The 125,429-nt window shown below is 32.7% G+C and overlaps 1 protein-coding gene and 2 long non-coding RNA genes across 4 annotated transcripts; 2 read left to right on the top strand and 1 right to left on the bottom strand.

The window, feature by feature from the left end:
- The first annotated feature begins 19,643 nt into the window (after window positions 1–19,643).
- On the top strand, window positions 19,644–20,526 carry LOC123720661. 2 transcript variants are annotated; one of them, XR_006756074.1, is made up of 3 exons: window positions 19,644–19,662; window positions 19,886–19,964; window positions 20,281–20,526. It is a non-coding gene; the product is annotated as an uncharacterized LOC123720661 (long non-coding RNA). The 2 variants fall into 2 exon arrangements; XR_006756073.1 differs by lacking the exon at window positions 19,644–19,662 and having other exon boundaries at window positions 19,675–19,964.
- A 3,796-nt stretch (window positions 20,527–24,322) lies between these two features.
- Window positions 24,323–102,895, top strand: LOC123720659 (kinesin-like protein CG14535). Its single transcript, XM_045677362.1, has 7 exons — window positions 24,323–24,440; window positions 60,982–61,150; window positions 90,832–91,035; window positions 96,145–96,238; window positions 97,826–98,023; window positions 98,684–98,899; window positions 99,539–102,895. The coding sequence occupies exons 1-7, from the start codon at window positions 24,385–24,387 to the stop codon at window positions 102,214–102,216; spliced, it is 3,615 nt and encodes a 1,204-aa protein (XP_045533318.1). The 5' UTR covers window positions 24,323–24,384; the 3' UTR covers window positions 102,217–102,895.
- Window positions 53,471–57,862, bottom strand: LOC123720660. The gene is made up of 3 exons (XR_006756072.1): window positions 57,843–57,862; window positions 53,876–53,942; window positions 53,471–53,602 (listed from the first exon to the last, which is right to left on the bottom strand). It is a non-coding gene; the product is annotated as an uncharacterized LOC123720660 (long non-coding RNA).
- Window positions 102,896–125,429: the final 22,534 nt, after the last annotated feature.

Below are 125,429 nucleotides of genomic sequence, written 5' to 3'. Positions count from 1 at the left end.
ATCATACAGCACTTTCTTTCTAATTTACCGAGTGCCTACTGCCTAATCCACTCCTTATATATTATGTACAACGCGTCCCTAGAAGTTAGTAGGTTGAAAAGTTAGATATTATTTATTTAATCTATGAGAAAAGGTACAGTGACCTATTTTTCCCCTGTGAAATCGTCAAGTTTATTTTATATAATTACCGCTTTTCTCTGCCCTCTACCAACTCTGTTGTGTAGGAATAAAAAAACGTTTTACTCGTATTGGTCCAGCCGTCTTTCGAGTTTTGCGCTAATCAACATATTTTGCGATTAATTCTTATTTATATATAGATGTAATATGCTTTTTTTATCCCAAAGTAAAATCAGTGGACTGATACCTTAAGACTTAGAGTCGGGACTAAGTGTAAATACCATGTGTCAAAACCGATACGGATCTAGCTTACCCTAATCACTGCCCACGTTAATAAACTCCAGTGTGAGTTTAATAGCTTTAACTAAGGTAATCTAAAATCTTTGAGAAAATTATAATTTATAAGGTCCCCGTTCAATTTTCTTTGAATTTAAGTTAATCATCGAATCCAAAATGGAATCTCTATATTAATTAGAGCGAGAAGCCTCAGGGAATTCGCGAAATTAATTTCTCAACTTATTTAATTTTCATCCAAAGAGGAACCTTTTTTTAATTATTACTAATACGTAGTGAAAACGCGAATTATGAAGCACGGTTATGAAATTCATATCGTGTATAAAAACTTTTAAAAAGCCGTTATATATTTATAAAGCTCCGTTCTTTCAATTTAATAATAGTATTTACTGCTTACTTACGTACGTACGTTACGTAATTTACGTACTTTTCTTTTTTTTAACTTTTTAATTATTTTGAATTTGGAACACGTATATTATTTTAAAAACTCCTTTCGATTTTGCAGCATTTCACATTTTTTTGTGTTCATTATCAAATGGAATGGGCTGTCGAAGGAAATAGGATTGTAGTGATCGCCTTGCACAATGTTGATATCGAGCCGTCGATCATATTCCAATTACTACAAATATTTGTTATCAGCCGTACGTTCGTATATCGTACTATCAACAGATACAATAACTCTTCGTCTTTCGATGAATAAAAAAGACCGGGGCGGCGGGTTCCGTTACAACTACAAAGCCTGGCAGTTAAAGCCAGAATTCGTCGAAAACCCATTTTGAAGTAAAATATCTTATCGCGAGAAATAAAGATTCCAGCTAGGATTCTCGCATATTATCAAGTAGATGCTGATAGTATAAAGTCCTACATACCTACATTACCCAAAAGTAACAGCAGCAATACCTGCAAGTTTCTTTTCATATTAATTATTCTTAACGAAGAATTATTATGTTTTCCATTTTTATCATATAAGTAACTGTTCGTTACTTATTGGAATACACACATATAAATGTACTATCAAGCCAGACATTATCACTCGGAACCATTGAAGCCATATCTTCGATGTCACCCAATAATTATTGCCTATCGCTTTCAGTAATGAGAAAATTATACACACAGATTTCAAAAGTTATTAATAAAATAATTAACAATTATAAATTATAGGGTTTGCCGTTCAATTAACTAAACTAATGAATAAGCTTTAGAAATATCGAGTTTTTTGTAATTTGCAACTTGAAGATTAATTAGAGAGCAACATAATTATATAATTAGGTAAGTACCATATCCTCGGTTTAATGGCATTGAGAATATCTTAGTTGTGATTCCTGTAAATATGTATAGTATATGCCCTATTGCAGAGATAACGGTGATAGTGTATAAACAGAGTTATTACAAAAAAATAATATGTGTGTTATAAAAACAATAACGTAAGTAATTTTATAATAAGCTACACATATATATATACATATTAGGTTTGGGCCTCATTTCTGTATCTGTTCCGTGATCATTTGTAATTGGCAAGAAGGTGATCAACCTTCGATGGCTGATACATACCGTCTACTTAATAAATTCAAAATTAATTTAGGTAACATAATGTACATGTGTTATGAACGTCAATAAAATTACGATGTTTTCCTTCACCAAACGACCGAGTGTTAAATGCGCACGTTGACAGATAGTCCTTTGGTGCACGGTCGGAGATCGAACTTAAAAGGTATGAGAGACGCTGAAGCGTGTAGGCTATATAATATATATAATAGTCATATTAAATCTGTTCTTATGTTGAAAACAACCTCCCCGTATGTCCGCTACGAATCTAAATGTAATTGGGCCGTCGAAAATTGCTTCGATGCGGGCTTCTCAATCGCCTGTTGATATCACCATTATCTATTAAAAGGCCATTTTTCCGATTGACAGGCTGTCACGCGAGTTGACGTGTTCATTGATAAACAATTCTATGTGTTTTGAATTGAATTTCGATTTGACAATTGACCTCAAGGGGTCAATTGTTAAATCAAGTGAAAACTTTACTCTGGGGTATGAGGTTAATATATTACCTACGTTTTTAGGAAAAGTATTAATAATTGTATATATTAGCAAGTTGGAATCGTTTTAAGTCTTCATTTAGAATAGAACTCGAGACTAAATCACTGCGACCCTATTAGGAAATCTTATGAACAAGGTTCCTAAAAAAATTGTTTTAAGGTAAAAAATCATTGTAATTAAATAATGTAAATTATGTTTAATATAACAGCTGCGTTACAATAACACCTATGAGGGATAGTATTTTCTTTTGTTAAAATAGCTTTTACACCTTAAGAAAAACACTTTTTGAACGGATTAAAGCTGGTGCGTGGTCAAGGTCGCACACTGAAAAGTACGCGAAACGTCAGAAAAAAATTAAAATTTAGAATTATGTAAATAACTATAGGTTTTAAAAATAATACATACCTTTAATCCATTCAAAAAGTGTTTTACCTATGAGGGATGACAATCGCTTGTTACTTTGGCACCAAAAGAAATATATAAGGAATGAATCATATTAATATCTATGTATTAGAAGTTATAAGACTCGTTTTTGTTTGTTAAATCTTGAAACTATTAGTGAGTTATAAACATGGAATTAGGTGTTTTATATCCACGCTAAAACACAATTAAAGTTGTTAAGTGTGACCGGTGAATTAATACGGGAAGTTGCAAGCAGTTAGCAGTTAGAGTGACCAACTTCCCAAAGTGCCGCTTTAGAATTTATATAATTGTTCTGATAAAACTTATTTGCATATCAATGGACGAAAAAGCTGTTAAAAGAAAAACTCCTTAAGACCGAATTTACGGAAAAAGTTTTGTAATTGTAATAAAATTATTTTACATACAACATCGTTCATGTAAAATACTGATTAAGACAACTATATTTTTAAATAAATACTTACTTACGTAAATAGATTACATATCTACGTAAGTAGTAATTTCCTTTCTTCTATGACATATATTATACACCAGAACGACAGATGTTGCCCTGTAAATACGTCTTAAATACAAAAAAATCTAATTGTAAAACTAAACCATTCTCGAATCTACTTGAACACAAAAAGCTCAAGGAGCTTAATAACAAACACAGACACGGAAAATGGCATGGTGTTAGCATTATGAATAATAGTAGGCCCTTACATATGAAATTGACGTTTTGTCGTACTGGCCACTTTGACCTCATATATCTCCTCTTAGGAATTCCAAATTCAATTTTTTACATGTCGTGCATTTTTTTTCTTTGCGTCACTTTATTTTTAAAATGGAAAACATGAAATATCGCGCTTCTTACGAGTAAGAGTTCCACCGTGGCACCAGTGCTGCAGAAATGACTCCAAGGATTAATGCTGTGTATGGCGGCGGTATCGCAAAATAATACACAGTGCGTTTTTGGTTCCAACGTTTTCGTTCTGTAAATTTCGACCTCCAGAACAAACCCTGTGGGCAGCCGGAGACCAAAGTTGATAACGGAGAATTGAAGGCTATTGTGGAAGGGGATGCATCGCATTTAAAAATAGCTCCAATTATCCCCGGATCTTGCTCCAACAGATTACAATTTTTTTCGATTTTTGGATAACTTCTTGCAACGTACAAAAATCTATTTTATAGGGAATTCGATACCGCCGACAAATTTTAATTGATTCCCGTCCGGATGTTTTTTTTTTGTAAAGGGCAACTACCTAAAAGATGGTAAAAGTGCATAGATAGCAATGGACATACTTGATTAATTAAATATATCCTATTGAATAAAAATCTACTTTTTGTATCTCCCATACAAAACACCGGTTTTATACGTAAGGTATTGCTGTAAAGTAATTTAGTTTGTAATATTTCTTCATGCTCAAATGGAATCTCTCTTTTATAACCATTTCATAACTGGTTACCTAAACTTGTACCTAATTCTAGTAGTATCGGTTTTAAGCTGATTGTTGCCTGAAAAGTAGTACTTGTAGTAGGAATTCCGGCCGTTGCAATTTTAGATATTAAACCCTATATATTGTTCTGTGCTTTATGCAACACAGTGTAAAAACATATTTCATACATCAAACATAAATCCAAATAATTTCGTTTTCTCAATTGATGGATTTCTTTGGAATCGTCCACGATGAAAACTAATTCAATAGTTGTTTGTATAAAAACGGTCCATGCCTTCCAATCTTCTCTGTTTTACCTGAAATCAAACAAAGAACACTGGATAAGGACATAAAACTTAAGCCATGAAATGTCGTTGGATGACTAAAATAAATTACAAATATTATTCCTCAATAGAAAGAAACATAACGATGTTTTAAAATTACACAAAATATAAGATTATTACGTCAAAGTCTTAAATCTCTTTATCAGACCGCTAAGATGCTTTAAAAGCACATAAAATCCTTGATAGCTCCGTGTTTACATTTTAACACCATTTCAGACCGTTTAACGGTGAGGTGTGATATTTATGATTTTATGTTAGCGCCGTAATATCTTGACGTTTAATCAATGTTATAACGAGGGTAAATATTGAGTTAAATAATATATGGGTAGTAAATATAGGAACAAAATTTGGTTTTTAAAGTAGACTCTGTTAGGAATGACATGCACTTTGCGTATGGCTTTCATGTTTGTATCGCATCTATTAAAAAATTATAAACTACTACCTGACCCGGCAAACGTCATTTTGCCATGTATATTATTTCCAGGAAAAAAAATTTTAGTTCAATAAAAATAAATTAATCTATCTACTATAATAAAAAATAGGGGTGGATCGTAGAGGGTTGACAGTAAAGGGTTGTATGTATTTTTGTATGTTGTATCATAAAAAAGTAAAAAAATAAAAAAATTCTAAAAAATAAAAAATTGTCTAAAAAATAAAAAAATAAAATTTGGGATGTGTACCCCTTATCACTTAGGGGTTCTACTCTATCTATCTATTTAAATAAAATGAATCTCAAAATATGTCTCTACGCACTAAACTCGAAGGCAGCTGGACCAATTCGAGAATTTGTTTTTATTTATTTCCTGAATTCGTAAGAAGGTTTGTATGGAGACAAATTTGGTTTTATTAGGCTTTTATACCGGAATAACCTCTATATAGGATAGAAAATTGTTCCATATATTGGAATGTAGCTACTAGAAGGAAAGAAATCATATTAGGGTGCAACGAAGTTCGCATGGGGCGAACTGCAGCAGCAGTAGTACACATTTTGGGTTTTTCTCAGCAATACAGTAAAACATATGTAGTAGTCTACTCTATGCCTCTATATTATAGTTTCTACAGGCATATAAAACTGTAACATCTAGCGCAGAAAATAAATAAAGGAATTTAGTTCCAGTACATTGCGTTTCTATTTCAATTTATTACTACCATTACTAAGTCGATGACTCACAAAATAAGCGATAAATAATTATGAATTCCGATTTCATCTCGTGATGATCTGTTTCGAAACTCGCAAAGCTATACACTATTTGATGGGTGCTTTTACGTTGCAGTAAACATAATTATCCTATGTTGTTGTTAGATTTTGGTATTTGGGTCACAGATTACTTGAATCAGTTGAAAGAAAATGAATTTGGCAAAATGTATAACGTTGTAAACACAAATCCATTGATGTTTGTTATCGTCTTTAAAGACTAATTTAAACTTAGTTTCCGTTTTTATGGGAGCTTAAAGTTTTCTTGACAATAGATATTTATATACCGAGTCTAATATTTATAAAGCGTCATCTAACCGGATTTATTTTGAAATAACATCGAGAGCTTCGTATTACAGATTAGCTGAATCTAATTTAAGATTTTAAGAAAGAAATCCTATATGTACGAAACAAATATTAAGATAACTTTATTAAGAATAACACAAAAATGAATAAAAATTGTCGTATATTTATGTATCTTGATATATTTTCGTCAGCTTACACAAAATTAATCTCTGAATGCACATATAAATATTTGACATCCAATATGTGTGTCAATCTTTTTTCATCACTAACATTTTCGCAAATATAAAATACACTACTATCCGACTACTGTGGATATATCTTGTCCATTCGAAACCTTTCTTTAAATACGTTCTTTAATCTGAATGAATTTACCGTATCGAAAAGATGAATATTTTATTTTATCATCATATTTGCAATGTTTTGTTAAAAGTAATTCTATTCGGAGACAAATACAACAAATTAAAAACCACATTGAAAATCTGTCCAGCCTTTCTCTAGCTTGAAAACCCCGGCTTTGTTTTATACATTGGTATGAATTAATCGAATAATAATAATTACCCTTTATGTTTAAGTATATATTTAGTATATACCTTTATGTATATATAATGAGCCAATACAAGGCACGTCAGCATCCATCAAATGAAACATATTTAAAAATGCTTAATATATTTATAAATAGATACATTTATTATTTAGTCGTAAGGTATTTTTATTACGACTGACGTAATTCATTATCTAAAACCGCTAAATGTTATTTCTAATTAAAAAGGGAAGCTATAAGTGGAACAAGATAAACTCAATGACTTATTTATATATATATATATCTCATCCTGCATATTTTATTGATGTTAAGGGCATATAGGCAAGTAAATATTATTATTTGCTGACAACTATCCTCCTTTTAGACGCGAAACCTGACAGCTTAAAGACGTTATTGTTTTTAATGGGTTTAAGGTATACCTCGAAAGTGCTATAAATGTTTATTTATTTTAAGTTATCAAAATTATCTTCCGACGCTAAAAGTGTTCTCGTTTGACGATCATTTTACGTGCTATTAACATTATCCTTGAACGTTATTTATGAACAAGTAATAGCACTTAAAAGTATCGATAGAGTATCATAAGTAAATATAAATAGTCGTTAAACTAAATATAGTCTTTATATGGTGTGGGGCGACTACCGTGACCGAAGCGTCTCTCGAATGTCATAAAAATGAACTTTGGCCCTAATTACAGAACATTTTTTGTTTTCTAAACATAATATTTGCTACAAAGGAGACAACAACATAATTTTATCTTTATTTTCACATTGGAATTGTCGAAAGATGATATCATAATTGTTGGAGTTGAGAATTTGTTGTGTTTTCATTTATTGAATTATTGGAAATCAGTACTGGTATTACACAAAACATCGCTTTAAAATAAATCGCGTACGTACTGTATGTAATGTATTTAATTGTATATTCCATAACATTTTAAAATACGCAATTTGGAACTTTATAGACTATTTAAAAAAGGCGAAAAATGTGACAAATACGTCTGCTAAAGTTTCATAGTCGTTCTATGTTGGCTATGTTGGTTCTGTAATTGGATCTATGCTATGTGACGATCTATGAGATAACGTAAAGCCGTTTTTAATACCGTCAAAAAAAACTAAACTATATATTGCGCTTAAAAATTATCAATGACATTTCAAAAGTCTGAAAATTTCAAGCATTTTTGATCAATTCACTTATAGTACGTGAATTCTTTTCACTCTGCCCATTTTTCAATTACTAGCTTATTCGAAAATTTCCAAGCTCGAACATAGATTCAGGAATCCTTTCGGTAGTCAATTAAAAGTCCATACGTTACAATAAAATTCAACGAAGCACTTCGATGCGATAAAAAACCTTACGTAATTGCAATAAGGATAATCTCTATATATATAAATTTCTCGTGACAAAAAGTTCATTCCCATACTCCTCTGAAACGTCTCGACTGATTCATATGATTTTTTTCTACGCATATTCAGTCAGTCTGAGAATCGGCTACTATCTATATTTCCAACCCCTAAGTGATAAGGGGTGTGCACCCCAAATTATTATTTTTTAGACAATTTTTTTTACGATGCATCATACAAAAATAGTTACAAGCCAAAATTTTCACCCCTCTACTATTAACACCTATATTTTATTTGTTAATTTAAAAAAATATGACTTGATGTTGGTATGTACTAAAAAGGTAGACTAAGTAAAATCACATTAAGGAGAAACGAAGTTCGCCGGTGCAGCTAGTATATTATAAACATAATATTTGAATTTTAATCAGATTGTCTAGTTATTATACCTGTTCGCGCTAAATCGGTGTCAATCAAAGAGGGATGACAATTGTCGATTTGACTTTGACACACGAACCGGGGTAGGTGGTGTCCCGGCGTAATGGCGCAAGGGAGTTAAATTTTAACAGCTGTCGCGTCCGCACTAAATATATACCGCATACCGTATACCATTTACTTTTTTTTGATTCATCATTGAAGGATCCAGTGTTTTAGTGAGATACGCCACCGTTGATGGTAAGTGCTAGTTTTAGTCGTATTGATTATTAGATTCCTTTTTTTATTATACTAACACGCGACAGCCGAACCAGCACATATTATTTCACCGAGGGAAGGGAGCATCCTGGATATAGCTTCCGGATACACAGGCCCACACAATACCATTTACGAAAATATAATATAATATAAAGTAAATATATCTAGTGTTACAATTTAAGGATTCTTTTTATTGTGACTATACCATATCATCATAGTTAAATAAATGACGTTATAATGTTATCAAGTTACGAAACATTTTCAACATTGTTTAACTATGAAATTTATATGTCCGGTCGCAGTGGACTGTGAAATTTTATATTAATAAAGACTTCCCCTCGAAATTAATGTAGCGGAGAGGTTTAATGGGGAGGTAAATATAATTATAATAAACCCATTTTAAAGATATACTGTAATGTGATACTTTGAAAAACTGATGAGTTCTGTAACTTGCTAATTGGGTTTGAAGACATACTCTTCCATCTTAAAATTTTGTGAAATCTGTATTTGACGAGAGTTCTGCTGTATTCATAACAGTTTTAAAATATGTATTTTATCGAATGTTAAATAAGAAATTATCGGTATTATAAACGTTTTATAAGCCTTAACATCTATTAAATATTTTATCCTAATCATGATACGTGGAAAAATTAATAAAATTTATGAACATGCGTCAGTAAACAATATTAAATTTAGAATAAAATTAGCTGATTTTGTTCTTTTGTTTATTTGATAAAAGAAACGAGTCACGTTGTTTACATCTTATTTAGATACAAAATTAGATAAACAGTACAAATCACCGCTTGGAAAAACGACTTTATATAGCTCCTTTTGGATGCAAATAGCTGTATTAAATTTGCAATTTAGACCTTGATAACCTCATAAGGTGTCCTAAGCCTTAAGATGCAGAGATCTACTGCATTCAATTATTTTATTAAGCTGGTATTTACCAGTTAACAAACATAACTATTTTCTTATGAAATAGTTACGGTTTTGTATAAAAGGTAAAATCCTATACAATAGTTATATTATCGGCATTCTACAGTTTTAGTCTACTATAGTAATTTATAAAATTTGTGCGGGACCCCCATGGAAGTGAAATGTACGAATGTGTAAAACTTAGTTAATTTAGAACATAATATAATTCACACAGAAATTGATACATGTATGATTTTTTATAGCCGTAACTAACACTTAATGTTACGGTGAATCAAATAATAGTGGGGTGTAATGTGTAGTAAAAACGACTTATGTAAGTTACAGAAATTGTAGAGTAAAAGCGTTGTAACCTATTTTATATGACTTGTATTATTTTTTCATTGAACTGTCCTCGACCTAAGTAACGGTGTTTTTAGTAATAATTTTATGCTGTCACTCTTGTAAAAATCCTTGAACATTTGTATTAATTGCTATGTTGTGTTTAAGATATCATTTTTCCTTCTAAAAAAATTACAGATCTCCTTAAGTCAGATAGGCTATAAATAAAAATAATCAAACTTAAATAAAGATTACCTACAAAGAGTTGTCTCGCTCACGCGTATTCCTTATACCACCCATGAATTGGCAAACTGTCAGGCCAAAAGATCCTTCAGACAAACAACTCGTACTATTGTAATACTCAAATAGGTTTCACACTAGAACGTATACATCATTTTACTAACAAATTTTGTTTGCGATTCCTTATCAGCAATCGCACGACAGTTTTATGGCTAGAAAACTACTTGCGCATTCATATTTATCCCAGCTTATTTGCATGTTGTATCTTAATTTTGCTGAATAACTCGTATCTTTGCAAGCCAAGTAATAAAAGTATATTTACTTCCAGCCATGTGAATTCAAATCAAGACAGAAAAAAATCTTAATAAATTTTATTAATATTATATGCTTATATTAAATAAGAAGTAAGATTCTTAACGACTATGCCATTGGACGTACGCAATTCTTTATATATGCTACGAACAGTTGCTTGCGAAACTCAATGACATGTTCAAATGTGGCTGATTATTGCCACTATTACTTGTAGGTTACGAAAAACATTCGAAATCTGAGACCAATTTTATTCATATCATGTATGCAATTTAATCATCCGTCCGTATATATCAATGAATCACATAGTATACAATTATTAAAGCATTAAACAGTCATCTCTGAAAGTAAAAGAGAACTTCGTAAAGTGGCCAATAATTCGATAGATACTTTTACTTATTCCCCGAAATACTTACTCATTGGGGTCGAAGAAAAAGGCATTCGGATAATCTAGCTAAGATAATTTCCACTCAAGTGTACCGATGTCTTCGCTTAGGGCAACGAGAGACGCCGCGGGGCGCGCTAACTGATGGGGATTTAGTGGGGATCTCTTAATTTATAGCCTTGCGATTTTATTGTGTTAAGCGATAAGCGAATAGATAGTTGCTATAATGGAAAATGTCCGTTAAAATATTTTTTAAGTATAAATCTTTTAGCAATGACCATACGTGCATTGTTTATACAAATTTGTATACTTAGTCAAACGTAAATTAGAGATTCATAGCTATGTGACAATTCGCTTACTTAAACTTCGTTTAATACGTTGTGATATTGTGTTCTCGATGTTGGGTTTTCATCAATCAAATTCATTTTATTTAAGCCAAAAATAAACTATAAAACAGAGTTAGTCTCTGCTCTAGCGCCCGCTCTCGCTGCCTTCGTTATCTTAAGCATAGAACAAATGTTATCTACAGACTCATAGCGAGTGAAATAATCTGATTTGTCCATTTGCCGGTCACAGGACATAACAAACGGCCGGTACTTCGATTAACAGAATTGCTTTTTGTTCCTTTATACCGATTATTGTACTTAATACGAGGTGAACATAGTATGATACTTGATATATTGCGCATTTATCTTTATTATACTAAGTGATTTTTACTTCAGTTATTGCTTTGAGATTAAATTATATGAATGAGGAGAATTCTTATAAGATTACTAACAATTTTTATAGTATGCAGTACTAATGTTAATTATGAAGGTATAAAGAATTGATTCAGTACTTTTTGTGTTATTAATTCTTAGATTCATTGAAGTAATGTTGGTATCAAAATTCTAACTTAAACGTTAACTAATAGTTAACAAAGAAGTATAGAAAATGCTGAGGAAAAGTGGCTTGGAATAATTAAAACATGACATTTTCACTATAATTTATTAAAAAGGTACACAATGTTTACTTTGAACTAAAATAAAGGTCTCTTAATAAGATCTGAATCTATAAAAATATATCAAACAAATTAAAGAACCGAATGTAAGTATTCGAATAGTTTTATGAATTATTAATATTTTATGAAATGTGGTTATGGCATGTAGCCATAGATAAATGAACCCTTTATTATCTTTTTTCTTAATTCTATTGTATACGTTATATGGCTGGTAACTTGAAATGTGAGTCTAGGTGACAATCTGTGGCAAAGACGATTACAATTGAATTTGAATTTAGAACTAGCTGGAATAGTGCGACAAAAAGCTTGTCATGGTAATTTGCCAGTATTTATGGTAACATTTATCGCGTCATCCCCCGATGTGGCCCGGCATTTGTAAAACAGCCGGATTATCGGGAAACCTCCGGCAAAAACAGCCGGCACATAAATTTGCCACAATGATTCATGATTGCAGAAAGTTTTTGCCCAGTCGCTTTAATTGTAAAGTTTTTAATCGATAGGGAATTTTAAATTTTAATGTGCAGTTCGGGAATGGGAAAAGTTTTTATATGAACATAATTATCACGCTACCTATTCCTATGTTTGGGTTTCACGTAAAGTAAGGTGAGGAAAGATAAACGCATAGTTGCCATTGACCTTCTTAAATTATTATAATATCCACTTAATAACATGTAATATATAAAATAATGTAAACAGTCTTCGGTCATAAATAAGAGAATTTGAATATTAAATATAGGATTTGTCGTTTATAAATCTGCTTTGTATACCGGTAAAATAGGTACGTGCACGGAATCAATACAGTATATACTAGCATTCAGCCCCGGCTTTGCACGGCTGGAGATTTATTTTATTAAATATGTCATAGACGTTTCTTTGATGTTATGTAGACATTTTTTCACACAACAGTGGCGCTATAACCTTTTGAGGCTTGGGCCTCATCTTGCTGTAATTGTGATCAGCTTTCGGTGCCTGACACGCACCTTCGACTTTTTGGGTTTATTACATGGTGGGTTTCCTCACGATGCATTTCTTCACCGTAACAGCGAGCATCAAATGCGCACATATAACATACATTTGTGCACAACCGAGGTTTCAACCCATCCAACCCAACAATTTTCATACGGACATCTAACTTTTAAAATATATTATTTAGCCTATATTCATGAAGGATATTGTTAGATTCTAATGGTAAATAATTGTTCAAATCGGTCTTGTAACCTAGTCGTAGTAGTGTAGATATCAATATTTGGTAGTTAAATTTGGAAATGATAACACCCGATACACCTTGCACGCGTGAATGATGAGAAAAAATATGAAGTAGAACATACTGACTAAACTTAATTATATTTTAAACAAGGCCATCAGAAAAAAATAAAAACAAAAACATTCACCTATATGTCATCAAAAAAATTACCTAAACACATACCTTTTAAAACTTAGAACCATATAGTTCTATACAGGTTAACCGTGTATTCGTTAAAGCAGGTTTGAGCAAAAATTTAAATTTTCATTCACAATTTCATTACTGTAGCAAAGTTAGCAGCAGTTAACCGCGAAAGATAAAAAGAAAGTTCTAACGAATATTTAACTTTCCACTAATTTTATAGACGGTTAATTAATTACTGCGACTCGTAAATCTTGTTTCGTAAGTTTGAAAGTTTTTTGGAATAAATACGACCGTTCCGTCTTTGGTTAGGCCAAAGACTTTTCGATAGTTGGTCGAGTATTTGAATCGTATCGTGTACACGAGTATAATATAGGAATACGTATTTCAAGCTAAAGTCATTCCTACAAAATGTATTCGCTATTAAAGCAACTAATATAATATGTATGGATCGCGATTCAATAATAGAGTGCCAGGAGAACCAGTTGTAACAAGCCTTTGCAAAGATTTCGTAGTGAAAACAAGAAACTTAAATAATTCAATTGCATGTCAGAAAATGTCCGTAAATATTGTCTGATATCATACTAAATTTAATTAAGTTCTCGATTACAGAAACGGTACAAAATGATAGCTTCCATAGTATGAAATGACGATTGTTACTGGCAGAGAGTTCAGAGTTCATGAGGGAAAGCAAAATATAGTCTGGAAATTCACCAGGGCAATATACTATTTTTCAAACTTCCGCTCACCGTTTATTCGTCAATAGAAAAAGATAAAAGCTATGCTGTTTCATAGCAGTATCGGTATGATAAATGTCTTTCAAACTCTGGTCGGTTGGTGAATTTCAAAGTACGTGAATTTAAGATTATAAAACACAATATTGTTGAATTCGAATTGTGTGTAAAGATAATTAATTCATAAAAAACATGTCACAGACTACATATGTATGTTAAGAAAAACACGGATGCTACATGACCTCACAACTATGATCGTCCTAATAAGATTTCAATGCAGACAACGTATAAAAGGTGGCTTATGTCAAAAGCCGTAGAGTGTAGCAAGTGAAGCAGAGATAATGTGAAATTGCCTTGTATGCACATTTTAGGTTCCTACATTCAACGCTTTCTTTCAAACTGTCAACTGCAGCATATCTCCGATTCGAATTTAAAAACTGTTTGAATTTATAAATTAATGACCTGGATGAATGAGGTAACTGATATTTGAAAATCATTGTACAGATTTAATGGGTCATCTGATCACATGCTAGTCGATAACAATCGTCTGATAAAACTAGCGTATATCCTATAAAATTTACTTCTTATCTATCATTAAAATGGACAAGCACTCCAGGACCAAACGACGTGCGTTTATGCTTCGACTTATTATTTGATTATTTATTTTCCAGTATTTCAAATTTTACCCCATGTATATTTAAATACTTAGTTTAATTCTATTTAATTGTTTCAGGTATGACTGTTTACATTACGGCGATAATGCGTAAGTTAAATAAAACGTTAAAGGTTAACGTTAAACGTTAACGTTAAAGTTAAACGTTCTAGAATAATTAGTATTTAAAACCAGACTCTGGAACAATTCCATTCTAATGTATTATTATATTTAAAAAAAACACCGTTATATTTTTTCATTCAAAATATACTAATATTTAGTGAAATGAAACATTTATTAAACAAAGGAAAAGCCAAGTTGAAGTCATCTGTCTTTATTTCCAAACATTGGGTATAGGGACGGTGCAAATTGATTGATAGAGCTTTCAGACATTGTACAATACACCCAAATTTGGTTAAGTAATATTTAGAAAAATATTTTATTGTAAAATTTGGAATAAATCCGAATTGGGAGGAGTGACACCTCTTTTGTATAAATAAAATTTATCACATTATATAGGAAGACACAAATTTAATATAGACACTAAATTATATATTGATATTAACATTATTTTATATATAATTTAGATTGTATTTTAATTTATATATCTAAATGTTGTAATATATGTCAAATAAATAAATCTTTTGTCTACCTAGATGTACATATGGTGAATTCATAAATACATTTCTTATGTCATATTCTATGTTAATAATCTATAATATCGATATATAAACTATCAATGAACTCTTATAATATATATATATTAGATATAGATTAGAATATTTCGATAGTGTTTTTTTTTCTTTGCCATTAATGGTAATAAGATAGGGCTTAACTTTTAACGTAATTGGCTTAAATCATTATCCATAAACTCAATTTTACCCTTAAATTGAAAGGTTCATCCTACATTCTTGTTCTGTAATATTTCAGACGCGTTTTAAAACTGCCCCTCGTTTAGGGATGAACTCCCATTTTTTCCTGTACTAATCCGACAATCCCGAAAATGGAGTAGTCAATTAAATGGACCTCGCTTTTGGGGTCTACTTAAAATTTTATAAAAATATTCCTTGTTTTTACTGCGTCTGAAATGTTACTTTTCGTTAATAATCATATCATTGAATTGGCAGAGATACACATAAAAGTATATTTCGATAAATAAGTTGACATTTCTGAAGCTAACCTATACCACATACATAAACACAAGTGAATTTTACTTTTTAAAGATAGATTATTTACTTAATAACAATTATAATTAAAAATTAATACTGAGAAAACTACAGCTAATTTAAAAAGTTTGATCTCTGTGGTTTTTAATGCTGGCAGCATCTCCTTGATGTATTGCGATACTTATTCGTCGAGCAAAAACTCCAGCACCAAAATGAATTAATTTATATCATCTTTAACTTTATCTAAAAAATCCTTATCTCCAATGTTTTCAAACGTACAAACTTTGTTATGAAAGCAAAATTCCTAAAATCATATTTAAAGCCCTAATCGAAGATTCCCACGAGTAAAATTCCCTATTACAGGGGTGGACGCATCTTGCAACACTCATATCTATTTCGCACCAACAACCGACAATCATTGTAAAGTCGACCTTATTCTTACTGTAATAAAAACTGTTACCTGTACTTGGGTGCAAAAGTAAAATTGCAGTTCAAGCAGGAAAACACGGCAATTACAACTTTATTTTAACACATATAAGATCGTGAATAGTTTGTGTATGTAGGTATAAAAATCAGTTACAAGTGTTTGAAATGACGTAGCAGTACATTTGAGAGGTCGTCCCTTAGGAATAGAGCTCATAACATTAAACGGGTCAATGGACAGGTAAATAATATAATGCAAACGAATTTAATACGCCATTGATACTGTAGGGGGAGGGCTGTATAGGTCACGAGAATTATTTGATTAAAACTTTATCTATTGTTATTTAAATTTACTCTAACGGTAATGTACGGTACATTATGTAAATGATCCTTTATTACGTATCTGCCGGCAAGAATATATGTTGTAACAAACGTCAGAATATTTATAATTGCCAAATAAAAAACAACATAAATAAAATGACAAAAAATCTCCTCCGCATTTCGCGTTTTTTTCTATAAAGTGCAAAACAATGTGAATCTCACAATATACAAGTTAAACACAAATAATATTCCAGTTCTATAGGAGCGTATTTGAACATAGAGTAATACAGAATTACCCGCACAAGGCAAAACATTTAATTGGCAGGTAAATGACGTTACAAAGGAAAGATCTTCCACTACATTATAATAAACGTCTCTCACTACTTGAATTACAAACATTGTTCTAGGTTTGTTGACTTAAGGCATAATAGTATTAGGTAAAGCCAATTTTTCATTAGTAACGTGATAAAATTTAAAAAATATTATAGAAGTAATAGAGACAAAGCAGTGTTAATAAATAAAAAACGATTATCAATTCTCAATTAATGTATTCGAATCAACTGTCGATGTTTCACATAAAAGCATAATATTTTAATATTAAGCAAGAAAATATTGCATGGTAGTTGCCCAAGCCACTTGAGCCAATGACACCTAATTGTAGTGATTAAAAAATAGAAAAAATATGTGTGTGTACTTATGTACATGCGGTAGAAGATATACTTCTTTGGCGTAACGAGATAAAAATCTTTTAAAATTTTTTATCTTTCGCATTATTCTACGTTTGTAGAAAAAAACGTATCTAAGAATAGAAAAAAGGTATTTATTACATTGAAATTTTTATAAGAACGCATTATCTAGGTAAATAGTTTATTATAATATCACAAAAAAAATTACATAATGTTGTGTAGGTAATTACATGTTGACTATGCGAAATTCAGGGTGTCGGTTTTTTGTGACGGTGTGTGGGTGTCGGTTTTTTGTGCGCACGCATCGTACAAATTTACTTTTATAATTTTTCCCTAACGCGCCAAAAGAATTTCAAAAAAATCTATTATGAAAAATATTTGTCATTTATTGTTTGAAGCTTTATTTTTACATCCGTATTTACTTGCTTAATGAAAATCGTTTGTGATGTAATGAAATTATGAAGCAAGTGAAGCCGGGATTAAAAGCTTGAAATGTATTCAAAGGCTATCCAATGGCATAGAAACTGCTATAACGCTATTGATTAGGGTATTGAATTTAGTATCAGGAATAGTATAAGGCTAAACTTTAAATTAACTGCATCCTAGACAGTAAGCAGGCTCCATAAAATGTACTGACGACAGTCTAACAAGGTAACTAGCCCAACTCCCGGCCAAGATTCCACCAGAGACAAACTCTCTCTAGACACTTGGGGAGTGTTTGCAAAAAATAAATAGTTCACTGCACGTTCTTGGTTTGAAGAAAAATAGTGAACTTTGGCGTTTTGGTGTAAGTTTTTCAGTGATATATTTTGAATACTCAAAAGTTGCATGCTAAAAGTTTTCTTACTTAATTTATACGTGAATAGTTAATTAGCTTTACTTTATCTGATAAATTATTTTATAATATTATTGTTAGTAATAAATACCATTTTACCTTTTGCCTTTATGTTTGTACAACACTCTTAGCATTTTTCGTATAAAAATATCTAAAATATCTGAGTGTTTCATTTTATCAAAGTAGATATTGACGGATTATCTTAAATATTTACTTATTGTAGTTACTATAAACAAAGATATAGATATGTATCTTGTATATGTCAAATATATTTGAATGAGAAATTTATAAGAAGTTTCCGCATTAATTTGATAATGGATTATCTAAAGATCCGATATCTAAAGTGAATGTCTAAAGTCCGAAAAATTGTATTGTTCCCTCAAAGAAGGGAAAGGATTGCAAATGAGGCCGACGCAAATGACTGCCTCTCAGGTCCTCCTTTTAATTAATAGAGGAAATTGTTTGTCAAAGCCAGCTTTTCTTTTGCTCAAATTACTTTGACAATCTAAATCTTAGTTAAATTTCTTTCAGCTATTATGAATATAATGTTGGTTTTTGATTGTATATGAGAGAAACGTTTAATAGATCTACTTTCAAAAATCACAACAATCGCACAAAAACATATAATAAAGTATTATAATATATAGATAGAATCTATGGCACTTTACCTAAAAACTTTAACCTACGGGCATTATTATAGTGTAGTATTCTGCGTCTGTTACGTTAATGATTTTCAGGCCAAGGCAAAAGACCTTGTGTGTCCAGCTAAACCGAAACGATTATTTATTTGATGAGAATAAAAAAATACACCCGTGCACATTAAATGTAGGCAGTGAAAAACAATTTCAAAACTAACCAATTCGAAATTTGTATAAAGTCTTGATGACGTGAAACAATAAATTATTCAAAAAACCGGCCCACTTCACCTTACTAAATTTTTTTTCCAAACTTTTCATTCAAGATCCCTCGGAAAATAAAATAATTTCAGTACCCTTGAAGTTTCTGGAAATCGCTACAATGCAATTCCGGCCTACTAGGCGCACAGGAATGACTAGGAAGCCATGAGATGCACCTCTGAATCCTGAAGTTCAATTCAGTAGCGCATGAAACGTGGAGGGTCGCACACGTCTCGCCCTGTCTCGTACTTCGTGTCGTGTATATAGGCGTGGGTGTAGTGTTAGTGTTTAATCCTGAGGTTCGTCGTATATTATGTTTCGTTAAAAATATTTCCAAACTTTACGTAAAAGATTTAGTAAATGTTAAAATACACCACAACTTTATAATTACAATAATTAGAATAATTAATTCAAAAATAGTTGTTTTAAGAAAATATATAAAAATGTATTAAAATATGATTCAATACGTAAAATAAATAAAATTATTGTACTTTCCTACAAAATATAATATAATGCTTCTCGTGTGCGATAAAATAGCAATTACTTTTTTATTATAAATTTTTTTATACCCCTACAAAAATAATACTTACTTTTTTATTACATGCTAAAATATTGATTAAATCTTTGTATGTACATTATTTAACCACGTGGCATAACGCCCCTTTGAAGGTTGTATTTATATATATTGCTGAAAATCCTTCGTTATTTAGAAAAGAAATTAAATTAAATTAATTATAGTCAAAATGATTTATTGTGTTCGTTAAACTAAACTTTTGCTATAAACGTAAATAACATAAAATTTAAAAAATATATATTACAAAAAATCTTTATCGTACTTTTTTTCTGTTTATAAATAAGTTTTTTTTAATGGTGTAACTATAAATAATTGCAGCATGATATCCGCAAAAGCGGACTGCACTGCATTATGTAGAGTTGCCCTGCGGCCTTGTCTGCGATTTTACAGAATTCCTGTAAGTTTTTCAAAAGATTTTCGTTTTGTTATAATTCAATCTAAAATTCACTATGAAATGAATATGAAAGTGAATAATAATTGCTGTTGAACTTTTCACGATACTAATTTTATCATAATAGGTACGTTCATTACGGTATTTCATAGGAAGAAATACGTTTTATTGTGATTTTGAAATACGAATAGTGTTTTAGTTACAAAATAATTATTCTTATAATAAAGCCTCTTTAGGTAGGTTATTCAAGTAGTGCAAAAAATTATCTAAATTCAGAATTTGTATAGCTATTAAGAAAATAAATATTGTGTGTACTTTTCAGTCAAATTCTCAAACATTCCGGCCGGGTCACGCTATCATAAACTATTTCTTCAACGTTTAGGGGAGAACAAAACTAGCGAACTAATTAATTGTACCGAGTAACTATGTAAATGCATTGCCTGCGTGAAATAGGAGGCTCAGACACACGCAGATACCGTTTTGAACGTATAAAACCAACCTAAAAGCAAAGCTTCTTTCACGTATTAAGTAGTAAGTCTACACTAATATAAATTATAAAGAGGAGAAATTGATGATTTGTTTGTTTGAACCCTATATTATCCCTGAAGAACATACGCTATAGAATATTTTTCAAAAAGATAGGGTTTTGTATGAAATTACGATAGTGTGTACCAAAAGTCAAAAGGACCAATAAAAAATCCTGTATCGCGTACGCTACGGGAACTATTAGCACTAATGCTACATAACTTTGCCCTAAGGCAAAGTTATGTACTACATCTACAAAAAAAGTGCGATACCATTTGTATATCAAAGTAATACTATTTTTATATTTAAAACAAGTCTATTTGCTTTAGACAAACGAATGAACGATACAGAACATCGTGCTAATTAATGCGAGAGGGCAGAGCACAGCTAGTATATTATTTAACTATGTAACAAACTATTACATAAAACGTTGGACCTGGTTAAGGCGCCCATGGTGCCACATGGTGATGGTGGTACTAATTGTAAGTAGAGTGTGAACACCCTCCATGTAAAGCTCCATTTAATATATGCATAATATTTTGATTAATAACAGGTTCTTACGAAAAATGCCTATTTTAGTTAACTCAGTACTAATATTTAGTCGCATTATTTTCTTTTTGTTAAATAAGCTGACGTAGACTGATCTATATACAGTTTTAATTCTCCTTACATTATGTAAATAAGTTTATACTTAACCAAATGAAAGATTCAACAATAAATTTAACCTTTATCATAACATATACATATTGTAAATAGTTTTCACTCATTCGTACAGTGTGTAGCCACAATAAACGCGATCGTCCGACAACATACGCTAATGAAATTTATAAACCATAAACCGTAGAGTGTAATAATCATAAAGCCCCGCCGGTCTATGTATCAGGGTAAAAGGTAACTTGGAACGTTAGCGTCAATTGTGTGTTGAGAATATCGTTACAAGAAAGAACTTTATTTCTATGAACAACGAGATTCTTGTATTTTAAGTGTCGGAATTTTTCTACAGTTTTTTTAACTCAGAAATCAAACATTACTAATTTTACAAACATGACTATTGGAAACAATTTATTATAAGGAGTCTATAATTTCAAACACTTGCCAACTCAATAGGGACATTATAGCGTAGATTCAGTACTGTGCCTGTTAATTAATTGTTTTTATTTAAAGAAGATCATTTCCTGCGTGAAAAGTGAACTTTATTAGTATGCACGATTTTATAGATGTAAATTACCAAAATAGGAAGCAAACTAAGTTGGTAAATAAATTAAACTTCGCGCTTGTTATTAGTAATGATAACGTCATTTCGATTCACGCCGAATGACCTCACTCCATGTGACGACGGAACACATAACTGAAAAACTTTGAAAATTTTCTCGAAAGGTGCTCTGAATATTGACATAATTTTAATTACTTACGCTAAGTCAGTTTATCGGTAAATCACAAACCATTCTGTATATAAATAAAATTCTATATTTTAAATATGACTATCGATTGAATTATTTTTATTTACTAGCTGACGCATACGCGATCCCATATTAATTATGAATATAGAAATTAAATTGGTATAATTAATAATCAATTTTTGTTTAAACATGGCTTTCTACATCGATTATAGCCTCAAACGCAACCGTTATGTAAATTTAATATTGGCGTTAAGTTTGCTAACATTTCTTATAAGAAACTTTCCTGACAAAAAAGCACAACAAAATAAGACGTGAAATTGTTCCATTCGCTCGTGATGCGATGTCCCACAAAAATAGAGATTCATTTTTATATATAGGTATAAAAATCTTTTACAAATGCAGTAAATTTTTTTTAAGTTTTTGGAATCGAAATGTGCGCAGTTACGTTAAAAAAACAACTAAAAGTCTCGTTTCAACAATAAATGATCTGTAAAATATAAGAAATATGTTTTTTATTAAATTTATTCACCGTTTTGTATCAGTTGTTGCTTATTTCTCCTTGAATAAGTATATATATGAATTATTCTTTTAATATTAATCAAGGGGAAAATTATAAATCACACCTTTGAAGAGTACTACACATATTCAAAGTGACAATCGCTCAAACACGATAATTCCGCTTCGGTACCTCACAAAGGGAGCCGAACGTACTTCAAGACGTTAAAAATTTATGACTAGCACTTTGTGCTTTTATTGTCGTCGTCTGACGTCACGATAATTAAAGTAGACCTTCCTAAGCACTGAATAAATTATAAAGTTCGCACCCAGACGCGGTGATTGTTTTTTGAACGCAAGTGCATTTAATGTTTTGGAAAATTTATTTTAACTCAACTTAATTCTTACTTCGTTCATAGTCTAAAGTTATAGCAAAATTATTTCAGAATAATTAGATAGGTGTTTTTGTGTATCACAAATTAGTAGATCATAATATGCCCTAGACCATAGTTTCTCAAGGGTCGATGTCTTTTGTAAAGGGATTTGAAGTCTGTTGAAATATAATAAATACAAACTACATATAGGTACAAAAGAATCGGTAAAAATAGCACGCTATGCACATATCACTATAATTTTACAGTGACGGCGTTGTAAGACTGTTACTGTTAACTTATTGGCTTTTTCGTGAGGTGCGTCATAAAAATAGTTGCGAAACTGGCTTAGACTTAAGAAATTTAAATTCGTTTTAGTAGCATTTAAAATATTATCTATGTGAAGACAGCAACACAATTCAGTTATAATAGTTCATAAATTGATATCGAATTTCATAGCTCCAGTCATAAACGCAGTAGCTTGGCTTCGATATAAACTAACAAATAAACCAGCGGGGAACGCCATCAAAATCAATTTTCTTAAAAGCTCCGACACCTTTATAGCCAAGACGTAAAATGAACGATGAAAATACATTTTACGGCTTCAAAATAAGTGTTAATTAAAACATTACAATTTTTTTATGACCTTAATTACCGCGTAATTATTTCATTAGTACAAATAATGAAACACAAATTATATTCGTATTAGAAATATTAATTTTACACATTTTAGTCTAATTAGGCGTACTTATTGTGACTACCGTACGTAACTAAATTATTTAGTCTTCAATAATAGCAGTCGATATAATTTAGTTCTAAAATCTTGTTAAAATATAATTCAATTATTTATTTCAAATAAACATTAGTATCTTGTAGCCTAAATAAAGAATATGCATTTAATTTGTACATAAAACCAACCGTATATATACACAGTACACAAAATAGTTATAATATTATCTTTGTGTTTTTACTTCCACTATTATAAAACTTTTAAGTTATGCCCAGGTCGAACCATAATTAACAACACGTCATTTGCACAAATTAAACGTAATTCATATATTATTGTAATTGAAGTAAAATAATAATACCCTAATAATTCCTGCTACTCAGAACTTGATTTACATGGCACGTGGTAGAGCACTAAAATTAATTACATTCGAGCCTTTTCGGAGTAACTTGACAACTAAAATCACTTTGTTACGACTTCAGCGCTTTTCCTTAATTAGTCATCAAACGGTAGAACTTCATTTAAGGTTATAAACTTAATTTCTAAAGTACTAAAATATTGATTGGATATTTTCAAATGTTCTATTAGATCAATGTTATTCATTCATATTTACCAAAAATCCGGGCCGGAAATAAATTCGTGAAAACTAAAAATAATGATTTCACGTTGTATTGACTCAATAAGATCGCGAATAAAATATTTACACAAATATTACGTCTGCAATAATGTATGTATTCCCGTATATAGGTGGTTACATTCTAACCATTTTATGTATATTTTTTATTTGGGCAGCAACTTAATATACGCCAGAACCTCATTAAGTTTAAAGTAATAGTTATATCGTTGCTAATAAAGTGTATATTAGACGTTTAAAAATGTGTGTAATAATTTATATTTAATCCCGTGAAATGGCCTCTTTCTCTCATCAAGAAACCCAGTCGAGTCCAGCGAAGGAGCTACCAAGGTAATGCTAGCAATTTATTGTAGCTTTTAGTAACTTTATAGTTTAGTTATTTATTTATAAGCTGGCGTAACATTTTTAACGTTGTAAGTATGTTTTCATAGTCAGAATTACAGTACAGTAATGCCTATCATATTTGATATATATGTTTTAAGATAATAGCTATGTTTTATTAGGAAAAAAACTATAAATTAAATCATAAAAAAATACCGTTTCGTACATTATTATGATACCAAAAATTATTATTGATAACAAATACTTATTAAGAGTGTTGGCCTAGCTTGGCTTCAGCGTGCGACTCTCATCCCTGAGGTAATAGGTTCGACCCCCGGCTTTGCACCAATAGATTTTCTTTCTATGTGCGCATTTAACATTAGCTCAAACCATGAAGGAAAACATCGTGAGGAAACCGGCTTGCCTTAGACCCAAAAAAGATGTCAACGGCGTGCGTCAGTCACAGAAAGCTGATCACCTACTTGCCTATTCAATTTACAAATGATCATGAAACATATACAGAAATCTGGGGCCCAGACATAAAAGTTTGTAGCGCCATAGATTTTTTAAAAATAAATACTTATACCACTTAACGCAGATTTCTGAAATTTTCTGAGGGAATATATATTCTTTCGACTTGACCGTATAACTTATTAAGATTAGAATACTGTACACTGTACCCTGTGTATAGATCTAGATATATAATAGCGTCGCCGAGATGTTTTTATTTATGGTTTTTGTAATTCCCTGAAAATCCGTAGCACTGATGTCGTAACCTTGTAATTGTAATCATAATTCGGAGTTATAGAGTACCGTCATCGACAGTAAAAATACTAATGAAACAAAAAATAAAATAATAATTTATATTCTATAAAAACATTAACGATTGTGCCAAAATGAAGCCATTTTGCATATTATTACTATTCTATTATATGAATTTGTCAAACTGATTTGCAATTAGTATCCCATACTAGTCACCAAAGCCACTAAAATATTTCAATCAAACATTAATCAACATTCGATATATTCATGAAATATTATCAATTTGTCCCTATTATGTTAACGATTCAAACTGTTGTAATTTTTTTGTATTGTAACTTCGTAGGTGTCACAAACTATTGGTGCGAAAATATTCTAAATGAAAGTTTCGAAATAGTTGTTACATGCATGAATTATCAGGATAAGTTTAACTTTACCACCTAAAATAGACTGAAATAAAATGAAATTACTCAAATTACATTGATTGTTATGATTACTAATAAACCTTTTAGGATAAATAATCAAATGAATTCCTTTTTTTTAGAAACTTCGAAAAATTGGTGACAGTGTGGCCTTAATATCATTAAGCATTAACATAACATCTATTAACCTCGCAGTACTAATAAAGAAATGTCTTTTGACCAGAGCTCCAAGTTGAAACATATGTTAAAAGCTTTTGGTAAATAGGCTAAGAAAATTGTAAACTCTTTGTTAAGCTTAATCAAGCGAATACATTCCAAAAGATTTGGGTTACCATTATCATACATAACTTGCTGCACAATGAACATTAAAATACTATACTCTTTACTAGAACTGTGTGGCATATATCTGAAAGAATGTTTAGGTTCTTAATAATATAAAAATGAAAGTTAGAACGGAAAAAGTGGCTATCTAGTCCAATTATTGATTCTATTGTATTTTATTTTTCATTTTTGTTTAAACATTAGAAACTCCAAAACTTCTATCAAATCTTGGTGCCGGAAGAGCCACACCACAATTTACATTTATCATAGGTAAGCCTTATAAAACAAAAGTGAACCAAATAAATCGTTATAAATAAACTAAATAAGACGTAGGTTGACCGCCGCTGTCTGTTCAATAGCAATCTATGGGCACGTCAAATTAGTTTATCTGGCACTTGGACACTCGCCAGAACTGGCTTATCTGTTAGATAAATGTGAACGATCGTTTTCGACAATTGATTGAGTGCCGTAATTATTTTTAAACTATTTTCAGATGTATTGTAACTGTGATGCATCATGAAAGTTTCGTAATTATTCTTATAAAAGTAGGTTAAAGATAAATTTTAGTTTAGTTTACACACATGAAGCTTATATTGTAAGGCGTTTAACATGACTTAAACAATACCGCATTTAAAAAAAAAATAAGTCAATTATAACTCAATTCTTAATAGGTGTATAAGTTACGTAAACATTTTTTATGCCACTTTTACTTTATATATTCAAATGAAAATAGATTAATTACGATAAGTAATATGAAAATATCTTAACTATCCAATCGCTCACAAAATCCTATCTATGTTATCAAGTTGCTGCGGAGACGAATCATTTGATAGCAATCATCCCGATGGAGGTCCCCGGCTTATCCAAAACCCTAAGCCCCCCGTTCGAAAATATAACGATCGTGATTTTTATGCATTTTATTGCATTAGTAATATTAATTCAATGCTGTTTTAAACTAAATTGATATAGACAGTAGTAGTAGTAAGTAGGTAATCAGCCTTCTTTGTCTGCTACATGTGTTCTCGGGTTTAAGACATACCAGTTTCCTTGCGATCTTTGGCTTCACCGAAGTAGTCAGCTTGTGGTTTGCACTGCTTATCGAATATATATATGAACTAATAAAATTTAATACGATACCCCCAATGAAATAACTCGCGAAGTAAGTCGATTTAGTCAGTAAATCGATATTAAGCACGCTGAATACAAAATTTATCGATCAACAAATCCTGTGGCGTTCGCAAATCGACGGATGAAAATAAAAGTGAAACGTTTACGAATGTTTGGTCGAAACGTTTTATACTATTGGAAACTGAAATGAAACTGTAATTATTGTGCGTATAAAGGCTACTCCGCCAGTATACAACCAAACAAAATGCTTATTTGAAAGGGCCAGAAGTATGGAAACATACTTCTGGCCCTAAGTATATAGCCCTATAAGTAAGTTTAATCACGAGCATATAGGTTGGATCCAGAAAGTATCTAATGAGAAAGTTCTTAATTGATTTATTATGTTCAAAAAACTTATGCAGACCATCAAACAATGGATATTTGATTGCTATGATCGCTATCAATTCCTTCAATTAATGGATAAAATCCAGGGTAAACAGCATGGCTTTGTAACGTGGTGGGTGGACGAGTTTTGCGACTGCGGAAGAGTTGCATCTGTCACAGGATAAGACACGCTTCACGAGACTGACTGCCAACCTCCAGTAATTTAGAGACACCATAATAAGAATAAGATGTAGTCAAACCCTGATAAACGAACGTAATAAGTATCGAGAGCGTTTAGTTTTCACTCCTGTGGAAAAGTTTAACGTGAGAAAATACTGTGTATTTGAAGAAAATAATATAAATAGATAAATAGGTTGTGTTGGTGTGTTCAAAGACAATTAAATTTGTTATTATTATTTATATTTTTTCTAATTGATATTATAATTCTTAGTCAAATGTACAAATATCTGTTAATAGTTTACATTAAGGAGAATAATCATTTAATAATAATTTCTTTTTTTTCTCCCATATAACATTTGCAACAAATTTTACAACAGATTACAGTTAAGAAAAATTGGGAAACTGCTTTCCAAACTAGGTAAGAATCTGTGAGATGGATATTAGATAGGTGACAGCGGTGCTTAGTAAAGTCACTCTGTTTATTGTATCAAATATGTTGCTTATTGTATTAGATTTTTAAATAATAAATGGTTATTAGGTTTCTAGTTTAGGTCAAGACAGGGCATCCGCGATTTACCTGTATGCCACCATGTTTAACCTACCATTTTAATATCGTTTGCCAACATATTTTTGTCTTAAGTTCTACAATGTTAATGAAAGTTGCTTTAGGATTTTTAGATAATATTTTAATCATTCAATAATTTCAAAACACAGATATACAGTATTTCCAATTTTCTTAACCAACATAGTAATAATATTATTAGTTAAGTGTGGCAGTGTACCATAAACGCTGGCGGTATTTCCTCGCTGTATTTCAATACTTATTCGTCGAGCGAGAAAACAGCGGTTCTATAAATAAGGTGCTAACTTCAATCTTTAGTTATCTTTAAGCATGGAAATCGAGGTTGGAGGAAATATTCTTATACGTGGATAACACTGAAAATGTTTAAAACTGGCCAGATAGAAACATTGCTAATGAAAACTTGAATTTCAATTTCATTTTAGAACTCTTTGGTAACCTAATGTAGTAAATTGAATTCATTTGTTTTTGTGAATTGGCGGCAAATCTAAAACTCTTTCACGTGAAAATGAACCAAACGAGAGAAAATTTTGCGGTCAATGATTTATTATGACTTTCGTTGTGGGCTTACTCATCAACAAAGCTATGATAGGCTGCGATTAGTATTTCTTAAGGAAGCCTCATCTCGTGCCACTATTTACAATTGGTTTAACGAGTTTAAGCGTGAACGTAGCAATCTCAATGATGATCCGCGTGAGGAACGTCCTACACAACGACTACTGAAGATAACATCAGTGCTGAGCGACAAATGATAGAGGAAGAAAAGCCTAGGAATTGCTATGAGTCAAATTCAAAAAATATTACACGAACATTTAGGCGTCAGGAAGCTTTGTACCAGATGGATTCCCCATACTTTAACCGACGTCCACCTTCTCATGGACTGGTGTCGCCAAATGTTAGATAACTTCAACGGCGCTGACCAAATGCTATATTAGACATCGTCACAGGTGATGAAAGCTGGATATATTGCTACGAGCCCGAAACCAAAAGACAATCAGCTCAGTGAGTGTTTCCTTTCGAGGATCGGCCAACTAAGGTAAAGAAAGGAAGAAGTCAAAGAAAAAAGATGATTGCCTCATTCTTTGATCGGAAAGGTCATTTCGCGACTGTTGTGCTAGAAGTACTGTTACTGCAGACTGGTATGTCAATCGCTGTTTGCCTGTTGTCTTGGAAAAAAAATTGACAGCAGCGCCCTCGAAGGAGGATTCTCCTTCATCACGACAATGCGCCAGCGCACTCCGCAAAATGGACTTGAATATTTGTCTATGGCATGTGTCGAGATAATGAGTCATCGGCCATACAGTCCTGACCTGCCCGCCCTGCGACTTTCATTTATTCCTAAAATCTAAAGGTAAAATTCGAGCTATTCGCTTTACGAGCCGTGAAGATGCAGTGAAAGCGTACGAAAATGCCATAGAAGAGACCCCTAAGGAAGAATGGGTCCACTGCCGCTCTCAGTGGTTCCATCGAATGCGACGATGTGTAGAGAAGAACGGAGTGTACTTTGAAAAACAATAAAAGTATTGGCAACTTTCTACATTAGGTCGTTTTTCATTTTCTAAACATTTTCAGTGTTACCTAGGTATGCGCCGTTTATTACTTACCGCCTGCTCTGCTCTCTGTTGCTTGTCCAAGTTAGGTGAGACTATCATTTCCACATAAGTAGCATCCCACAGCCCGTCCCATCCTCCAAGGGATCAATGACACCCTATCCGGCCGCTTGCCATCGTCTCTTTCAATAATTATTTAGTATATGAAGAGAAACGAACATTGTATCGAAGTTTCAATGCGACATCTGCTCTATAGACTAAAGCTAAAAATTGTCAGCAATAATCGCTTAAAAGCTAAAAAAAGTCTAGATTTTGCGTTTTCACATTTGTAGGGTTGTGTAATAAATTAGTAAAAATTCAAAAGGATGGCAATTTTGAAATGGAATTTACATAGGTATTAAAATAAACTTTACGAAATCATATTTTTATATTAAACCGATTAAAATATAATTTACTGAAAACACTTTTAACACTTCAAAAGTAACCTCATCATTTTGTTATGTGGAATTCGATAATATTCAAGTATGATTATTTATTTAGTCTCTTGTTGTTTTGTTAGTCCACTAATTTCCCGGAAACTACTCGTAAAATTCATCGAAATGGTTCTTTTTGGCCTGTAAGCCAATAAGGCCCGATAAGGCCGCCGGTTTAATCTCTAATAATTTATGTTACCTGTTTTACTATCTGTAATGTTACTAAGTTTTTATAAATAAATAAACTAAAATATTGTTCTAAATTAAACAATATTTTAGTTCTAATAATCTGGAGATAACACACACTGCTCATACATATATGACATATTAGTTAGTAGACATGATATTTTATACAGATATAAAATATAATACCTTACCTACCTTTTTGTACAAACAAGCTTAATTGTAGCAACCCTAAACGTAAGGTCCATTGCCGGATGTAAAATCAATACTGCAGTAAAGCTTACAGTCTTGTTTCAAAAATGTTTTCTGCTTAAATGTTTATTTGGAAAACATTTCGGATATCCCTTTGTTTGTGTTAATTGTTTTTTTTTCGTTTAACACATTCACTGATAGTACTTTGACGATATTCGATATTTCTAAATAATAAACGTTTTAAAAATAATTATTGTACGTGAGCCGTGTTGGCCTAGTGGTTTGAGTGTGCCCTCTCAATCTTAAGGTTGAATGAATCACTTTGTACCAATTGATTTTTATATGTGCATTTAGTACTCCGTCGTACAGGACAGTAACCTACATGCGTGTTAAAAAAATACACTATGACACAGATACAGAAAACTGAGGCCAATATATAGAAGGTTCTAGTGTCACTGTTTTTTTTATAAACCATAACATCGTCTAGACTCAGCTGAATTTTTAAAGGTATTCTTTTTAAGGTTTACATACATATATACATTTCTTTGGCTGACATTGACCGGACAATGAATAGTGTTAAGTTTGTCATAGAAGTCCTGGAACTGACACAGGTGTTTCTTACTTACCCTTAGTCTTGAGGAGTATAAACTTTCATATATCACACAGAATTACCAAACAAAAATCACTTATAGGCAGATTTTGGTCCATGTGCATGATGCATTCCGCACATGTGCGTCATTTAATTAATATTTGTTTAGTCTAGCCACATTTCATATATCTAATGGAAATATGGGGTGCAGCATGCAAAAACCAAATTTCTAACAAACAAACACTACAAAATGAATTAATAAGACCACTATTAAAATTAAAATTGTCAAAAATCTGTATTAAGAATTTAAAAGTGATTCTTGTCATATGAATGTGATTTATCACAAACCAATCTCACAGTCCCAAATTTACGTAATTGATAGCACTAGTACCTGCTTCCGACGTGTCATTCTGAGATACTGTGCGATATACTTTATTATTGTTTTAACTTTATTGTGTTGACAGTAAATTAATAGTAAACTTGTAAAGCGAAATTTAAACGACAAAAAATAACTAAGTGACTAAAATTATATACAATATAGTTAGCTAAAACTATGATATATAACTTATATGTAATAAACGTGTTTTGTGTATTTGACTAAGTTTTCTAGCTGATTGACAATCGGTTGTGGATGGTTGACGCACGTGTCAGTGAGATTTTAGATTTTTTTTCCGGTGTTTCTGTGATTTTCCAAAGCTAAAATAGTTGTTATTGTTCTATCTTCACAAAACTAACCCTATTGGTGCTGGTAAAGTATAAAATTTAAACTATAGTCGCTGCAGTTCCAGTAAAATGGATCCTGACCCCGAACCCGTCTGTTCAACACCTATATGTCCACCCCTCCTTTTTCGATGGCCCTCGATCGTACTCTAATGATGATAAAGGTCCATTCATTGTCCAAGTTTCCCGGGAAGTAGAGGACCCATCTTCTGGAGCCTCGTTACGTGCTATTACATTCGGTCAGTTTATGCATAAGAACAAAATTAGTTCTGTCATACACGGTGGTGTAACAAATGTAGGCCGTAATAAAATTACCGTTGAGTTCTCTTCTGCTGAAGCTGCCAACAACTTTCTGATTAACCCGATTCTCGCTATGTGCAAGTTTAAAACTATTATCCCTTCTTATAACATAACCAGAATGGGGTTGGTCAAAGGTGTACCGGTGGACTGGTCAATGGACGAACTCGTTGATTCATTAGAGCTTCCTCCTGGATGTGGTGAGGTGTTAAAGTCAAGGCGACTGAACCGAAAATCAGTTACTGAGGGTGTCACCACCTGGGTGCCTACCCAATCTGTTGTCCTTACCTTCAGGGGACAAATGCTCCCTTCTAATATTTACTCTTACCACACTTCCCTCCCTGTCAAAACCTACAAACTTCCAACCATACAGTGCCTGAATTGCTGCCGTTTTGGTCATATCAAATCGGTCTGCCGATCTAAGCCCAGATGTTACAGGTGTGCTCAGCCCCATACAGGTGATACGTGCGAAGTCACCTTAGAAACATCCACATGTCTACATTGCTCAGGTAAACATTTTGCTTCTGACAAGGGCTGTCCAGAATTTACTCGACAGCAATCCATAAAAATGGTGATGTCCCAGAACAATATCTCATACATTGAAGCAGCAATTCAGTTTCTACCTGTCCGACGTTTATATGCTGAGATAACAAAAGAAATGTTTACCCCTCCTGTCTATTCTCTAAGATCTCCTCAAACACCCTGCCCTCTCAGGGCAAAATGTTAGAATTTCTTTCTGAATTCCTTCTCAGTATTGTCGCCCCAAGTAGCGAAATTCCCCTACCGCCCAACATTGCCAAAAACCTATCCCAACTCTTTAAATTATTACAAAACGGACCCAATAACCCTAATTCAATGGAATAGTAAAAGCTTACGTTCAAGAAAACACGAATTGATCTCCCTCATAAACCTCCATAAACCCACAATTGTTGCCATCTCGGAGACATGGCTGAGACCTGGTTACCGATTTCGGGTACCTGGTTTCTCCTGTCTGAGGGATGACAGGAATGATGGGTATGCGGGCAGTGCTGTCTTTGTACGGCATTCCCTCCCTTTCTCCCAAATTCCTCTTCCTACCCATAGCGAACAGATTAATGCTGTTGCTGTTCGTACCTTAGATATTTCTTTTGTATCTTTGTATATTCCTCACCCTTCTCCTTATGTTCTTCCCGAGATACAATCAATTTTATCATCCCTTCCCAGCCTTATCATAGCCATGGGTGACTTTAATACCCATCACACTATGTGGGGGTGCCACGCTAGTGATAGGTTTGCTCCACTGCTGATTGACATACTCGACGTTGTCAATCTCTGTATCCTCAATGATGGCTCCCCAACTCGCAGGGTATACCCTAAAAAGAATCCCAAATCTGCAGTGGATCTCACCCTCTGCTCAGCTAACCTGGCCTCGCAACTAACTTGGAACGCCCTTGAGTCCACCTATGGCAGTGATCATTTTCCCATACTTATTATATTAAACAACAAATCCTTACCCCTCTCTTATCACAACCCCCTTTTGAAATATAAACTCAAAAAAGCAAACTGGAAAGAGTATGCCCAATCCGTTGATTGTATGGTAGACTCTCTGCCGGATTTCGAACGTGAAGAAAATGTCTTGTCTTGCTATGATCTATTTTTAAATTCTCTCAAATCTTCGGCCGATTATCAGATCCCCAAAAAGCACTCTCCTAAAAATCTGCTGCTTTCCTCTCCCTGGTGGAATGATGAATGCAGCGATTTGTTTGGTAAGAGAAGGGCTGCAGAGAAATCTTACTCAGCTTGTATGTCTCAGAGAAACTTTAATAATTATCAGAGGCTTGATGCTAAAATTAAAAGGTTAGTATCGAAAAAAAAAGATCTAGTTGGATGCAATTTTGTGAATCCCTTAGCCCTCGCTCTCCATCCACTATTGTGTGGTCAAATGTGAGGAGGTTCCGTCGTTCCCTGAACCATGTTGATGCTTCTTCAAATAATCCTTCTGACTGGATTAACAACTTTGCAGACAAATTGGCTCCACCTTTCGTTCCCTATGTGGACTCCAGCTTCCAATGAAATGGATGCTCCCTTTTCTTTCTCTGAGCTTCAAATCGCTCTTCACGGTCTCAAAGATTCGACTCCAGGGGAAGATGGCTTTCCATATTCCTTCCTGGCTAGACTAAATGACAAAGCTAAACTTTACTACCTTAAAATAATAAACAAATGTTTTGAAACTGGTATTATACCGGCATCTTGGACATCTCAAATAGTCATTCCCATTCTCAAACCTGGAAAAATCCCTTCAGATTCAAATTCATATCGACCCATAGCTTTGTCATCTACTTTAGCTAAAGTAACAGAACACCTTCTTAAAAACCGACTGTAATGGTTAATGGAAAGTAGAAATATTCTCCCCTCCTCCCAATTTGGGTTCCGGAGAGGTTTGAGTACCACAGACAGCCTCAGTATACTGACAACAGACATTCGCCTAGCCTTTACAAAATGAGAGTACCTTGTGGGTGTGTTTCTTGATATTGCTTCTGCATATGACAATGTCCTACTTCCGGCGCTCAGGCAGAAAATGCTTAAGCTGAGTGTACCTTCGAGGATGGTTCATCTCATATGTAATCTGCTATTTTGCAGATCTATTCTGATAAAGCATCAGAATGCCTCTCTTTCCCCCAGACTAGTCTGGAAAGGTCTTCCTCAAGGCTCAGTTCTCAGCCCTCTGCTCTATAGCATTTATACCCACGACCTCGAACTGTCTGTCACCAGTCTTTGTAATATCTTACAATATGCTGATGATATTGTCCTCTATCACATCTCAGGCAGTATAGGAGAAGTATCCTGTCGTATCAATTCTGCTTTGCATTATCTAGGCCAGTGGTTGTCTGACCACGGCTTGTCCCTGTCAGCTGGCAAATCTCAGGCAGTGGTTTTTACAAAGAAGAGATACATTCCTACTCTACTCATTTCATTTGAAAATCAAGCAATCAACCTGACAGATAAAGTAAAAATTTTAGGTATTTATTTAGACAATCGGCTGAACGGAATTGTCCACTCTGAACACATAATAAAAAAATGTGAAAAAGGTATTAACGTACTAAGAGCAGTAGCGGGGGTTTGGTGGGGTGCTCACCCCTATTCTTTAAAGTTGTTGTATAATGCCTTATTACGTAGTCATATGGATTACTGTATGTTTGTTCTGGATCCCTTTAACAAATCAACTGCTGGAAAATTAAACAAAATTCAGTATAGGTGCCTAAGAATCATTCTAGGTGCAATGAAATCCTCCCCTACTAATGCTTTGCAGGTTGAGTGTGTTGATCCTCCTCTACACATCCGCCGGCAGTATTTATGTTAGCAAGATGTTACAGATATCATCCCACCCTCTTTGGCATCGATTAACCCGACTATCACATGCTCCTTGCACCCGCAACTCCTCTTTCTATCTGCTCGATAGTTATCTAAAGTACACCAGCCTCCCTAACCCCATGATATCTTTTCCAACAAATCCCCTATATTCTACTCCTTATAAAGCCCTGGTATACAAACCTCCCATCATCACAGACCTTGGTCTGATCAAAGGAGCCCCAGATATCAACATCAAATTACAAAGCTATATTAATCAAAATTGGTCAAATCATCTTCTTATTTACACTGACGCATCAAAGCTGTCTCCAGATGGCTGTGTTGGTGCTGCCTGTTGGGTTCCTCGGTATAGAATTATCCTGAAATTTAAATGTCCTCCCGAGTCTTCAGTGTTCACAGGAGAGGCCACAGCTCTATTGGAAGCAATCCTATTTGCACACTCCCATAACATACAATAGACAGCTATTTTGACAGACTCTTTAAGTTGTTTAATGTCCATTAAAGAGATCCCATTTCGTAGCAAATCACGTTTTCCTATTATACTAAAAATCAGGGAGACTCTGCTCTCTTGTAATCAAAAGGGATTGTCTATCATACTAGTTTGGATTCCTAGCCACTCAGGTATCCCAGGAAACGAGACTGCTGATTCATGTGCCAAAGCAGCTGTTGAGTCAGGTTCTCTAGATCATTTTAAAAATTCAGCTCAGGATCTTTGTTCTTTTGCAAAGATATATCTGGACAGAACGTGGAAGACATTTTGGAATGACTCCAAATCGGTTAAGGGTAAGTTTTATGCTTCCATCCAACCAAACATACCAAGACAACCCTGGTTTTGTTATTATCGAAATGCCAATCGCTGGATTACATCTACAATCTCGCGTCTGCGTCTTGGACATGCTTGCACCCCTGTTCATCTAGCCAAGCTCCGGATTAGGGATCACTCTATCTGTGAGTGTAGCTTGGATGAAGGCACTGTATCTCACATACTATTTAATTGTCCCAAACTAACTTATCCTCTTTATGACATTCTTCCCCCTAAAGTCCCCCGTCCTTTAAGTGTTAAATGTTTGTTAATGTTTGTGTTTAGTCCATATTGTAGATTTTTATGTAAATATATAGAAAGCAATAGAATTAAAGTGTAATATATAAAAATTATTCATAAATAGTAAACAGTATTTAATAATGCTTTTACTCATATTTGTGTTGTCTGTGCTGTCTCAAAACTAACAATCCAATTTCAACTATTTTTTTATGCATATTCAAAATTAGCTTAATTATTATTTTTACCGATCAATCTCCTTCGTGTCTTCTCCATCTACACGACACTGGCGAAGTACCTTGTGCCCAGTTGGCATAAATAAAAGCCATAACAAGAGGAAAAAAAAAAGTTTTGTAGCTATAAGTATAACAAAACCCATAAACACTAGGCAAGTAGTTATTAAGGAGTTTGTATACATTTTTATGATTGTTTTTTAAATTGTTTTTAGCAAAAATTGTTTTAATGTATAAAATTACTATAAATCAACTATATATTTTCTGCTTTTGATAGAAGTATTGCTATTAAATGGAATAACTTTATGATTATACATGATGTCGTATCGGGAAGCACACAAGAAACCCGTTAAAATACCGTAAGATCTTCGTAGATATACTGTGGAACTTAATTTCCATGTACAAAACAATATGATGTAACATATTTTCCTTGCTACTTATTGGGAAAGCAAATTTCATAGCCATTGTCGAGCTGTAACAGCTTGCACACTAAATTAGATATTTGCGTACCTTGTTCAAACGTTGTATCGCAGGTGCAATTTTGATTTAGACATAAGTTTGTTAGTTAAATGTAGTATTTAAATTTTTTTTTGTTTACAGTGTTTTCTCTGTTTACAAACTTTAAATTTATTACAATATATATATATATATATATATATATATATATATATATATATATATAATGAAATTCATATATTAAAATTTTATCTTGGGTTCAATAAATGTATATTTCGTGGTGATACTACGAATTGTAAACATTAGTCTTCAATACACTATGATATACAGATCATTCAGATACGCAGGCAGGAGCTAGTACAAATAAAAGCCTATTGATCGAACCCCGAGTGATCGACTTTACTGACACAATTCCTTCAAGGAAAGAATTTTCCTTTGAACGTGTGCAGCCATGAACTGCAGTTAAAAGACATTGTCTGTTATCTTTATGTAGACTCGGATGTATAGATAATTGTAAAGAAAATAGCATTGTTTATTTTGCTAATATAATGTGATGAAACTATTCTGGCCGTAGTCTAGATAAGTTTTAAACAAAAATAGGTTGGTTATTGTCCTATATGCGCTCAACGGACCTAACGAGCGTCTAGTTCGAGTTCATATTCGATGAAAGACATGAATAATTGGTATAATGACACAGTTGTATCAGAGCACCCCCTCTTTTATCCCCTAGATGAGGCAGAGAACATTTACAGTACTTCTCTATCATGTTTTATCTTGAGCCAAGCACTTAACTTCAGGCTTTTTCAACCCTATAGCTCGTGCTTCGGCCACAACTGATTGTCAATAGGATTGTTAAGGGCGACAGCCCAGTTTCCTTTTTTCTTGTGGAGTCAAATCTTGGCCTTCAACCAATATTGTCTTTATAATTTATAATATAAAAAATATCTTTACAAAACTACGTATAGCTTGATCATTAACATGATTTAAGGCCGAGTAATGTTAAAATAATTTGCTTGTACTATATCGGTGACAGCCAAAAAGGGTGATAAGTTTCTTATGTTGACCAAGTGAGTGACCCTTGACGTCTCGGTTGAAAAAAAGTTACTAAGATGTATATTTGTTTCTCACTACCATATTTTTTCTGTCTTGGAGAGGAGGATTGGGGTCGTGAGCATTTCATGGAATCATAGCAGCAACGCCACCAAAGGTTAAGGACTCTATCAGATTTTCATTAGCATTCCTTTTTTAAATAAGTTAGTGAAAGCAGAAAAAAGAAGCAGCGACAAAAAATCCTTGAGGGAAACTACGAAACCCACACAAAGCGTACAACAGCACTAGTCAATATAATCATTAAATATTCATATATTTAAACCAATTCAATGATAATACTAAAAACCTATTATTATAGAGAACTAGGTCGCATAAAACCGCACAGCTAAAACCTTTATAACTCATTTATCAGACAACGCCGGCTAAAATAGCTAGTTAATGTTCATTACAGCTGCCGATAATTACCTAATTTACTCGTAAACATTGTGTTTTGCTTCGAAATAGCATTATAACGCAATAAAGTCATTCTAGCTATATCGTAAACTCATTTTATTCCATATATTTCATTTAACACCCAACGCAACTGTGAAATGCAAATCAACAAATGGAGGTAAACTCTTTTAAAAACTGATCAAACTTATTGTACTATTTAAAAGCAATAATGTTAATGGGGCGTTTATTTTAATTATTATGTTTACAGAAACGAATTTTAACTCTATTATCACCATACACTTATGCACTGATCGGATAATTACGATTTTTGCAATTATTCGGTGAAACCGACCGCATTATCGAATAATCGCTTGAGTCGTACTTGAGTTGGCTAATGGCCGTTGTTTCAAATAAAGGGATGGTAAGGGATGGATTACAATTCAAGCTATAATATTATGTGATAAATTATGGCTATATTAATGTAATTAAATACATGGAATATATTCTTTAGAAATCTTTAACTTTCTGTGTAAAATCCATTTCTTAAAATATTGTTAAGTACTAAGTAAGGGAAAGTAAAGTCCATAACTTTGTTATTTAAATATACCTTGAAAAATAACGCTTACTTTTTTCACTTACTGGTTGCCTTAACCAGTTATCAGAAAAGTTACCACGAGTTAGAAAAACAATATCTTTATTTAGCAAGTTGGCAGGAGGCTGATGTTAACCACCCAAAAATAAGCCCATGGATTGCCAGAATGCTCGCAAGAGCGATTCTGACCTTTTAAGAATACGTACGCCCTTTTCTTGAAGAACATAAATTTGATAAATTTTTGGTTCATGAAGAACCTAAATTCGATAAACTTTTGGTACGTCATGAAAGCCTTTATTAAATCGTAAAACAGAAACAGTTGTCATAGAGATACACAGCGTTACTTTAAATGTTTATAAATTAATTTTCCTAACCAATTATGTAGTTGCTAAGTAAGCCATATCTTAGAGAGTTGTTATTGTTATTATTAGTATAACAACTACTTAAGCTAGGTTTTTTTTAAATTATTGTATATTAGCGGTTTGGTAGTGGTTTATGGACCTAATGAGCATAGTTCAGTGAATCGAGTGCGGCGACGCAATATCCGCGGCAGTATTGGACTCGCGACGATTTCCGTTCGGTTCCTTGCGGAAATAAACGGAATCAATATTCCACAATGCTAAACAATAAGTGCTTCCATTATTCCACTGGTTTGATGCTAACTGCCCCCATTACTCAGTACCCGGTCCCCCTTCTTTACTGCGTATTGCTTTGTGGTTTAAAGAATGCTTTTGAGATTTCAAATGACTTACAGATGTGAAAAGAAATTGTCTAACGTTTTGTATTCAGTCATTTCATAGTGTTTCAAGTGTTTTGTTAATTGTCTATAGAAGGAATGAAATGAAAAAATCAAATTCCGTATTACAAATTGACGTTTATGGTGTCAGTAATTTTCGTACACCGCAAGTAAGTGAGGCAAATGGTACATCTTATATTCTTGCCATCAGACGTAAAAAGCTAATCACTAACATACATATAAATATAATCCCTGAAATAAACGCAGAAATGTGCCTGCTGGGTGGTGATGGGAGTTAAAATATTTATTTTTGTACACCACGAGAACGTGACACAAAAAATAATGTGACAAGTGTATACAATTTAGGATTAAAATCGTCTTGCGTATTGTAAACGATAAAACGAAAAAAACTATAGCTAAACGTTGGACCCTACAAAAATTAGTTGGAAGCTTTTAAACCATACTCGATGCAGTATAAGATATACAGTTTACTAGCAAAAGCAAAATAAAAAATGTGTGCGTGTACAAGTCTACACACGTAAGAAGTGAAACTTCTTTATGACTTTATTTTTCGAAAAATATCTACTATATGCAACTTTACAGAAATTGGTTTAATAAAGTTAAATTAGGTAAAGTTTAACAAAAGGTTTTTATTATCATAGACATGAATACAGACAATTATTTAATTTTACCTTATTACTACTAAAGTTAATACAGAATTTCATTAATTATAATAGAATTATTATTATCATTGTTATCTTTATAATATACTTTTGTTATTAATGGTTTCGAATCTCTTCGAATCAACCATTGTAGGGACAAGAACAAGATGGCACGTAACGGAAAAATATGACGGTATTTTTTTTCCAACGCCGATGAAAAAGTTTCACGTCAATAATAAAGGTGTAGTATACCGGCATGGCATAGTTGGTAATTTCTCAACTTGTGAAATTACGTCTTAACACTTAACATTATGTCTCACACTGCTTAAAGCCAGGGTACTGGGCGTAGACATATCGATGTTGCCACACACCAAGCGTCTTGGATGCTAATTTAGCAGGAAAGCGATGGTACTTCACGTCGGACCATCGCTTGCAACTCTGTAAAGCGCAATTTCGACCCCACGTGTAGTACTGATCCCACCTCTGGGCGTGAGCACCCCAGTATCAGGTCCTTCCACTTGAGAATCGTCAACGTCCAGTCACCTTGCCCATGGGCTTAACATCAGGTGATTCTCCTGCCCGTTTGCCCCCTGTTCTATAAAAAATAACTGGGTAAATAGAGAAACAGTTTTGTATGTTAAGGTATTTTTTATAGATTGATTTCTTACAGGCCGTTTTACAAAGAAACTCATCCAATGTAAGAAATCGAAGGCCGCTTTGTGTGTATTTTAGTTCAGGAGTTTGTAACGAGAAAATGTTTAGTTTATATTTTTCTTAGTACTCTGAGTAATCTATATGTAAAGATGGTATTAGCTATAATATGTATTTATAGGCTTTTTATAAGGAATTCATGAGTATTGGTTTGATCGTAAGCAAAGTAAGTATAGTATTAACCGTAGTTTACCAAACTATATATATATACCAGACTAGTATATGTTTTTCATAAAATTTAATATAAATATTGTTGTTTAGATTACGCAGCATTTGCGTCAGTATTTTGCACGTTTATAACCTAATTAGTAGTTTCTTTATTGCTTTCGTTCCTAGTTTATTTTTAATAAAAAATAAAAAATAAACTCAGGAGCTCTAGGTATACACTATTACACATATTCAAAAAAATCACATCGTTATGAATAATGCAAATGTCGATCCTAACTGAAATGCTAAGCAGCTGCTAGACTATAAGAAGAGGTCAGTCCACTCACGTCCGTCCATTTGTTCCGTATCTGACACACCTGGCTTCGTCTTATATTGCTGGCGTTACGGAAAATTGGGGTGCATAATGTTGTTATCTCGCCTTTACATCGCACGTGATTTTATTATATTTTTATCATAAATTGTTTTTCGTAAAGGAAAACAAAACTTTAACGCCTCGTAGAAAAATTATAACTTGGGAACAACCGGTCGACGTGTGGGGCAATCGTTTAAAATATGATTAGTGGTTATCTTTCTACTGGTTTCGAATTTTCTTTTGTTCTTTGGGACTATTTCGCAGCTGAGCTGAATCGTCTACACAGAAAATACTATAGATTAGATAGAGAAATATATAGATGCTTCTATTTAATTACTTATATCATATGGTAAGTTTTCATTGTATTTAACTTTAGTAAAAAATATACTGTAAAATATAAATAAAGTATATCTATATATGTGACTCTCATATTCAATATAAAATATGTTTTTACAAAAAGAAGCAAGTGTATAAATTTTTAATGATACTTACATAATAATGTACTCGGGAAACTATTAAAGATATACCACTGGTGGTGAACTCTGACAAAAATTGACGTTTTTTGGACTCAAGACGTGAAGTCACAGTTAAAGCTACATTTGCAATAGGTATTTACAGCATGTTTAACATTCATGTGCCGGTTCCAATATCGCAACAAGGAAAGTTAACTTGGCTTGCATATGCTAAACGTGTCTTGAACACGCTTGCAAATTCTTGCATTTCTCAAATATTTGCTCTGTTTACTTCAGCTTTAAGTACAACGAGGCTTGAGAACGATGATTGTTTGCAGGTATAACAATATTAACTACAATATTACACAAAATTATCTCGTGAAAGCTTCCCTTACTACTTATATACATCGTTTATCATTGGACATAAATTTATTTACAGAGCAGTGTTGGCCTAGTAACTTCAGCGTGAGACTCTCATCCCTGAGGACGTAGATTCGATCCTATGCATCAAAGTGTTTTTTATGTGCGCATTTAACATTCGCTCGAACGGTGAAGGAAAACATCATGAGGAAACCAGTTTGCCCTAGACCCAAAAAGTCGACAGCGTGCGTTAGACACACGAGGCTGATCACCTACTTGCCCATCACATAAACAAATGATCATGAACAGAAATCTGAGGCCCTGACTTAAAAGGGTTGTAGCGCCATTGATTTTAGATGTATCGAATTCAGTTCCAAAAATTGTCACATGTCTTGAAGTTAGACGTTTGGGACACTTAAGATAGTTGAGATGCTTTTAAGGCATGCTGGAATACAGGCCTTGATATACGTATGTAAAATATTGTTATTTATAGAATACAACAGGAATGCAAGAAGAATTTGAGGATCTTTTTTCAATTTGCGTTGCGAAACTCCGTTTCAAAATGTAAATAAAAACCTTAAAATATTACGATTCATTGTCACAGCTGCGGGAAGGGTCTGAAACATGTTTGTTTGCTGTAATCTCGCCGTTCGATACGAGCGACGAAACGTCTTATGGCCTGAAATACAGGACTTATTTGAACTGGATGGGATTTTCATAAGGGTTAAACAGAGGTTTAATGTCTGTTCTTAAAACACTCTTCATAATCACAACTAGTCGTAGTTTCTTTTACAAAGGCTGTCAAATACTTTTTAAAATATTGTAAGCAAGAGTGGTAGATTTAAGTAATCATGAAATCAATTTTTTTCAATTGCTTTAATGTCTTCGTATATGTATTACCTTCCTTTGTAAGAACACCAATTATGTTTTATTCAATACAACGAACTCTTTTAATGTTTTACAATATAAACTGTTTAAAGTTATTCTACGCCATCCTTCTACTTTTGTGTCATCTTGTATTCCGCGATATCCTTGTTCCGGATATAGATGTCACGGGGGAAGTAAAATAATTTACATAATGTAATCAGCGAGCGAGATCCGATGATTCGAGCTACTTGGCCCAAAAGGACCTTAATCTAGTTAAAAAGATATCTTGTCCCTTGGAACTGTTGATTGACACCGTTCTATCGGAAAATCGGGATTACAATTGTTAAAATTCTTTTCGCGCGTTTGTTTCTTTTAGGCCTTACATTATGTATATATTTTTCATCAATAAGTGTTTTCTATGATTTAATATGAATAGTTTCATATTTAATCAGACATTTTAAGGCCCGTATTAAAATGTGCTTAATATCGAACCAAGAGTACTTAAAAAACATTGGAGTATACATTCTAATTTAATTAACACAATGTTACAGATGGTTTACATTACCTTAGAAATTATTTTATCTACGATAATCTTGATTTTGGTATTTTATGAAAAAATTATTAGGTTTCGTATTTTAACAATCGTAAAAGCTTTTTATGATTATTAAAATACGAAATCCTTATTTAAAAAGTGGAGCAGACCTCTTATCTTGTAGTATTCTTATTCCTCACCTCCCATAGCGTGATTAGAAGTTTTATGTCAATTTTACGACGAACTCATTTGGTTGGAGACGTAATAAAGTGAGATCGGCGGCCCCCGCTAAGCTAGCCCGCTTTGTATTCATGGGATGAAAGAAAGTTGTCCCAGGTGTGTCCCCAGCCGTACACCCCCCATCGATCCGCGGTTAAAAATGTTGAGTATTTCATATTGCCTGAACGATAATGTTACTAAAGAGTTTTCAACGTTAGTTCAACTTTATGGTTTACGAAATATCATTTTATGGAGAAAATTTGTTCAAAACGGTCTGAATCTTTTAAACACAATAAATGAATTTAAATTTAATATAAGTTAAAATTAATAGGTCATCTATTATTAGATAGGTCATAATGGCAACATACAATTTATAAATAACAATTTAATAGACTCAAAGAACAAGCGGCATAATAATCAGACTTCGTAGAACATGAAATTATCAAATATTGGTGTTCTCAGTATTAAAATTGCAATAAAACCGCGCATTTCCTAGCCTCAAATACGTCTTATTGCTTTGTGAGATACATTTGTTGAAAGGTTTTAATGTCTCCATCGTTCTGTTATTAAGCTGTAAAGTCGCGACAATGAAGCTTTCGGTGAATGTTATGCTTGATGGAACTTTTAATTATTTTTCTTCGTGAACGCTCCATTAAGACGTGTTTCGAGCCATTTTATAAATATTGTCATTGTTTTATTTCAATGTCTGTCAGGCTCTAATGTTAACATTGTGGTAAAAAAAACCTAACAGCTGATAAGTAAATGTAAATTTAAAGTTGTTTTCATTGTTTTAAGACATTCAAAGATGTATATTGCATTACTTAATAAAAAAATACCTGATGATAAATTTAAGTAAATTAAGGAATTACACGATAGACATTTATTCGACAAATATTTCATGTTTTTGTAACATTATCAACGATAATTTCCTTATATGTCATTAAAACTGGTATGTTTAAGAATACGGAATTTAGAAGCTTTCACAATCTATTATAGAAGGAAAAGTTAAAATACATTTTTGACATTGTTTTTTATTTCAGAGTACCTTCCCATCGCACTTACGAAATATCATGCATGCCTATGAATATGCTATCTTGGACTGTATACATTTTATAACTAATATTTATAAAAAAATTAGTACTGATGCCGGCAACAGTAACAAATAAAAGAAAGAAGCTTAATAAAAAAGAAGAAATCGCCCCAACTTAGAAAATAATAGAAGGAATTAATTAAAACATTTGTAGAAACAAGACAATGTGCACATAAAAGGTGTACATGAAGTAATTATTTCTTTACCAAAAAAAACCTTAAGAAATATTTCTATAAGTTTTTCTATAAATGTGCCTAAAATTAACTACCGTTTTTATTAATTTTTCGTATTAACTTGGATAACGCAATAAAATTTTGATCACTGGTACACATCACCTCTCCTACCCGGGGTACAAATTGGAACATTCATTTGTGCCGCGGGCGGGAGTTTGCGTGTACGTCAGAGAAGATATCTGTTCTCGTCGCCTCGGGTCGCTTGAAGGAAGGGACCTATCTAGCCTCTGGCTGTGCGTAGACTGCGATGACCATCCGCGATTCTACGCATGCCTGTATAGGTCCCATAGCGGAAATACCGAAACTGACCGACTCATTGAGCACATCCAAATGGCTACAGATTCCCTGCTCGAAGGGGTTCCTACCGCTGAAATCGTGATACTTGGCGATTTTAAGGCTTACCATGCCGATTGGCTCGGCTCGGAAACCACCGATCACTAGGGAAGATCCTTTCACGACTTTGCTTTAGCTTACGACCTGTCAGAAATGATCCCTGCGATTACGCGAATACCAGATGTGGATGGTCATAAACCCTCTTTGTTGGACCTTCTGCTGACCTCACATCCGGAGACCTATCAAGTCTCTGTTGACCCGCCATTGGGTTCATCGGATCATTGTGTGGTCCGGAGTACTGTGCCTACTACGCGCCCTCCTCGGCCCTTAACTCTATAAAGCGCAAATACGGCCACATGGAATACTGTTCTCACCTCTGGGCGGGGGCTCCCCAGTACCAGCTCCTTCCACTTGACCGTATCCAACGAAGAGCGGTTCGAATCGTCGATGACCAATCCCTCTCCGAGCGGCTCGATCCTTTGGCGTTGCGTAGAGATGTGGGGTCACTCTGCATCTTCTACCGCATTTACCATGGAGAGTGTTCAGAGGAGTTGTTCGGATTAATACCTGCAGCTGAGTTTCATCATCGGACATCGAGGCAGAATACAAAATTCCACCCATATCACCTCGACGTCCGCCGTTCCACGACTGAGCGTTTTTCAAGGCAATTTTTGCCGCGCACCACCGCTATGTGTTGCCAGCTGCCCACTGAAGTATTTCCAAATTCTTAAAAGGCCGGCAACGCACTCGCGAGCCCTCTGGCATTGAGAGTGTCCATGGGCGGCGGTATCACTTAACATCAGGTGAGTCTCCTACCCGTTTGCCCCCTATTTTATTTAAAAAAAAAAAAAAAACGCGAAATGATTTTCAATGCAACATTGACCGTTTAACATTCTAACTATACGGTAAAAATATTTTAGCATTTCCTCAATGCAAAAATTTAAATTGCATATACGAATTTTATTTAATATTCAACTACAAAAAATCATCCATTCATTCCGGCCAATAGCTTATTCACACAACTATACCAGTTAGCACGGAACATAACGGTCGTAAAGTCGCAATTCTGCATAAATATTTATGTGCGCGAGTGTACAATTGTTAGCGCTAACTTTGGCCGTACGAACTTCTAACTTAGTAACATACGACTCGTCTGCCCTAATGAAATAAAATAAAGTAATTATATTTCAAATGTCATTAGGAAAGTTTGAGATAATACAGGTGTGATGAAGATAGTATTTACTCAATTTACCAAAAATATAAAAAAGGTGTTTAGATTATGAAGAAAATTTAGTGATAGAATTCAAAGTGGTTTATAAATACCTTATTTCAGTGAATTTAACTTTATATGAATATAAAGAAACAACACAACTTAACAGTAAATTTTCTTGATATATTCTTTATCTATTTGTTATTATATACATAGTTAATAATAGTGAAAAGGAAACAAACTTTACAGAGCTTTTTTGTCAAATATCAAATTTACAACGTATTTACTAATACGTCTGGCAAACTCGTTCTACTCTCTATAAAACGGATCTTTACAGTATATTACTATTATTATAATACGATTATTTAATAAGGGTTAAAAATAGTTTTTCGGGTTGTCAAATCATAAAAGTAAATCACAAGATTGGCTGTACATTTTTATAACGACAGTGGTGGGCTGGGGTAATGTAGTGGAACGAAAACGAATTTAATGTCTTACATCTCCCCCAGAGTCATGACGTCTTGCTAATGTCGCGTGCAGACACAGATATATGTCCTCCGAAGTGTCGGATGTTCATTTATAGTGGCTATTTTTAATTCTTTGTTTTTAAAGCTTTGTTGTGCGTACCTCTGCTTAATAGTTTCACTCGCAAGGGTTTTTTAATTATTAACAATAGATATCACGCTGATATTCGGTAACACAAACACACAGCTACGGTAGACTATTACATTTTTTTTTAAACTTTGTTTTATATTTATGAGTTGAACAAAACTATTATATATTGGAGAGATTTAGATGATTGTTATAAATATTTAATCGACACAGCTTACAGACAAAAACTTTTATGTACACCTTACCTTATCTTTACATTCATTAAGTAAACAATCGTGGGTCTGTTTAAAAAACGATATAAAATGCCAAGGTTATAAGAACTCGAGAAAATAATCTAAGTATTAATCACGAACAACGAAATAAAAAGATTTTAAAACATCCGGCATGTTTATATTTAGGCGTCGTCTTTGTTTTCTATATTTTTCGCTTTCGTAATTTGTCTTTGCCGTTTGTCAAAGACGCTTTTATGTCGTAATAGCTGATGACAGAGTTTACGTGAAATTAGAATAGAATATAATTATTTGAAGGTACCTTTACATATAAATACATACAGATCCTGGCTTTTTACACAGTTGTCAAAAATAAAATAGAGTTATTGGTGAAATACCGTTATTACTCGTATTATTTTACTTAATAGGATTACAATTATGTTTAAGTAATATCGCATCCATCGTGAAACAATCTATGTCATGTAAAACAGATTTTCCCGTCAAGAATAATTAAAATATAATTTTGAAACCATATCATAATTATATAGCATAATCATTAAACTTGTATTGATGTCATTAACATCGTTAAAACAATTATTTATAATGCTCTGTTGCGAGAGTATACAGTACATTAGCATTTCCATTACACTAGTATTTACATGAAACACTCGACTTGTTTATACTTGTAGAAGTATATATATGTGTGGGGAACATCGGAACTCAATCTTCCCTTTAATTGTATTACACGTCACTAGAGATGTCTGGATTCTTTTAATACTTTTCTTACAAGGTTAAATACATGTTTCGTATAAATAGACTAGACGATATCAACTACTAACTCGAAAGATATTCTTAATAAACCTTTACAATTGTGCATTTACCATTATAGGTCTATCATAAAGTCATTGATCGAACATTGATGCGCCAAATATTGATTTATAGTTAATCAACGGATATCAAAATATTCAATCTAAAAACAAACAAGTAAAACTAATTAAAAAAGACTTTGGACACCATTTAAAAGGTAAACATAGCATACATGAATATGTAACAATCTAACAACGAATTAAGGCGAAACTAAAATTCTTCACGTAAGTTTTCGACGTAGACGCCTTCTTAACCATCTTCAAAACCCTTGAAGTGGGATGTTTATAATAAATGTCTGTTTAAGAACAACTCCATCTTCTGTGGACCGATCTGAATCTATTAGATTTGACCATCGGATTTTTATATCATTACACTTTTTACCATCGAAAGATAGCGGGAGTTATCTGGCAGAGGAAGGCACAAAACAGAGGAGGCACGGCAAGCGCTAGGGGAGGCCTATGCGGAATCGCAAGATTAATCTGTTACTGCCCGGTTTCATATAGTTTAATTTAATTAACTAAATAGTTATTGTAAATAAAAGTTTTACTATTATTACACTACAGTGATCTTTTTAAAGAAAAAACTTAAACAATTACAATTGTAATTAATATTACATCGTTTCATTTTTCGATGTAATTCTCTCCTTGTACTGTTTTTCACTTCGAGAATTTTCATTCAACCGTAAATTATAGGGTTTCGTCTAGCCTTGCTAATCCTGATTAAACAGTGAGATTATGGCGACAAATCGAGCGTGACGAAGGGAATCGCAAATCTGTCTCCGTAGCTTTAGATAAGAAAAAATTAGGCCTGGTTTCGCAATTTCACCGGGAATATTGGATTTACTCCTTATTTATTTAACAAATAAGCTAGATAATATCTTTCAAGGTAATAGCTAGATAATATATTTGTAATACTATAATGCAACATTTTTAAATATCTGAACTGAACTGCACTGAAGTACTTCCGAACCAATTCGACTTCAAAAAAGAGCGAACCAACAAGCGTCCTATAATTAATATATATATATATATACATACATATATATATATATATATATATACATACATATATATATATATATATACTCGTACTAAGGTTATTTAATTAAAATTACATAATAATAACTGCACAAGACAGTACAGTAATTATTATGTATTGCGGTGGTGCGTTTGAACCCAGACTCTGATTGATTTCTAAATGCATTTTTAATAATCTTACGGAAATCGGTTGATGATGTCGTACCGTCGTATATTATATATATTTATATAAGGCATAGAAGGCTTATTACATGCTAGTAATAAACAGATGCCAGGCTTGTAGCGTAAAGATTTACAAAATTATTGATTTTATGTGTAAAAACAAAACAGATAGTATTGTTGTGTTGTACCATATGTTATGTAAGTGACTACGTAATATTGATAAACTAAGTAGTATGATAAAATTGTTTTTAACATATCTAAATTATTAAATATTGAAAAATTTACATCACATTTTAAAACAACGCACAAACATAAAAATCTTGATTCAAAAGCTCTATACCATAAAAACATCCATTAAGTATCCAAACTACAGCATTTAAAGCTTCTAGCGAAATTTCAAAAAGCTATCTCCGAGCTTTCCCAGTCCCTTTTTAATCAGAGCGTTATAAAAACCCCTTTTCACGGATTCAAATATGAGTTCATTTTATTATGCACATGCGGCGTTTGCAACTCGGACTTGCAATTTGTCGCTTCGATGAAAATATTTGTATTCAATTTTGCATATGATATTTTTGTCAATATTTCCGTTTGCTTTCACAATAATTAAGTGCTGTCAACCTACAAGTACATAGATTGACTGTGGCTCGGCATGTTTATAAGTAAATGATTGGATTTAACCCTTCATTACATAAGTTTATAAATAATAATTTGCTTTGTAAGTGGCCAGTTAGCCACAAATGATAGTCATTAACGCCGAAATACTTTGAAAACATGAATTCGTGACTCGAAATGAAGACGTGACTTTGGAATTTTCAAAACATAGATTCATCATATGATGATGGCAATCCTGTGGCAAAATTTCAACCATCTAGGTGATAAACGACTTATGCTCTGCTTGGATTAAATTTTTTATATGAGATTAAATTATTAATAAGTAGTTTAACTTAAATATAACATTCTCAAACGATTACATTCCAACATTTTGAAATTAATTTAATTCTCACAACTTTATAATCTGTTTACTGAAATAATAGTAGCTCAATTGTTATATTATCTAATGCAAGCATAAATAAAATGGTTAGATGAAAAGTTCACCATTTATGACAACCTTTATATATGATCTATATAATGACCTGTTTAGTGATCATTATTTTTCCTGGTAGGGACGCCTGATTAGTCTTCTGTGCTAACACACGCTGTCAACTTTTGTGGTATAAGCCATGCCGGTTTTCTCAAGATTTTCTTCACGTGAGTGTCAAAATAGGCACATAGAAAGTCCATTGGTTCGAACCTAAGAAGAACGTAAGAGCGGTTACGAATCACACGCTGAAACCACTTCGAAATACACGACAATTACGTAAAATAAAAAATACATGATACGTGTTTTACGATACAGAGTATCAGTTGGATATAAGAAAAAACACTGAATAGGCAAAGCCGTTTGTTTTATCAGCGATTTGCGATCCCGCCGCCGTGGGCCCATGATTTATACAAGCATTCTCCCCGTCCTCTGAGATTCAGCAGTAAATCTCACCACAAGTTGCGCGACAAAAATATCATTATGTAAATTTACATAGAAATAAAACTTGACTCGTATTGCATGGGAATAGCTTTTCTTTGGACTTTAATAGGTTTTACATTCTTACTTGAATTCGTATTTTAAATGTTTCTATAGATTTTAGTACTTCTCTAGATTAAATTTGGGAATTTCTCATGCGTTTGTAAGAAAACTGCCTTAAATTAGGGTCAACAATAACAAGTACAAGTAAGCTATTCCCATTGAGGACGAGCTACGCTCACCAAAACAGCCCGAGCTGGGATGTAAAGGCCCTTAAGGTCAAGAGTAAGATTCCATTCCAAAAAAAAAACTAGTATATGCTGTTTTTTGTGCTCACTTCCTTGTAAATGATTTTTTTAAGTGATCGTTAAGTAAAATAATTGTTCTCAACATGAGAAAAATTTCGAATACAAATAGCATTTGTTCATCCATACAACATAATTATGTTTAGTAACAAATATCCTTACTCTTTACATATTTATGACCCTATATTTTCCCAATAACAGATATTAATTTTTATCCCAATCGAGTCGTGAAAACAGGCAGTGCACTTAGGCAGTAGTTTCTGAGCGATACTATTATTGAATCAGGAACACATTGTTAATGTCAAAGCTGCGGAATATTAATATCGTAATTATTGTTATTACGGTCAATATCGAATTACCTACATATTATGTCTCTACGTTGTCCTTATAATTACTAACACAAGTATTTTAAAAAAGGTACAAGCAACAATTTAAAGAGACAATTTTTAGAGAGAACTTATGACTAAGATGTTGATATAAACTATAGCTGTGGTATTTATTGATAAATGAAAATAAGACTAATAAATTATTGTTTGTATAATTATTATTGCTTGTTAAATTCAAATCAATCACGATTTTATTTAGCAAGTTAGTGGCTCTCATTAAGAAGTAGGTATAAAACAAAGATATCAACTAATTTTTTTTATAAAATAGGGGGCAAACGGGCAGGAAGCTCGCCTGATGTTAAGTTCGCCTCCTCTTTTCTTGAAGGACCTTAGATTTACACTTTCCAGACACACGGTGGAATTTATTTACATATGACATATCGATGCATCGAACGATATCCTAAAGGTTTTCCGTAAAATATTACCGTATTTAAGATTCTGAATTTAAAATCTTACAGAGCCTCGCGCTCCCCACTTTCCCGTATGGTTTTCCTCATTTCCCCCGGAATCTCTTACATTTATTTTTATTTCGTATTTGTATTCGTTTCCTGTAACGTCATATATTTCTCATGACGGCACCATATCGTTTGGGGTCCCACGCCTTTGTGAAAGTAATAAGTTTATAATTTAATAATAATACGTTTTCAGGAGCCTGATGTTTTTGTCACATTTTTTCTATAAGGGTAGTATGTATGTTATTTTTTACTTGAATAATAAAATTATTACATTTTTAATACTGTTTTTCAAAACAGTATATATAAGATCATAATTAAATATTTGAAAAAAACGAGGTTGATATAATATCCTTTCTATATTAATAATTATAAAAATTCACACTCAACTCTACGATATTTTTTAAGGTATAACAATAATTATTTTAAAAAAGTTCTAATATTGTAGACGTTAGGCACGGGCTAGTAGTTAGTGTAAAATTAAACTATAAATAAAACTGATTCTTCAAAATCCTATAAAATATGACTCACTTTCCATAACGTACTTAAAGGTGTAAATCTCTACATGTGTCGCTTAAATCTGCTCCATATAAAAGGAACGTTATTTCACCGAAGTCGTGAATGAGCGAAAACTCTTCTTTATGGCCTACAAGCCTCTTGAGATGGAGTCACTTCATTTTATAAAGTCGTCAAGTAAAGCGTGAATTGGTTTGAAGATTTAGGTGTTTCGGTATCAATTAATAACTGAAAACTGTAAAGAAAATTTCGTGGATTATAAAGTGAAAAAAATTATATAGAATTTATGTACTTAGTATATTCGAGGTCGTTTAGTTTCTTAGTAATTTTGCTGCTAGATTTGTAGAATTTTGTATTGAAATCAGCTGTCGAAGGCACTTTTACGTAAAAAAATATTTGAGCATCAAAGTCCAGCGTAAATTTTGACTGTATTGTAGACATCCCGAATGCTAAACGTATTTTGCAATAGTTTTTATTGAATTAATATTTATATATATATAGTCCTTACCTTAAGAATAATCCAGTGGTGCTACAATAATTAACGGGTCTAAGCCGAAGATTTTCAGCCTCCGTCTCTTGCTGTCGAACATTTTATGTTATAGTAAGTAGGTTAGCCGTCTTTTGTGTCTGACTCAAGTGGTAGATTTTTGGGTTGAACATGTGTTAATTGCACACACGTGTTAATTGCACACATGTGTTAATTGCACACATTGACAGATAATATTTATTGGTACACAGCCGTGATTCGAATACACGACTTCAGGGTTAAGGTTTAAAAGCCACATAGACAACACTTCAGACAACAGTATACGTAAATTATTTTACCAACCTAAAATGTATATATATAGCATATCATAACAAAAATAATCTATACTTAAATTTGTTGCTCGCGGACTATTGTTTATAGTAAATTAGTTGTGTTTATTTATCTACTATAATGTTCATACATATGGTATGATAATAACTGATATTTGCTAGCTAAAATCTTGATAATTTAAAATATCGGCCAGTGTCGAAGCGGAACCATGTATTTTAGACACAAATAAACACTCAATAGATGAAAGTGAACGGTTGTAAACGTTTCGTACAAACTGTTCTTTTAAATAAACGAAACGTTGTTTAAAACGGCACCCTTCACGAAACTTTTCCATCTGGATACAATGCAAACATTATACACGCGTCCGCAGTTTAGGGAGATACATTCATGGCTTCGATTCTGTTCTAAGTATTAAGTTAAAGCGATTAAATAAAATTTTAAATTCAAATACTATTAGTGCCTGACAGCCTTTAAGTACGTTTCGATTCTGGCAAAACAGGGTTTCGGGTTAGTAGACATGCTGATATGGCTACCTTTAAAGTTAATTTTAATAATGCAAAAATGTCTAACGGTGACCTGTTCGCATATATAAGATGGCATTTTTAATAAACATTGTATAAAGGTTTCTTGGAAAGTCTTATTTAAGACACTACAAAACTTAACTCATAGACTAAGCCAAGACAAGACCGTCAAACAAAAATTAAATTCTTTATAATTAAAAATATAATATTTACCGCATGTTCTTAATTGATCTTTAATATTGCTACAGTAAATATATATGCGGGAATATATAAAGATATCAAAAAATCTATCTAAAGATATAAAGATATCGAGATATCGACTGAGATACTATATGAGACTGAACAATTAACTTATCTCTTGATACCGCAATACATTATTGAAATTCATCTTTACGTAATCTACGGCTTAGCAAAATATTTTGGTGGCTGGCCTTACCATGTCTATTATTCATAAAAATATATTTTTCGGTGACACCACTTTACTTCTACCTTAAAGTATGTAAGTTAAATAAAGTTCAAGAAAAGAATAGTAATTTTCGTCGCTAAATTCTCTCTCTTGGGACCACAAAAACGGACAGGAAAAAACTGTTTCGCCAGTAAAAGGAACAAACTGATACACAACAATGCCATGATCTCTAATGAAGAGTTTTATACACAAAGGTACCAACTCTTTTATTAATACCCCGTGTGTTTTAGACTTATCCCATAGGGTTTATATATACACCTATATATTGAAGGTTGTCATCCTTTCAAAGGGATTGTTGGAAAATGTTCATAGTTAACGTCACATTTTTTTCTTTAAGTTTTAATTACTTTTCTTACTAGCTTCAGGGTGAAATAGCTAAGGGTTTTAAATATACATAATTTATTGTATATAACACGAACGATCTGTGTAGATATATAACGGAATATTAGGTCGTACAAATATAATCTATTTTAATACATGTGGTAACGCTTCTGTCCTTAAAGATTTAAAATATTTTTCATAAAGGAAACCTCAGTGTAAAATTATTCAAAGAACCATTAGCCACAACGAGAATGTGTAGTTATTTTTCACATTAAATATTCATCACATACAGAGTAGATGGAGTGTATACAAGTGTACGGCGGAGTCATTTTTAATATAAAGTCTGTAAAGTTATTTTTTAATTTAAAAAAAACCTACCCCGGGCCTTAATAACATATAATTTGATATAGAATAATTATATTTCAGTTTTGCTAATAAAATTGACTAACTTACAGACAATGTTTGTCAGCTAAATACACATATTTACAAAGATTGTTTCAAAACGACATTATTTACAGTATTTGTCCTTATAGTCTAACTTCTAAGTTGAGATATATTCCATCGGATATAAAAAAGCTTTTAAAGTTAAGACTAGAGACAACCTTTAATAATTTGTTAACTTAGTTTAAACACCGGGCATGAAACGCGGCATTTGTGGCGTCGCGGTTAGAGGGCTGAGCACCACGCGTAGTTAGAAGTCAATATCTGGTCTTACGTAGGACAAAGATGCAGTCAGTATGCTCGAGGACCATTTTGGTGAAAACCATATACAGATGTCTCGAATTTCTTTAAACCACGTTTAACCTTAGTTTACACTGTAGGGTTTTCACTCAACGTATTTTTATTTATCAATAACAATCTGCTAATGTAAAAAGTGTATTTTTTTAGTATCAATCTTTGACAATCCGTTATGAAAAATTTGTAAATTCAAGCTGGAACGAAAAACTCCACATTACATGTCGTGTGAAAGTTTGAAAACATTTTCAAACTAGTTTTATAACTTCGCACTTACCTTCACTAGACTAGACTATTTTTTTAAATGGCAACAAGCCAATAAAATACGAATAGAAATTAAATTGTATTCTTCAGTATACGATTTCGTGACAGCTGAAACAAGATGGCGACATTTGTATGCAGTGTATATTCTTTTAAAGCTGTGGCTGCAGCTAGAATTTAGTATTTGCATTAGAATTTAACGTAAAACAAAAAATAAACTAGAGTACTTTACATTACTAAAAAAAATTCTAGTTTTTCTTTACCAATATGTCCAGTTCTGTTGATGAACTGAGGAACCAGTTCAGCAGGGAGATCATAAGCGTAATCGGATACTGCTAGGGAAGTACCGTTCGTGATATCTACTCAGACGGCCGAGCATGCCTCCGAGAACTACTTTTCAAACATATACAATCCTGGTTTTAACATTTGTACGTTTACGTTATTTTAAATAACGGAAACAGAATGAAATATAACAAAACAAAATACAATGATTCAAACACGAAAAACCCTCTTGAAATATTACACCAGTAGTCGCATTATTCAAATCACGGATAGAAATAAACCATTTAAATGCTATTTAGCGCCATTACAAAGTAATGAATTAAAAAAATGTTAAATAAACACTGGGGAATACTGTATTGTGACTTCACGCGACCGACATCGATAGGGTTAGGTTTTAATTCAACGTTTTTGTACTTTAATTTAATGTTAAATTGTGTTCGCGATTGTATCTTGCATTAATGTAATTAAACTTTTTACTTGACTGTACTTTTGAAATATTAAACGCGAGTGTATCTATGAGTTGTCAACATCGTTGCGTTGTTATTTTCGTACGTTATATATACGTTAGGCATATCAAGAAAAGCTTTATCGCTTTATTTATTGGGACTGTGTAAAATTGACTTCGGAAAAGTCAAATATTCCATTTTCAAAATATTCACGTAAGATTTTTAGAGCAGCGTAGCAGAACATATGTATTTGTTTGTTCAACTAATATGTAAATTCGAATGTTCGAAATTTCTTACTATTAATATAATTGTTCAGAGTATGAATTTCAAGCCGTCACCGTAGCTTGATGGTGAAGGAACAAAAGTTTAATTCCGGAAAACACGTTACTTCTGTCGTGAAGGTGAAGCTTTATTCGTTTTATGGATACCTCTTTGATCATTACAGACACAATAGAATGCAGGCATTCACTGATTCCTTATTGACGTGATTCCGGATAGAACGTCACTTACTACGCCACGCAGTTGTATTGTTGATAAAGAGCTTACAATTTAAAAATAATATTACAAATTTCAATCAAGAAATGATACCGGGACACGAATTCCCATATTCACATTCCGATACTTACAAGAAACACAACGATAACCATTTCCCATGTTCTACGAAGGCACGAATCGATCTTTACTTCGAAAGGAAATCTAAAAATAATAAAAGCTGGCTTATTCATGGTACGAGGAGCATTCTATCAAATGTCAGGAGACGGCCTTTAGATTGTTTTCCAGGGAGCCATCGGGCCGTAAAATCAATGACATCATAGAATATGAACGTCTTTTGATATTGCTACATGTCTATTTTCAATTCAGACAGCCTTTGACCACTAGATATCTAGAACATAAAAGATCTAGCTTATTGTAATGTAAGCTTAGGTCAATGCTTTTGGTAATTTTATGAGTTGGTTTCTCGGAGTTTTTTCTTCGACCATTTTTATAGGCATATGTGGCACATTCTGTATACGTCATCGATTCTTGTGCTGAGAGTTATAATTATTTCTGCGCTTTGCTATCCTTCCTTCTGAGTAAGTGTTAAGAGAATACGAAGAATATTGCACAACTGGTAGCTCAGTGTAATCAATAAATAAGGCGAGTTTCATATTTTCAGAAAATCATCAATAGACTAACGTCTATATAATATATAATAACTTATATCATTATAAAATCGGGGGCAAATGCTCACCTGATGTTCTGATACCCCCGTCGCGATGGACTGAGTTCCCATTGCCAGTGCGTTGCTGGCCTCTTAAGGATTTGCCTTAGTGGTAACGCACATGCCGTATGTACGGTCGGTATTAGTTTGAAACTGGCGAAGGAATCTCTTGTTTTGCGGTTTAGATGTTGATAACTTGTAATTAAAAATATTCTTACAGTGTCTATATAAAAGTAAAAAAAAGATAAACAAAAAACATTATTTCTTCATAACACAACATTTTATCTAGTTCAATATCGCGATTCAAAGGCAAAAATAATTTTCCTGCTCTTTGTCCCAACTCCGAGCAACTTTACACAACTTTGCTTAAAATATTTTTTCAACTAAAATATGAATTTACAACACGCCATTTTCATATAATACATGCTCATTGCTGTCAAAAAGCGGAAGTGGGAAATTTGTCATCGCCCTGCCCTTTAATTTTGACATTCATTGGTCATTGTTTTATTTTATCATTTTTATTGTCATACGTATAATTTATAAGATATGGCAAGCATTTTTCTTTTAATTAATTTTTATGAGACATTCTTGACAGAATATAGTGAGTCGTAAAAATGTCTTTCGATGTGTCTCTGGAGTACAAAATCTTCTATAGTTAGTAGAAAATAGTTATAGCACAAATTAAACGGCCATATATAATACAATACAATTATCTGAGCGTTTCCGAAGGAATGTTAATAGTTCGGAAAATAAAATATTGGTTGGGGCACGCGATTCTCGCACGCTAAATGTTTTTTAGAATTTCTAAAAAGTAGTTTCACTAACACCACAAGTGCTTAGAATATGCTATTAATTTTAATTTCAAATAGTTCGGAACATTCTTTGTATTTCTGTGTTTTAATTCCTGTTATAATTGATAAAATGCACGTAATATTTAATAATCAAACACATTTACTCCAGCGGGTCGTGGGCGAAAGTTATCAACTATTGATAAGGAAGGAAACAACACAAAATTAAATCTTATGCCAGTGTAAAAGAGTTTAGACAAATTTAAGCAACACACAGGATTTACCTAAGCAATATAAATACGTAGAAAACTTCATCAATCGGCATCAAAGGGCAGGGCAATCGTCCAAAGAAAAACAAAGAAAGGATGGCCTGTGTCGAGGGATGGATCACTATTTCATTTTATTAGTTATTAATATTTTTATTATCTTAATAATTGGTAGTCAAAACCAATTCTTATTCCATTTATCACGGATCTATACTTATGTTATAGAAAAGTATCGTATGTTTGTAAACTCAAAACCTATTGAACCGAATGAAAAATTATTTGACCATTAAAATGCTTCACTGATGAGTAACATTTTTATATTTTTCCAAATTTATTAGAGGCCATTAGTTAGTAATAATGCAGGCCCATACTTAATAAGACAATAGCCGGTAGTATATAAAGCAATGCAAGAGGGTATTTTATTACGATTAAATAAAGAAAGACATATCTTTCCACACTCATCATCACATTTATATAAAAGTAATATATGTTGGTCCTAGAAAAACAGAAACGTGAATACTTACTTCAACTATAAACTCTATACTTATGATTATAGGAATTCAAAAATGGCAAGAATTTTCAATTTATTCGTAGTAGAAGCATCAGTCGTCACGTAAACACCATCCATCTCGCTCCCCTATGTATTGACGCGTTTTGAAAAATGTAAAAAGGTCATTCGGGACATCACGTACATTTCATTTATTATACCCTCGAATACCTCAACGATTTCGACATCATTCATTGACAATGACTTCAAAATTATATTTAAAAAAAAATGATTATTGTTTCTACCGCATCATATTGATATGGTAATTGTACTTAAAAGTACTATAAAAATATTTGTGGCATTAACGTAAAAAGAGAAAATAAATCTACACATATACAGCGATGGTGGACACGAATGATGTAGTAAATAGAATAACTTCAATAAAACCAGTGTACTCATTTGAGCGTTTATTTTATACTTATAAAGATAAAAACTTTTAAGTAGTCGATTTTCATTACTATAGCTAGAAAATGGCACATATAAAATATCGAAGTTCGAGCAATTTAATCACTGGCATGAAAACTAATCTATTAAACTATACTAATATTATTAGATACTTCTTTGGTCTACGGCACTAGTTTATGTTTTTGGGATCGACTGTTGTGAATATACTACAGCCAGTGTGCTAAATTTTCTGCATCGTTATATAATAACCATGTCAATGCATAACTATTTATTTATTGCGTAATCCGAAAATACAGTTATAATATATATATAACAAAAATTAATTAAACTAAAGATATAAAAATGATGGAATAAATAATATATATAAATACATCTAACTAAATAATACATAATTTAGCTGTATTGTGTGAAGTGTATATATGTGAGGGTGTGTATATGGGGTCTGCTCATGATGCGAGTGATTTAGCCCTATGGATATTCTTAATACTAAGCATATTTCGCGATAACTATTATCATATAATTTCAAATTATTTAAACATAAATAATCCTTGCCTACAGATCAACAAAATGCAGTTCAGCAGGCGGGTCTCCTCACAGAGAAAGGCGACGTCGAGAGGAAGAACCACAAGCTTCAGGCTTCAGTGGAGCCCTACACAGAACACCTCCTCACCCACCACCAGCACTCTTACGCCGTCTGGGAGTCAAGGAACCAACTGGTGTTGGAAAGGTATATTTTTTATGATTCTCATATTTTTTTGCGAAAAACAAGTATGTTCTGTTCAAGATACATTTAATACCTATAAAATTTACAATAACATATCATTGCTTTTTTAAATAACTACATTTAAATTGCTTATCATCAAATTATCAGTCAGGTTTTAAGTAATTGTCTCCTTCATCTCTAAATTTTATAATTAAATTTTTATTAATGTTATTATAATAATAATAATAAAATTCATTCTTTAAAATTATTCAAAGGATATTCAATATACTGTCTAAATAAAATTTGTATGTACACTAATATAAAACTAGCCACTCAATAGGGCCAGACTTTACTTAAATTATAAAGTCTATTTACTTTTACAAGTTCGTAGCGACAAGAGTTCGCTGAAAACAAACTTCGCAATTCGTACGTGTCGCCGAGACGTACCCGGTCGATGATTAAAGAACGTTGCGAAGCTTCCTTTCGAAGAAATATCAATCTGTAGTATAAATATTGAATGGAACTAATTTTAACATCGGAGAAACACGAACGTCATCACACTTTATTATTAACTTTACATCGTATTTGTCACATTTAAGTGTGTGTGCTTTGGAAGTAATATGAGTAAAATATTTATATTTCCAAATTTAAATTTACATATACATTAAATATATATAAACGTCAGGTGGTCATCGATATAATCATACGTTACACCTGTCCGCGATGTTAATTGTTGCCGCAGAATTCCAAATTTAAAATTGCGTTTCATATTCAAACTGCCATTTTATATACCGTAGGTGCTATGAATATTAAAGCATCTCTAATAACTGCTTACTTGCTATCATCCGTGTATCAGCATCACGGGCTATAATTTACAGAGCCCGTTATCCTGGGCTCACTAATTGGTTCCCATAATGAGACAACTGATGATCTACCCTAATGAGCACCGAGATGTAAATCTTTTATTACAAGGTACTTTGAATTTCGAATTGAAAGCGTTTCTTTAGAGTTGTGATGATTGAAAGACAAACCTAACCTATATTTCTTCAAGCAGGCTCTCCTTATTCTATATCTACCTTATAGAATAAGGACTGTGACGTTTTAGTACATAATATGTGCATACGTCTTACAGCATGTAAATATATCGCTATGCCAACATTCATTAAATTCAGTAATGACGCTAATGCGGTGGAGACTCACTGTGGACGCCCTCTGCCCCATCTATGGGGTATAGGACATTAAGTCAAGTGAAACGATGCTGAGCTGTTAAAATACTTTAGCAGTTTCTTGGCTAATGTTAAACGACATTTGGATATGGCAGAGGCCGTCGACGGCGTTCGGTCTTGAGCTTCACGTTTTACCTTCCTCCAAGTATTTCTGACTCTCTTCACCTTATCTCAAAATCATAACATTTTCTAATAATAGTATATTAAGATTTGCCCGATAATTTTCCAGATCGTTAAAATCTCGGACGGAATTAATAAAAGTTCAAAGTATGGGTTTGTTCATTAGCGCGGGAATCTGATATCACGCTCTGGCGCTTCTTTGATGACATTAGATTTTGCATGCAACAGGTCACAGATTGCATCAATGACGAAGCATTACTTGCGTTTATATAATAATAGCTTTTACCCCCGTCTCTGTCTATCTAAAAATGTGAGAATGAACATTATGTAGACCACATTTCAATGTCAAAATTAAGGATAACATTGTTCAATCAGTTTTAAAATGGTCCAAAAATTTGTGAAACTTTTAACGAATTCACTGTCATTTTTTAACCATCTTCTCTATGATGTATACTCTTTTTCAAACAGAAATTGTATTTGACTCGGAACCAATTACAATATATTTTCTTGTCTTTTCAAAGCGAGACAAATATAATTCTATTCACGAAAGACATTAGAAGTTCGATCGAAGCTTCGGTAATGCGATTAGCGACTAACTTCATCGTAAATTCAAACATCTTTGCCAGCGTGGACTGAATATTGGAACTATTAATAAGATTGGAACTAGAATAATAATGTAATCCCATCATTGTGTCAAAGCCAATGTTGCAAAGCAAATGGTGTAATGTCATTTTGAAAGACACTGCAGGGGTAACCTAAATCTTGTGAAATTTGGGGCCGTATTTGGGACTCTAATTAAAAATCTTATAAATATAAAGATAAATAAAAGAAATTGGAGTTAACAAAAATATAAAATAAAGATAACAATGATAGTAATAATTCTATTACAATTAATGAAATTCTGTATCAGTCTTAGTAGTAGGTAAAGTGAAATGATTGTATTATTTGTATTCATGTCTATGATAATAAAAGCCTTTTGTTTAACATTATTTAACCAATTTCTGTAAAGTTGCATATAGTAGATAATTTTTCGAAAAACAAGTCGTTTAGAAGTTTCACCTCTTACATGTGTACACGCACACATTTTTTAATTTGATTTATAATGTATAAAGAGAAGTATTTAGTATTGATTTTAATATATGCTTGGTAGCATTTTTATTGACATTTATAAACCACTTGATAATAATAACTAACCTTATTGGTAATCCTTACTTGTTCTCCTTCCGCTATTAGATCTCATATGCTTTCAAATAAATATACTAGTGAATCAATGTTTCAAATCAATCATTGATATATAGGCTTTGATCTAACGTCTCTAAAGACCTTATTGTCAAACAGTCGAAGTCCGGGTTAAGCGGAGTCATTGTCAAGCCAAGTTTAAAAAGTCAAAGTGTAGAAATGTAAGGAGAATTTCAAGTTCAAAAGTAGTATACATAGTTTTTAACCAAAAAAATAGAAGTGCGAAATTTAGATTGTAATAATATAAAATAATTCATTAAATATTTTACATAATTCTGTATTATATGTGTTTTGCTGATTGTTTGTGTAGTGGCGCCAGATTCGCAGCTTAGTCACACTCATGTCGCAGATTTTCACCACTTGGCATAAGCTAAGTCCAAGTTTGACTTGGAGCGAATATGAACGTAAGTGGTGGATGATCTCATCTCTTAACCTCACCCATAGGCCTAACAACTCTAAATATTATCCTGCGTAAAAGCGACAACCATCACAATTATATTTTTCTTACATTTTATACTACCCACTTTTTGTTTTTATATAAACAAATAAATACTATCGTGCGAATTAAGTGAGGGCCAGCGGTCAATCCTAAAAAAAACAAAATATATTTTAATTACTTTAATTAAATTACTACAATAATTGTTAACTAAATATGACTATAATATCGGCCCGTTATGAGGTGCACGACGAATAATCTATATTATAGACTTATTACTAGTTGAGAATTTGACCGGTCCGATGTAAGGTATCCGTTCATATATTCCTTTTATAATGGTGATGCATCAGAGAGGTACAGGTCCTGCTTATGCGGGGCAATGGGAGTGCAATGGATATGTAACATGCACAATGGTATTTTTCTCCCCAGTTTTTGTTTTTATATAAACAATAAAAACGTTGGGTACCATCTATATCTACAGCTGGACACAGTTAATCGAAAATCAAACGCTACAATTCATACCACGGGGGTATTATAAACCATACCTTATGTGCCAATAAGCTGATTACTCATTCATATGGCGTGTTGATAAGCAGTGGTTGGTTAACCGATGTGACCTGACCGCAACTATAAGACAAGCTAACGAGCGACTACAAATCCCAACGTACGCCCAGGCTTCGGTTAATGTTACACATATTCTGTGCAATTTATGTCTTGTGCCTTGGGAATTTACACTCATAGCAGGAATTCCGACTAGTTTCCATGACATTTTGGGAATGTAGTCAGTTCAGCGTTAATTTGTTCATGGGTGAAGGCTTGGTTTGATCATTGACGTTCTTATTGAGTCGATTTTAAGTGTGGCTTGTGTAAATATCTTAAAAGTGAAAATTCTCGGAGGTAAACAAAAGTAATTGATGCTGAACATGCCCTAAAACTTCAATGGAGACGGGCAGGTCAGGCCGCTATACAGATGACAGATGGTCTGCAAAAGTGTCCGAATGGACTGGTCCAAAAGGAACAAAGGAAGACAAATAGAGCGATGGGCCGACGGGATCAAGGTGGTAGAAATTGGATGACGATGGCAAAAAGTAAATTAGGGTGAAAAAAAAAGGGTTGAGCTGGTTTGTGCTGTGCTTTTGCTTTAATTGTGCTTTAGCGTGCGACTCTCATGCCTGCGGTTGTAGGTTCGATCTCTGGCTGTACCAATGGACATTATTTCTATGTGCGCATTTAAAATTCGCTCGAAAGGTGAAGGAAAAAATCGTGAGAAAATCGGCTTGCCCAAACAGTCGACAGTGTTCGTCAGGCACCTGCTTGCCTATTAGATTAATAAATGATCATGAAACAGATACAGAAATCTGAGGCCCAGACCTAAACATGTTGAAAATTGACAAACGCACATTTTGTATGGAAAAATATCTATTCTAAATGACTTTCCTCATATAGATAAAAACACTCGCTTACGAATCTTGCTTCATACCTAATGTTAATCACAAACACAAAGGTTTACCTTTGGTTTTCTACATGTACAATTTCTTACACTCTTAAAACATTCGAGTTAAAACAAATCCTACATAACTATGTCAACAAACGGATTCGTTTGTGAAATCCTCTTATCTCGGCCACGCTATGTTTTTGTCAGCCCCGTGCAGCTACGGGCTTATCAAGAATTGCAAATTCGTTGCGGTAATTTTTTACGGCTTACGTTTTGGTTTCAAAGGCCCTGTCAATATCATAAACGTATCTGATAGAATTGCAAATGGTTGTGCACTTTTGAAAAAGCATTCAACTTTGTTTGCGCCAAAAACGTGAATAAATTTGAAAACTATGTTATACGTTATTTTAACCGAAACTATTGTAAACTAAATGTGTTTAAAAAAACTTTTGTCATGGAAATTATTTGAAAAGTTTTCGCTTTAGGTCAGTAAATATAATAAATAAAGAATGAACATCAATATTATAGGTGTATTACTGTTTACTAAAAGTGTTTTAAGAAAGTTATATGTTTATAGACTATATCTTTAGGTATTACGAACATCGATTATTTCGTATAAACAGTACTTCGAGCACTGTAAATAAACATTATTATACGAGAGGAACCGCTGATGACCAGTTACCAAAGTATTTTTACGATAGAAGTGTAATTTTATTACATATAAATGAGATTTGTGGATTGGTCAAACAAAGTTCACTTTTCTTACTGTCAGCACTGTCAAAATATCAACAAACTAAAATTACATCCAGGTGATGTCCTGAAATATAACTGTTATTACACATCTTCTTATAATAATATTATATTGGGCACAGTAATAATATGACCCATATAGGGGTCCCAATGGCACAAACATCAACGTGGATTGTTTTGACACGTTATGAGATTTACCTCCCTTGGTTTTCACTATTATTGGATATTTTTGTTTTCGTTATATGCTAGTGGATTGTGTAAATAGTATTTATCATGTTCGAGTATTTCATTATGTACAATACTATTAAAGGTAAAAAGTGTTGAATGGATTTGACTTGACATCAACAGTAGCTTTTTAAGAAGTCATGAATACACTTAAATAACAAAAGCTAGTCTCATTGTACCTTTAGGCCTGAATGTTTTATTTATTGAATTTTATAATTTCTATCATAGTATAGCATAAGAGATTTTAGTATGTTTTTTTTATTTTATATTTAATTAAAATCAAAATATATGCGGTAAGTTAGTTTTCCTTAAAAAAAACTACTGAACGTAACCAAAATGACCCCTTAAGTATTCTTAGCATCATTAAGATGTAGTACCAGGGGAGAAGAAACACTAAGCGTAGGTTCAATGCGGGTTTTCCTAGTTGCTGTCAATTTGTACCATCCAATGAGATCGGTGGACGGCGCCCACGGGATTAAACTTCTTATTGATTCGACCCTTTTTTATCGGCCTTACCCAAGGCATGGGTTAAAGGCGGTAGAATATTGTAGCTAAATAAATAAACCTTTAGTATTTTATAAAAAAATTACAACATAACGAAAAATGTGTAATTGATTTTAAGCTTTTCCAAATTAAATATTTATAACTGATATAATTTTATATTTTAATTAGTGAATTATTGGCTTACCACAAAAATATTTTGTCGAAACTATGTCTGTTTGGAGACCACAAAGCTTTAAATGTTCGCCTTAACAGCTGGTCAGAAATGCATTGGTTGCCAACCCTTATTATTCAGCCCAGCCTTATATTTATTCCATTGTCGATTTAAGATGTGAATTCACGTTGCTATTGCTCCATTACGCCAGAAACAGAGCTGGCTGAAATGAGTTCAAGTCATATGTATTTGAGAAATTTCAAGGCTCAATAGTTTATTTTCCATATAGAATCGCGCTACTGGCTCTTATAACTTATCCCACATGCATAGATGATGTATACAGCAGACTAGTCGTTATTGATACCACTTGGTCTTCCTTTGATCTGCACGCGGGATACATATCAATTCGCCTTGTTTTTTCTTATCCCTGCGCATGTTTTGACCTGATTCATTTAAATTGCGTCATTCTATTTTACTTATTACTTCAGTGCTTTATGTACAACTTTAAACTGATTTTGTTTCTTTAATATATGAAAAGCTCAAAATAGCTGTTCATAAAACGCGTCAAAATTCAAAATGGGCGAAACAATCACCAACACTCAGTGTTGATCAATACTCAAGTAACAGAAGGTTATTAATTTTTTTATTCAGTTTATCCATATTTTAATAAAAATTATAAATTATCTCACGGCGTAAGCCCCCGTAAGTTATCCCCGAAATTCGATCCTAATTTTATTAGATATGTTATTCAACTCGTATTAATAAGGTATTCGTATATTATCATTCCTTTAGCCGGGTATTCCCTGTGGCAATAACGTATGTGGAATGTTATAGGTCGGTCCCGTGGCATATTTTCATATATTGGGTCAGAACCGAGCCGAAAATACATTGGCCTTGTAAAATATATCATTTTAACGTATTCGAACAAAAGATAGTACTTTTTTTATATAAAACTATGCAAAAGGGCATGAGGCTCACCTGATCTTAAGTGATACCGCCGCCCATGAACACTCAATGCCAGAGGGCTCGCGAATGCGTTGCCGGCCTTTGATGTCTATAAAAAATAAACATAACTATATTTTTTGCCTTGAAATACATTGTGTGATATCTGGTCCCCTTACATTGAGGATCTTTTGAAACATTTTTTGTTTCAGTAAAAATCTAACCCTCTTTGTAAGAACGTCATAATTACAATTAAAATCGTAAGTTTTAAATTTGAAGTATTAATAAATAACTATAATATCACCTTTTTTAGGATACTAATAAAGACGAAAAATACAATTTTATGATTTTCTATAGAATCTACCATAATATAATTGAAGCTGATCTCAAGAACTAATTCCAAACATAAAATAGAAATAAAGTAAATAACTAATCACTATTCATGTACAGACGGCATCTAAGTAATCGCATTACGAGTAGAAAAGCAAAGCTCTACGCAAGATAATCCTGACTAAACCTCTCCTATCTACATGTAGTATTTAGTCTATGCAGATTATTTCGTATTACGAAGATTATACTGGCAAGATTTAATATGGTTAATTTCTCTTTGATAAGATTTGTACTATAAAACTGGTATTGCGACTGACTCAGTATAAGGTAATTAGACAGTTCCGACGATGTATGAATCATATTGTATCGAGAAATAATTGGAATAACCATTTTATATACAAACTGATAAAAGAAAATGAAACTATAAAATCTAAAAACTTACACGCAAGCATAACTTTTTAATTCGCTTTTTTTACGCAAGTTAGTTTTCCATTCTCTGACGTTAATATATTAATCATTATACTTATAAGATATTTTAAATTCAAACATATAGAATAAATAAACAAGTAACAAACACAACCCAACCTAATATTAAGTATTTTCTATGTCAGTATAAATATTGTTATACAATACCATATCGCATTAACCACAGATGCATAGTTATATGATACTTATACAAGCACTAAGCTGCTAGTAATACACAAGTAGTTTTTATCAAATTATCTTGCTTGGCCAGCTGCCAGCACGGGCCGCACTTAATTCTTTCCTATTACGCCTTGTAAATGTCTGTTTACTGCTTAAACTGTAAGCCTCAGCCTTTGTTAACAACTTTATTAATTTATATTTTGTACTTAGTTTTTATATATTTTAGTTCAGTATAATTAACACTTTCCAAACGAATCATGTAGAAGGATATTCAAAAATATACAACTTTAAATATCAGAATCATTTATGCATTACATAAATATGTATTATTGATAGAAAAAATTCAATTGAACATATGGAGTCCGATATTAACATCGTTTGAAATGAGGTATTCACACCAAATCTAAAAAATATACATTACTATAATGTTCTTCCTTTTTGAAAATCATTAATAGCTAATTAAAAACTATTATATATAATTTACCTCTAGCAGGTAATAAATTACAGGCATGACATTTCATATGCTTTAAATATGATTATGCAGTTATGCTTCCTTCCATGACAACAATGAAAGTATATCATTAAAATCTGCACTGAAAAGTAACAAACTAATGACAATACGAGAGGAGCTTTGCGTTTATATGACGTTAACTCGTAATTATAGTTCGCTTCACTTTTCTTTTCACAAATACGTAAGTTCCTAAAGACTTGAAATTGTAGGAAAACATTTTTCAATTCAAATATACATTACAGTAAAAATAGTTTCAGGTCTTTTGACCTGATTAAATTAAAAGAACAGGCGGATCAGATGGTTTATGAATAATGCCATAGCATTGTGTTTATTACTTATTAGTGAAGTGACTGATTTGGATCGTTTTATATATATATATATATATATATGTAAAGATTCACATAAATTAACATTATCTACAAAAAAATCTAGTAAGCACGACCAAATCACGGCATTGGACAGACGGACCATGTCAACCTCCCATTACAAAACACGCATAATTTTTTAAGGAGGCGTACAACGTAAAGCTAAACAAATGCTTTCCTCGGCATACTAAATCTAAACCATTTTAATTGAATACGCGCTGTTACTTTCTAATATACAAGATAAACGTATACAAACACTCAATATTTAGTGAACTCTGTTAAACGCAACCCTTTGCAGTTTGTCAGCGCCCTAGCTAACATTTTTCACCCTGACGACGTATTCTACATTACTGTTTTCATTTCGGCTTGAAAACGTTTTAAATACGACTGAACGGCGGTTAAAATTCTAGTATTTTAGCTTTTGTATATTGAGTGTCATGCAATGACGTAATCTGTGGTTCGTTAATAAGTAAAATCATAAATGTTTAAAATTAAAGTAAATCAATATCACTCTGTTCTTTTAATTTAAAAAGAAGTGTATCTTAACTACATTTAAATTTGTGTGTTCCTGTCTTCCTGACCTTTCTATTATAAAATAGTAAATTATGTATTTTGTCATCAGAGACCGGGACGTTACTTATTTAGAGTTGTTATAAAATAAGTAAATTAACGTTTGCCTTACAAAGGCATAATCTAAAATAATAACTAAAATATGATATAAATATTCTTGAAAAACCTCATGATATTTCTAAAGGCAGCAACACAAGTCCACCAAGAATGCAGGTGTCCATGAGAAGCGGCAATACTAAGAAACATTGTTAACCTAATAAAAAATATTTTAAAAACTAAATAAAACAACAAGTGAAAAACAATCAGTTTAAATTTAATAAAAGCCAGTGAAGCGATCGTACATCAATTACTCGGGTGTTTTCACAAATTATCGCACTTTGCTTTCGCCTTGCAGTAGCGCTGGTACAATATTGGAGAAATATCAATTATCCTATTAACGAATTTTCTCTTTAAAGCTCTGTAATTTAATTTTCTGAAATAGTGCAACTACCAAAAGTTCATATTTTTTTGGATTTTCCAATGAAAGTCTCAGTTGATTGTGCAAGTAACATGCACCTATACAGTACCAAAGTCGTGTTATTCAAAAAAAGAATAGCCTGACGAGATCCGTACCGTAGAATTCATATTCATTTCAAATAACAATTTATTAAATTTATTTTCAATGGAGTTATAATTTGAATTCCATTAAAATATACAAAAATCAATCAAGTATTAACTGCCTATATGTAAACGCCTCCCACGCCCCATGGAAGTTCTTCTTCTTTTAGTGCCTCTCCATTATTGCATCTGACATGCAGCAACTCTGCCGCAGGCGCAATAGCCATCCACTACCTAACGCGTGGAAGTTACGGGAGTCCAATCCACACCTTTATGATTGTTCGTTTATTATGTCTTAGCAAACAATTATTTATATATTACTTTTGTCTAAAGAACTATCTCTTATGTCTCTATGTATTTTTTTGCTCACAATGGTTGCCTTAAAGAGATCGCTTGAAAGCGATAAGGCCGCCAGATTCCGTGCTTTTTATTTAATTGTTTTTTATTGCTCCATGTATCTGTATTCTGTATTACAACGTACTATTAATAAATAAACAAAATAACCTACACAGACTGTAGATTGTTTTCCCAGTGTAACAATTATTCTTTCATAGATTTTATTGAAATGAATTGAAAACCACTCAATCTCACTGGACTTCAATCTGCATTTTTTTCATTCCATACTGTATTTTAAGTAATAAGTTAACCTAGTTTTTTTTAATCCCGAGCTTTATGAGTAACATTTATAAGGGAAATAACAATCGTTTTAAAGCAACACTTTGCTTTGTATTTGATTTGTTTATTTACTTTAACTTCATAATGAAAGGCATTCATATTGTACCAATGTTTTATGACAGAAACAAGATAAAACATGTAGTCAGTGACAGTTTTACGACCTCTAGTGTAATATTTAAAAACAACACGACTCCGTAGGTTCTTGATAAATTAAACGATATGAACAATTGTTGAAAAATACGATTATTATCTTAATTTAAACACAAAATTACAGTACATATTTCATAATAACTTAGAGCATACCGAAACTTATAAACAAATATGACATTTACAAAACCATCAACCGAAGACCCTTCGACTAATTAATTTGGTGGACGCCTGCGGTTGTAATAAGCTTATCAAACGTAGATTTGGGACCCATTTCGATTTAACGGCCCAATATGAAAGTCATTTTCGGTCTAATAAGCGTCATTTTGTGTCATGCGATATTGGTGATACAGTAATCATTCATTATACACATAGTTTATGATACATAAAATTTATGATTTCAGAATTGTTCTTGTATTAGGTTAATTAATTAATCAGGTTGATCGTAAAATAAGCTAATACTAAATCCGAATTCAGAAATCTCATTCTAAAGTAAATTATGGTTTCATTTCAACAGCGTGCACTTAAATTAAAATATACTTCTGTCGCGCACATTTATTTATATGAAAAATGTCATTATTCACAATTCCGCGTTCCATTCCATTTTCTGAACCTACTTAGAGCCGAGCGTTTTCCTTCTCAACTGTCAGAATAAAAAGACAATTTAATCTCGAATAGTTTTTCCTGATGTATAAGTTTTTTCCACTTGAAGCATTGTGGAGCGTGCTCCCTCGCACTTAGCTTTATCAAGTTGAGCAACGACAGTTTCGCGTTTAAAAATATTGTATATCACATTTTGTATAATGCTTATTACTTGAATCGTGTTCACTCGATACTATTTATTGGGTTAATTGAAATAACGTGCTGCAGTCACGACATTCAACCCTCTTCATTCGATCCACGCCCAATGCAATGGAATATAAATATAACGCTAATGGGTCATGAGGCCATTGAGAATCGTTTGTGGCGATAAAGTTCAGTGCGCATTAACAGGTTAACTGACCGTAAGCGTTGTTAAAATTTGTACAGCTAATTACTACCTTAGTAAATCGTATATTTTTCATTAAATTATTTTGATACTAACAATAATGTATTTAAGAAGTTCCTGGCCCGCAATATAAAAAAAAATCACAAAGCTGAAGTAACCTCTTAACAATGTGAAGTGTTAATTGTGCTGTACTCAGCCTTATTTTTAAGTTTTAATGAGAGCTGAATTACGAAGCAACAACACTTAAGCGCAAGCTTACAGAAGTAAAACAGATGACAATCATTTATCAACAATAGGAAATGAAAGGCTTGCATTCACTGGCCTATTTTTGCAAATCCTTTTGACATCGGGCTTCTGAATAAAAACAGTAGCGATGTTTCAGAGGTTATGAATGCATGTTTGTCATACTTAATCCTACTATAGTCTTAACAATACTACTTTTATTTCACCTATTTGAAAAAAATAAAAATGAGGTTAAAATTTATGTTTATAGTTGTTTGAGGTTGATAACGTCACTTGTCATTCATTACCATAGATTAAAAATGTAATTTATTTACTTTATTTATTTACGGCACTAAAAAGGCTACAACGAGAACGTGTGGCCTCGATAACGGACGGAACAAATATAAATCTTATGATAAATGAAAAATGCCCAAAAGAAATTACAATATACTAAAGTTTAGATAAGTTATAAAATTCTTTGTATACATAAAAAGGTTCAGTAACATTTTATTGTTTGTAAAATTCCTTTATAAAATATTCGATTTCCAATTCTGTCAATAACAGAGGAATTCTTTGCACAAGACTGCAAAGGCTTTTATCGATTGTCTGACATAATTGCCCCCACGCTTATTGGCAGGCCTGTGTCGGCCAGCCTTGGGCGCTTTGAAACCTACAAATCAAAATGTATATAAACAATACAAAAAAAATCATTATTTTACACGTTTTCTTCGGCTTAAATTATGACGAAGTGACCTTCTATCGTGATCTTCAATCAATGGCGCTACAACCCATTTAGGTCTGGGCCTCAGATTTCTGATCTGTTTCATGATCATTTGTTAATCTAATAGGCAAGTAGGTGATGAGCGTTCTGTGCCTGACTCTGGCCGTCGACTTTTTGGTTCTAAGGTAAGCCGGTATCCTCACGATGTTTTCCTTCACCGTTCGAGCGAATGTTAAATAATGCGCACATAGATAGAAAGTCCATTGGTGCACAGCCGAGAATCAAACCTACAACCTCAGGGATGAGAGTCGCACACTGAACCCACTAGGCCAACACTGGTCTTAAATATAACTAAAAAAATTACTGCCTTTACACATATTGGTATGTATTAAATTTAGTCTTTAATTCTTTTAACTTTTACCGTAATATTTTCAAAATAAACGGTTAAAACTAAAAATGAGTAACCATCTAAACCTACTAAGCTAAAATCTTTCACATAACGCTTCTTATGACTCATACATAAGATACCCAATAGCGCATCGGACTTCCGAAACAATCGTAAAATATACTCTCGTAACATAAGGTCAAACAATCTGTCAACAATTTACACAACAGGCCACGAAATTATACCCGCCATTCGTTCGCTTTATTAGTTCCAAGTGCGAACTCCGACCGCAAAGTTCAACGGTCTCCACAGAATACGCGACCCGCGAGTGTATTAAAGTGCAGCACAATAAATTTAAATAAGGCATAGTTATGGAGTTTTCGTGTCCGCTAGTGTATTTATGTTGCTAATAGCCGTGTTGTTTGTTCACTCATAGTTCTTGAGATGTACTTTATTGCTCTATTATTCCTAGACACACGTCTGGAATTAAAATATGAATTTATGCGTCCATGCTTTAATATAACAATATTTTAGAAGTTTCCTTTCGGACTATTGACATTTTTTTATGTAACAGGGACAAACGGGATGGGTGACCGAAAGACACTCACTTTGCCAGAAGGCTCGCCAGTGCGTTGCCGGCCTTAAATTGACTGTAGCTTCAACTTTTACTCAGAATTTCCAAAAATCCTATCAATAGTGAATATTTTTTATTCTTAGTTGGATATTACCGTTATGATTACGTCATGCCAAGCCTGTTTAAATTGAGCACTTGCTTCTAAGGTTAAGGAAAACATCATTACAAAACAGGTATATATCAAACCCCAAAATAGATTACATATGTCAGACACAAGTGCTGTTTGTCTATAAAATAAAAAACATGGAAAAACGGATGCAATCTGAGGCGAAGACCCATTTCGGTTTGTAGCGTTATTATTATTAATTCTACAGAAAATCAGACATATAGTAAAACAAAACGCCAATTGAAATATAAAACACAAATAGTAATAAAGTTGCTTAATCTTACTAATCTCATGTCCAACTTCATCAAACTACAATTAAGTTAAGGTTCGACCACACGAACACATAAATCCCGCGTCAAACGCAAAGCTAACGACTTTCACTAGAATATTAAACACGGCATTTGGCCACAATTGGTACAATTTCTTTGATGCACGTACGTCGGTCAGTCAGTAATGATAGCGACCATTTGTTCGCGGCCCCTTGCGAATCGAGTTGCATGCGTGGGTACCGTTAAACACGTAATTCATTTAGACAATTAAATACGGATATTTATTGAGGTACCTTTTGACAATACGACTTACTGATATATTAGAGTTTAACTTACTCGATATATCATCAAGTGCGTTTGGCCTGTTAGCATTAACTTTCATATAACTTAGTGGTTATAAGAATACTATTATAGTATTTCTACTTTAATATAATTGTTACCCTAATTTAAATCTTGACAAATAATATTAGATAAACTTTTCAATAATGAAGCTTTTGTTAATATTATTTTACAATTTACAATCAAAGTGTATTACTAATGTTATTATAATACTAATAATAAAGCGCAAAATTGTAAACATAATTATTATTGCAATTAACAGAAGAACACATTCTAGATGAACAGCTTATTGGTCCGCTCTTAATGTTAGGGCGCAAATTGTCATGCCGTAACTTATTAACGACGCAAGTTTTTAGTCGCGTCGTAAATTGCTCGTATGTGTACCGCTTTATACAGCTTTGTTTATAGTTCAGAGCTTAAACGTTTTGATTAAATTTTGTGACACTTGAAACTTTATGTTTGCGTTATTAAAAACTAACTAGAAAATTAAATTTCGTTAAAATCTATGTTAGTATTTTGGTAAAGTTCCCTTATATAAATGAAATTTCAACCATTTAAACTGTTGAATCTTTGTGCATTTTATATTTAAAGTAGTGGCGCTACAACTTTTTAGGTCTAGGTCAGAGATTCTCTATCTGCTTCGTGATTGTTTTTTTAATAAGTAGCTGATTTCTTTTGTGCCGGAATCAAGACGTCTTTTGAGTTTAAGGCCTATCGGTTTCTTCACGATGTTTTACTGAGCGTCCACACCCCCTAGTTTTAAATGCGTACATAGACAGAAAGTCTATTAGTGCACAGCCGGAGAATGAATCCACGAATACAGGAATAACAGTCGCTGTCGTTGAAACCACTAGGCGAACACTGCTCACATATTTGCTTTTTTCTTATAAATATAAACAGCTAAATTGTTGCTAATAGTCATAGAATTTTACTCATGTTCATTTTACCTCCTAATTGAAGGAGAACAAATATAATTGCCGTTATATTTACGCGATCTTTTTTCCGCACATAAATAAGAAACTCGACACTTAAAAATTTGCTGAAAACACCGCAAAGTGTAAGTTCATTTCTCATTAGTAAATTAAATTCATGGCTTCACAAGGACTACCTCAAATTCCTCCGTGCTACGAAATTTTCTTTCCAAGTTTATGTTTTTTCAAGTTACTTTAACTTTGCACTCGACATTCGCCGCACGTATTTTTGTTCTCTTCGCCCGAACACACTTTGGGAATGGAAAATAACTATGCGTGTTGAAATTTCTACGTACTATACAATTATTTCTGATGTGTTGTTCGTAAAATCTCCATAGCTGATGCTGTATAGCCGAGCAATAAACACGTTTCTTAACCTATGTATGACAAATAACCGTTTGACCTCAGTATTGACAATATTCACAGAACCATATAGTCTATCGAAAGACAATGTATAGTTACATTGTCTTTCGATTACCCATGATTCTTACTTCAGTTAATTAATATTGTAAGTAACATAAGTTTAATTCAAATAAATATCGTTATGATTAAAATTTACTGTAAACTAAGTTAACTGTCACTCGTGATTATAAGCATAGATACTGAAAAACATATTATAAGTGTAAGTCTGCAGTTTCTAAAATAATAATTGTTACAGTAATGTTGTCATATGAATTATTGGATTAAGATCAATAACATTTGCTCGTTTGGTGAAGGAAAACATCGTGAGAACAACCAGTAAGTATTCAATGTTTAGACCCAAAACTCGTAGTTGTTTTGGGATGGAAATAGATATAAATAGATTAAGATATAAGATCTATAATCATACCCAAAAAAGTTCTTGCTCATAAGTCAATGAGAGATTTGAAATACCCACCTGCTGGAAAAGAAATATGAGAATACCACATTCTTTAGGAGGTTAAAACAGCGATGCCCTGATGACATGATTAGGGTTTCTGGGGAAAATGAATGGAGGAAGCTAAGAACAGATAGAAATGGAAAGTTCAGGGGGATTTACCCAAAAGTGATCCATGCAGAACACAAGAAACATAAATGACAATAACTAACGTAGACTAAGGGTATAATAAGAAAATTATCACTTGATATATAATTTTTTTACAGTATGGAATTAAAGTGACTTACTTACTATTATTATACATCGCATTTATACGTAATAGACCTTATTTTTAGTTTTCAAAACATTGAAATTGGTACATTTAACTAATTATTAACTTTTCCAAGTCACTTCGAATTCAAAACTTGTTTAATTTGCGGCGCAAGAAGTGTCCCTCGTTTGTGCTTAGTCACGAAATCGTTAGGTAACTACGTTTTCCCCGGCTCTATGCCCACTTTTGAAGATTAGTTTTTAACAAACCTCTCTGTAGAGATTTGTAATAAACCTTTATTATTTAATTTTTTTACCCAAAATTTTAATTATATTTTTATATATACAATGTAAAAGATATAATTATTCATTATTTAATATTATAATAATAATAATAATCTTTATTTCTTCTCTCACATAGACATACATAGAAGGTTATTATGATTAAACTAAGATGATAACATTTGGAAGTGTATGTGAGAGACTGGTCTCTGTAATACGAGACCTGAGTGACAGATAGCCAGCCTCTCCACCACCGGACCGGAACACGTACAATCAGGTCATTGTCATAAGATACAATAGAAGAAAATAAGCAAGTGCTTAAGGAAAAAAAATGGAAACGGAGTCGTAAAAATAAATTTGGTGTGTGTGTGTGTGCGCGTGCGTGTGTGTGTATGTGTGGGCGAGTGGGTGTGTTACAGAGTAACAGTTATTAAATCTTCTGTTTCATCATAACTCAACGTCTTCAGCCAATTAGTAACCATTTTTTTACATTCATATTTCGATAGTGGGTAAATGTTAATTTTTTCATTTAATTTATTATACAGGTAATAAATAAAAAATATTGATCGTGGTTTGAGAAAAATCTATAGAAATATGTGTTGATTTTCAAAATATAACTTAATGCATATATGTAATATATATTATTAAAGAATAGAATTAGTAAAATATAGCAAAAGAAGCATCTAAAAATGGTCATCGCACGTTGGGCCTGGAGTATAAACAAAGCGCATGTGACTTAATATATATCTGATATAAAAAGTTGACACAGTGACACTGATAAATAATTTGACGCCCATACTTATAAACTTTTGTAAATGTATTAAAGAAATAAATCCTTAATTGAAATACGTTCGCAGACATCCTAAACATATATAAAATGAATATCATCATAAATATCGTTAGTTAAATAATTGAACGGATGAAAGACCATTATAAAATAATTTAAAATTTATTTAATATCTTATTATAGATTATATTATAATGATCGCAAAGGTGTCTCAGGTCTGAAGCACTCAGTAATGAGTCTCCACCCTCGGGGCTCTCTGATTAAATATTTTGCCGTTTCGCTTTAATTCTTACAAACACTTTTGAACGATGCTGTAATGAAGTTAAGACTTCTGAAAATAATTGAGGTTGAGAAATTTTATTTACATAAAAATAAAGAAAATATATATGTTTCAACTGTATAATCTGCCTTCAAAAAAAATGTTGTGATCCTACGACATTCTATACATTTTTTTTAATAAGGTACTATATATATTTTTAAATGTAAAGCTCTCTTGTACGTTTTCTTGCAATATTTTGTATTCCATATTTCCATATATATGTTACAATGTATGTAGGTATGTACAAATTTCAAAACTAGTTAACTATAATGAACAAATCATGACGGCGTAAAAAACCTGAAAATTTGTTCATATAAGCTGGTTATTTTGTAATAACTTATACAATAATGTATTCTAGTAGCTTTTTATATTTTCATGAGTCAGCCGCACATTGTTGACGGCGCTAATCCAATTTACAAGTTTAACGTCAGCAACTTCGGACTTAGTGATTTAAACAACTTGGTCAGAACTTGCAATATTCACGTTCAAGATTAGGGCTAGACACACTTCACTGGACTACAACAAAATTAATTCGACTAGTATATTTTTATTTATCATTTTCATGAGCATAAACAATTCTAATATAATAATATTCCTACGTAAGGTTTGGTTAAGTAAAATATAGAACACAAGAACAGTGTGCCTTCCCTTTAATAGAAATTGTAAGTAGTGTTATTGGTTAGACGTAAATTACTTATTAGTCTGAAGTTAGCCTACATAGTAATGTTCCATGATGAAGACACGTGTATCAAAAAAAAACTATGTACAAAAATAACATTAATATATATGCCAAAACTTGACGAAATCTCCTTGTAAAATAACGACTCTATACAAATTGTATTGTCTATTAACGTGTATCCGTAGCCTTACCACATTTATTCTCAAGATGCAGTCTGGGATAAACCATCTTAGTACTTTAACTTTATTAAATGAAAGCTTAACACTTTCCCAGCATAAACATAGCATTTTGAATTATCATGTTTTTATCTATCTACATTGGCTTTTTGAAGTGAAACTTCTGTATCGGCGTTGTAAAAAAAACTACCGTCACATTTTTGGGTTACGCGTCACATTTTCCCATTACGTGCCATCTCTTTCTTGTCCCTACCACGGTTTATTCGAAGAGATTCAAAGCCATGAATAACAAAAATATATAATAACGATAACAATGATAGTAATAATTCTATTATAATTAATGAAATTCTGTAATAATCTTAGTAGCAATAAGATAAAATGAAATAATTATATTATTTGTATTGATGTCTATGATAATAAAAGCCTTTTGTTAAACTTTGTTTAACCAATTTCTGTAAAGTTGCTTATAGTACATATTTTTCGAAAAATAAGGTCATAAAGAAGGTTCTCACACATTTTGAAGACTCACGCACACATTTTTTTTCTGTTGCTAAGTTATTTGTTGTTAAATTAGTGGTTTTGAGCTTCATTACATTCCATTTTTATTGAAGGGAATAGATCGTTTACGAACGATACGCATTACATGATGTTATATATTTTAATTTTGTATTTGTAATATGGAATAAAGTGTAAATAAATAATTATAGTGATGTTTCAAATAAATTCAAAGTCATAGTCTATTTTTTTCCTTATCAGCGTCATTTATTATAAATTATTGTCGTTTATAAATAGTAATGATCAACGAACAACTCTATACAGAAACTAGTTCAATCTAACTACACTAATTTAATGACAGAATGATATCTAAATTTTTAATATGTTACAAAAATATTCATTTTACACTAAACCAATGGTCAAAAGAGATTTTTAAAACTTTTTAACAGCCAAAGTACCTATAGCTTAAGATGAAACTCAATGAAGGTGGGATTATTTAATGGAGCGAGTTTTATTTTTCTCAACTTTATGAGATCGTTTGCGGTCCAGCCAGTACAGGGAGGAATTCATAGCTCCGGGGCCCTAAATTTTTATATCAATTTAAAATACATCAACACAAAAATAATCGATAATATGTGAGTTATTGTCAGTACAATACAAGTAACTACAATATGTAGTTACATTTACAATTAACATTAATTATTAGTTTTTTTGTATTTATTTTTTAATTTATAAACAGTCACATAAAATTACTAATAAGATACATTTTCGGGTTATAATACAGATTGTAAATGTATTTATAGGTAATTTTATGAATGTGTTTTATCATTTATCGTCAATAAGATATTGGTCTGCCTTCTATGGTATTATGGTTTATGAACATAACTAAAATGTTGTTCCATGTGTAGGCTGCGCAGTGCCATTGTGATAAACCTTATATTATTGTATAAATAAATAAAAAGTTCTAATCGGGAAGAACATATTTAATTTACTTTTAGTATAATATGGGGCCTTTGAAACAGGGGCTCTCATTTCAGGGCCCCAGTTAACCCTTAACTTCATAGATTTACGGCGGCTATCAATTCTCAAGAGCTAAGCCTGGGGGCTTCAGCAAGATTGTCTTTTCGATTTAATTCACAATTGTCCGTTATTTTAATTGAGTTCAACCCTTTAAAGAAATTGTTTGTTTTATTTCTTCCGGAAATTACAGTTATGTGCTAGTCGGTAGGGAAACGATAATCGTACAATTTTAATTATTTTGATTGTAGTAGTGAAAACACTATAAATTTCAAGTGACTAAAGGTACCCACTATCTATTTGTGTCTAATATAGTTAACTAAACTCTTACAAAAAACAATTGTGCATACTTATGTACACGCGTTAGAAGTTATTCTTCTGTGGCGTAACAAGATAAAAATCTTTTTAATTTTTTTATCTTTCTCCTTATTCTACGTTTGTAGAAAAAAACGACACGAAAAACAATAGAAAAAAGGTATTTAATACATTGAAAGTTTTATTACTAGCTAACGAACTGAGCTAACTTCAGGGTGTCGGTTTTTTGTGACGGTGTGCGCGAGCATCGTAACAATTTACTCTCATCATGTTTCCCTAACGCGGCAAAAGAAGTGTAACTTCAAAAACCGGCACCTCAGGAAATTTTATGACTGATTTAGTCAGACCGTCAATTAAATAAAGTACAGTCTATATACAATCATGTAACTTAATATGCGTAAAGTGAACTCTGGCAATTCTTTTTTAGTAATACTTGCTGGGTTTTTTCAAATGGCCGTACAAACTAATAAATAAAAATATTGTATTGTTGTATATAGTGGTCAGCAATAAATAAAAATATTTTTTTAATAAAATAAAGTTATAAATATGAAAACCTAATAACGAGGGTGACCTTCTCTTGCCAAAATCACAGCTTGAATCCTTCTGGGCATGCTTACCACGATGTTTTTAATAACATAAAATGTCTCTGGAGCAGGTTGCACTGATATTTCTCATCCTTTTAGAACATCCCAGATATGCTTAATTGGATTGAAATCAGGACTTCAAAATGGCCAATCTATCAATCTAAATCTCTTTCATTTACGCTTCCAAGTCGCCAGAACGGTGCGGGCAAGCATTGTCGTCAGTTCATAAAAATGAAAATTGTAATGAAAAAAATACTGTCAGGCATAGACCAGACATTAGATATGCTAATAATACAATGTACAGCAATAACAATCTCTTTTGTATCATACTAATAGAAGATATTTTCGTATCGTCAGAACGTATCTTAAAAATGGTTAAGATTGAAGTTTGCGCGGTAATAAAATATCTCTGTTAAAAATACTATGGAGCTGGTTAATCAAGATTTAAGTGCAACATTTGGGTTTCAAACTCCTCCATATTCTACGTTTAGGCGTTGGTATGCTGAGTCCAAATGAGGAAGAACTTGTCTTGTGATCGTGATGTTAGTAATCGTTAATGTTAAATTAAAACTACCGCCAAGGATAAAATAATGATACAATAAAATATAATTGTGTCATATTTATGATTACTTCCTTATTAAACACCCCTAGTATCAATAAGATGTAACAGAACTGTATTATCCTGTTGTAAATATATCCTTAAGGCCCCATGGACAATTTCTTAAACAAATTATTTTATTAAAAATAAACTAGACATACGGCGCTCAAATCTACGATTCATAACTGAGTTAGTAACACACGAAAAGAAACTGACTAGGAAATAAATCCTGTGTTGCCATTATATCACAGCAAGCACTCCATATACCACTTGGAGAGCCCTTTAATATAGCAACCCCAGGTTAAGTAAACGGCGCCTGTAAGTGTTACTTAAATATTTAAGGTCGTTGCAGTATTCAATTTTGATTTCGCTAAAGATTCAACTATAGGAGTAAGGTTCTATGAAAAATGAACTATTAAAATGTATTTTTAATGTAGTGCATATGCGAACGATGAACGTCAACCACATATACTTTTAACTGCACATATTATCATGTTTTTTTATTTGATCACTTTGATTGTCACTTGATAAATTCAAAAATCATTTATTCATATAGGTAACACAATGTAAACTTATGAACGTCAATAAAGAAATACATATTTAGGGCCTGTTTCACAATGTTCGGATAAGTTCTACATAAGCTATTTATTATTTATTGGTAGGATAAACCCTAGCGTTGCATTGCACGACTGTCAGATTGCGCTAATCGTCACATAAAGTCCATCATAAGTTATGAGTCCGATGAAACGTTAAGTTTCTTATTTGTAACTTTTATCTTCCAAATATTGTATGTGTTGCATAGCTACTTGGTACTTTATCCATACATTGTGAAACAGACCCTAAATGTTTATAAGTTTACATTTACTGCCAGTTCTCAAATCAAGAGCGTAGAACGGACTTTTTAAACGCCAAGTTTTTTGTTTTATTGAGATTAGTTTCACAAAAATTCTTGTCCTAGTTTAGTTAAAAATGTAAGCCTTATAATATAACTTAAATAATTAAGTTGTGTCACTTTTATAAACTTTTAATAATGTCCTTTAAGAATATGCTCATTTCGATAAAACTTTAATCAACTTTTCACCGCAAGCACTCAACAAGACCTCAAAATTACACAGATCATAAAACACCCCACCGAACTAGAAGCGACACGCGCCGAGCTCATAATATTTTATAGTCTATAGAAGATAACCACCCATTTATATACAGAAGCCGAGAGCTATAACTCGTAACCGATGTTTGGTTTAAATCTGTCTCTCCCCTTTGATAATTTTCACCTGCGCTGCGCCCCGCGGCGCGCCCTCGCCCAAATTTATGCTTACTGAGATAACATCTTCAAAGAAATTCCGCGGAAGTTAAGATTTAGTTTTGCTGGATACGACTTCCAATTTTGTCTGGAGTACTTATGTCATGGTTTTCATGTTTTTACAAATGTTTAAACATAAAATTTGTATAAAGTTAGGTTAGGTTAGGTTTACAGTCTTACTATTCTGACTACTACAACTATAACCGAAAAGTATAATTAATTAGTCGTAGTAGTAGTTAAGATGAAAAATTATCTATGATGTTATGGATTTTTAGGCCTCTTTAAATAAATAAATGATAACAAACTCATACAATCCAAAGTTTTTGATGCCATCCAGTAATCATAAATCTACGTTACAGGATCTACAGTGTCGCTTACAATATTACGATGTAACCGCTTACAAAGATTTACATAATTCATTACAGAGATCGTAAGTTAGCTTCTCGCCATGATTTACTTGTTTGGTTAATGGGTGAGTTACTTTTAGTGACTATCATTAGTGTAACATATGGGAATAGTTATGTTAGGAAATGTTGACATATTTTAAATTAACCTATTAATAAACTTTCAGTTAACATTCATTAAAGTAACGAAGCAAAGGGATTAAATTGGTATTTATTAAGAAGTAAACAGATACATTACATCAATAGAAACACAAAAAAATACTCCAAAAGTATAGAAATTAAATGTATCGACAGAGACAAAAGTGTCTCATATATATGACAGCCGAACAGTCCGTGAGGTTAAAGCGCACAGGCGCTAATTAAAGATTTAAATGGACAGTACTAATGACCCAAGAGTTGTTGCTTTCCTCGCTCAACTAATGAGTGCCACAATACAACGAGGAAATGCTACTGGGAGATTACACACAAGGAGACACCAAAAACACTTATATATACATTTTAATGACAATAATCAGTCCACGAACTATTATATATATTATAATTATAAATATAGATTCAAGTATCGGTCTACGTAGGATTTGTAATCCAGGGGATAGTTTTTAGGTTCTTACGGATGCACGTTATAGGGAAATACGCGTCATATAACGTTTAATGACACCTCAAGAATGAGAAAATGATGTTCTCTAAGTAAAGTATCGCTTGGCTTAGTTGACTTTCGCTTAAAAAGAACTAACTCATACATGAGTCAAATCTTACAAAGTTATTATTTGTGTAAACTTTAATATAAATCATAACGTAAAGACTGTTTCAAGATTACACGAGTACTAAACATTTATATTAATCATATTTAACTTATATTTTTTACAAGATTTTTTTTTATTTGATTGAAGAAATTTGATTAAATAATCACTATATAATAATTACTGTTAGGTAAAAATCAAATAAAATAAAATACTTAGAATTCCACAAGTTACCTGTGAAATAACTCGAAATTTCCCACGCTAAGAATATAAGCAATACAAGCGCAGACTAATAGACTTCAATACAAGAGTACTTTTCTCTCGTAATCTTGACTTTCAGTATTGTGTTTCAACTTACACAGAAAACCTTGAACATTCACCGAAGTTTAACAATGGATTGTATAGAATAAATATAAACTGAACACAATCTTGCTAAGTTTTTAGACTTTCTTTTTCAAAGACATTCTTTTGTAGCTGAATAAAAGTGTTCAAAAGAGTATTGAAAGTTCGTGTCATGATGATCCAGTTTTAGCTTATCGCATCACTGAGGATATTTTAAATGGGTTCGCGTGAAAACAGTAAGGTAACCCCGTAACTTCAATGGCGTTAGTGATTCCAAATATTCAGCTTTCGTACTACTTAATTTTGTTCATCGTGCTTTAACGAACATCTTTAGATTTGATAAGGGTTTTGTTTTTAATCCAACAACTTGGTTTGGTGTTTGTCAATCATAATTGACATTTTCCATTCGACAGACATATTTTCATGTTCCATTTATAATTTTAAGCAGATCGAATCGAAGGCAGCACCTGTGTTCGTACGTTAACCAATAAGCAGGCAGTAATTTTATTTAGTCCACTATATAACTATATATATTTACGAAAAATTAATATAAATAGCACTACTAACGTACTTTAGCCGTGCACTTCCATGAATTATACATTAAACTTGTGTTAGTTTGAATGCCCAGTGTGCTGTTGTTAATCTTTGTGTAGAGCATCGCTTATTATGTTCACTTTATACAATGTTGTTGTGGGGTTGTCCGATATACTACCTACAGACAATCAACGCTATTGTACATAAAAATTAGGCGATGTATGAACCTGACATAATATACTTACCTTAAAGTCAACAATAACTTCAGCATAAGTTTTTAACGTTTCATTAACGTTATATTTTTCAACCTTTCATTATTAGTTATAAATAGTAAAATCATAGTGATTGATTTAAATAACATTTTGTTAAAAGTTCTCGTTCGTAAATGTGTATTATTCGCGTAAATAAATTTTGTTTCCGTGAATCTTTGAGAGTTGAAATGTAATATTTATTTTAAAACTAGAACTTAATAATAAAAAATATATGATAATAAAACGGTATTAGAATGTAGACACTAAAAGAGAGACCTTATAAATACGAAGCCGCGCATAGTAAAATAGGTGTCAATATACAAACCTCGCCTGACCTTATTCCAAAATTCTTTACGAGCGACCCGAACAAATTTGTCGTCGCATCGCACCAACACTTTATCGGCACGCACAGGGTTATGTAAATCGCAGTAAGGTAAATGTTGATGCTGATTTTCTTTTATGTGTGATTCGAAAGATTTTATGACGGTATTGGTTTGATAAAATACGAACATATGGAAATTAGTTTTTTGGGCTGAATTACGGCTGTTTCGAAAAATAAGCGTTGGTACACAGCTTATATATATATGGTGTATGAACACATTACTGCACAGTTTTATTAAATAGTTTATCTATTTAATATTGTATTATATATATAGGTATAGCTCTAGTTCTGTTTTTACAGACAGCGTTCTGTTCTGATACACTTTCACCACTTTTTTAATGCATAATTTATTTATAGCGATTTCTTTAATTTTTAATTAATTGCCTATGACAAACAAAATCATCTTGAGTTAAATAGTTTCTCTTGTTAGTATTATCAAAAACAAACATTTTTCGTAATAGTAAATAATAAAACACAACGATAGTATGAAAATATATTTTTCCTATGTTGAAACTATTTTAGTAAACAATTGTTTATTTCTAACTTTTTCTCAAAATTTAGTTGACGTTTGCTCCCAGGTGCACGTTTCATTATTCCCTTAATTTTATGCATCAATGCGTGCATCGCTGCAACAGCCCAATATTACCGTCAAATTTACTCGAACTTATCAATACGCTTTCAACGTAAAGTTTTACATTATATAATAGTTTTAACTAAAATAATGTTTCCAATAAGTCAAAACTTGGATGACATTTGAATTTTGTAAACATTTCACATTTCAATTTGATGTTAGTAATGCTTCCAAATTTAAAGTGACAGCTTTTGCGATTGCGAATGCGATTGTATTATATCAAATTGATTATGAGAAGTGAGGCTTTCTTTAAATACCCTTAATAAATGCTTAATAATAATCGTATTTACTATATATATATATATATATATATATATATAATATGTTACTTAGCAGGAAATAAATTTTAATGATTTCACGTCTATTTTGGGGGTTTAAACGTCTCTATTATGTTTGTTTAAAAAGTATTAGAGCACTTAGACTTCGTTTTGGGTTGAAGCTGATTATATAAGCATTGCCATTTATATGCAATTAATTCCATAATAATTAAATTTCCTAATATGTAATTTCTAATAATGAAATATAAAAAAACGGTAATTTGTATAATATTATATATTAGATCAAATAAGAAAGCTTTTAACGAGCGTTATCCTGTGAAATTCTTATATCAAAGTTAATTTTTGATGTCGCACAAAATGGTTTCCTTGTACGTTTTTATGAGAGAAAAAAGAAAAATTGTGCCGGTAACGAAGCTATTTTACTTGTTGACAGCCATATTTGTTTTTTCCTCAAGGACTGTTTGTCATTTCGTTAGAATATTATAGCACTCCTGGGTGATAATGGAATCTCAGTTATTTTAGGGGGGTGACACAACCTGGCTTGTTATTTGCCAAAAAAATTACGAGAGCTTTTATAAAAATACATTTATCACAATGCAATAATTCATTCTTTTTATTTGTTACAAATTTATTTTCACTGTTATAAGAATGAAGATTTTTTTAGTCAAACGATTATCCGCCACTAAGAACATGGAATTTTAAAATTCTTTACTTTAGATGATTTCCAGGAAAGTATCGCCACAATGCCATTTATAGTGAACTATATCATACTATAACTCATACTATGAGTTATGTGAAACATCCTGGATAGGAAATCTTAAATGAGTTAAAGTTTAGATTGACTAAACTATGACTAACAGATACTATATATATATAAATACATGAGACACTAACTCTGCGACCCAAAAGGTATAGGCCTGCGAAACGAGACACTTCCAGCGCTCCCTGTTCTGTGCCACCTCCCGCCAAATGTTAGCTTTGAACTGTAGTTGGTCCTGCTCCACTCTGTAGATCTAAATTATTAAATTAAAAAAACAGCCTTCTAGATCTTGGCCCAGATCTGTATCTATCGTGATCATTTGTTTTTTTCTACTACCGTCGACAAAAAGTCCATTAGTGCATAACCAATGAGAGTCGCACGCTGAAATCACTAGACCAACAGTGATCAAACCACTATATAAACATTTATTCTATAAATTCTAAACTTTATAAGCATCGCCACACAACCAAACAATGCCTGTACTTGTAAATCGCGTTTATCGTTCAAGTTTATCGCCAACTTTTTGAAGCGTTTTCTTTCAGTCCTCCATAACCCAATCAAGTAATTGCGGCACTCGTGCTATGCATGCTAACTTGAAACGTGTCTTGCTTTACAATTCAGTTATTACGTTAATTCAGTACACTTCAATTATCTAGGAATTCCGAATAATTCAGTTTATGATACGACTATAATTTTGTATTGTCCGATTATCACGCTAATGGTTTTGCTGGATGAAGTGCTTTGCTCACTCAAAGCAATAAATTACTTGGTGTTTAGTAATAGAAGAAGAAAATTATATTATGTACGTACATGTTTAAAGATTAAAATATATAAATTAGTGGCGCTACAACCGTTTAGGTCTGGGCATTTTCAACAGATTTCTGTATCTGTTTTATGATCATTCTTCAATCTAATTAGCAAGAAGGTGATCAGCCTCCTGTGCCTGACACACGCCATCGATTTTTTTGGATCTACGGCAAGCCGGTTAACTCACGATGTTTTCCTTCACCGTTCGAGCAAATGTTAAATGCATACACGGCCGGGGTTCGAACCTACGACCTCAGTAATGAGAGCCTCACGTTCAAGCCACTAAACGTGTTTAACTTTTCGAAAACTTTCAAAGTTCTTTTATTAAAAATGAATAGCAATTTAACAATGTATAGTTTATTCTAATGTTTATTCTAATTCACACTTTATTTAAAAACATTACGTTTACCATAAACATAATTTTTAATAGGTATTCCATTCAATATATTGACCACAGAGCCAGCGCTATATTATGACAGTGCAAAATTGGCGCTCCTGTCAGAACAGTGACGTCAGCTTTAGAGCTCTACTTGTCGGAGGGCTTATTGTATCAACTCATCATAGAGTGAATTATAATAGGATTGCGGTCATTCAACATTAATTTGCATGCATAATTTGTAAAATAAAAATACACATGAATAATACAAAATATTTTATTTACTTTTGAAACCATTATTATCTAGTCATAGCACCTTCAAAACATATGCAGCCCATACAAAACAATGGCATAAGGCAGAACGAGGCACAAAATTTACCGAAAACGAGTAGAATTTAAATCAAAGCATCAGTATGTAGGAACAATACGCCCCATAAACTTCATAACAAGACAAGCGTAATTAATTCCTGTCTCATTACACACGCGAATTATGTAACTAATCACTTCGAGTGCTTAACTATTTTAATTATAGTTAGGGGTTGAGACAGATTTTCTTAAGAGCCACTTGTACTGTAATTAATTGTTTAAGTATTTATTTGAGTAAATGCTTAAGGAAACTTTTTATCTCATCCTCAATTTCTTACGGATATTATAATTACTATAATGAGTTGGTTCTACCTGCACGAGGAACTGCTGAACTAACTGAACTGATTTAATTAATTTATATAGTTACATATAGAAGATTATACATTTACATTTGACTTAAATAATCATAGGGAGAAATAATTTAAAAAAATACAAATTAACATAAACGCGATTAAAGTTTCGGCCAAAAACTACTAGTATTGTCTTTTGTTAACACAGCTTTTACACATTAAAAAAAACGTCGGAAAAAATTAATAGTAATACATATCTTCAATCCAGTAAAAAGTGTTTTCTTTAAATATTTACATACTAGCATATTTTCCCATTGATTTTCGATTAAATAGAAATCTTAGAGAATGTCTTTATATATAATCATGTATTTCTTGTTTCAGGTGAAAGTAATGTTGAGAGTTGGTGCATCTGGCGAAGGCCCATTCACAAGCGGTACACAGACCTTTTCACTTGATAAGCGCAAGAAACAAGTAACACTATGTGAGACAGCACCAAGTGCCAGTGCACCAGAGGACCGAAAAGTGGGCGTGGCAGCACCTAAGATGTTCGCTTTTGATGCTATCTTCTCACAAGATGACTCACAGGTAAGATGTATTCGAACTTACGCTTAGCAACCGAAAACGTTCCTTTTTCTTAATATATTGTTTTATTTGCTGCTATATTTAAAAAATCACCCTTAACACCAAACCCACACATAGGTACGACAAAATATAGGTATTCTATTATATATATTTATCACCAAAATGATTCAAATACGCCCACGAAGCGAACCTAGAGTTTACCATAACAATAAATCGTTTATATTTTATAACCTTAACTATTCAATTTAACATATGGCTGGAACTAAAAATCTGATCAATAATGTATATTCTAAAGTTATATAAAGATTTATTTATTTATTACAGAAATACATACATTATCCTTACAGACTATGCCAATACGATAATGTCGAGAAACATTAAACAATTAAAATATAACAAAATACGTATTATATTAAACACATAATTAACACAATATCGCTACTGTGAATTCACGATACAAACATATAAATATATCGATCGTGTCGGAGACAGCATTCAGTAGTAGCAACGAAATAACGAATAACTCTTCCCTGTCAAATCGTCGTAATATCAAGTTGTTTTCTGCGACTTTTTTTTATGTATAGTCATTATAATAAAGGGTTATTTAACTTATTTGCAGAGTTCAAATTAAGTATTACTCAAAATAATATTTTATTGGCAGCAAAAACATTTATCAGAAATTGTTCAAATTTCATAAACCCTCGCGTTATGTATAAGCGTTTTCAATTAGTGATGGGACGAGTTCATTAAAATTTTCCTTCAAAACAATTTAAGCACCTTCATAATGCTTTAAGAGGTGAATTAGTCAGTGTTATTAATTGAATAATTATGAGGAAAGTGAAATAGAATTATTCTGAATCGTGGATGGTTATGAATAAAAATACTTTTATAAATTTAGGTAAATTAAATCTCGTAGCAGATAGCGTACGCCGAAAATCGTAGTTTGGTTACTACGGCGTAGCATTTAAGAAACAACTAGTTTTGACCTTACTAACAATTATCCCTAAAGAAATTTAAATTAAAGATTTTTTGACAAAAGTAAGTGGTTGTTTAACATATGTGAAAAATACCACATTATATTTCTGTGCTTATTATTATTTATTAAAATAGGAAAACAAACCTCTTTTATAGAAGTAGTTTTGTAAAGAAAAAGTCAGAAGTCCTTTAGACTAATATTTCAAATTACTCTAGATAAATAATTTGAATATCTTAAATATATATTCTTCGTAATAAAGCTTTATCTGAAGTGGGGCCGGAGATTAATTAAAATAGTGTATTTTAATCGTACACGCTACAATCTCGCCTACAATTTTTGGCTAGTACCCAAACCGATGTAAAACTGATATACAGGCATTGTACTATTGTTAAAGTAGATTTTATTATAGTTAAATATACTTAACGGTATTTTAAAAAATAAGCCACTAATCCTGTGGCTTTTGTTTACCGGTGCAAATAAAAGTTGTAGCAAATATATTTTACTTAATTTGATAAGCACTCAAAATAAAATATTAAAAATAATACTAAAAGATAAAATTATTTAATGGAATTACACACATAATGCAAGAGCAGTGTTGGCCTGGTGGCTCCAGCTACGACTGTCATCCCAGAGGTTGTATGGTTCAAAAAGTTGACGGCATGAGCCAGGCACACAAGGCTGATCATCCACATCCATATTAGAAAAAAATATAGACCACGTAGAGCCACTAGTTTTTTCCTTTACGCTTTACTATTTTAAAATATAGTGAAAATTCTGTAGTAATCCAAGTCATAGTAAAACCAACCAATAAACAAACCGAATTGGAATTAGCAATAACAGCTACAAATTAAGCTATAGTAAGTGGCTAATGCGGCGGCTAGGATTATTTGGATTATGGCGTATTAATGGCTGTGAGCGCCTAGCTCAATTGTGAAACATGTGTCTGCAATGAATGGTGTTAGATATATACCCCTTATCGAGTGAGTATAATAATTATTAAAACTTTATTATATTATACTTGGTGGTTCTCCCAAACGTGCGTTATCGTTATCATGTGAACTAATGGAGTTTTATTCCTACATATGAATCAGTGATGACTTCTCCGCACAGTGAGTGACGAAACCGGTTTAATAACTTAGGCCCATATTCGCTTAACTATGCATAAATATAGTGTTAAAAGCTTTCATTCCTAGAGCCAAAAAACATTTCTTTTATATGAAGTTAACGATAAAAAAGAACTTTCTGTAACTTAAATTGATACAGTGATCATCTGCCGCTCGCTGTTAATGCACTCAGTAATTGGCCATAGATCTCATCCTTCACATATTCTATATTCATAATTTTTAACTTTATGTAGTGGTTTTTGTCACATATACATATTGTAGATTTTAGCTTACCAAGTGTTGGCCTCCTAAACAGGTATTATAAAACTGCGTGCTACACTTTTGGATATAGTAAGCTTACAGTGTAACAATGAAAAATACAGTTGTCATAATTATATTTTGATAACAAAAATTCACGAATAAAAGCTTGAAACAACGGACTGTTTTGCTTTATAACATGTTCTGTTTAAAGGTTGATATTTGCGCAATACAATTATAAAACAATAAATGTAACATAAAAGACGTCTACAAAATGCATGCTAACATTTTAGTTATTCAGTGGATTCTGAATAGCAATACCAAATGCCAGACCTTTTAACAATTTAAACATGAAATTCGTAGGGAATTTTTATGTTGAAATTCGGAAACTCAGCGACAACGCCATGATAACGGAGCAACTTTGGAAAAATTTATACGAAATTGTTATAAGTTTTAAATATTATAAGTTGATAAAATTATTCAGATACGACTTTAAGCTTTGAAAGTGCCGGATACTTTTGTATTTTGAATAAACTTAGAAAGATGGATTTCCAAATATGCCAAAATGCCGCGGTGTGTTTTTTATATTTATAATAAATAAACACTGATTCTAAAAGTATATTATAATCATATCAACCATATTAAACCATGTGTATACATTTTATATCAAAACGCATTATATTTCAAAATATTTCGTTTATTTATTCTGATTATTTAATATTACAACTGTCCATGTTCTTTCTAATCTGTAACACCATTTGAATTTCTGATACTCGCATTAACAAAGACATATTACATAATAACGAGTCCATTATTTATTTATTTATAGCCTATTAGTACGATTATTGATTCTGTGTGCCTACGGGCAAAGGCCTCCCCCATTACCCTCCATTTTTCCTTATTGTACACCAATCTCTTCCAGATCCTAGTCTTTCCAGCCATTTCCACGATTTCATCAGCCCACCTTTTAAATTGCCGACCTCTGTTTCTTTTATGCCCTCTTGGTTGCCATACCGTTACAATCTTGCTACATTTATCTGCTCCTCTTATAATAAGACGTCCATACTAACGTATAACAAATATAGATTTAGAAGGAAATTATGTCACTCCTGCATCTAAAAATCAATATATTTCTCATGCAACAGATTTTTAACGGTTCAATGTAAGCACAAAATCGTAACCGCAAACTAAATCGTACTTCGAAAGTTACACGAATATCATTAGCAGCGTTTGTGTTTATTGAAAAACAGTGAGAGCACTTATTATAGATTCCTTTTGTGGAAAAGGGTGGAAGGGACCGTAGACAGGAATATTCGATGAGTCCCTCCGATGGTGCCTTTGGCACTCTATGTTTCGAAAAGTTTTTAGGCGTGTTCAGTTTCGTGCCTTTAATGGCGAAGGCTTTATAAATAGTGACCAGATACAGTAGTTACAAAAAAAATAACCAGTTTGATGAAACTTTAAATGACTTTATATTGCTACAAATAATATTATTACCTTTACTGTACTTTACTTCAAGTATCACCCTTTGGTCTCGTATAAGATGCAAAGAAGTGTAAATAAGTAAATAAAATAGAACCTTATTCGACTTTATATGTATTTTAATACAAATGGGGTCTGCTTAGTTTTTAGCAGCTGAAAATATTCAAGGACTGATAGGATTGTTCTCGTTCTATGAATGTCTGTTATAATTAAAATAGTATACAATTTGTATGCAGAGATTTTGTATGATTATAGTTGCAAATACATATTTTAAGCACTATAACAAATTATATTAAGGAGATTATTTATTATTATTGGAGATATAAATAAATATGAGTAATTTATGAGACAAATTGAACATTTAAAAGAATTTTCCCCCTGTCGTGGTTTAATAAAATCGCCATAGATTAGTTATACCCTTATTGGATAAATGTGAAAAATGTACTGCAATGCACTGCATAAGCCTATAAGTCACCTGACAGGGCACATGATGTATGGCAGGATGTATGTTAACATATCTATAACTTCATCTTATATGACGGGGATCAAATCTGGGATGTTTTACGAGTATCAAAAATGATACACTGTTTGTTTTGATGTGATATTGCAGATATTTTAGTTTTTAAAGGAAAATTCAACGTGGCGTAAAACCGGAAATTCCTAAGTTCGATTTGCGGTAAAACAATAAACTGGTTGGTGTTGTATTGCCTATAACAATTTACTGAAGTCTGCTCCGTTGCAGAGAACAAACAATTTTTTTTAAACATTAACAACAACCTTATTTTCTAGCTCGTTATTTTTATTATGAAATCATTAATGTACATAATATTTTTCAGTAATATAAACAACAAATAAATGCTTAATATGCATTCCACACACGTCTTTATACGTTGCAATTAATTATAGTAATGAATGTGCATTACCTTCATTACGATCATTATATTACGTAGATATAAACATTACGGATATATTTTAAATCTCGGTAATCTGTTGTAGAAACACATATTTCATTGTTTTAAATATAACTCATTAAAGCGAGATTATTATATAACTGAACTTAAATTGTTTAAAATAGATTATGTTCCAACTAACTCTTACAAAATAAGACAGTCTAATGACTAGTAAATCACCATTTCTTGACTATGAAAACTGAGTTTACCTAATTAATTAACATAGCTTACCCACTTTTTAAGTGAAACACGAATCTGGTTTTTTTATCACAGCGAGAACATTATTTGACAGAAAGAGATTACAACTTACTTCAAATACACAATTAAGTGATTTTTGTTACAGATTGAAATAAGTTCGAGCGCGTTAACCGACGTCATTCATGCGGTCATTAATGGGACGGACGGTTGCCTCTTCTGCTTCGGCCATGCAGGATTAGGTAGGTATCAAATACTTATCAGAGCCCATATGAATATTGTGCTAAGCTACTTAGCAAGACCTCAATAATTAACATTAAATTACATAGATAAGGTTTTTAAACTTTCGTTGAGTTTTTTCTTCTTCGAAATCTACTGAACTGTTTTGATGGACATTTCAATGGTCGAATGATTTTTACGCAATCACGAATTCATTAATCAAAATCCTTGACAACAAATTTAACAAAAATGACAAATCTGCAGGACAGATTATTTCAAGAGATTATTTATTATTTTTATACATTTTCAATAATGTTAAGCTCAAATTATGACTTTTACCTGCTAACCAAAGCTCTTATTTAACAAACTTTCAATTAAGACCGGGTTTCCCATTTCCATGCAAATGCTTCGCGGAAACTTGCGCGCCCGTGGTCTAATAAATACTGCAAGTACCAAAACTGAATATTTAAACTTACTTGTACCTAATTTAGAACTTACCAACTTTTACACTAAAGATTCTTGGAGCTAAGATTGTGATATTACAGGAAGTTTCAAGACAATGTTTTAATGCAATTTGCACTTTGTGGAAGGCGAATCTGTTTTTGCTAGCAGTGTTGATTTTTAATTTTGTCATACATTCGACCATCATTGAATAGACAATATTGTCCTTATGATTTAAAAAAATAAACATACACATTTATTATACATTGTAAACAATAATAAAATTAAATAAAGTCATTATTTACTCCTCAAAATATGTGTTTGATATTCCTTATTAAAACTAGATATATTTATTTTTAATACAGGGTTAACCGCGTAGGTTAAAGCTTACTACGAACAGTTGACATTAACCGCAAAGCAAATATTCCGCGCGAAAATCCCATACCTCCGTGATATTTGTTCAAAATTAAACTTGGAAATAATTAAAACGAGGTCCTAATTATTCACTCGGTGGGACGACAATCCCGAAAATAAGCAGCCACATCGCACAACTTTCGCCGCGACTCCATTTGCATATAGAACCGTAATCCCTCACAATGTCTTTTGCGTTCATTGTTTTCTATTGTTTACAATAAGTAGGCTGTAATTCCATATAGGCGGTAGGTTTGTATTTTTTTTAAACGACGTAGAATAATTTATAAAATATAGACAATATAGACAAATCTGCGCATGTTTATTTATCATTCTTATTACCGGCAAGTCGGCGATTAAAGGCGTTAATTTTAAAATGTACAAAAATACGTGTTAATGTTTGTTTGTTTAGCAATGTTATCTCTTTAGCCCGTAATTAAACTTTTAGCAAACGAAACTTGTGATGGTATAATTAAAATCTACTCTTTCATGCGATTTACCTTACGAGGCCATTCACATAGACACTGTGCGACTAGTTAGGTTTCGTAACAATAAGAAAAGCTTACATAGATAATTAAAAATAGTTAAACTTTATTAACTGTCAACGTTGTTTACTTATAACTATTTTATATAAGTATCCAGAACTGCAGCTACTCATATCTAAAAACTAACCAATTTTGATACATTTACATAGTTCATAGTTCAGATTTGTCCGTGTTTAATATTAATATTCTTATATTATTTATCATTTGTTCTAGGCAAATCGTACACAATGTTGGGGCGACCGGACGCCGCATCTTCCCTTGGAGTGATCCCTTGTGCCATTTCCTGGCTGTTCAGGGGGATTGCTGAACAACGACACAAGTGCGGGACACGATTTTCTGTTCGCGTATCCGCTGTAGAGTTATGCACAAACACTAATCAAATTCGAGATTTGTTGGCCCCTTACCATAACGGTTAGTTTAATTTACGAATTACTTTTATACTGCATGATGAAGTTCGTTATGTGTGTTATGTTATATCAGTATCTCCATTCTATACCTTTGATTTAAATACTGATTTACACAAGTACAATTTCAAATCGTTTTGATTATTTCTAACACATTGCTGTTTATGGCAATATTAAATATATTCCGATATAAATACATTCTATTTTTTATTCATTTAGGAAACAAAACAGATATCGATCTCTAAAAGTATAAAACAAAAAAAAACATAAAATTAACACAATTTGGATATGTCCACAAAAAGTTTCACTGATAAAAAATAAAGCAAAACAAAACAAAACATGACAGCAGAATGTTATTTAAGTAGACAATACAATACAAAATATTTAAGTAGACAATACAATGCAAAGTTTATAAATTAGAAGAACGACAAACATACTAGTAGCTATAATAAAGAAGAAAGATACAAGGTTTAGAACTTTAATAGTGGTTTTGATTGTCTAGTAAGTATTAATTGACTGGTTGAAAAATCTAGTCTAAGTCTTTTAAATAAAGTAGTAGTAACGACAGCTATTTTTATTGCATGTGCAGGAATCGGTAGTCCTTAATTTACTTTAAGTTTTAAGTAGAGCTGAATTCCATCTTATTGATGTTTAATATCTTCAACAGACACGGAACAATCACCAGGCGTATACCTCCGTGACGACCCGTTGTTTGGGACTCATTTACAAAACCAGTCTGAATTAAGGGTGCACAGCGCTGAGAAAGCGGCTTTCTACCTAGACGCAGCTCTCCAAACCCGTGGTGCTAGAGAAGAAGGAAAAGACAGCCATCTTCTATACACCCTTCATGTTTACCAGTACAGTGTTGGCGGCAAAGGCGCAGGTAGTATTTAATTAAAAGTACTTTTGAGGACTTACTCATAAACAGCCAATTTTTAAATGTTAAGTGATACCACCGCCGCCCATGGCCACTGTTAGTGTCAGAGGACTCATGAGTGCGTTGCCGACCTTTTAAAAATTGATACGCTCTTTTTTTGAAGGACCCTAGTCGCATTGTTTCGTTAATACTTCAGTTGATAGCTGGTTCCACATAGTGGTGATGCGCGACAAAAACTGCCTTGAAAAACGCTCGGTTGTGGAACTGCGGTCGCCTATTTTATCGTATCTATTTCCCGTCATAGATTGCTTTTAAAAAAAAATATTTTTTTTTATTAGAGATCTTAATACTTTTGTTATTTTATACATATGGTCTTCGTATAATAGAAAGATTTACTACGGTTGGGATCTTAATCAACATTAAAAATGTGGAGATGCATGTGTTTGTTAGTTAATTTGAAACTTAAACTATTTAACTAATTTTGATAAGCTTCGGTAGGATGGGGATCTCTTGACTAAGTGTACGTTAGGTATTATGGAGTTCGTTTATAAGAATCTATAGCCGCAGAGTACATTTCCAAAGGCTGTGTAATATTTTACGCAGGCAAAAGGATTTTCAGTAATACCAATTTTTCTTTATTTACAGTTGCCGGAGGACGAAGCCGATTACATCTAATCGACTTAGGAAACTCAGAACGCGGAAAAACTAATGGAGGTATACCATTATCTGGCTTAGGAAATATACTACTAGCAATTTTCAATGGCCAACGACATTTGCCCTACCGAGATCACAATCTAACCCACGTCTTAAAGGAATGTCTTGGTTCCTTGACTTGCCACACAGCTATGATAGTACATGTTTCCCCAAATGTACAAAGTTACACCGATACGTTGACAACATTGCAGTTAGCATCCCGAGTACATCGTCTGCGGCGTAGAAAAATTAAATATCCTTCAAATAATAATGCTGGCTCTGGTGGCAGTTCTGGCGAGGACGCATCTAAGCCAAGCAGTAGTGAACCTGACCCATCAAGCAGTGATCTATCAGCAGATACAGTAATATATGTGGGCCCATTAGACGATGCAACCGATGGAGAACATCCACCTGTCTATATTCCTCATATAAGCTCGGGGGATATCAAAAGTTCCCTTAGCAAAACGTTAAGAGGTTCGATTATAGATCAAAAACACAAATCGTCGTTATCAAAAGTCGTAGAAGAAAAAAGTCCTATTCATAAACTGTATGCAACTCCCAAATCTTCCCCGCTAAAAACTGCTTTACCACCAGCATATACACCGAAGTCGTCACCTTTGCATACAGCTATACCAAAAGCTGTACCCATAAAAAAAGCAATGCAAAAACACGCTGAAGATGGTAAAAGTACAAGTGACGAACAATGGATCGACGGACCCAGAATATCTAAATCTAAACTAGCAGAGGCTCGCCATAATATTATCAAAGAAACTCAAGGAAATAAGAAAGAAACTTGGATAGACGGACCTATGCAAGAATCAAAAATGCCATTACAATTTGAATCAGTACCAATACCACCAAATGCTAATTCCATGTCACTTCAACTCGGAATACTAAACTCTTACACGGGTGAAAATATTGGGTATGGTTATATGGACAACCATAAGAAAAACATGATAAGGAAGTGGGTTGAAAATCAAACTTGTCAAATACAAAAATCTCGACATAACTCCCCTAGTCATAAACCACAACAACCTTTTAAAGATACAAGTTCAAAGTTACCAGAAGAAAACGAAGCTACTCATAAAATGGAAGCAACTAAAGATTCCAGGCGTATTCATGTAGAAGAGTCTACTATTAGAACTGGGCTAAAAGCTGGTTCAAAGTCAATAGCCATAGAAGAAGAAAATTTTGGTCCACCTGATACAAGTACATCTTCTAAAAAAGTATCTGGCCATACCAAATCAATAGCTAAAAGCGAAGTAGACGAAGATGATGATAGTGAAGAACTAGCAGAAATACCCCCCGCTTTACCTTTGATACAACCGAGTAGCTTAAGTAGTAGAGAAGTATCAATGGAAAGTTTAGATAGTAAATATAAAGAAAGAATGAGAATGGGAGATGAAATAGTATCCAATCACAGTAGAGATATCGATCATCGTGGAATGAGTAAAGGCCCGGCTGATGATGAGGATGAAATACTAGAATTAATTGAAGTTGAAGAACCTTTAGAGCCTGTTCCTATGCAAGATTGCTGTCTTCAAGTAACTGAAGAAGATATTGCATTTTGTATGGGGCTTACTAACTTCGAAGGTGATGATGATGAAGATCATCCACTTAGAATTTTAAGTCAAGAAAATCTAACAGTAGCCTCAACATTTACTGACACACTGTCTTTATATAGTGAAGTTGAACGCCAAATAAGAAATGAGGCTTATTTGAGGCAAACTATGGAGTTTTATGCTCAAACTTTTGGTGAAAATCCAGATATTAACCCACATGCCAGTTTACCTACGTCTAGATCAAGAATAGATGATCTCATCGAATTAACAGAAATGTATGGTCCTAGAAAATTATCAGATGGAAATAGTTTTGCAGCAACGAGAATAGCACCTCAGTTTCAATCTATGTCCTTATGTAATGTTAGAGATACGGATGATTACCACGGAGATGGTTCTGTGTATAGTGAGCCAGCGTATAGACCAAGTGATAAAATTTGTGATAGTTGTAAGCGAACAATGTCGAGACCGGGTAGTGTTGTTGGTGAATGCGAAGTATATCAAAATTTAGAAATAGCACATAATGACTGCTATGGTCCATTTGAAAGATATAGAGGCAATGACATCACTGATGCTCGAATAGCCTCACTAAGACATCCAGATGGTGCCTCTGATCCTAATCTTCGCGAAGAAAATCGAATACCAGGCAATGGTGCTCCTTCGAGTACTTTTCGAGAATTAAAATCAAATTTGCATTTGGAGGTCAAACCTCCTGCGGTTACGGTCGAACCACGTTCTGAGAAAGGGGACAAGGGCGTAGCTAGAGTTATAGCTAGTTCCAAACAAGACGGTTACGATAGTGGTCACGAATCAACTCCAAGAACAGGCAAGCACAGTCCTGCCGGAACATCAAGAAGAGCAGAATCAGGCTACGATTCAGTTCCTAGAGACTCTGACGCGTCATCATTAGATTCGTACCCAACACGAAGAGCTGCCGTGGCGAGAGCACATGCAAAGAAACATACCACAGCTAAGTATAAACAACACAGCGATCGATCGTTTTGCTCTTGGCTTAGAAATCCTTTTACATGTAAATATGCTGACACCGATCCTGAAATCAGTGACTTTTAATGTTCTCGGCGCCTATTTCTCTTCTAAAACTTATATCACTAAGCTACGTTACCGAATTTAATCTGGAGACTGCTTTTGTACTCTAGATATACGCGTATTTATACCACTATAAAAGCTTTGCGGTGAATGTGTAATGTTACCATTGTATTTTTGTAAACCTTAAAGCTTTTAGCTGTGCTCCGAAAAATATTTTAGGACTACCTTAGTGAAACTGCGTTGGCAAAATGTATAATATATCTAACTATGTTACACAACGAATATCGAACGGCTCTCTAGTATTCTGCTCATTTTGTACTTTTATAATGTTTTTACTTTCTCTGTTATATTTTCTACTGTTAAAGCCTTTTGACATTGTAAATAGATCTAGAGTCTTCCTCAGTCTTCCGTAAATCAGGAGACATGACTTTTCTATACAATATTTAACATTTTTTCCAATCACTTAATCATTTTCATTGGTCTTATATGATTATAGTGTTAGTAATCATTAATAAAAAAAATTATAGGATCTATGGCCTTAGAATTAGGATGATGCTTAATACGTTTTTAAGTGAATGGATTCAATGTTGTTATGTTTTAGTGATAAGACTGTTGTCATGGCCATATTGTAGCTTTAACTACGGCTCGTCCGACTGTACATAATTATTGCAATCACTACGGCTTTATGAAATGTTAAACTTAGTTACTGCTTTACGTCAATGTTCTGTTAATTGTATTCATATTATTATAAATATTATATATCGTAAATTCTACTATACGTTCGTATTAGTTCAAAATAAACTGTTCTATGAACTTGAGCGTCTCGTTTTATTAAAGCCTCTCGGAATGCACGAGAGATTACCTGGTATATATGTAGATACCGATTTTAAATTTTCAGTAGATTTTGCGTGCTATTCTAGGAGTTTAACGTTTTTTGCCTAATACTTGTAAGATTTTATTATTAATATTTCCCTCTAAGTGGTTTTCGAAAATTATTATTTAGAAAGTGACTAGTTAATCGTATCTCTATTGCGTGTCTGCTCATGTCTAAGCTTCATGGTCAACAAAGAAGCATCAGGAGCGGACTATCTGTTTCCACCGTTTTTTGTCCAGCACCACAATTTATTTATTTATGAAAACAGATACAACAACAAAAAATATTGAAAAAAAAATACCTACAATAATACAAATATTTTAAGTGAGAATCTCAAAGCGCGTTTTGTCGTTAACATTTTATCATGCAACGTTTACAAATATGGATAAAGACCGATACAAACAATTATAACATACACTAAATTACTTACTCCCATTAAAATATATCCAGACTAATGATATGTTTAGAACATAGTCTTAAAAAGAATTCTTTTTGACGAAAACATCTTGCCAGATATTCTCAGTATTATAAAATATTATTGCGGCGCTCCGTTAATGTATAATGAACTGAATATAAAACGATGAATACATAACGTTAAAACTTTGTCACCCTTGGGGCAAAGAATTGGGATAGAAACTTTTTACCCCGCACCTAACTTCAACCCAGTGCAGACCTATTATCTTTCATTTCTCTTGTAATTTAACATTCTCCATTCGCCTCGGGAAAATCATGCTATCAAATGCGTTTTACCCTCTTTTCGAGGGTGACAACTTTTTTCATGGAAATCTCCCGATAATTCGTTAAAGTGGCAGCTCCTTGGCTTATAACGATTATCGGAGATTTTACTCTATTTGAAGTGGGAAATTGACTGCGATAAGCTAACCGTTATTGAGGCTATGTTTGCGGGACAAAGCTTAAGCCGGCTTCATAACGAGTTCATAAGTATTGATTCTTAAAGATTCTAATAGATAGATCTTAGAGATACTTGTTTGTGAAAGTATGCAAAATCAAGTATATTCTCCGAATAATCATTATTGCCTTTAGACATGTCAAACTAACAGCTGATACGTAAAAAAATAATACTTTAAAAATTCACTATGTGAACTTGACTAACTGACTTTTTTTCCTAAATCTATGCCCTATGTGGACCAGAGGTCGTCCATAAAACTTCGGAATCGCGTTCTTTTTAAAGCCTCTTACTTTACTTCAGACTCGTGCTTCGGAAAAAAACTAGATTAACACCTATTTATTATTAAGATCAAAGATCAATAATAACCTGTATTATCATTTATTTAAATCGACCGACCGATAGATACAAATTTACGTGTTATGCCAAACATAAATTAACGAAATAGGTTCATAACAGTACCCAAAGAAATTCCCATCAACTGACGGTCCGTCTAACGATCCAGTATTTAATAATCCTCACAATACAATGCGACGGCAATAAGAACAAAACGCAAAGAATAAGGGAGGATAAAGACGTACAGCCGGACGTGATGCGGAGACATAATATACTTCACATCCACATGCACACGAAAATAGCCTTAACTACGTCATAAAGAAGGAGCATAATAGATTAGCTTATCTGCAACGTGATATGAAAGAAAATTTTTAGTAATAAGTAGAACATATGTATCAATGTTGCGTAGGGTTAATCTGAGTGACGTTTACAGTCAGTACGTTTATCACTAGTAGATTTTGTATGTATTTAATAAATATAGACTATATATATATTGTTCTTGGACAACCGAAGTACCACCAAGATAATTCTGTTTGTTATTTTTATAATTGCAATATTTGTAGCAGCAGTCAGAATCATTAATGATGAGTTACTTAAGAAAGTTAGCATTTGTAAATAAATACCAACTAACCGCCGAATATATGGAATTAATAATTTAATACAGTAACAATAAAAGCCTTTTAGTATTTATTTAACCATATAGAACGAAAACGTCTTTTCCAACATCTGATTTTGATAATACAGTATAGAGGTTATGACTTGTTTAATAGTTTTATCGTAACTTATAAATGTTTGTTAAATTTGTTGTTCCTAAGCAAAAGAAAACGTAAGCAATAACTGTCACTAATTGTTAAACAGAAACGAACTACGCAAAAGAAAAAAAATGCAACCCTCTTTAGTCTGTTGTAATGGGTAATAACTTAGATCGGGAGCCATGCCAAGTTTTATTCGTAAAAAGTTAAAGACATTATGGGATTTTAAGTGGGGCTAATGTACCAAGATTGCTCCTTTTAAAACGCGTATTTTGTATCTCCAATGAAATCGTTTCTTTAAGAAGACTAATAGATTTGTAGCATCTAATATACAAATGTGGGTAATATTATGTCTATCAGGTATCTTGTATTAAAAAAAAATAGTTTTTTTTTAATTTATTTCGGCTCGTTTCAGTTCGTTTATTCCTTTACTGTAGAAGTCTGTCGGTCGAGAAGCGATTAAAATAGCAAAAGCGTTTTGTACTATCTCTCGGGTGTTGCATTTTTTACCACTTCAAGTTTTATAAAATTTGAAACAAGTCGGATTCTGTTAGCGCAAGAACTGTCGTGTAGTGTGAGCTCGCGCGTTGTCGTGAAGAAGCCATTGCAAAGAGTCACCCAGTGACCAGTCTTGGTAGTTTAATTGCGAGCTTCTCCATGATTGTTTACAATTCTTGGTGATTGAGATCTGCCTTCACTGTTGTGCGCTTGTTTCTATGCCGATTCAGTAGTGCTATGCAAGTTTTGACGCGAATTACTGTCGCTTAGTTCGTGTGGCACTCACTTTAAAAATAACTAATTAAATCGGGAAAAAAATATTAAATAAATTATGTAAAAGGGCGGTCCTACTGTTAGATACAGTTTCTTCCAAATAACCCAAATTATCCTGCTTTCTGATATTTCCAAATGCTTCAGTATTGTTTTGACGCTTTATGGCCCTTAGCATGCTTAGCCGTTAAATGAGTTGATCCGCTTGTACCTACTATCGCCTTCGATTCGTTGTTTTCGACTATGGTTATCGGCCGACCGCGAGGCTCATGCCTAATGCCATGCCGTGGCCTAATAAGCATATTATATAAGCATATTATTCATGCAAGCAAGCAGGAACCAGGAACAAGCAGGAAGTTTATGCGAGCATATTAGGCCACGTCTTCAATGTGTCGTGATGTTTTGCATAACCCTACATCCACGTAGAGACTCATATTCGAAAATTATACGAATTTTCTGATTCTTAACCACAATTTCAGGAACACAACAAAAAACTATCTACATATGACTGAATTAACACTGACGCCTTTAAAATAAAATTTATTTTAGCTTCGGAGTGCGCGCCAAAATCTGTAATTTATATATAGGCTATACATTCTGTAGGTTATAGATATATATATCCAATTATCAAAGATATTTACACTTTACGATCTGGTATACAAATTGATTGCTAACTGTTTTACCATAATAAAACGAACTTCTTTATAAAAAATGCTTCAACTATAATATGATGATGATGACTAAAATATATATGCATAACTATATGGAAAATGCGTTGAATATATGATAAATTTGTATATTAGTTCTTGTGAATGTGACTTACAAGACCTAAGAATCACAAACATCTTTCATGAGACCCAAGTCTGTTGGCATCGACTTGATTATGAATGTTATCACCAAACACATCAAAAAAAAATCATCCCAATTTATATATTACATTACCGGATTGCCAAATTGGCATCCAACATATAAGTGAAATGATTGCGGGCGCTGGAGCAAATCTCATATATTTTTCACGGCATCGAATCTTCGCCGCAAATCGAATTTGTCTACTTGGAGTTGAGCCGCATCAATCTGCATTATCCGGGTGACAATGATGTGGTACAAAACATGAGACACGGCGTTTAATTTAAATAGGTGAAACTGTTGCTTTGTAACTAAAAGATCCCTGTTAATTATTTAGACACTATTAAAATAAGGTATAGTATGAATTTCTTTTCTTTTTATTTAACAATACTCTACTCCCCTGCCATTGCGTCCAGGGTCTTTTTCTACCCCTCAAATTTTAACTCTGTCTAAATTTTACTTTTAGAAGATACAATATATTATTACAATAAAGTAGTTCTCGAATGTTGTTCTACGCTTCTCGCAAGATGCGCCCCGGCTACATCGGTATATAGTATGATATTTTAGAAGTAGCTGCCTACTGAAGCATACTTTAAGAAAAGAGCGGACCAATTCTTGATAGTCCGGCAACACACTTCCAAGCCCTCTGGCCAGTGGCAATGGCCAAGGCCAATGCTCTCAATAGAGCTGTGGCCTCGAATGCGCCTCCTGCCCGTTTCTCCCTGTTCTATAAAAAAAAGTTAAAATATTTTTTGCCTTTGTATCTGCGTCATTGATAACATTTACAGGTATGGAAGATTTCTTTAGACCTTTTTTATAGGAATCATTAATTTACGTTATGTTTCTCCTTGTACCACACTCGAGAAACGTGTTGAAAGCTGACTGGAGCTGCCGCGATTTCTCAGGATTTGATGCTCACCAACTTAAGCCACGCACTTTAAGAATATTTGTAGTGAAGCCCTTAACTCCCAGCTCGTGTTACGATGGCAAATGTATATTCATAGTAACAGAGAGAGCCACTAGGAACTACATTTAATCATTTTTAATTTTAAATCCTCATTTTTCGTAAATGTTGCTCGTTAAATAGTAAAGATAATTTTCATATCACCAAAATAAGAAACCAAAAATGTGTAGGAACGACGGTAAGTAGTTCATTCAACCTACAGGGAGGATTCTCGACCAGTTTATCACTGACTGTCCGGCCTCAGACTCCAGTAGCAGATTGAAAAGTTCCATATATCTCGGTCGGCGGTCGGAATAACTTCGTCACAGAGTCACCGAAGTGATTGTAGCCGCGGATGTAGATTGCTACAAGTTCTAATTGTACGGTGACACTAACAGGCCTTCAGAAATAAGGAGCGCGACTAAAGAAGATAGAAGAAATGTTAATTTTATGTAAAATTGTATACTTGACCGAATAAAATAATTTTAGTATGCATTTAAAGTAGTTACGTCTACGATTCAATTTTGAGAATATTTTATTAAAAATATTTACAAATATTGTTTGTTTGCGTAATTATACATACATATTAAGAACTCTAAAAATATATTTAAGTTACTATCCAAGATGGATTTTAGGTGTTATGTCATTAAAGGAAAATCTTTTAGCTCACCTTTATACTAATTCATAAGTAAACAATGGATATATAAACATATACATACTATTTAACTAGAACTTCCACTTAACATTTCTTAAACCCATCTTATCAAAGACTTTATTAAGGTAAGGATTTTACAGCGGATCATACATTAAATTTTACGATACCCTAGAATTTTTATTGGAGACAATAAGGGATGTTCAATAAAACGCGAATGATGAGCTCCGACTACGTAAAATGGCATAAAGAGAGTAAAACTCATCATAAAACATGCTGTAAACTTGATACATTGTTCGAGATTGGATTTTTAATATAGTCCCGTTTTAATAATAAATATAGGCCAAGAAGTAGTAAAACAAAGAATTCGTTCTTCATCGGCTCATACAAAATTCCTTATAAATCCGAGCTTATTATTAATTCCAACGTTATGTACGATTAATAACGTAATAAATAAGAAGTCAAAACTCTGACACTTGATTCCTTGAACACACACAGAATGAGACACAAATATATAGTTGTTTCACTACTCAACCTCATTAAATATAAAACCAAAATTATTTGATATAGGTCCCAGAATAGACATTTTGAAGAAATTTCCTTCCACCGAATGGGTGCTGAAGCATACATCGGTAATGTTTTATAAACTGTATTAGAAATGATATAATTTTCAAACTATGATAACTTTAATATAACTGAATCATTTCTGCATTAATTTCCAAGTAAGATCAGCTCTCCTTGAAACTAAATTGTAATAATGAAACATATTTTAATCTACTAAACGCACATATATTTTATTAAAATTATTTTGTATAAAGCTTACAATACATTGACTCATTTTAAATTATTTATTAACGTCAAAATTTAAACTATAAATCATCAACTATTTGAAACACACTTTTTTTTCTCTCTGTCTCTTTACCTAACTACGACTAAATCTCTTTCGACCTATTGTCAAAATATTAGTCGCTATAAGAAAAACATTAAGAAATAAATTCAAAGTCAAATTATTTAATTCCATTCAATCAATGGTGCCATCCAAACAACCTCTTTAGGTCTGGGCCTCAGATTTCTGTATCTGTTTCATGATTGTAAGTCGAATATTTTACTTCACCGTTCGAGCTAGTGTTAAATGCGCACATAGGAAGAAAATCCATTGGTGCACAGCCGGGGATCGAACCCACAACCTCAGGGATGAGAGTCGCACGCCAAAACCACTAGGCCAACGTTGCTCTGCGATTTATTTTCATTAGGAATATTAAAAAACACTTTTGATAGTTAAAAATAAATAAAAAAATTACTCTCGTTGCCCCCCTTCCGAAAGGTTTTTTTTTTATATTATGGCAATAGTTTTGTCTTTATGCCAGTTTCAAGAAAGGTAGTTTTCATTTAGAGAACAATGGCAAAGAAACTCCATACTTACACTTCTTAAATAGTTTTAACAATATTTTGAATACAGTATAACTATATAGTAAGCTTTACTCGATCTCTCGAAACATTAGCTAACGTCAATTACAAGATTACAGCCCACTCCGTCTATAATCTGGACTGCCCAGTGGTCCTACTGACAAATATCGAATTTAGCGTAGAGCAGCAGGGATAGTGCGGGTCATTAAACGCGTCTCTGGGCCCAGGATATATCGATTGGTGCCGCATAAAATATATCCGGGTACATGCAAAATAATATATTAGTCTAGCTAGGATATACGACCAATTTTACGATGAAAAATGTGATGGAGCACCTTCCGCGGGAAATGGTCGCGTAAAAGAGTTATTACTTTTAATGCTCTCTACTCTATATTAATGAGGTTTCAATTGAAATTTATGAGTTCATATCTAGCTTATTAACTATGATTGCGAGATTAATTATTAATAGGTTTATATTTGTACATCCATTATACGTTTCCTCTCCGTGTTTAATTATTCTTGAACGATTTGCATATTGTTTCGATATGGTTAACACATAAAACCTTCTCACTTTTTAATTTATTGTTTTAAAAGTAAACCATTAACAACATACACTATATTCTAGTAGTGATCAAGTCAATACTTGATCACTACTATCTATTGTTATGTATCTATTTCCTCTATGATCAACTTAACAGCGAAAAAGTTTCAGCTTGTCAGAACCGTTGGCAAAGTAGGTTAAAGTACCCTACGTAATTCAATGATTCATTCGCGTATTTTATTACGCTCAGAGCTACATAAAACTTAGAACGGCGTTTGTTTTGAATCCTTACGGTTTGTAGTGTAGAGAATACGCAGAGGCGATAAAATTTATCGTCACCCATGCGACATCTGGTCCCCCTCAAGACGTGGTACAAAAAAGTCAAGTAGCGATTGAAAATTATAATTAATACTCAAAGTATGAAATACACATATGCTATAAATTAATAAAAGACTAGATAAGTTTATTTAAGTATACTCTGTATTATTTTCCAAGTATGTATAGCACTGTTATCCTAGATAAAATGAAAAAATAGAACACACGAACAGAGTGTCTTCCCTTTAATAGAGACTGTAAGTAGTGTTATTGGACACTTCCTTATGTTAAAAATTCTTTTTAGTAAAATAGGTTAGACTTAAATTACTTATTAGTCTTAAGTTAGGCTAGATCGTAATGTTCCATGATGTCTTAGTAAAGGCACATGTAAAAAACCCTAGATTAGCGTGTGTCTCACAACCCTAACATTATGTATCTGTCGCAGCCAACTAGTTTAATAAGCCGTTCAATCAACAGCCTAGTCTTTCTTCTAAACGGCGCCGTTCAAGCAGCCGCCTGAATGATATTCAGCAAATGACTTGAATCGATGACGTTACCTAACTTTCCTATACTGTTCTTTTCTACTAAACTATCAATAAAGCGTCGACAAACAACATATTTGATGTGGGAGAGTGTAGTGTAGTAAAGAACACTAATAAGTTACATTAAATATTTTAAATAAAGAATTTATTATTCAGTCTTTTTATGTCTGTCACATGTTCATACGAATTGCCTAATCATTAGCCAACCAATTGATGAAATGCTACGCTTGAATATAATTCAGGCCGCTAGCTAAAAGACACTGTTCAGAAAAGAGGCTAGGCTGTTGATTAAACGGCTAATTAAGCTAGTTGGCTACGACATATTTACTGTAAGACTTGCTCGTACGGTGAAGGGAGTTGTTAGGAAACCAGTTTCAGCCCAAAATCTACGCCGTATGTTAGGAGTAGTGAGTTTGACTCACTCCCCATTGCTTTTCTTGCATATATATACACTTCTTAACTTTCATTCTGCATTCATGGTTTTAAAAAGAAATAAGGCGATAATTAAGAGCAATTACCGACTACTATTCTCTAATCTTATCAAATGATAAGTATACAATTTTACTTTAGTATAAGCTTTAATTTTACTAGTCTAATTAATTTCCTATTTAAAACGGCAATAACACTTTACCACAAATATTTATAGAATTCCAGGAATTTCATTTACCGCACGAAATACGACTATCTACTGTCTACAGGACATATGAATAAATCTATTTCTATCTATCTATAATCTATCAGAAGACACTGGTACTCCAGACGTAGTCCCGACAGCTCTCAGGTTCTCTTAAATCATGTTTTAAATGTAAATAAAACTCTCTAAAGTCTAAACCTTGCGGCATACAACGTTAAGACGTAGGCATCGAGTTTTAGAATACCCACTCAATATTCAGACGAATAAAAACCCCTTATGTACTCTTTTGTTAAGAACTTTATTGTACATAACTATTGTATATATCTTGCGTCTGCGACCGCAGTTCTTAGAAAATAAGTTTTTCATGTCTTTTAAACTATTTTTATTTCATAATGGCAATTAGTCTAAGTAGAAATGTGAAAATAAAATAAAATTATGTATTATATAATTATTCGTATTGACAATTATTTGAGTTACCATTTGTCATTTCATTTTCATGTTTCCTATCCTAGACAAGACCCGTCCAAGGCTCGAAGCAACCGTCATTTCCCTTGCTATCGAACCCAGACGTGTGGGTAATATGATACCGCGATTACATTATGTTGGAAAATTAAGATAAGTATCAATAATGAGATAATTTATAATGTATGTTTCAGTATACTACACGTCGCGGGCGAACTGCTAAGCATAGTCATAGCCAACAAACGACTAAGCTGACACTGGTTATACAGAAAAATAAATAAGTATTTGATATTAGCATATTATTAAGATAATACTTTTGATAATGGAAATACCAAAATAGAAAACCAGAGGACTTGCACACGGGAAATCGGCATCATTTACCGTCTGAATATCATTCTTAATCCCTAAAATATTACGACGTGTCGCGACTTCAAAAGGTCTATTTGCTGTGAAGACAAAACATCAAACAGACGCTGAAATATGTCTAACATCAATAAAATTTAGGATATTCTATCACTAAATAGTAAAATATTTTCTCTCATTGAAATGTTTGATTACCGTTTTGTATTAACGAAGCGGTTACGAACATGTTTTTAAACAACAACTCGCAGTAAATTATCTAATTAAATTATTTTCACCCGTTATTCAAAACAACACATTGCTAAAATAAATTGAAGTTATTTTAAGCCAAAAAATCCAGGAAAATAAAAATTAGAGGTATCGTTAAAATTTTACGATTCTTGAAAAAGTTTGATAAGGAAAACAGTCTGGCCTGTCTCTTTAGCATATTAATTGAAAAGAGGAAATAAAAGTAGGCTTAATAAAAGTGAGCTTTCTGGTATACCAGTTGAAGTAAGTAATTATCATAGATTAAAATAGAGTATTGGAAATAGATATTTACAGTGGTGTATATATGGTAGAACAATTGCTGCGTATTCTTCAATTATTTTCTTAATACTGAAAATTAATTTTTAAACTATCTATATTCAATATAGCAGCAGTGTTGGCCTAGTGGCTTCAGCGTGCGACGCTCGTCCCTGAGGTCGTAGGTTCGATACCCGGCTGTACACCAAAGGACTTTCTTTCTATGTGCGCATTTACCATTCGCTCGGACGGTGAAGGAAAATATCGTGAGGAAACCGGCTTACCCTAAAGATCCAAAACGTCGACGAATCGAAGGCTGATCACCTACTTGCCTATTCGTTTAACAAATGATCATGAAACAAATACAGAAATCTGAGGCCCAGAACTAAAAAGATTGTAGCGCCATTGATTTATTTATTTTATACTCAATATAGATAGGTTAAATATAAATATTATTATCAAGAAATATATTTCATAATTTTTCCGTTATCTTTCACATTTGACACATGAAAGGGTGTGTAAATTCAAATATGCGTTATCTAAAATGCCGGAAACCAATTATTACATATCACATACATAGCCTGAAGCGATACGTGTTTAATGGTATACGATATAGAGGTTTTGAGCACGTAATAATTATATCCATTCATATTTCATATCATTCTCTTATTTTGAATCCAATTTTGTAACAAATAAAAATTATCTCAGCTTACAAGTTAATTTATTTAGATATTATCGGTTAAGTTAGATGCAAATGCATTATTCCTTATATTATTATGACACCATTATTGAAGTGAAACTTCTTTATCGGCGTTGAAAAAAAAATTACCGTCACATTTTTCGGTTACGAGCCATATTGTTTTTGTCTACCACGGTTGATCCGAAGAGATTCGAAGCCATTAATAACAAAAAATATAATATCGATAACAATGATAGTAATAATTATATTACAATTAATGAAAATCTGAAAGAATCTTAGTAGTAATAAGGTAAAATCAAATAATTGTATTATTTGTATTCATATCTATGATAAAAAATCCTTTTGTTAAACTTTATCTAATTTGTTTTATAAAATCCTACTGTTAACTTTAATTAACCAATTTCTGTAATGTTGCATACAGTCGATCATTTTTCGAAAAATAAGGTCATAAAGAAGTTTCACTTCTTACGTGTGTACACGCACACATTTTTTTTTCAAAATTGCCGGGGCCACGAGGCACAAGTTCAAAAGGGCAGCCTTGTGCCACATGGACTAGCAGATAGCAAAAATGTTTTGGGTTTCCTTGGAGGATCTTTTACTTTTAGTATGAATACAAAATTGTACTTTTATTACTTACTGCTCAAGTCTTGTGTATGTGTATTTGGATGGAATTAAATAGAGCTATATTATTATTTTTATGTAAGAAAGGATTAAAGCCCTCACCACCACCTTCTGCGGTTTTCCTGTTAAGATAGTTGACATTTTCGATCTAGTAAAGTTTGTTTCAATTCCAAAAATCATCAGTTCTATCTGTTAGATAACTACATGATCAGAAAAAAAAGTAAACAAAAATCTCTGAGATCGTTTAACCCGCCCAATTACCCGACCCTTTTAAAACGTAAATAAAATCACGTCTAAGGAAAATCGATATACGCAAATCAGTGATAACAGGGCCCTCGGAAGTTTTCCCCTTATCACCCCCGATCTACAGATCCAATTTCCTAAAATAGGAATCGATCCGACAAATCATCTGGCTGACTCTATTATTCTCGAGTTCGGACCAAATGCACTTCCTCGTGTTTCACTTTACCATTTTTGAAATGTTAATTTCACAGTTTTATATTGTTTGGCTAAAAACAAAAAACGTTTAAACAAATATCTAAAAGCAAAATTTTCAAAACAAGATAAATAAATCACAAATTTTGTTTCTTAACCCTAAAAAGAAAATAAAATCAATACAAATAAGTAAAATAGCGATATAACAGTCACTAAAGCACTCTCTACTGAACCGATTTGATGAAGATCTGCGATCAATTCGTCGGTACTTGGTAACTAAAAGTCACAACACATAACATACGAAATTTAGCACATATGATCATAATTCAAACTTCAGGTTAAAGAATTAACCCATTTTAAATCACTACCTTTGGTGCATAGCAGCTGATAAATCATCAATTTCAGGGCTGTTTGTGGGCTGTTTGCGCTTGCAATTAGTCAAACACAATTGTATCGAAAATCATGAACAAGCTTCTAAAGATCAAAAAACGTCGTCAATATACTGCACAACATTATATAATCAGACAAGCGACATCAAAAGCCGCAAGATATATACCCGTCAACGTGAATTACCTTCAGTTTTCCGCGCGGGTAGTTTTATTTCGCAACGTTAGAACAATGGCCGATTTGCGTTCAAATCACGTACCTAAGTAATTTTAAAAGAGATCAGTCGCGGTGCTTGCGATTTCAGTTTAGAAGCAGATCCTTTCAGTGCTATTGGCTAAGTTTCAGCGAACTTCTTAGGAAACCTTAGCTCCAACTCACTCGATACAATTTATATCTTTAGGTTACCGAAATGAAGAAACCCGTTTTGACTTTGAAATTCTTTAATGATATCAATTATAACAGGATTTATTTGCCCAACTCTTTAAGAATCTAAAATAATAAAGCTCGTTTATTACCAATATTTACCCAGATTTTTTTTTTACTTGTTATCCTAAGTTGCTTCAGGCCTTTTATTCATATTTTCAAATTTCTCTTTGAAGATTGGTATAATACTATTACTCAAAATAATAACGATATATAGAGAAACAACAAATATAACTGTTTCAATAATCTCTTGGAGTTTATTTAGTGTTAATGGTGATTAAAATATATTTTTTGTTGGTTAGAAAAAATTATGTATATATATATATATATATATCTTTAAGAACAGTATGATTTTGTCGTAATTTTTTAATTATAATTATTATTAGTTATTCTACAGAACCTTATACCTAAGCATATATTTGCTTGAAGCATCAACTTTTATAATCACATCCAATTACGATTCTTTCCTTGCTCAGCAATAATCGTAATTTTGGGCCAGTTTCAACGTTTTATTTCATCAAGATTCAAACATTTCTTCCGGCATTATTTAAGCTAATTAACTTTTTAACTCCAGCGCCCCCTTTTGGTCGCCCGGGTGTAATTAAAACGAAACAAAAGTAATTCTTGGCCCCCAGAGTTGAATATGCATTTTCCTTTTACAATTCATTATTTTAAAATATTAAGCGCTCTATAAAAGTTAATTTAATTTTCTGCGTTTCTAATTCTAGCGTGTGTCTTTAGAAAGGCGTATGTAATAGCATTTTATACCCTTGTTACTAAATTATCAAATAAAATTTATAATTGACATTATAGAAAAAAATGTTTTTTTTAGTCAATGGCTAAATTGTTAATTCTTATTATTTATTTCTTCTTTTATTAATTTTTGTGAAAGATACAATGGAACTAACATTTAAAAGACTCATATTTTTTTTATTATTAGTACCTGTTTTATAAACTGCGCTATAAAATTTTTGCCTATTTTTTGAATAATTTTTTTCAATCAATTATAGATATGACCTAGAATGTCGGAGTAGTAGTACAACAACAGTAGTGTTACAAACTATTCAATAGAAATTTTATTAGAAGGGTCCTTTGTTTCTCCGATATTTATAAAAATATACACGTACCGGTATACGTCAAATAAGGGTCGTCGCATCTGGCACAGGGACACGTGCTATGTTTCATGTGTTTTCCAATCGTTTACGGAAAATCCTTTATGGCAACATTTGTTGTGTACCCGCCTAAAAATATTATTCCATGCCATCATAAATATATATTTATAAAATACGACACAAAACCTCTTCACCACTTACTTATCAATGTCGTAAAGTCGAAATTTTAAAGCAGAAATCTAGCGTTCTGCGAACAATGGTTATTTTTTATTGAAGTTCAATTTTACAGTACTTTGAAGTTTATTTAAATTGTTAGGTAAGGTTGTAACAAAAGTCAATGTACATACATATTAAAATAGGAATAGACTTCACCGTTTTAATTAAATTACAGTTTTACTATCAATACTATAGTACAGTTATATCGCTAACCTACAATTATATATATTTGTCCCTCAAAACGCGAATACCTACCGAGGGGTCGCCAACGACTCACTAAATCTATGTTATAGCTATAAAGCTTTTTTCAAACATTCAACAAAATAGCTGGATATTATTTTCTGTTAAAATATTTAAAACATCAATAACTTAAACCAGTAATCAATTATAAAAATCTAATACAATAAAAAATTTATGTAGTAGAAAACTTTCTCATTGTGAACACTATAGATCTTGATATGATCTATATAGATTTTAGTAATTGTTAACATCGTGATATTAAACATATCACAAACAAGCATTTTACTATCTATAACGAGCCAAGGTTTTGACTGGATTTCTAACGCAATCAACTTCACCTCAATAAACGTCCTTTCATAATCATGTCAAACTTTAATTAACAGGAAAAATCCATTTCTATGAAAGCTGTACGAAGACTTTGGGTTCCACCAGTACCACTTGGAAAAAATCTTGCAAAAACTCTCGATATATCAAGTTATTCAAACAATAAACTGGCCTTTATATCCGTTAAGTTTTACTTCGTAAGGAATTTTATAAATTATATTTTTTAGTAACCAGCAAGTATCCATTCCGAACAATACTGCACACAACCACAACAAACATTTCTTATACACGTAAGTGCATTATGTGGTTGTGAAAATCTCTCTCAAACTGTTGTCTCCACATTTGGGGCTTTAAGTGTCGGGTTCGATTCCCGTTTTGAGCCGTGTTTCGAATTTCAAAGCACACTTTAGTTTTAAGGTGCGGTAGAGGAATCGCTTAGAAAATGTTCCCAAAAAGCTCTTACCAAGTTTATAAAAGCTTAAGCGTGGGATTGGCTCTCCAGATTTGGAGACGGACTAACAACAAAAAGGTTTGCACTTTCAACTTGTTTTTCTTTTATATACCTAAATGATGCGTCTTAAATACTCATTTTTCAAACAAAAAAGCTGATACATCAAATACGGAACATAGTCCTTGTAATATTTATATATTATTTATAAATAGTTTCTTACGTCTTTAATGATGTGAACGATGTAAAATTTAAAAAAGTTACATCTTACAGTAAACCAAACGAAATTAAACATTTCAACAGTTAAACACGGCGTTTGTTATTGTATGTCGTTATCAACGTTTTATATGTATTGTATCATTGTATCACTGGTTCAGGTGAATTTTAATTCCATTAATAGCCTAGTTAGTTGCGTTTAGATTTTTGTTACTTTAGAAAATAATGAACTAAGTCGAAAAAGATATGTGAGTAAGTAAGGTCTTGAGAATGTACAAGGCATAAGGCGTTCACGCCTGAGGCTATCTAATAATAGGTGTCCATGATAAGTTTTTATATGATAATACGTTTTAAAAATCCTATAACAACAAACTCTTTACAAGCCTGACCCCTTTTAGGAAGGCCCCTATTCTTTTAACATAAAATCCCTTTAAAATCTTCCTATCTGAGAGCATTTGATTTAGATAACGTATCCTTATTGGACCCTCGAAAAAAGCTAACATAATAAATGTTACTATAAATAAAACTACTTATTTACCTAAGCTTTCATATAATAATAATAAATAACAATAATTTATAGTCTGTATAAATTTATAAAAACCACTAATATAATATTATATAATGAAAGCCTTGAGGGGTGTAGTGTGCAACCCAAGTGTGCTCCAGGAACTGGGTTTCTTGGTACCTATGGGATATATGCGACGGCGAAGACATAGGTTATTTGCGATACCAAGGGCAAGAAGCAGTCTTTTGCAGATCACCGTTATCCAGGACGTGCTACTAGTGAATGTTGTCTCCGACACGATCGATATATTTATATGTTCGCAGAGTAAATTCACAGTAGCGATATTGTGTAAATTATGTGTTTAATATTATATACGTATTTTAATTATTTAATGTTTCTCGACATTATCGTATTGGCATAGTCTGTAAGGATAATGTATGTATTTCTGTAATAAATATAATGAACAAATTTTTAATAAGCTTTAATAATCAGGGTAGAAACATCAAGAATTTCTTATTTTACTAATTTAAAATCAACAGAAAAACTCATTGCATAGATGTACCTTTAATATGTAGCAAAAAGATGCTTATTTGCAATTATTCTTTGCAAAATTGTATGCACTAAAACTTCTGGTGCTGCATTATCAAGTTAAAGTGTGTGATTACTGTATCCATAACTAACTACTTTTAAACTAATCAACTTTATACATTTAAAATTATGTAAATTTTTGACGTATTTTGGCCTCATCTCCACAAATAAACATTGACAAAGTTATTAATTTGAATAACTTAAATTATTCGGTAGCTAAAATTATTTGGTCCACTTTTTCCCTATGGAACTATACAGTTACATAATAAATATTATATATAAACCCACGTCATACCAGTCGTAAAATTTTCATAAGCCCAACAACGAGTGGCACATCAGGGTAATTCCGTTTTGCCGCGAAACGAGTTTGAGTGACGTTTTAATGGAGCCGAATGAATTTATTCAGGACCTTTGACTTGGGATAAAGTTATCGTTAGGATAAAACTATTTCTTTTGTGTGGGTATTTTGGCTACAAGTGTCTATAAATTTTGCTATAGTAGGATTTTGACATTGAAACCTGTTCGATGTCAATAAAGTGTATGGGATTATAGACTTAAGAATAAATTAGTATCTTCTTAAGCAATTGGGTATGAACAATCAGTTAGAGATGTTCTGTAAATGTCAAAATATCCTACCAACATTATGAGCGTATATTTAATGAGATAATCATAATTTTTAAATCATTTATAAACGATACATATGATTATATTTAAAGATCCATATGTTTTTGTATTTGTCTAAAACAAAGCCTCTATAGATTTTTCTGTCCTGGAAAAAAACATAAGTTTCCGAATGGAAAATGCTGATAAAGTCGTACTGTGACGGTTGAGTAGGGTGCTCTCAAGTCATAACGTACGGTTAGCCATTGATAATGTCAGTTAAATATGTTCTGCGCAGATATTACACTATTATCATATGCAAAACATAATCCTTATTCGAATACTATATAAATGCCTATCTATATCTATAATACACTTGGATAACTTAATTTTCGGTAAATTTCGATCGGCTTTGCTTGTTTGAAACGTTTTAAAACCAATATTGTTGTGTTATGTTTGTACTACGATTTGCATAAAAACTGTAAATCCTTAAATTTTCATGTTTTATGTTGAAAATATTCATTTTAAATCTGAAATTAAATCTATTTACCGTCTTTCATACGCTTAACTTTAAGCAAATAAGCTTAATAGAAAGCCTATTTTGCAAACTTTAACGATGTCGCGGATAAGGCCAACTAATCCCATTTTACATACATAAGCTTTTTAAGAAAACTTGTAGGCCGAAGTAATTTGGAACTTGTGCTATGGACTCTTTGATGGAAACTTTAATTAAAAACTTTGATACACGGTGATATAACCATTTTAAATTTAATCAAGTTTTTATAAAAGATTTTATCCGCTTTGAATATTTTTTGCAAAGGTGTCTAAAAAATGCGATGAAATTTGTAATGAAAATGTATTTTCCCACATAATTTACCGTTATTACTGATACGATAGGACTACACATAGATAATTCTAAAATTAAAATTACAATTTAAAAAATATATATACCTAAATATATAACAAAATTAATGAAAGTTCTAACACAAACAATTCCAATACATCGATATTTTTTTTGAATATATTTCAATTAATCAAAGTAGTACATACTTTGCATTGCTATCTATGCACTTTTGCCTATCTTGTATAGTAGTTCATTAATCCGTAAAGGCATCTAATAATTTTAGTAAACTAAAACAAAACCATTTGGGCGGGAATCATTAAAATCTATGAAGGCGGTTTAGACTGCCCCATTAGATTTGAATTAAAGAAGTTATCCAAATTTCGAAAAAAAGTGCTAATCGGGAAGTACGGAATCCACCGTCTTAGACATTCCAATTGAATCTCGTCATATTTGGTAGCAGTCTGTTGTGCAGTGTATGGTCTAGCATTGTCTTGAAGCAGCAGTGGCCTAGAGCGATTGACCAGCTTTGGTTGTTTAGCAGCTACATTTTCCATCATGGTATGCAGTTGCTGACAATATACATATGCCATAACCGTCTGGCCAGATTTAAGAAATTTATAGTGACCCCAGCAGTAGTACACCTAACTATCACAAGTAACTTTTCCGTAGTCAATGATCGCTTGGGGCAAGATTCGGCTGGGTTCAGCCATTGTGATGAACGCTTCAGATTATCGTCTGGATCCAGTTTCATCACAGATAATGAGTCAATTTAAAATCCCTTCATTATTGCGCCGGTTGAGTAATGTAACGTTGCAGTCGACGCGCGTTTGTCGATTTGCTTCACTCAAATCGGGACGTACCCAACTTTCAGGCTTGTTCACCTCACCAATTTGCTTCAAGTGGATTAAGACATAACTTACATACCTAATAAATATATTTTGATGTCTGTTATACCCTATGGAGTGTCTCAGCGCCGATTTTAAACTTTAAATATTTATTAAAAAAAAGTAATTGCATTTGTTATATTATAATTGCAGTAAATTATTACGTATTAGTGCGGATTTTATGTACGGAATACTACACCGTCAAGATGTCTTCCATCACGGTGAATGCACTCAGCAGAGACACGCCGCAGGACGTCAACTGATATGGCTCTCACTTCTGTCGTTATCTAGTCTTCAACTCCTCAAAATTCGTTCGTTTGGCGCTGTGTAATCCTTTCTGATGTTTTTGTTTTGGATTGCTTGATGGCCAGTAACGGCAATTTTGACGGTCGTTGTAGTTTTCTAGATTGATTTTTTGGACTATCTTGATCTTATAAAGATGTAATCTTAACTCTACGGCCAAGCTTCGTTGAAGACCTTAACGGTGGTGGCCCAAAGAGGCAGCATGTTTTCTAACTGATCGTCCGCTCCGCGACCGCAGCTGTGACGTGGTCGATGGTTTCAATCGATCGCACAGGTCTATTTCGCGGGTGAATCCGTTAACATCGTCACCCTGAACTTTTCTACCTATGACTTTTAATTAACTGAATGCTAGGAGTGTCACATAAACGGCGGATTTCAAAGCGATTACAAAATTTACGTTGTGCTTCACTCAACGAAAAATCATTACAAAAATACTCCTACTGAGAACGCGCGCTGCGCGCCAGACCACTGCACTGCAGTTGTCACCTACCGAACGATACCACTTCCCTCTGAGGGGGGGGTTCACTAATGGTTACCGAGAAATTTGTGTTTAAAGTTTAAAATCGACGCTGAGACGCCATTTACAAACTAAACCTATCGAACTGCTATCTTACTAACTTATGCCAAAAAGGCAGTAGAAATATAGGAACGCAAATGGACAAGAACATTGCTAAATGGACGAAAAGTGTTTATTTAAAAATCTCAAACCATAAGCGAAGGTTATAACGCTATTGTACCGATAGTTAAGAGTTATTTATTTGAACGGTAACCGCATGGGCGTGTGTCCGCCCAAGCGTTACTGCCAATTGGCAACTGAAATGTACAGATTTCCCATACAATGGCTAAGGATAGAGCTTAAATATATTGTCAGATATGTTATTGACGAGGACTGCGGCAAAAATAAAAACTACAAATCGAAAGCGAGAGAGTAGAAAAGTTTTATATTCGTTAAGCATCACTGGAACCTGAATCATACATTGGTTCAATTATATATTTATTCCACAATTATACTTTTGTATAGATGTTAAATAGTTGAATGGAGTAAGCTTTTATTATAGTATGTTACAGCTACAAATAGAGAAATAAAAATGGAAGGATAATGTAGATGCCGCAAGTAAATATACGCCTGCCACAAGATAGTTAAAATTCATACTTCATAGAATTTGCTGAAATGAAAACAAAGTGGCGAGAGTATGTGGCTGTGGCGCTGTCTCGACTAAAGGCCACAACCAACGTGATTTATATATTCTATGGATAATGTAACCCATTACAATGTACATTTAAGCTAATCTTATCAAAATGGGAAAACCCTATTTTATTTATGTAGATTTGTGTGTATTTTTTCTTCTAATCTTCTACAGAATATACGCACTTCAGCTTTAGTACATTAGTCAAATCAACCATAAGTAAATATAGTTAACAAGAATCACTGTAGAGGAATAAATAATCAGGCACAAAATGTGATTTGAAAATAATAGAAAATCGTTTCAAAAGTACATCGCGGGGGCGCGACCGGTTCACTAACAAATCTAATTTGCGACTCTGGACTCGTTCACAGTTGATCGAGGATTTTTGAAGCACCATTTATTTCGGTCGCTCGTCTGTTTTTACGTAACGCGAGTGGTTTGACCGTAATGAAGTTTTCACAGGTTGACTGTTCTATTCTCTTCTAATAGTCACTTGAAGTTAGCAATTTAAAGCCGCAAAACCTATATAAACTCTAACATATATCAAATCATGTCAAAATGATACAGGAATTTATTAGTAAACCGTATATACATAGGCATACAAAATAGGTATAACGATGACTTAGTATAAAAATTGGATATCGTATTTGTTTGAAAAGCAATTATTTTAAAATCACTAAAATATAGACATTAATAGGACTAATTGACCGTCCGGCGGATACAATGCATTATTCAACCAATCGATAGCAAGGCGGGATTAGGCAGGACAATGGACCTCTTTGCTCTGCGATTCAATGGGCCAATATCGGAGACAATATGCGGATGTTATTCTATACTCTATATATTCGCCCTGTCAACTGTTCATTTCTCCAGAAGTTAGCATGTTCAACAAGCAGCAGAAACATTTATATACATATAAGTTATTTCTTTGATCCGACTATTAACAGTTACATAACACAAAAAAAAGAAAACAATATAAAAAAATACAATGAAACAGCAACTATGAATAGTCAACAATTAATTTAAGTGACCAAAGAAAATCCTAGACTTGAGTCAATTGATCTATATTTGTACTATACTGTCATAGAACTTTGAAGGATTTAAGCAATATATAAAATAATCTTGCAGTAGTTCGAACTGTAAGTTATTTGTTTAAAAGTTAGCTAAAACACATAACTCCTATCTGTATTCAAGTACGGCTATTCATGCGTTTGGCTTAGTTTAAATTTCCAAAGATATAAATAAAACATTTTACATGGAACTTAAGACGTAAAGTAATATTTTGGTGGGAATGCAAAAAGACGTATTTAGAAATGCGTCTGCTTCGTGCGATTGGGAGGTTGGTGACCTCCAATTAGTACCGAAATGTGCCTGCCAATGGACATGCCATCGTGTCGAAAAATTACGGAATAATTTCAAAGAACTTAAATACAATTGAAAATGTAATATGATTACGCATTATCACGACACATATCAAATAGAATCCACCAAACCGCTCGTAAACCAGTCGACTAAATGTTAACAATAAGTCTCAGCTTGAATGGGCCATATTAATTACGTTGAGAATGGAAATCAAACTGCAAGTGCGACTATGCAAAGTACATTAGCTGCGCGCTTTACTAATTGACACTGTGATGACTGTCGCGCCTGACCTCCTTATTCTAGTATCTGCAATATACTATATGGAATTTTGATTGTAACACGACTTATCTGTCCCCTTACAAACCTCTCGTTGACTAGTGCAACCGTTTTGATGACCAGAAAAAGAAAAATATTTTTGTTAAACCGCTAATGTTTTACCATAACCATATATTTCGGGGATGTGTTACGAACTCACCTCTGCAAATTCGTGACCCTTTTGTTCTATGTTGTATTACGTAAAAAAATATTTTTACTACGTTTTTCTACAATTATTTCACTAGACATGTAATAAGTTTTACCCGATCTATTCAGAAATATATTTTAAGTAGTAATAATTAAAATATATAAAACTGTTCTTTCTTTTATGTATAGTTGTAGTTGCATAACCAATCCTTCTAATTCTCTCTTTATCTATTCGTGTTGGCTCCCACGACTGCAGATGACACTAACAATATCCTACTGCTCATGTCCATAAATATAAAAGAAATATTTAAATACATACATACATGTATAAAAGATTTTCTCAAAACTAAATATAAGCGTTTCATTACAATCACCACTGTTCATTCGAATATATTAACTAATAATACGTCAGCTTAACTAAGAAATGTTCTTATTATTCTGATTTCCTTTAATTGGGATTTGTGAATAAAATACTTATATCAGCTATTTAAATACCAATAGGTATTAAATTATGCGCAATGCAACACGAATAAGGCT

The sequence above is a fragment of the Pieris brassicae genome, chromosome 2 (assembly GCF_905147105.1).
Source record: "Pieris brassicae chromosome 2, ilPieBrab1.1, whole genome shotgun sequence".
Taxonomy (NCBI): domain Eukaryota; kingdom Metazoa; phylum Arthropoda; class Insecta; order Lepidoptera; family Pieridae; genus Pieris; species Pieris brassicae.
This window is presented reverse-complemented; position numbering and strand designations above follow the sequence as displayed.

Excerpts from the sequence above, each read along its gene's own strand:
- LOC123720659 (XM_045677362.1), top strand. The coding sequence starts at position 24,385 with ATGGCCTCTTTCTCTCATCAAGAAACCCAGTCGAGTCCAGCGAAGGAG. Across the intron at positions 61,151-90,831 it reads AACCAACTGGTGTTGGAAAG|GTGAAAGTAATGTTGAGAGT; the intron begins GTATATTTTTTA and ends TTCTTGTTTCAG. Across the intron at positions 96,239-97,825 it reads CTTCGGCCATGCAGGATTAG|GCAAATCGTACACAATGTTG; the intron begins GTAGGTATCAAA and ends CATTTGTTCTAG.